This window comes from Scophthalmus maximus, chromosome 7 (assembly GCF_022379125.1).
Source record: "Scophthalmus maximus strain ysfricsl-2021 chromosome 7, ASM2237912v1, whole genome shotgun sequence".
NCBI classification, from domain to species: Eukaryota; Metazoa; Chordata; class Actinopteri; order Pleuronectiformes; family Scophthalmidae; genus Scophthalmus; species Scophthalmus maximus.
In genome coordinates, this window is record NC_061521.1 from 6,350,228 (window position 1) to 6,460,447 (window position 110,220).

The 110,220-nt window shown below is 42.3% G+C and overlaps 2 protein-coding genes across 5 annotated transcripts; both read left to right on the top strand.

Annotated features, from left to right (window-relative positions):
* Positions 1-732: 732 nt before the first annotated feature.
* On the top strand, positions 733-18,717 carry cfdp1 (craniofacial development protein 1). The gene is made up of 7 exons (XM_035642957.2): positions 733-1,034; positions 2,739-2,865; positions 3,916-4,144; positions 5,414-5,523; positions 10,404-10,535; positions 15,196-15,354; positions 17,385-18,717. The coding sequence occupies exons 1-7, from the start codon at positions 965-967 to the stop codon at positions 17,473-17,475; spliced, it is 918 nt and encodes a 305-aa protein (XP_035498850.2). The 5' UTR covers positions 733-964; the 3' UTR covers positions 17,476-18,717.
* Positions 18,718-22,418: 3,701 nt separating this feature from the next.
* bcar1 (BCAR1 scaffold protein, Cas family member) lies at positions 22,419-107,291 on the top strand. 4 transcript variants are annotated; one of them, XM_035641624.2, is made up of 8 exons: positions 22,419-22,873; positions 84,898-85,638; positions 98,041-98,190; positions 100,700-100,795; positions 101,881-102,282; positions 102,681-103,565; positions 104,012-104,101; positions 105,801-107,291. In XM_035641624.2, the coding sequence occupies exons 1-8, from the start codon at positions 22,862-22,864 to the stop codon at positions 106,350-106,352; spliced, it is 2,928 nt and encodes a 975-aa protein (XP_035497517.1). In that variant the 5' UTR covers positions 22,419-22,861; the 3' UTR covers positions 106,353-107,291. The 4 variants fall into 4 exon arrangements, with proteins under 4 accessions (XP_035497517.1, XP_035497516.1, XP_035497515.1 ...); XM_035641623.2 differs by lacking the exon at positions 22,419-22,873 and adding an exon at positions 68,827-69,156; XM_035641622.2 differs by lacking the exon at positions 22,419-22,873 and adding an exon at positions 69,391-69,529.
* The last annotated feature ends 2,929 nt before the right edge of the window (positions 107,292-110,220 follow it).

Genomic DNA, 110,220 nt, shown 5'->3' on the forward strand with positions numbered 1-110,220 from the left:
GTTATTAACGTTAACAAACTGAAATCTATCAGATAAGTAGGACTTAAACCATTCTAGTGCTGTTCCTTTAATCCCACTTTGTTCTAGTCTCTGTAACAGAATTTTGTGATCGATGGTATCAAATGCAGCACTAAGATCTAAAAGGACGAGAATAGAAATTAGAAGTAATGAAAGTAGCATAAGTCTGAATCCCACTGTTGCAGGGGAACCACCGTTAAATTACATCGCTGATCACCATCGCCATAAGGTAACATATTAACTATGCATAAGTAACTCATACAACCCCCACTTCAAAATCACTGAACTATCCCTTTAACTTGATTGTCTTTTCTTTAAGTCAAAACTTTGAATGGCTTGTATTTTGTTTAAAAAATGTATATGAAGTTCAACTGTACCACAAACCATTATTTAGAGTTATTTCTGTTTACTGCTGGGCTTACTTGTTCTGTTGTTTAATTAAAGGTGGAAAGCTATACCTTTTACATTGTGGTTCACATTTTATATGTTTACGTTGTACGTACAATTGTATTCATTTAAAAGCCTACACCTGTTGACTGAACGAGGCTGTCAGGTCAGACCTCACTGTTCAGGATGTTTGCTTTCCTGTAACTGAAGTAATATATACAGTCACTCTCACTCCAATCCGGTAGGTGGCGGTAGTACTTCTGCACAAAGAGTCGTTGTCGCCGCCGAAGAAGGGAAAGACCGCACAGCAGGGCATTTTTGATCCTTCGCGCTCGCCGTCGCCTCAGGAAGTGACGTTGTTTTCCTTGTGGGCTCCAGAAAAACTACAATATTCCTCGTTTCATACACTCCTCACTGAATTCATTTGTAAATATCGCAGAATTCAATAAGCAGCGTTTTGCTGGTGACGAGTCAGAGCGGCGCAGTGAAAGGTCGTGAAGAAGCCGGAAGGAAACACGCAGGTCGACTTCGTTGGCAGTGTGAAGCTTTCTCATCCACAATGAACAGCTACTCCGACTACGACTCTGATGGATACTCGTCTAATGAAGACGCAGACTACGTCCCGTCAGGTGAGGCGCTGCACGGGAACACTGACGCACAGCCGCATTGTGGAGCACACTCGACATGATGAAGATGCCACAGTGGAAACTGGGCATCGCCCAGGCTCGTCCTAACTTCAGTCGAGATGCTGCGTGCTGATGTGATCCACCAGCAACGTTTACTTGAACACGTTGTTTCTTCGTGTCCCTCTGCTCTGCTGGTGGACGTTATTACTTGGCATGACCGTTTTCAGACTAACGTGCACACTGTTTATTACTGGTTACTCCACTCCCCTCGCAGTCATGGTACACGTGATTTGCCATCAAATCCTGTAATTGGCCAGTATCATATTAGATGTAGTCACTGGAACATCATGTCCAAGGTTATACAGATTATGTTTCGAGCCCGACCAATATTATCCTATGAGCCTTTAAATGTGCATTTATGTATTCATTTTAGGGGAAAATAACAAGTTCTATTTATTTGTTTGTATTTGTAATTTGTATTTGTATTTTTTATGATAAAGTTTACGGTTGAATGGGAATATCAAGCCTCAATTACATTTCTTTGTCAAAAAGGTTTGATAAGGACAAATTAGAATAGTACATGCATACATACCGATGTATCGGTATTGGGAATCTTGTACTCCCTAATATCGATATCGGAATTGGGTCCGCAAAAATCCATATCGGTCGGGCTCTAGTTATGGAGACTCAGTGGCCATTTATGAGGTACACATGGAAACCCATTCCTAACACCGATGGGGGAAAAATAGAGAGTCTTTATTGTCATTGCACATGTACAACGAAATTGGATGCAGTCCTATCAGTGCAGTATCAGAAAAAAGTGCAAAACAGTTAATTACATATAAAAGAGCCGATGATACTTTGGAGATAATGACTCAATGTCAGTTGAAGCACATCTGTCTCACCAGATCATCGAATTTTCTACTTCAGAATTTTTTGATTTAACATTTGTTTGAATTGAATTGTTTCAATGTTCACAAAATTAATAATAATAATCACATATTTGGACTTTCCAGATCAATAACTAACAAATGAATCGTTGTTAAAACACAAGCGCAGCCTCCTCCCCATCAGAGTAAGGTACACAATGAGCTACAGCATTATTTTTCATCCAAACAAATAGTGATACTGCTATAATGGTAATTGAAATAGGTTCAAGAAGTTCCTTAATGGAAAAGAATGCAAAAATTGAAAAGTGTTCTGTACTAAAGAAACAAACTGCATCAGGATATCAGTACCATGAAATGTGCACTACATAATATGGTGGGTACACCAGAATGTGTACATGACATACTCAGCTCAACACGCTCCCAGAACTACAGATGATTGAGCGGCCAGTCACTGCCAACTACTTAAAATCTGTATGTGTGTAGTCACTGTAATATGCATACACACACACACACACACACACACACACACACACCACGGTGATTCTTCCATCCTAGGCTGTTGATCAAATGTGCTTTTCATGATGACAGAAAAAGGTCAAGTCCATAAGTCTGTTGTAACAAATTTACACCTGTGTTCCTGGTGCTGTCATTATAGTTGAAGGCATTATTGCAATAACTGTACATGAATTCAAACTTTTTGTGTGTACAACAAAAACTGCATAACATGAATCCACAAAATAATTTGTCATGATTTCAGACATCATGTCAGTCGCTGCATCTTCTGATTCACACTGCTCCCTCTTCTCTGTCTCCTCAGATGACAATCTCAGCGAGGATGACATTAATGAGTGTGAAAAGGAAGACCCTTTGCACAAGGACGACAATGTCCCACACCCTGATGATGGCAGCAGGACAAAGAGCAAGAAGAAGCTCATCAGTATGAGGTGAGCGCAATGGAACGAATCACGGTATGATGGTGTTTTCTCTGAGTGAGAGAAAGTAGCAAAGAGTGGATTTCCTACCTTCTCTTAACCTGTCAAGAGTTTTAACATCTCAGTGTGTCACTACACTGTAAGTTTTGTTTTCTGCCACAGTTGAAAGACTGAACACAGAATTATTACAGACTATTTTCTCAGCTTTGGAGTTGGAACATCTAGAACTCACAATGACTCCTAAGATATCTAATGTTGATATGTTAGATACTCTTTTGATATCAAATATGTATGCATAAATACGATCATGTTGGAGCTCTTGGAAGTTATGGGCGCAAAACTCCCTCCCAATTCCCAGTTTGCAGGCCAATGTTATGAGGCCCTGACATAGAACCATGAATCAGAAGCAGAATCAGCTCTGGTTTTATTTACTTTCTCTACATGTATTTTATTTTTCATCAATTCAATTCAATTCAATTCAATTTTATTTGTATAGCGCCATATCACAACATACATTGTCTCAAGGCACTTTACATAGTGAGGTCAATATTACAATATTACAGGGAAAACCCAACAAAGCCCACAATGAGCAAAGCACTTGGCGACGGTGGAGAGAGAAAACTCTTTTAACAGGAAGAAATCTCTGACAGAACCGGACTCAGTTGGGGGCGGTCATCTGTCTCGACCGGTTGGGGTGAGGAGAGAAATGGGGAAGAGAGGAGAGGTGGGCACAAAGAGGGTGGGAGGAGAGACAGTAGGAGAGGAGAGAGAGAGAGAGGACAGTTGTACAACCGCTGCTTTAGTCTCTACCAGACTGATACTTATAATTACCAAAAAAATAAATAATAATTATGTTGTTGTTATTATTAGTGATAATAATTATAATAATAATAATAATGACGGGTTTGGGTCCTGCAGCTCTGGGGTCAGAGATACACTAGGAGAGATAGAAAACACAAACATGGTTAGTGACATGTAATTTAAACATATCGGGGCAGAGAAATCTCTTTGTAAAAGGATGTGATGACATTGATTATGAACTGTATTCACTGGTGTCCACAGAAAGAGAAAGAAAGGAGTACTGAAATTAAAGCAGGAAGAGATGGATGGATGTGGAGCGGAAGAGACAGTGTTGCCACAGGAAGAAGTGGTAAAACCCACAGAGGTAAAGGAGGTGGATGACGAAAGACAGAAGAAAAAATCTGATGACCTTTGGGCAAGTTTCCTGTCTGACGTTGGCACCAGACCCAAAGAATCCACAGCTGCCCCACAGTCAAGTATCATACAGAAGGTAAAAAAACACCTGGTGAATGTTCTTAACCTAAATGTCAGGCTAAGATGGTGCATGTATTAAACACATAAACCCGTTAAGTCAAAAGTCAACACTGATGGCAAACTTGTGATTTATACGAAGACATTTAGAGAATAAAACCAGTGTTTCCCCTATATGCATTCAGCGGCGACGGTACGCCGCTACTGGATTTTGACAGCCGCTGCTAAATTATTAGAATTCCTTTTTTTTATGGGAGTTTGGGCTGCGTCTAATATAGGGGTGGGAACAGAACCCGGTATTAAACGGGCCACGGCGCTACATTATGAAAGACTGTAGTATCAATAATCTCTGACGATACCGTGCTGCTAATGGTATTGAAGAAATGAATACATTTGTCTATGATGAATTTTCGCTATTCCTAATCCTGAAGAGAGGTCTGTGTGCTGTGCAGGGGGTGTGGCCAGCTTTCACTGCGCCAACACACGGGAGCAATGAGAGAGACACTCACCTGCTCCGTGTGACAATGGCAAATTGAACCGGTGGAAAATCTGGTTGTACATAGCCAAAATCAATGGAGACAACGCACGTTGATACAAGTGTAACAAATGTTTTGCAATTTAGAGGTGGTAACACGAGTGATCTGTGGAAACATTTAGTGAAAGTGAAAGTACATCTAAGCCCGAAGCCCAAAGCCCCTTTACAGCTGCAGCTAGTGGGAGGATGACTGAGAAGAGGGTAAATGAGTGAAAGACCTACAACCTTTTACAACAGTAGAGTCCAAGGGCTTTAGGTTACAGTCTGTCTGTACATATTGAATTGTGTTACTTTTTTCTTCTGACAGGCTTTATTTTAGTCTCTTCACTCAACACACGTGCTTTATATTAGTTATTTGTTCAAAATGGTGCTGTTCATTGTTCAACAATGTCCTTAGTACAGTATGAGAAACAAAACAATGTCAATTCCATTCTATTCACATTTTGTAATAAAGAATTCTACTAAAAAGGAAACAAGAGCTGATTAACGTATCGAATCGATAAGCAGTATCGATAAGAGTTCCCGCTCACAATTCTTTTTTTGCCCCCACGCGTGTTTCACCTCCGCTGCTACAACTCCATCCTAGGGGGAAACACTGAAAACCCAAACATACATGTTTATGTTGTTGTTGGACCCAAATTCATCTGATGTCTGACTAAACCATCAGATGAGTAATCATCACACGGACAGTATTCTCTGTGTCAGTCAGGTTACCCTTCTCAGTTAGACTAACTCTGTAGGTTTTATCCTCAGGCTGACTCTTCAGCATCGAAGGCTGCTCCTTTGACGACAGAAACAAAAGCAGCAGAACCCGCTACAGTCACCATCACTAAAGTTTTTGACTTCGCTGGAGAAGAAGTTAGGTATGCCTCTGAATCATCCTCATATTCTATTACAGTTTGACTTCCTGTAAGCAGATTTTCTTTTTGACATCACAAACAAGAAAGGAAACATGTAAATAATTGAATTTGTTACAAATAAAAGCAGAGCTCTTAAGCTCACAGTTAGGTTGCAACTCGGAAAGACAGATTATCAATCAGATGTACTTACTTATACATTTCAAATAATAAAATGCTAAAAGAGATGAGGAAAGGACAAAGATGAAATAAAAATAGAAGAGGAGTGAGTAAAACCAGAGATAAAAAAGTAGGGTATTAAAGGGAAATCAATTACAAGAATGTTTGTTAGTAAATAAATGACCTGAACAAATGAATAAAATATAATATAATATTTAAAAAAATATCTGTAAAACAGTTTACAATAAGTGTTCATGCAGACATTCTGTTCACTTCATATTGTACATGAGAGCAGTGATGATCTTGCATGAATTGAGAAAACTTTTTTTCATTCACACACACACACACACACACACACACACACAGGATACACTTCCCCGGTTAACTCTTATGAGATTGTAAGTGTGGCTGTAAAACAGAGTTTTGAGAATAATCTGAAACTGATAATTGCCTCGAGCTGGCGAAGAAGATTCAAGGCTCAATTCAGAAATGGACAGATTTGTCAAGTGGTGTGGACTGACCCATCCTCTATTTTATAATTTGAGTACATCTTACAATATGGTATTGCAATGCATGAGTGCATACCCTGGCTGGGCTTTAATCAGGAAGTTGATAGTTGTAGGGCTTTTCCAACATGATGTCTTCCAGAAACTATAAAGGTGAGTCATTTAACCATGATACTTATGAATGATGCATATACATTTGTTATTCGGCCCAGAATCATTTGCTGGATATTTTAATCATGGTTGTCCAGAAATGTCATCTGTTTAACTTTAGTAAACTCGAGAGAATCGTGGTTATCTAGGACCGAATTCTTTAACAGCTGAGGATGAACACAGTTAAACTGTTTCTTCGGAGCATTTACAGCTCTGCTTGTCTTGCCTCTATTATCTTGTCCTGACCTTACCAGTGCCACCATCACATTACAACCTGCTTGAATACATTTTGGACAGAAACTTCATGCTCTAAAGAGGATGATTCATTTTCACTTTAAAGACCCAATTACCCCTCACATAGTACCGGCCTCAGGACAACTTCTTATAAACTCAGAGGCCTTAAAAACAGTAAAATTATTCTGTCACACATTTAATGAAATTTACATTAATGAAGACTGTAAAATACATTTCATGCAGCATGTTCGAACTTGTCAGTCAGACATGATCCTATGGGTCCTATGTTAAGTACTAATACTGTGCAACGACAAAGTGAATGATTCATGAGTACCTAAAAGGAGTTGGATAATTATAACAGTTCATGTAGGGGTGGGCGATCTGCCGATTTTTAATTTTTTTTTAATTAACTTGGCATATGATCTGCTATTCAGAGGAATCAAGGTTGTCGTGTTGTCGAGGAATCGCTATTCCCAATCCTGAGGAGCGATCTCTATGTGTATGTGTGTGTTTGTGTGTCTCAGAGCCTGCCCGCTGCACGGGGCGCGTCCAGCTCTCACTGCCCGACACAGAGACAGACCGGCTGCGGTGATGGTGCAGAAAGTGAAACAGTCGAAAGTCTGATTGTACAAAATCGATGGAGACAACGATGGGTGTCACAAGTGTAACAGATGTTTTGCAAGTAAAGGTGGTAACACGGGCAATCTGTGGAAACATTTAGTTAAAGTGAAAGTGAAAGTACACTCTACTTCTGCTGGTCCAAGTCAAAGACCTGATCTGTCATTTTTTTTAATACATTTTATTGTTATTTGTCTTTTTCTGACATAAGACACTTACGTGTTTTGTTTTTTGCTCAATTGTTTTTTTTGGATAACGTAGATCTGGGCTGTCCTCGCACTCTTCTAACTGTGGTCCTGTTCTCGATGGCTCGTTAGCCCAGGGGAAACGGGGCAGGAGTGACACCTCGCACTTCTTCCTCCCCATCTCTTCCTCGTTTTCCTACCGCTTATCGCCGAGCCCGGGTTGCTCATTTGCATAAAGTGTGTCAGTGGGGCAACGCCAGTTCACATGCCATGCGCAGTTAGTCAGACAAAATGCTTTAATAAAAACCAAAAAGTTGATGCAGAAAACAGGCAATTCAACAGTTAATGGACAGAGAAGTATTCTTTACATCTGTCTGTCCACACCAAAACATAGTTGCTCCTCGTAAACTATTTATCCATGATAATACATCATACATTGATTTGATTGCTACCTACTCTGTAAGTCAGCAATATTGGGGCAGGAGACCTCAGCGCCCCAGTGTCGCTGGCAGATTTATCTTATCACCTAGTGGTCAAAGATAGGAACTGCAATAAGTGCAGATAGAGGCTCATTTGGTCTGGAATGAGTCATGCCCTACTGCTCTACTCTGCAGCCCTGTACTGTTTTCAAAGCCCTATAGCGTGATAGAATGCTAGTTATGTGGAGCAAGTAATGTTGCCTCCTAAATGTTTACGTGAGTGGGCTTTATTTAGAAGCTAGATATGATTTCTGGATAAAAGTCATCTGTTTCATTATGCATGACTCTGTGTGCTCTGTAATTACAGCAGCAGAGGATTAGTACATGAATGACAGTTGAAGCCAATCTCTAGAGCCACAATAAATGCTACTGGCTCTAATGTGTGATGTCTGTACACAAATTTTTCTGTTCAGTGTTTAAGCCTCTGTGCTGGCAACAGCTGTCACTGAAGGCATTAGGTTTTCAGGTTGTCCGTCCATCCATACCACTCTTATTAATTGCAATATCTCTGCAATGCCTTGTAGGAAATTTCTTTCGATTTGCTATCGAACTGATATAGAATTTAGTGGTCAAAGGTGACTGTGACCTCACAACACAGGCTTTTGACCCTAAATCAAGAATCAATATGCTTATTACAACAAAAAACACTTAAAGCCTTAAATACCTTTAAAGTCTTCACCCCATATATCATGAGTCTGAACAGACATGGATGTGAACCGCAACTTGATGGTTTGCGGAGAAGTACCACAACGAGGCGGAAATTCTAGATGTCTTTCTCTTTCTTAGATGAGAGTTGCACTTACAAAATTCTATTCCCCATCATGTACGGAGCTGTGTGCTCTGTGTAATTATGGCTGCATATAGTTAGCATACATAACAGGGAAGGCCTTATGATGGATGCAAGTGGTTGTGGAGTCTGTGCATGTTCCCAGAGGATGCAGAGGATTTTCCATATTTAGTACTCCTTTATAACCCCACGGTGACATTGTGTGTGTGTGCGTGTGTGTGTGTGTGTGTGTGTGTGTGTGTTTGTGTTTGTGTTTGTGTGTGTGTGTGTGTGTGCGCGTGTGCATCCGGTAGATTAGATGTTTTGTTGTTAGATATCCGTTTTCCACCATGGTGTCTAGATAAAAAGCATGTAATTTTAGTGTATTTGTGCTTGTTAGAGAAATAGCACATAATCAACATTTGAATATGCAGGAGCTGAAATCTGCAGCTGGGTAGGCTGTTGTCAGGGTCAGACCGCACATGTAGCCAGCGCAAAATGAATGCGACGCAACAGATAAACATCGGCCCCTGCCATCTGTCAATGTTATCTGTTATTTGCATATAAGCTGATGGCAGTCCTCAGGGTGAAAATCGTCCGAAACCGATGTACGTCACATGAATCGGTGCAGTTTAACTGTGCTCGTTTTGGAACTAGTTGGACAAAAGTGTGTGTGTGTGTGTGTGTGTGTGTGTGTGTGTGTGTGTGTGTGTGTGTGTGTGTGTGTGTGTGTGTGTGTGTGTGTGTGTGTGTGTGTGTGTGTGTGTGTGTGTGTGTGTGTGTGTGTGTGTGTGTGTGTGACTGTGTGTGACCTGCGATACTGCTCCTTCACACACTGGGGTGAAGCAGCCGTTCACTGAAGGAGCTGCTCAGTGCAGTGACTGTGTCCTGTGCTCCAGCATACCACTCCATAGAAGATGGCTGAAATAATTACACAAAATGAATGAAAAACAAATAAGTAGAATTTATTTGCTCAACCAGCCTTCTAAAATAGAGGTACGGCTACTGACCTGTCGTGAAAACAATACAGAAGATGTAGCCACGGCCTACTTGACTTGACAGCACGAGTCAATGCAAAGATCAGAAGGGCATTGTAAACAGATCCAGAGATTCAAAGCACCAAAGTTATTCATTGTTTCCTGGCAAGTGGCAACCCACTGTGACGTAAGCCGTTGGTTTATGAGCTGCCGCTTTAAAGCCTTGAGTTTAGTGTTTTGGCAGGCGTAATCTCGTTTTTTTTAAGCCAGAAGTAACCATATTTGAAGGAGCGGCGGGTGGGCCTGACTGAGAGATCACTGCACATCCACCTACACCTGTGACCTGCACCCGTTGGATGGTAGTAGCTGTCAATAACATAGCTTCCACGCCCCAACCATGTTTTATCATCTATTTGACTCTAAATGAGACCATAATTTACGAAATGAACATCATACTGTATTGAATAGAACTTGAAACTAGAGATTGAGACCACAAACTCCTCAGGAAAATCAAGTGAGAAGAAGGGTCATATTCTCATAGACTTATGTAGAAACTGACTCTCTTTTGCAACCAGTGAAGTTGCCCTCTGCCGCTCATTCCAGAGAATACAGGTTTTAGGCACTTGTGCATTAGCTTCACAGACCCGGTGAAACTTCGATTTTTATATACAGTCTGCGTTTCTTGGTGAAAGGCTGGTATCACCATAGAGTAGCTGTTTCAAACTGCTCCACAGACCTACTGTAAACTGTCTAAGATCTAATCCATCTACAGTGTAACACCTTGTGTGTGTTTGTGTGTTTCCCTCTGTCAGGGTAAATAAAGAGGTATCAGCAGACTCAAAAGAGGCGAAGATTTATCTGAAGAGCCTTAACACCGAACAGGAGGAGGATGGAGAGGAAGAGAAGAGCTCATCACCCAGTCAACCAACTCTCCCTGGCACCAGGTACAAACTCAAACACACACACACACACACACACACACACACACACACTTACATACTCACCAGTGTTAATTCCGTTAACGAAAACTATGACGAAAAATGCTCGTCAACAACCTTGTTTCCATGAATAAGACAAGACATTGACGATCTAAAAATAGACCTTCGCTGATAGAAATTATGGCGAAATGTATGTTTTGTTTTTCCGTTGATGAGACGGGACAAAAATGTTTAGCGTTAAAATTATATTATTTTTCGCCGGCTTGCATCTAGTCCAGCAGTGTGAACACGTGGCTCTATGGCTGCTCCTGTGTGTGTGCGCTTTGCTCCATTAGCAGAGCAGCTCTCAGACTGTAGCCTCGCACCGCTCCGCTCACTTTGTACGTGCACACGCACGATTAACAAATTGTTTCGGTGAATCTCAACTCGTGCACAGAACCCTGAAACAGAGAATCAGTTGTTGTCACTGTTGTTGTGAACACACAGTTGTCGTGGTTTACTACGTCTTTACGTCTTTACTGCCGCTGCTCCACAGCGCTCATCAGCTGTTTATTCAAAGTGCATCATCCCTAAATGTTATGTGTGTACAGCACTGTGCTTGCTTGGTCCCTAAACGACACACATGATAAGTGTGAGACTGAGAATGAACGGTTCTCAAGATATGACTGACACACACACACACACACACACACAGACAGACAGATATCTTAACTTATTAGCAGGATTAGTAAGAAGATGTAAGTAGTAGTCAGTAGCCAGCAGTAAAGATATATAAAATATATATGAAATTTACCTTTGAAATTTTTTGAAGAGGAAGGCTCAGGTAATGAATCCAGATATTACAGAAGCAAAAGTATTCCGAAGTAAATGTTATTTTACACTTGAATCAACTTGTCACCTAGCTTTCAATTCCCAATACTTGCCTAATTTAATTTATTTAAAGGAGGGAAAACATATATACTAAAAGTGGACTAAAATGTAATGACTTTTCGTCTACTAAAACATTTTCAGTTGTTGTCGACTAAAACTATGAAGGATAAACATGACTAAAATGTAACTAAAACTAATAAGCATTTCCGTCTAAAGACTAAATCTAAAATAGCTGCCAAAATTAACACTTTGGCAGTATTAGTTAACCCTAACCCCCTAACCCACACTCATTAGCATAATGCATTCCTTAGTCCCTAACCATAATTCTAACCCTAGCTTTACGACCTTAACAACCCTTTGAAAGTGTCCAGCCAAAGTTTCCTTACTGTTTGTATGGGTCTATTTGTTGGCAGTTAACCGAGGAATTATTTGGGCTTGAGCTTCCATCCTGATCCATAATGACATTTCCCTTTATACGTACTTTTGCTTATGCTTTTTCCCTACCTCTTTAATTACCTGTAAATCTCTGTTGTTATGGAAAGAAATTATTTGGGATGTGGCCATCTTTCCTCCAAAACCCCAGACAGGAAACAGGAAATCATCTGCCAAGAGAGAGGAAGTACAGTGTCCACAAGCTATTTCCTATTTATCTCAGTCGAGTGTGTGTGTGTGTGTGTGTGTGTGTGTGTGTGTGTGTGTGTGTGTGTGTGTGTGTGTGTGTGTGTGTGTGTGTGTGTGTGTGCGCACATGTGTGCGAGCGTATTACAAGGTTAATGAGGGAGTGGTGCTGATGGCTCTGTCCTGTTGTGCAGGGTGTCCCTTCTTCACACACACACACACACACACACACACACACACACTGCAACAATGACACACAGTGGTGCGTTTGCTGCAGAATAGATGGGTCTGTTAGGGGTCTAACAGCAACTCTTGGTTCAGACTCTTCTTTTAAGATAATATTTAGCTTGTTGAACCTAATGAATGAACCTTTATACAACCCTGCTGCTCCTGACACAACAACCGTTTTAATCAAATCTTAGTGAGGGGATATCACAAATTGACGACGATGATGTTAGTTTTACTGAAACTCACTGTTAACTGTCTCTGGCATTACTGCCAGTTGTTCATGTTAATCGACATATATATGCCATATACAGATACGTAGAGAACAATCACAAACAGACAAACACAAGCAACTCATGCCAAGTTACATACAATTCTAATGTATGAATACATTAGTGGTATAGATAAATAGACTCAGCTTTGGCAGGAGTTGAAGCTCACACTTAGGTTATTGGTCTATTCCTGGACAGGAAGGAAGTAAGCACAATGACATGAGTTAGTGTGCACACACGCACACACAGCAGATGGTTTGATTCAGGACAGATTTAGAAGGAAATATGAAGAAAAGAGATGTTAAGTGATTACGTTTTTGTTAGATCCTTTGTATCTGACAGAATCACAGACATTTGCTTGATCATATCTGAATTGTCCTTCTTCCAAGCAGAATTTAAAGACTCTAAACAAGTTTGGAAAGTTAGGCCCCCGTTAAGTTTGAAATAAAATATATTTTTTGTCATTTTACACTTCATTTTACTTTAACAAGCAGTTTTATATCTAAATATTGTGTGAGACTAGTGTAATGCCTGGAGCAAATCATTGTGACCTAATCATAGTGATCTAATGACATAATCCATCCCCCGTTTTCCTACATGTGTCAGACCGTTTGAAAACAAGGGCCAAAACGAATGCTTATCTTTAATCAGTTTAGATGGTTGTAACTTTCTATTACTAATCTATAACCAGAGTGCAGGCTCGAGTGAGAGCATATAATCCTGCAGCTTGTCGACGTGCCATTAGAGAGTGAATTGGCTGCCATCATCTCCCAACCACTCAATGCAGCGCAACCAGTTTGTTATCATAAAATCCATCAGTATACAAAATCAGATAAGAATTTTGAATCAGTGTCTGCTTTAAATCTCTTTAGAGAAATGAGGAGTTTGACAATATGATAGCCGCACAGCGAGATCTCCTTGCTGAATCATGTTTTTAGTGGCATATGTGTTCAAGATGCGCAGCACTGCATAAACAACACAGTTGTGATCAAGTACAATGGGTAAAAATTTTACAATTATGGAAGCAACAGCGGCTAGATCTCTAATGTGACACGCTTCTGTACCAGGATGCCAGTCGTGTTGTCGTGGCACCCTTCTTTGTGCTCTGCAGGTGAAAGCTGATGATAGTTTTTAGACTGGCCCTGTCTAAAGCCCTGTCTAGGCCCGTTGCAGAGGAGGGCGGAGCCAGTAGTGTTGCAGCTCTTTAAACAGTCCTTAGAAGCTTAGTCCAGTGTCTCATTTTCTTTCTTTTTCGTCTTTCTGTTGGTGACCTCAGGAAAAAATTGGAGCTTAGCCAGAGAAGCTCTGTGACCATGCCCAGCCAGTTTCTGTAAAGGCTGCATGCCTCTTTCGAGGTTTGACGCCAGTAGGAGCTCACTTCTCAAACCCGAAAGGCCTGGCCAATGTTCCTGGACTTATCTGGCCCAGTCATTGTCTGCCTTGACTGTATGTCAAAACAAACTGCTGGCTATCTCTAAACAATGGGAAAATCAAGTCGACGACTGTGCAGTACAGGAATTATTAGCAAAATGTTTGTACTTTTCAAAAAGATTGAATGCTGTTATATAATGCCAAGAAAAAGCAACCTCACTCAAGACACCACAGGTTCTCATGTGGGTGAAATATTGACTGTATGCTGAATGGATGATCGCAAAGATGAAAGCCATGACTATGCCAGGCAACGTCCAGCAAAACAGTCATCAACAGATTGTAGTATGAACTGCTTGCACATTTCTGTCTTCAAGAATGGTTAAACAGAACCTCATTAACTCCGACAGTAATATCGGATGTTCTTAATAATGATCATTTGAAAGTCGAATGCTTATGTAACTGCTTATAATTTAGAATGTTCATCTAAATTTTTGCATTCCATGTCTCTACTAGTGACTGTGTGTGTGTGTGTGTGTGTGTGTGTGTGTGTGTCAGCCTCATATCTTGGTAATTCACAAGGTCGAAAGGCAGGCATCTGCGACTGCAAGTGTTTTGTTTTCGGGAGTTTAATAGATAGAGAAATGCAAAACTTCTTCTGTTGGTCATTTGAATTTACAACTTCATTTTCATCATTATTTTGTAAGGGTACTTTTTTTTCAATCCTTTTCAGGCTTAATAATAATATTGATTTTAAGAAAACTTATTTACTGTATCAACACTTTTCTTAATTAATTTACACCAAGTATTCACAAAAACTTAATACAATTTTAAAACAAAATACTAAACAAATAAGATGAAACAATATCAAAATGAGAGAAAAATCCTCCCAATAACAATCCATCCTCCACTCATGAGAGTCACACCAACAATACAGAACCTGCCCTCGACCATAACACTGACCTCAGACATTTGAAAGGAATATGTTGACAGTGACAGTATAGTGACAGCTGAGAAGCTTTGAAATGAACGCACACATTACATCATCTCTCTTTGAGCTGAACTTCACAGTCTACAGTGCTCAATGATAAAGTCCAAAAATCACACAAGTCTTACACAAAGTATAACTACATGTTTCTCGTCCCTGTTCACTCTAATGAATACTGAGAATGAGAGGACCAGACTGTGATTGAATAGAACAGACTCTGACCAAAAACATCCTTCTAAAGTTCGAGCCGTGTGTAGTGGAAACATTCTCCGATATGTTTCTGTAGTGAATCACCTCAACTATGTGACCCCTCTTGTGCTCGCAGTGCTAAACGGCCAGCAGGCGTGTCCAGCATCCTGAGTCGTTTTGGGGGAAAGAAACAGAAGATGAGCACGCTTGAGAAGTCAAAGATGGACTGGGATGCGTTTAAATCGGAGGAGGGAATTACAGAGGAGCTGGCCATCCACAACAGAGGCAAAGAAGGGTAAGAGCCTGGTGGCGTGAGTGTGATGGTGGTGATGACGGTGGTCAAAATATTTCACCAGTGTAGTTTTTCTCACTGAAACACAGTGGACTGGATTGTGTCCACATGAATATCTGACATGCACTGACAAGTTCTATTCTCAGATGTAATGTTCTGTAGAAGTTGTCCAGCTTATACAACAATAACAATAGATTTTCAACATTTGATACAATGCATTGTTGCATTTTATTATTTTGCTTTAAAGATCCAGATAACCAGCAGCTGTGAGTTTTTTTTTTTTTCATATTCCTTATTAATTTACTCAGTTTCCAATTCAACTGTCTCTGATAAGTTTGGTTTTAATTAGTTATTTCATGTTATTTGATGTCATTGAAGCTTGTAATAAGGTAATACTTACCACCGCTTCTCCTAAGAGCTGATTCTCAGAATTAGAAAACACAGATGGCACTTTATATCGTACAATTTTTTATTGTTTGTTATTCCGTTTCTGATGTTTTTCAGAAAATAAAACTAGAACATTTTTGTCATTGGTTGAATGATATTGATAATAATCTTTATTTGTATAGAACCTTTTATCGAAAAAATATAGCTCAAAACACTTAACAATAGAGAAATTACATACTCAGAGTTCTTCACATAAAATGATTACAGCAGTTAACTGCGGCTCCCTCTGAGCCTGAAAATGGGTCTCATGCAAGAACCATTCGTACAAACAGATTCTCCAGTAGTGTGTATCAGTGATTTAGGAGAACGTTTCTTTAAAGTACGAACTAAGTTTATGAGTGGTCCAGACCTGTCGTAGGAGTAACGTCAATTTGTCTGCTGTTAGTCAAACCAAGTTTGTCCACTTAAGGGTCTTTTTTTTTTCATTCATTTGAAGAAATTATGAATACATTTATTAAATAAAATGTATCTATAAATATATAAACATCACCTCATTATGTTGACATTATTCTGTTTAACTCTACAATTTGAATTAGAATATAATTCTACGTGTATTCATGCACCTGCTAAATGTTGTTGTGCAGCGGCCAGGGGAGCGCACATCGTCGGCAGCTTTGTGTGAGGTGTACACAGAGTTGCTCACTTGCCATGTCAGTTGTTGCCATGCAAAGCGACTTTCAGGTCATTTACCTCAAATTCACTCAAATCGGTTTGTGACATCTCTAGTCAACCTGCAGACGAGACAGGAGCATCTCAACAAGCTCCGTATGTGCACTGTGCTGTGGTAAAGCGCACAGTTGGTGTTGTGAAGACCAGGTGGCTGTCTCCTAACACAGCTGGTGATAAACTGCTCTACACGCCAGAGAAGGCAGGGCAAATCATTTTAACATGCTGCATATTGTATAATATTGCAATGAACGAAGGTGAACTGATTCAACACCAGCAGAACACATATCTGTGCAACATCGCCTGTTATGACACGTATTTCTTAATCCATATCAGTGACTAAGACTTCACCTTGACCTCCTTGCAGTCATCGATGGCCTCGCTGTGGCGAAACATATTTTTCTAATATATATATATAAATATATAAACCTTTTTCATATCGAACCATTTCATCTTTATTTCAGTAACAGAGTGACTCACAGGGCACACAGCATTAACTGCCCTGCTTTAGCTCATCATATAACTCCTGCTAAAATATAGACTTTCATTTCTGGATATCTGAAAGCAGAACTCCAATCTCTGATGTCGTAAAGTTCTTCTTTTTACTCTTCGATGCCAATTTTATGACTCTTCCCTGACACGGGGCAGGAAGCGAAGCCTTATGTGGTATTGTTGGGGTGTTACATCGAACAGATGTAAGAGAAATTTAGGGGAAGAATACCAGCATGTTCAGTGGACAAGTTAAATGGAATCAAAATAAGATGTGACATTGACAGTTATTTGGGGACAGCTTTAGAAAGGCTGTTTGTGCATGTGTGGACGTGCGTGTGTGTCTGCGTGCATGTGTGTGTGCCGGTGTGTCTGTATCTGTGATGATGTAAGTACCCTCTGATGTTCTCTTCCTGTGTCTGTGTGTTTAGGTTTGTGGAGCGGAAGAACTTCTTGGAGCGAGTGGACCACCGCCAGTTTGAGTTAGAAAAAGCAGTGCGACTGACCAACATGAAAAATTGACAGAGACTGACAACACGCACACACACACACACACACACACACACACACACATACACACACAGTGGAACAGATGTTTAGACTGCCTGTCTCTCTCTCTCTCTCTCTCTCTCTCTCTCTCTCTCTCTCTCTCGCTCTCTAATGACAGAGTTGATATTCCCTCAGTGAAGGGAGCTCAGACTGGTGCAGTGGCTTCCGTCTATTTCAGGGCAGGGATATTAATAGGCTGAGTTTGTGTAATAGTTGGGTGTTGAGTGTTCTGTCCTTCCATCGCTGTGAGAACCAATTAGAGTTTCAAACCTTCACACTGAGGGAATTTGTACACAGTGAAGTCATTCTTGCCTGTTCTTCTTCAGAGGGCTGATTCAGAACCAGGACTGGAATCATTTACAACTTATTTTTGTAATTTTGTCTATACCTTCTATTTGTAATTAGTCCAAGAAACACAAGCTCTCACACATTCTCAGGGGCAGACTTAACTGCTACTGATTACAACAATACGAGCCAATGCGAATAGGAATAAAGCAGAATGAATGTTTAATTGATAACTGGTTAAATTTCAGTACAGCTGTAGAGCGACACGCTGATTTTTTACCACTGGAAATGTTCCTTGGAAATGTGCCCATTTCCTCCGGGCATTAACACGTGACCTGTATGAGGACATAATGAAGACAAAGCTGTAAATGCAAAGGCATGTGATCAAATGTCTCCACCCAGATAGAAATGTTCCATCTATGTTCTTTCACACAGAAAACTTCACATTCCAGGTTATAATACATGGTTGTGTTAAAGCTTCTGCTTATACATAATTCAACTTTGTACTTGTCTTCTCTTTTAGTTTGGAATGTGGACAGTATAGAATCCTGTGGTGTTTGTTTAGCAAATGTCACTATGAAGAAGCCACTGTTATATTATGAACATTTTGTGGCACCACAGCAACACAAACCAGGGCTCTGTGATTCAATGTTTCTTACCAGTGCACCCTAGTACTCTAATCTAGTGTTATACCCATTCTTGGTAGTAATATTAAAAAAAGATATTCTTTGAAACATCACAGCACATCCTCAGGTCATGTTTTGTCCTGCTGATGAACAAACAGAGTATGAGTCGGCAGAAAATGTCTAATTCAGAGGCAGAGAGATGAGAGGGGTATTTGATCTCCTGCCATTTGACTGGCGTCTTAATTCAGTTCTCTGTTAATTCATGTAAATATTAAATATCCAATAAACACACTCTTTCTTTGTTTAGTGTCTCACTCTGTGGTTTTCCTTGCGGACAACTGAAAATAGAAATATTCAATTCAATTTAATACATTCTTTTAAAGTAAGTGGATCTACTGACAGGAGTTTTCAACAGCATCTCATGGTCTTTATCAGCAGTTTGAAGTTGGCTCAGTTGCTATGAAGACGGCTCTGTTTGCATCACATGAGCCGACTCCAATGTCACAAGAGATGCGGTCGAAAGTATCAGGAAAAAAAGCTAGTGGACCTGGAGTTAAGAGGATGACAGTCAAATGTGATTCTTTGTCAGATGAAATGGGCAGAAAGCGATTCTAACCCAGTACACGTTTTGTAAAAATCAGTGAAGATTTCCTCACCATCCGTTAGCTGTCGCTTTTGTGTGCGCTGGCGAGAGGTGCTGCAACTCTTCGCTTTTGGCCAAGTGGTCAGTGCTTTCGGAAACAATCTTTCTCCAGAATCGGCTTACTGCCCCTTTAATGAGGTCACATCTTTAATGTCCCTGTGAGCTTCTATTGAAAACCTTTCAATTCAGTAGACAATCATCTTCCATGCAATTTTAACATTTTGTTTAATCATTCTTGAGCCCTGCATTATTTACATCCATGTTCAGCAGCTAGCTGTAATTCATCTTTGAATTACAGGTACCAACTGTCTCTTGGTGGATTTGTGTGAAACCATCCAATAATCTCCAAGACAACATGTCTTGCATTGCCCACATGCTCAAAATGTGTATGTGCTTCCTCGTACAGTACGGGATACAAAAAAAACCCTGCTCCATAGTCCTACTAGTGGTCCAAAGCTTCACGGAATACCTTTGACTGGGTTGAGCTATTCACTAACAACACTTAAGAGGGGGTTTCCTTTAAAGGCCTGAGAACAACAGAGGTCTGTTGCTGTTAGAAGACAGTACTGTGCCTAAAAGCTGCAGCAATTGTTTTCCACACTCTGGGAGCGAGGGACTTCAATGGCATGGGTCTGATAGGAGATTGTGCTGACAGGGGTTCATACACAGGATATCATTGTTGGTGTCGCATCATCACTGGACACTTAAAAGTCCACTTCGATCACAATGTCTCAGCAGAGGCAGTTCAGTGTAATGATGGCTGCAGTATGTCAGAGATGGATCAGATTAAAATGAACTAAAAAGTTGTCGGACATGTGCGTCAACAAAATGATGTGTGCAGCCTCAGTCTCTCCTCCCTATTATTTACATGATAGCCAGAGGGCTGATCATTGTTACATGAAGCTGGCGCAGTATTTATTTATATTTATAAATAAATAATATTTATATTTGTACACCTGACACCTTAACCGTTTCTAATGGTCCAAATCTGTGTGTGCACACACTTATGCAAGTGCAGTTAAACTGGACCAAAGTCTCTTTAAGACTGCCAGTGATCAGGGATCCTTTTTACTCTGTAGACATTTAGAATATATACATTGCCTTAAAAATACATCTCATTATCTATGACATTATCTCATAGGCTTTGAAAAAGGAATACGGGGAAGTCTCAAGTCTCAACTCGCCAACCATCTACAGTGCAATGTCTCTTGTTAGAGTAAGAAATTGTGAATTCTGGGCAGAATCTGGAGCTTAGATGTAAAACCTAACTCAACACCCTACGTGATTAGACAGTTATAAGAATCATGACCTCCCGTCTCACATGTTGCCAGCCTTCAAATGTGTACAGCACACCCCGTATTATACTGGGTTAGTATTTCACATTTTCATTATTATTATTTTAGTCTTGATGTAAATGAGAGCACAGTGCCATCACAGGATCACTCGGGTTGTTTGCAAGTTATTGCTCTTTCCATTATTTCCATCTGTAATAATGACATCGTTATCATCAGGTTGAGATCAGGAAATGCTGGCATACAAACACTGATCTGCTTCATCAGATAAAAGACAAACGTTTGTGGGCATGCTGGAATAGAAAGAAGGAAAGAAATTATCTTTTGTATTATTATTAATAACATGTCATTGGATCTCTAAGTGTCAGTATTATTGTGGTCATAAGAATCAGTCTTACAGAGCTTAAAGCAAAGGTTATACAACTGTTCTCTCTCTCCTCTCACCGACCGGTCACAGCAGAATGTTTGCCCACAACTGAGCCTCGTTCTGAGATTTCTTCCTGTTAAAAGAAAGTTTTTTCTCCTCTATAGTAGCCAAGTGCTTCTCACTGTGTTATGATTGGAGATTTAAGTTGTTGGGGGGGGGGGGTAAGAGAAACTGTTGTGCTTTGACATTGGTAATAGTACCATTTGGCACCATTTGTCAGAGCAATATAGTTTAATATTCATATTAAAATATTCATACTAAATAATAACTTTAATATCAAAGTTAGTTCGGGGCACGACCCTTCAAGGGTTGGGAAAGGAAGTTGTGTCCATGGTGTGCAAACATAATGCAACGAATGCAAAGACGTAACGGCAGAGGGAAGAGATGAGACAGTTGGAATATCAACATTTCTCTCAGAGGTTTTATAGAATTTTGACGAAACTCAATACAACTAAAAGGGCATTATATGACCTTTCCATTCAACACCTGGATGTAGACCTACCTCCACCTTTTCAGAAGCCGCTGTGAATACCACAGTGTTCACGTGAAGAGTCCATTTGAACTCTTGTGGTGTTCATGACCTCTGACCTCAGAATTACGTGAACGCTCCAATTTTTCAAGTAGGGATTTGTTTGCTGACATTTTCCGAAACAGCAGAGGCTATGGAATTTCATCTTTCATTGGATGATAAATTCATATATTGTGATTTTTGTTGTGTAGAGTTCTTATAAAATGTCTAAAGATAATATTGATATGTCTCATATTTCCCCTCTATCATTATATCTTTGCATTTACTGCTTGACACTACCCAACTGCTAACTTGCTACACTGTGCCTTCTAGACACCAAGGGTAATGTTAGCATCCATAGGCCTGCAACACTGTTTCAATAAGAAGTATAAAGGATTTGCAGTGAACTGGGCTAACAAATGTAAGACATGTACGGAAGCACTGAACTGCTAGAGTGGAATTAAAAATATCTCTTGTTTCACGTTATAACGTGATAATGTTGTCGTTTGAAATAGATAATTTTCTCACTTTTTCTCTGAAAAAATAACGAGAAACACTTAAGACAGTTTTAATTCCACTGTGGCATCCAGTGCTTCCGAAAAGAAAATTTGATCTCCCGCCCAGTTTGCTCCAGAATAAAGTTGATATGTCCAGAATAAGCCAAATTTCAGGATTAAATCTGAATTTTAGAGAATATATCAAACCACAAGTGTAAGCCAATACAAAATGCCTTGTATAGATGAATTATGTGGAATCCATTTTTACAGCAAGGAAATTCTTTCTCGTTTAGCACATGAACACAGTCTAACTGGATCTGATGGACCAGAGGAGTTTGACTTATATTCAACATTTCAATTTTATTCCCGAAATGCAAAAAAAAAAAAAAAAAATCTTCTTCTGATTTAGTTCGACTTCAACAAAACTACATAAACGTATTCTCATCATTACGACATTTTTCTCGACATCGCCCATTCATTTTCGGAATGCAAAAGGAACCAAAAGCCAGATTTCTCACGTCTATGAATATTGTTCTGTATTTACAGACTTATATTTTTACGTGTATTTTTTTTTTACAGTACATCCTCGTAGTGAGTACGGCCCCTTTAAGCGCGGACTGGCTCGTTCTTGTGGAAGGGCGGCGGAGCAAGCGGTGGGAAGGGCGGCGCGCTCCTCCCGGTCGCGGAACGGGTACGGATCTGCCAACGTGCAGGGCTGGGAGTCATTTTTGATCTCTCGAGTCGTCGTTGCGCCGTTCACTCAGTTCGCTATTGAAGTGTTACCGATAAACGAGGTTTTGACCCTTGACAGCGGAGAGGACGGAGGACGGACAGTCGGGCACTGCCGCGGCCGCCGCCGCCGCGTTTCCCCGCAGACACATTCTCTGCCGCTCGCGCTCCACACCGCGTCCCACAGCTGCTGCAGGGCTGCTCCACCGTGCCATGGGAAGTCCGGGCGATGGAGGACTGACGCCGGAGGGGCCGTGAAGCGACGCGCGTTCCGTTTGGATAAAGGAGCAGCTGGTGAAGGAGGGCGCCGTGCGAGATAAGGCTGGCAGAGAGGAGTGACAGCGCCGGCAAAATGTCTGTCCCGGTAAGAACATGCCGCTCCAGGCTCCTCCTTGCCCGTGCTTAGCTATTTTTGTATTTTATTATATTTGCAGACATGTTTATATTTCCCCACGCTGGACCGAGTGACAGTTCGCGCGCTGCGCCCGGCACACACCCAGCTCTGCGCCACGCAGCGCTCCGTATGGGGGAACATGCCAAGTTTCAGATGCGCTCAGCGTGTGTCGACCACTTTCTGCAATGTGCGTCCTCCCGGGGGCCACTCGTGTTCCTCACGCATGAGTGGAATTTCCCGAAAGGACTCAAATGGCGAAGTGTGACAGCAGCCACTGTGCAGCTCCGCTCCTGGACACGGGAGCTCTCCCTCCTAGGCCACTGTGATGCCACGGCTATTCTCGGCAGGCCTGGCCTGTCAACAAATTCAGACAGCTGATGTGCGCGTGCGCGTGTCTCCGTGCTCGTGTGCGCGCGCGCGCCCGCGCGCCCTGGGGATTGATTCGTACCATCAGTCTGCTTGGCTGCTGCTGATGGAGATGGTCTTGATGGAGCTTGTTGCGTTGTTCTTTATCACATTCCTGAGGAGCTATTTCACAAACTCCGCCTGAAAGGTCCAATGGGTGTGTGTGTGTGTGTGTGTGTGTGTTCAGCTATATGCCACAAATGAAAAGGGGCTTACATCTTATTTCCAGTCCTTGTGATTAATAATGATAATAATAACGTATTTAATATCACCAGCATGTCTACTTTGTACCTGTCATGCGTTATGCACATGCACATGTATGCACCACAGATATTCCATTGTGATTTCGCAATCAATTCCCAAGAGTCGGCACATCTGCTTCTGCAGTTTTTTGTGCTGCAGGCCTTTAAAGCTTTAAAAAAAAAAAAATGCCGTCACTATAGGGTTGTATGATATGACATATGAACTCCTGACGAAGATGCAGATCACCCTACATCACATTTTAATACTGTATTTAGTTTATATAAAATAACCACACGGAAAAAGGCCTATTTCTATAGCTGCATTATATATGCTTGAAATACTTACTCTTATTATAAGATTATTCTTCTCCTTTTGTATTCCAACCACGGTAGGTCTTAGGAAAAGCCTCTTGCAACGCCTTAGCTCTCAACTCCTTTTGTGTTCTTCTCATCCCAACTAAGAGCTGCAACAGTTAATCGATTAATCGATTAGTAATCGACGACGAAATTAATCGCCAACTATTTTGATAATCGATGAATCAAGTAGTTTTTATAGAAATAAATGTAAAAATTCTCTGATTTCACCTTCTTAAATGTGAATATTTTCTGGTTTCTTTGCCCCTCTATGACAGTAACGTCAATATATTTGGTTTGTGGACAAACTAAACATCATTTTGACATTTTTGGAAACACAATTTGCATTTTTCACCATTTTATGACATTTTATGGAGCAAACAACTAATTGGTTAATCGAGAAAATAATCAACGGATTAAGCGTTAACGAAAATAATGGTAATCGGAATAGTTTTGATTGAACAAACTTGAACCTCTTAATTTCCTAATACAGATGAACTTACCAAAACATCAAACATTGTTAATGTACTAAATAGTAAGGATGGTAAGATTCACTGATCGGCATTGGTGGCATAAAAGTTCACGATGTAATTTACCTGATTAAAAAAATAAGAAAAGTGTTTGGCATGTAATTTATGTAATTAGAGGCCCTCTGCTTTCTGTAAAAATGTGACCAAAACGTTTATATATGGATTGATTCCTCATCTATCCTGTTTTTCTCAAGAGTGCTCTCTCGTCTCCACTGCTGCCAGTGGCCAATTCTCGTCAAGTCTCTCAGCCAAGTTATGTGCGAGGTAGAGGCACGTCCGTACTAGTCACAGATTAATCGCGTAGGAGATGCACACCCCCAGTACACATGCAATATGGTCACTAAGCATGAGCTCACATGAGTGGGGAAACCAATATTCATTTACAGTTAGTGTGTTAAGTGTTAATTTTTTACCACATTTCATTATTTTTTTTACGTCCAATTCAATTTGATTTGTATAGTGCCAAATCACTATACAAAGAGATTGCCAGCGGATTCTTCTTCAGTCAGCTTCATCCTCTCTGACAGACAGACAGACAGGCAGGCGGACAGCAGGCCGTACCACCTACTCAGCAGGGAGGACACAAGTACGACTCCACAGTACTTTGAAAGCACATTTGGTACCAAATGTTCCACTGGATCCGTCCCAAACTATTTTTGTAAAATCCCAGTGGAGAATTTCACATTTCAGAAAAACCTCAGTCAACCTGAGTTTAATTCATCCAATGAAAAACGCTTTATTTCACATGTGAAGTATGCTGATTGGCCTGGGAATTGACCAAACAATATTAAGCCCTACTCAGGATTTTTAGATCCTTACTATTCACTGATTGGTTCCTCTTCTGAGATACTGCACTTCTTGTTGGTTGGTCAGTGGTGGACAGTGGTCCACATTGAAATATCTTGACAACTCTTGGATTTATTGTTGTAAAATGTTTTACAGACATTCATGGTGCCCAGGGGATGAATCCTATTGATTTTGGTGATTTCTCTAGTGCCAGCAGCTGGTCAAGGTTATCACTTTCCCTCTGAGATATCTCCATATCTACAATATGGATGGGTGCCCTGATATTGGCGAGCGGAAGTCATGACATCACTTTGGATTTTCTGTCATTTGACCATTCATTTTGGTTTTACTCCGATCATAAATGTGATTATTTTAATGCATCCGAAATTAATACAAGTTATCGCCTGTCTTGTGTTGGCGGCTGTGGCTCAGGAGAAAAAGAGGTCATCCACAAACCAGAAGGCCGGTGGTTCGATCCCCGCTCTCCCAGTCAGCATGCCGAAGTGTCCTTTGTGTTAGACAGGACCGCCTGCTGATTTGTCCAGTCCACTTCCTGCCACCATCTTGTGCTTTTTGAGTCAGTCTGCGCAGTAGTGATCTTGGTGTGGAGCCACAGAATTGAGGTCCTCCTGATGTAGAGCTTCAACAGTTAATCGATTAATTTGATTAGTAATCGATTACTAAATTAATAGGCAACTATTTTGATAGTCGATTAATTGGTTCAAGTAGTTTTTATGAAAAAAAGAGTCAAAATTCTCTGATTTCAGCTTCTTAAATATGAATATTTTCTGGTTTCTTTGCTCCTCCATGACAGTAAACTAAATATATCTGTTGTGTTGACGAAACAAAACAACAACTTGGAGTTTGGGGAAACAAAATCGTAATTTTTCACCATTTTCTGACATTTTCTGGACCAAACAACTAATCGATAAATCGAGGAAATAATCAACAGATTAATCGATAATGAAAATAATCGTTAGTTGCAGCCCTACTCTCATGAACGTGCTCAACCAATTGTGAGTTCAGTCTCAGCTGTCAATCATGACATATGCCCCCTTTTTACAGCATAAAATAACTAAAACCAAACGTACCGGAAAACATATAACACATGGCCGTACACCAGTGTGATATGAAATACCTGAAATGATAGGAACCATCTTTCGATTGTCTATGGTCCAGACAATTTCATTTCTGAAAATACTGATAGTATGAGTCAATTTCTGTGTAAATATTGCACTTACAAAAAGGGAGGTGATAGTGTTGGTTCAGCAGTGTTGCCATGGTTACAGAGAAATTATACAGTGTTTACTAACCTGAGTGGTAGTGAGGTCACCACTGGTGTGTGTGTGTATATGTGTGTGTGCACACATGTGCTCTGTGTTTGCTGTATGAGGTGGAGGGGAAGTGCATTGTGCTGTCTATTTGCTCCAAATGTTCTCATGTACTGCTCAGTTATTATTGTCACTGCAGTATTAGCCAGTGACATCCTCGTTTCCACAGTGACTTTTCCCTTTCCCTGGTCAACACACACACACACACACACACACACACACACACACACACTACTAAGTTAGCAGCAGAGAGCAGGGATGGATCAGATATACAGTATATAGAATTTTTGAAGAGAGTAGCTCAGAGCGCAACATAAAGTGTTCGTTTATACTTGCACGCAGACGTGAATTCATGTGCTTGTACACAACTCACATTTAAGTTTGGAAAATTTTAACATCAATATTTCATATGAAATCATTATACTGTTGGTAACGTGCTGTCATGATCAAATGTTACTTAAAATAATGAAACCTTGAGACTGGTAAACCTGGCAGCACTGATGTTAACGGATGTTACAAAAAAGCAGCATTTGTCTCATTTGAGGAGCATCATCTATGGATCATCTATCATCCATAGTTAGCAATTAATTTTCTGTTGATCAATTGATCTTATTATTATGTATTATGTGTATCAACAGCTTGTTCAATAGAACTTTTGTCACAGGTGATATGGAGGGCTCCTTTCCAACTTTCATTGGTACTGCCCGGAAAAAAAGCTGTAAATTTTCAACGATTCATAATTCAGTAAGCTCAAACTAGTGGCGGTTTAATGTTTTTGGCGAACAAAATAATTGACGTTTGACGAGAGCCATGGGTCCAGAACGAGCAGCTGGCAGACTGTGAGGAAGTATTCACAGAATTTTACAAAAAGTGCATTATAGGAGTACAATCGCTTAACTTACTGTATGATAAAGGAAGCAGCGTTACGTTAGTGTGGGAACATTTGGATCACGTCACATGACACAATAAGCGAATTCTTTTTTTATTGATAGATTTTATTGCTTTCTGATAGGCTGTGGGGTTGGGGGGCACACAGGGAGGCAGAGGCTACCGATAGATTACATTTTTTGTATTCTGACATTGTTGCAGAGCTATTCAGTCGTCGAGCATGAATCAAAATGGTTTCACTTGCTCTAAAGTGCACTGTACAGAGGAAGAGAGAAGGAAACTATGAATATTACGTTGGGTCTCTATCTCTATCTATGATACTGTTAGAGCTAGGGCTGGGACGACTCGTCGACGTAGTCGACGTAATCGACTACATTAATTCCTCGACTCAAATAATTTGCGTCCATGAGTCGCCCCAAACAACTAGATTAACTCAGTTAATCCTCAGTGCGCTCCAGCCGCGTCGCGTCGCCAGGGCAGGAATCGGCCCACGTTCACAGGCGCATGGGGTCTGCGGCAATGTCGGCAACCCACCCGACCCGTCCTGAAGGAGTCTAACGCACGCGTGAGTCAGAGGGCTCGCTACTCGAAACCCCGTGGCGCAATGAAAACGAGTGCGTGCTCAGTGTGTGTGTGTGATCTCTAAAAATATGAAAATAAAATGTTGCTGTTCTTATATTCACGCATGCAAATATGATACGTAGATTTGTGCTACTGACCATAGGCAGAGTCCTGTTCGTGTGTGTATGTGTGTGTGTTGGTTATTTACATTGGTAAATGTGTGAGTACAGCATGCTGCTGTCCATACATACATTTGTCCTCATCTGAGAAAAACTGAGTCAGGCTTTTAAAAATTCAACCTCCATCTCACACACACACACACACACACACGCACATACACACACACAAAATTTCTCCCTGCTCTCCATGTTCTCTGGAGTTGCTAGGGGCAACATGAGGGTGTGCTGAGTGTGGCAGTAATGTATAGGGAGCCCGTGTGTGTGTTATAAGAAAAGGAAGAAATGAGTCCGAAAAATCTTGATGTTAGCATGAGTTATGGTTCTGGAGGCTGCAGTGAAATACTGAAATGACCTAGACCTATACCTAGACTGATGGCCTGAAAATATATAAGCAACATTGGGAATCATTTGATATATGAAATTATAGAGTGGACCCATCATATGAAAATGTCAGAAATTCTACTGATTTTATTTGGATTTTTTGTAGGGCTGCAAATAACAAGTATTTTTTAAATCGATTAATCTGTCGATTATTTTCTTGATTAATCGGTTAGTTGTTTGGGATATAAAATGTCATAAAATGGTGAAAAAGGTCGACTGGTTTCCCTCAACTCCAAGATGATGTTTTATTTTGTCCACACAATGAAGATATTCAGTTTAATTTCATAGAGAAGCAAAGAAACCAGAAAATATTCACTGCACTGGAGACACATTAATAACAGGTGTAAATGTATTTGGGTTAAAATCATATCTAGATACTCGGTGGATGTGGATATGAAATATATTTCAATGGCAGTTGTGAATTGATTTATGCATGAATAAACAATTGGCGTTCAAATTGGAATACAGCAGTTACACCCCCCAACACAGTGTTTTAATACGAAAACATTAAAAAATAAATATATATTTAAGGAAACAGCTGCACTGATTGTCTAATGCCATCTTCCGTTCCTGGCATTTGTGTTAAACAGAGGCAGAGTGTAAAAGCAGAGGGATAGGTAAAGACACACAGTGTTGCATCCGTGTAAACTGTGTGTCTGTTGAATCAGTGTAAGCTGCAGTGTGTGAGCTGACTGTAGCAGTTAGCTTGGCACGTCTCAGTGGTGGACTGCACAGCACAGCAGAGCACACGACACTGTCATTTGAGGATATTGATGTTGAGACTGATACATTTCTTACAATTTCCTCCTACCACTGGATGACAACACTCTCTATTCCTCATTCTCCCCTTCATATACTCCAGTAGACACATGGACCGCTGCTTTGCTTGTTGATATCCGCTGGTATATCTCTACATTATTGGCCCACTTCACCTTATGCAGACGTATGAGCATATGTGTCAGAAAAGAAGTGTGAGGTAATTTAGACAGTATCTCCGTGATGTAGTTTGTCCTCCAAAGAGCACTAGTAGATGTCCTACTAACAAAAATCTTGGGGACTATTGTTTAAGGAATTACTTTTAACTTGTCTTTGTCTATGTAAAATGAGAATTAACTGAAGAATATGGCCTCATGCAAGAATCTATCTAACACATTATTTTTTGGAAAGTTTTTTCATACGTGAGTTTGTATGAACATGGTACTTCTATCTCCAGAAAAGTGTGTAAATTACCTGCGTAAAAACATGATGACTACCACCTGGGAGTATTTGAGCGAACACGTAAAAGGATATAAAATTTGCAAAATGAACATCCCGATAATACAATATTTAAGGCTCCATTTCACTGTGTTCATTCATGGAAATGGCATCAAAGAATAAAATGAAGAATTTAACAAGTTTGGAGATTAAAGTACTGCTTTCAGAGATTGAGAAATGAAAGCCTACAATTGTTGGCAGTGTCAGCAGTGGAATTAAGGGACCTGCTCAAGCAGTGCTGTTATGAAACGAAATAAAAATATCTCCGTTGTAGATATTTATGAGACCTTTACATTACCAATATACCATGAACATAATGATTTGGCCAATACACCTGAGATTAATGGTATGACATAGACATTTACATTGACATCATAAACTGGCATAAGATAAAAATCTTGAATTAAATCAAGCTTTACCAAATTGCACACACTCGTAAATATCTGTGCCATAAATATACCCTAAATTTTTTAGATCAAGATCCATGCATGATTGAAATCAAAGAAAATGTTAAAAAAAAAAATACTAATCTTGTAATGTTAAAGAAAGTGATATAAATAATCCTGGATCTGCCCCTTTGTCTGCATCTGTGTCAAAATGTAATGGGTCCTCTCTCGCCCCATGTTCCATCCTTCTCCCAAGTTTTTTGAAAATCCTTTCTCTCGTTTTTTGCATTATCCTGCTGGAAAACAAACGGATATACAGAAAGTGTTGAAAACATAATGTCCTTGGCGGAGATAGTAACAGCAGTCTAATTGGACTCTCAGCATAGGTCTGAATCACTCGTATATATTTTGTACCTGAAAGAAACAAAATACTGAACGTGGGAAGTTCTCCGAGATCACTCGTACACACCTCTTGCTGGCTCTTGCATTAGACCCACTGTTATTGGATTAAATCTCAAATTTCATCAGATCTGTTCTTGAAAGTCCCCCACTCATTATGACCTGATTAGCTTTATAATAAAAGCCTTTTAACTCACAGTAGAAACCTTGTTTGTTCTGTATATAATAAAGTGTGCTTGTTGTGATATTGTGTCATTATCTTAGCCTCCATTAGCCACAGATGGTTTAGTATTGATTGGCCAATATACTGGTACAGAGCTTTATTGATTGATGGACATGTACGCGATATGTACAATCCAGGAACTAAATACGCTGAACCAAATTGAATTCTTCCTTCTCTGAAATCTACCAAGCTCATTGGGAGTATCTGTCTTCCATCAGTCTCCTTCTCTGTTACAAACTATATTTACAGATACTTTATGGGTGTATTGAGGAGGAAACATGTTGTGAAAATGTTGGCCTGTGTCAGTCATATAGTGAAGTAGCATTGATCAACATCACTGGCAAAACCCTGCTGGCAAATAATGGTCGTTTTGTGCAATTAGGTAGTTTTAGAATATTGAATGTTCCATTAAATGCAGCTTTAGTGTGTGTGTGTGTGTGCATGTGTGTGCGCGCACTAATTATTGAAAAGGTTCAATCAAATCATATTTTACACTACTCATTTCCTAAAGTAAGTACTGTATATCCATTTAAAGAAACAAGTTCATAATACTAATAATTTAAAGAGTTGTCAATGATTCCTTTTGTTAATGTAACATATTCATAAGGATTAGGGACGGCATGTTATCAAGCATCAATGCCAGTGAAACGCCATGATTCTCAATAATTATATATAAGCTGCTGCATACTGAGGGATCCTGTGAGAAATAATCCATACTTGGTTTCACATATAGCGTCATAATCTCATACATGGATTACTATACTCTTACATATATACTACTATACCCTCTTACATGCACAATCATTCTGTCTTTTATATATTATCATACTCATATACATACAGCAGCATTCTCTCTTTGCACAGAACTATAGCCTACATTATACACACATTAGAGGTTTATATGATAGTCTGTGTAACAGACAATAGTATTATATATATGCAAGTATGGTATTGAGCTTGCTTAATGAACCAAGTGGACTGACCTCAATATCAAAGGCCTTCGGTGGATGGGTATCAAAGTCTAGAAGGAAGTTAGTCAATGTGAATCTCTCCCTCATTGACGGATCATATGTGCCTGTACAGGCAAAACCGTGTCTTGCCTCCAGCTCGTCCATCTCGCCAATGCTCCAGAAAAATTGGAATTCATGCGACCTCGCGAAACGGCGCCAATTCGTACCCTGCGACATGGGAAGTCACGTCAATTTGACGTCAACGCCACCGCGTGGACGGACCGACGCGTCGAGGAATAAATCCATCAGAGACAGGGAGGGAGGGAGAGTGATCAGCAGTGTTGTGTTTCAGTTGCGCTCCTGTATACTTGTGACTCCTTGGCTGCACTCAAACAGGTGAGGAGATTAATGATCAGAATGCGCCGCGGTATCTGCTCCAAGGAAATAAGAATCAAGCTGAGTTGCTGCTTTATGTTTTGGTTGCAGCACGGAGACGGTGGTTAACTCCGAAAATTAGCGACAGTTTCACCCTGGAGTTCAAGGCAGCACTCTGGCACACAAGTATGGAGAGAAATTTCAAAAACATCACAAATGTGTATCACATTATTGGCAAGTGAAAAATAAGCGTACAATGATTTATGCGTAGCTTTGAGTAGTCACAAATATTTATTCACAGATTGTTAAATGCATGTGCAAGGAAAGCCTGATAAGCACAGATCAGATTACACATTGGTGAATAAATTATATTTGATCAATTCAAATCAAAAAGCTGGTGGCATGTCATGTTTACAAAGACTGCAAATATTGACTTATTCAAAGAAACGTAATGTTGCATCACAAAATACCATGATTGATTGGGAGTTTAAAAAGAAAAGAGCTGTTTTTAACAGATGTTCAGAGTATGATTGTGCATGTAAGAGGGTATAGTACTATACTCTCACATGTATATTCTTATTTGAAAGAGTATATATGTGTATGTATGAGATTATGATGTGTGAGATTATGTTATGTGTTAAAGCAAGTATGAAATCAATGTGTGTGTGAGAGTGTAAGATTGTGCATGTAAGATGGTGATTAGCATATGTGTAAGAGTATACTAATCCATGTATGAGAGTATGATGTTGAATAAAAGAAAGGATTACATACATACAGTGAACACACACACACACACACACACACACACACACACACACACAACATTACATTGGCCGCCAGCTAATGTGAGCTCCCAGCTGAGGTTATGAGCTGTTTTCAGGATATGAACAATTTACTATCATCATCATCATCTGAAAGTCACTCAGAGTTCTGTGCACAAATCTGTCCTTGAGCGGCTTACTGTAGATAAGTTTGAGATATTTCTTCTAATCATTTCAAGTACTCTGTTACTCTACTTATGTGTACAACTTGTCCCTAATTCGTCAAATGCAGAATATCTAGCTATAGAGCAGCTAATTGGATCTCAGAATTCAAAGACGATTGAAGTCAATTACACCAGATAAATACCGATGTTGCTTAAATGTCTCCTACACTCAGCAACTAAGCAGCAATGATTTTCCCTCAAATATAGGGAGGTCACAGTATAAATGATTGTTATAAAACTCTTAAGCTATGATTCTTTGAATGCCTAAGAAGAAAATCAAAAAAATGACTTAACCCTATTTTCGTGCCCACACTAATTATCCTTGAGCATGGGAATTATTGAAAAAGAAAAAAATTTGAAGTATAATTTTCCAGATGACATCTTCGGATTACTTGTGTGTATAAATGATCCAAAACACAAAGTTATTCAGTTTACAATGACACCAAAGTGCGAGAAGTAGAAACACAAAATAACTATAGCCATTGAATTAAAATCTTCTTAACCATAACCAAAGTGTTTGCGTTGCCTAAACCGCAGATGGGACTCAGGGTATAAACCCAAGTCTCTGGAACTTGTAAGCTCACCATCCACCCTGAACCTATCCATGTGGATCTGGTGCTTCATTCACTCAGAGAAACAATGTCTGTTAATATCACACAGCCAGCAATTTGTGTGCTGAGGTTTTGGAAAAACATTGTATCAACATATAAATTAAATTTCTAGGTGACATTGCGCTGTTTTTTTGACAAATTTGAAGGAAAATTGAGAGCTCCTGTGGTGACGTTCATCATCAGACAGTCAGAAAAATCCCCCTTGAAAAAGCCATGTTCTAATCTCTTCTACTGGAAACCTGTCTCCTTGAATCACCCAATACCTCCAATACCAGCCATTTTCCCTCCCCTAATCCATCCTCCCAGTCGGACACACCTCATCCCAGCTTGTCCACGCTTGGCCTCTGGCCTCAGTCATGATGGGGTCTACATCAGGCCTGATTGGATGATTTACACACTGTGGAGAAGCAGCAGTGGAAGGAGAGAAGGGAGGGGGAGTGGAAATATGTGAAAGAAGGGAATGAGAGGGGGATAATGAAATGGTAAATGGATGAAGAAGAAAGGCAAAGACTGAAAGAGATTAATGATGTGAAGAGGTAGCTGTTACTGTGCCCAGACTGAAAAATGATGAAGGGCTTGATGTAATTTCCTCTGCAGACACTTTTTCACTCACCTTTCACGACTTGCCTTTTACCTCACTCTCTTGTATTTCCATCTTTTTTTTCAGTCACTTTATGTCTCCTCTCATCCGTCATCATAACTCACATCTCAGTACCGATCATATGTAAAAATCAATTGATGCTTGAGCACTACTGAGGTGTGATTTGTAAAAATGGCATTAACATTATTGTCCACCAAAATTGCATCATCCAGGCAGGCCCAGATTAACATCCTAGGGTGCCCCAGCGAAGTAGACTTTATACTTAAAAAAAGGGAAATTGACTATTGCATGAACACTATAGATTTACAAAAACATATAGCTTAAGTACAGGCTTACCGCACATACTACAGAAAAGATTACGACCCAACTAAAAAAAAGAATTGCAATTCTTTTTATACTTGTTTGGATCTCTTCCACTAGAGAATAGAAAATATGACAAGCAAAACCTACCTCACTCATGAGCCTCACAGTTACACCTGACACCCCAGTGCTCCCACTACAATCCCCCTTCTTTTAAAACTGTTTGCTCCACCTGTCAGTCTAAGAACGAATAGCTCCATACAGAACAGACTGAGGTGTAAACAAACAATATTCATTGACGATCCAGCATCTCCTCACAAATGTAAGCATAGAAACTGTTAATTCGAGATGATATTTATTAATTATAAATTATCAGCTCCATCAGGCCCATTCCCCCAGATTTCCCTAAAAATACATTTCAAATCTAAAATACTATTTATACTATGGCTTGGCTGAATACTTCATGGTTATTATTTACAGAGATGTGCTACCATGTTGCCCTGCAGTATGCCCTACTAATCAACATTTTTAATTTGAATTCAATGTTTGAATGAGAGGCAAGGCAAGTTTATTTGCATATCACATTTCAACAACAAGCAACTTAGTTTGAAGCCAGAAGGCTGAGTCCAGAAGCCCTGCCTGTCTATACAGGGAAAGGTGAGGCAGATGTTCCCTCCACATACTCTAAGGAGTAGCTGAACTGAACTGTTTTGCAGCAGGAGGTGAACACCATCACTGATGTTGCATCGGGGGAGTCTGCTGTTTCAGGGTCGGACACAGACGTGCTTGTAAACAGCCAGCAAATGTGGTGGGTGATGGAGAGGCCTTAACCAACCCTGCAGCTTTTACTTCTTCTCCACTACCTCCTCTGAACCCAAGCACTGAACCTCCTGCTGACATTTACCTGATGTAACCACTCACCGTAGAAGCAGCCCCTACTGTGGTGTCATTACTCCATGACGGTCAGCCAGGCTATAGCCTGTGCCAGGACCAGATACTGCTGTGATTTCTCGTCCACCCACTCCTGTCAGTGACGTGTCCAGCTAACTGAAGATGCTACTATGGGACTTAATGGAGCTGAGACCTTTGTTCCACAGCTTTGAGCTCCCAGCCAACATGTTAGAGTGTGTGAATGTGCTGGAGGGGAAGACATTGGACTCTCAAGTCCCTGCAGACAGAGGAACATATCACCGGGTTTGCACTTTACTGCAGACACACAGGCATTCAGCCAGCTATCCTACTACTTTCAGGATTTTCCCTTACGGAGCACTCGCATGGAGGCTTCAACAGAAATGCTGCTCATTCACTTTGGATGTGGTGATGTCATGTATTGTCGAACTGCATTCTGGTTCCGTTGCTTCACTTTTGCTTGCGCTGAATGCGGTAGAAGTTGAGAAGAGCTCAAATTTTCAAGTGGGAGTGCAGGCACCCGCCAATCACATCACGTTTATACCAACACAGGTCCTGACTGACATCAAACGTCAAAATGGGCCTGGAGAGAAGAAGCAGTGAGTTGGTGAACCCAGTGTGTGTTCATCAGGTTCTGAATTTTTACGATGTACTTCTCTTTAGCTGTGCATGGACAGCTAGAATGGCATGTTAGTATGAAACAAATGTCTTTGTCTCTTGTAACAAAAAAAAAAAATGTAATGTCTCTGGAATCTCGGTTGGACAAAACATATTTGCTCCTGTCCATTGGGACTGTGCAATTGTGCTGAGCTGAGCTGAGCTGGTGTGTGACATATTCCAAACCAAAGTGAGAAAAAGTACTGCAAGGAAATATTGGTTGCTCTCAACCCTGGGTTTGTGAGATACAATTCAAATCAATTCAATTAAATTTTATTTGTATAGCGCCATATCACAACATACATTGTCTCAAGGCACTTTACATAGTGAGGTCAGTATTACAATATTACTAGATACAGGCTAGAATGAAGAGGGATGGGCCTCGTAAGAAGCGTTCATATGAACAGATTTGTTCTTAAATTGTTTTTTCATCACTTTGAAGCAATTATAAGTATATAAATTAAATAAAATTTAAATGAAAATGAATAAATTTCACCTCATTTTGTTCACATTATTCTGTTTAATATGCAATTAAAATTATACTGTAATATAATTCTACATGTATTCATGTACCTGTTAAAATGCTGTTGCGCTATGGCCAAGGGAGCACACATCTTTGGCAGTTGGAAGGAGTGTTGCGCACGGAGTCGCTGGCTCTTTGTCAGTTGTTGATTGTCGCCATGCAGGCAATTTTCAGATCATTTACCTAAAATTCCCTAAAATTAGCTCATGACATCTCTAGTCAACCCACAGATGAGAGCGTTATATGTGCACAGTTGGTGTTGTGAGTGAAACAGCTGGTGGTAAACTGTTCCATACGCCAGAGAAGGCACGCCAAATAATTTTAGCATGCCCCATATTGTATAATATTGCAATGAACAAAGGTGTACTGATCCAGCACCACTCCTGCTGACTAAAATGCTAAAATATAAACTGCAGGAAAACTTCAATTTCCGTACTCGTAAAAGTATTCTTTTTACTCTTTAATGCCATTTTCATGAATGAACACTTCCTGACATGGGGCAGGAAGCAAAACCTTACATGCTGTTTTTTGATTGTTGATTATGCAAAGTTTTGCTAATAAACAGGTGTCATTCATCATGTTTACGAGTGTTATTTACACACTTTTCTGAAGATTCTGAAAATAGCTTATCTGCCTTCAGTAAGATAAGTAAAGTCTGTCTTCTCCTTAAAAAGTCTGCCACATTATGGGATGTTGTTTGGTATTATTTTGTTTGATACTACAATCACAAAGCACACAAATTTAGGTTTGACTATGAGGGTTTGTAAGCAGCGGTCATGAGGAGTCAGTCACAGAGCCCGGTTTTCCGCCTGCCGGCAAATCCAGGAGTTGCAGCAGGTCGAAGGAAAATCAGCGGGAAATCTGGACTTGCAAATGGGCATTTGGTCGCTATGTGTGAACTACCAACAACGCGATCAAAGTGACTCGCCGAGCCCATCTTCTGTAGTGTGAGCTGTGAAGTGCATTGACCGCAAGACCCGGCCTATGGAGTTATTTTACTATCTTTATTCAAGAGCGTGGTCTTTCTGTTTGTGCGCATTACTTAGTGATTTCACGTTCAGATTTGTCATTCTTTCCTTCAAAATCTGCCCTCACACACAAATAGCTCCTCCTTGTGCTCATATTGTTTCTTCCTGCATTCACATTTATTCTACTTTTGCTCAAACTGTACGCTTGTGTGCAAATATATTGTTGCTCGCACAGATTTCCTGCTCGCAGCTTCAACTCTTCTCCTCGCACTTCTTCTGTGCTCCCGACTTGTCTGCTTACGGATTTCTGCTGTGCGCTTGGATTTTTTGTGTGATCCTATCAAAAATCCTCAACCAGTAGGATTCCAGGTGAAGTGTTGACCAATGAAAAGATCCCTGTCAATTTGCGGGTGCGTTCGCTTACTTCTTAGAGCGTCCTGTACAGGTGGTTACTCTGTAACCCGGTTCAGCCACTCCGCCCCCCCGGTTAAGAAAGTGACATCGCCTTCTTGACTTTTACGGGAGTCTGTGAGCGGATGGCCGGTGTTATGGCCCCACTGGTTTTTGATTTAACTGGTTCCCATACCTATCTGCTGCAGATGTTATCCGCCTCAGTCAGCAGATTAGTCACTCATTCACAAACATATTAGTGGCAATTTGCATGTCGCATCGGGTAGACGCAGTAGATATGAGATGTGGGGAACAGTTTGTTCCCCAGAGGATCTTCACCCATGTTCTCTGCCTTTGCCAGGTTTCTGAACAAAAATCACTGCGCAAATTATTCGCCAGGCTTGTTATTTTCGCGTTGTGCTTTTTCACAGCAACAGGTGATGAGCGTAACCTCAAGCTATTTGCCGAACCACATATTTACACGTCAAGTTATTTCTCCCTGTCCACACAACACGCAGAGAGCGTCCGCTCAAACTACTTCCTGTTTCGGACCTTTCTGTGTTCTGCAATATATTGAATACGGTTTCTTTTTGACGTCATGTAGTGTGTGACCCCCCACGTCGCTGATGAGTCACGTAGTGTGAACAGCACAACGACTGAAAGCCTCGTGATTACAAGACAGCACGTCGTTTAGCATGAACGGCACAGAGATCGGACGACTTTGAAAATAGCGTTGTGTGCCTTAAGGGCATAAGGTCTCAACACCTCCCCATCCCCTCTCTGACAAAAGCTTTTTCCATCATTCCTCACCTCCCTGTAAGGGGTGCCTTCACTTGCTTCCTCTTATTTCCCCTGCCTCAATGCCCGGCGTCTCTATCTCATTTGCTCTCATCCCTCCAGTCCTCTGTCCCTCCTTATCCCCATCATCTACCCTGCCCTCACATCTTTCTACCACCGCATTCTTTATCCCACACATACTGTATTCCATCTATTCCTTGCCTCCGACTCTGTCTCAGTTTAATCATAAGTGCGCACACACACACACACACACACACACACACACACACACACACACACACACACACACACACACACACACACACACACACACACACACACACACACACACACACACACACACACACACACACACACACACACACACACACACACACTGCTCAGTGGTGTGGAATGGCCTTTGTGAGGAGTAAATTGCTTGGCCCCTTGGTTCACAACCAATTCATGGGATGGCAGCTGGGCAGATTAAACTCTCCCACAGTGTGTTTGTGTGTGTGTACACAGTTGTTTCAACCCAGAAGATGCTTGCATTAACAGAAAGTGAGTAGCAACATTAAAAAAAATTGAAAATGGCTGTCTCTCCAAGTCATTATAAACAATGCACTGCAGAAAATGGTTTTCACCCAAATTCTTCCATTATTGATTTTCTTCCCCCATTCAGTCTGTCCGTGATTTCTATCATTAATAGTACTCACATGGAGCTGGTCTTTACGGTGGCCCTGAAGTGCAAATTACAATGCCGAAAGAGAAAACACAACGGCGGAAGACAAAAAACAACGCCGAAAGAGAAAACACAACGCCGAAATAAAAAAACAACGCCGAAAGAGTGTATTTCAATAGGCGTTGATTCAACTTTTCAATTCAATTCAATTCAAGAACACAAACACATCTCTATGTATGCTAAGGTTCGTATATAAGGTTCATCAGGACCACAAACACACCCTCCAAATGAACCGTTGATCGCTTTATATTTAAAATGTATATTTGCCAGTATTTTACTAAATATGTGTGATGATGAAATGTTGGTTTTCTGAACATACGTCTGACGCTGGACTATTGGGTCCGCTCTGGGGCTCTCTGAAAGTAACTATAAATTATATGGTTGATACCCCTGAGGAACCGTAAAACCACATTTGTGTTGCTCTGAGAAGTTAGGACTGATTCCCCACACTGGTCAAACTACCCCTGCTGTAGATGTGAGAGGGGACACTGGCTTCTCAATTATTTTCTGCACAAATAGAACTCATCTGTTCGGCTCACATTGGCAATCCTTAGATGAACCTTTGGCAAACACGTCCATGTGCTCAATTAATTCATGCCATCTGCATGTTTCGGAGGTACAACACATCCATGGCTTTGAAAGGCATGGAAGATGTTTCTCTTTTTTTTGAATTCCAGGTTTGGATACAAATGCAACGCTAGCTTTACATTCATAACATTTAGTTGTTCTTCCAAAGCTGCTGTGAGCAGTCCCACAGTAGAGACAACGTCAGTAGAGTTTCTGCTGAGTGAAGCTTTTAACACAGACATTTTCTGCTGACTGCTCCAGGAGGAGCACCACACATAAGCTTCAGTTGGTATATTCATTAGGACGTGTGTGTGTGTGTCTTTGCTGATAGAATGTTGACTTAGAGAAAATACAGCATCAGCATGTGTACATGCACACACAGACAGACACACACACACACACAGCATCATCCCCTATATTTTTGATGATACATTTATAGTTTATTTTTCTTCTATGATGCTGTTGAGATGTTTCCGGACATTTCCAAATCTATTGGATTAATCAACATTCTGCTGCCACTGTTCCTGACCATTTTTGAGCCAAATGATGCAACATCTAGTAAAATAAAAACTGTACAGGTATTTCTAGGAGAAACACTACGTTGAAAATTAAAACATATTTTAATTCAGTATCGTGAAAATGGTTTTAAACCTGTTGTCAATAAAATGTAAAGTGCCAGCCTGGTATTAACCTTAAAGTGTGTATATTTTCAGTTGTTGATAATCTCAGAACTGAACTGACAAGTTGAAAGGTTGTGTTTATTAATCCCAAAGTGGGGAATTCTGTTTTTAAAGCAGCAGGTATACACAGCACACCTCACGATATATAAAATATATATAAAAAAAATAAATGTAAAAATATATGATGTAAAAATTATAAAGAATAAGAATGGCCGTGGGACGAGATGTGTTGTGAAGGTGAGGGGGGCAGGGTGTGAGGTAGACAAGATGGCCGACGGAGAGGGCTTTGAGCTTTACCTGTTAAAGAAACACTTCAGCTTGTTTGCTCTCTGATATCTGTCCCGTCTCTCACCTCACACCGGGTGATCACCTTCATCCCGTTTAAACGGCTGCTGTTCTGCTGGAGTTTGTTCTCCATCTTCCTCCTGTAGGCATCTTTAAGATAGATCTATGCTTCCCGCATTGGTCCGTCCGCACGGCGGCCCTGACGTCACATTGATTCCACTTCCTTCTTCGTCTGGAGCCGTTTTGCGAGGTCGTGCACCTCATTTTTTGTAACCTGTCGCTCGCGTCGCATCTGGCGAATTGGCCATATGGACAAGCTGGATGCAAAACTCGGCCAGCTCCGCCTGTACAGACACACATGATCCGTCAATGAGGCACATAATCACAAATGGTAAAAACTGAATAATTCATGGCCCTGTTGAGATCTCTCCTTCAACACTGTGAAGTTGAAAAGTGAAGCAGGAGATAATAGGCCCACAGCTGCAATTTCATCAGCTTCCACAGAAGTTGCGTTCATGACTTTAAATGGCATATTTACATCGATGTCTATTGCCCTATTTTTTAGCCTAACGGATGCTATTGAATAGTTAATGACTGCTAATGTCACCTGTTCTGGGTGGTACCAGGTTCTGGTTGTTGCATTGTCCAGGGACAGGTGATAATGTTCTGGAATGAGTGCCGAGGAGAGATGCGTGTTTTCCTTTTAATATGATGAGTAGAAAGCTAGAGCCAGACAGTGTTTTTCAGGGAGAATGAGGAGAGGGTTTCAGGACGCTGAATCCGGCGATGGGTCTGTTATCGTTCAGATTCGCTCATAGAATTTGACGTGTTTTGTGATGCAGTCAGTCATGTTGTTAATGTAATGTAAGCGTAAGTGAAGGTAAGTAGTAGTAGTTTATCATTTCACTGTGTGAACGGCCAACTTCTACGTTCTGAATCTGTGCGATCACGAAGGTCTGTGTGAACTGCAGCACATTCAGTCATGAGAGTCACGTGCAGCCCACAGCTGAGGACTGCACAGACTGTAGGTCCCAAAGTAGTGTGATCAGAAATTTGTGTGTAACTTTCTGGACTATATCTGGTGTTTACTTCTTGCCAGCGAAGTACGGAGCAGTGTCGCATTCAATCTGATGAAAGTCAAGTCCTCAGTGACATTTGATATATTCGCAGATATTTCGCACTGTCTGTTTTATGTCATTCAGAGAACGATGGTAGCATACGTTTGTTGTTTTTAATTTTGGAAAAGGGTGAGAGGAAACATTTAAACAATAGTAGCTGTGCCGGCTTTCAGTACGACTGAAAGCCTGCGATCTCAAGACAGCACGTCAGTAGTATTAAAGGTACAGCGATCATACGACTTTGAAAAGTGTGACTGTGTCACAGTCTGCTCACCTCCATACTGGCTCCAGTAAATTTCCACTCAGCCCACCTCTGCTCCTATCTGCCAGCCAGCCACACCCACCTCATTAGTTCATTCCCCTCACCTGGTCTCTCAGCTGCATCTCATCCACAATCAAACCCAGTATATAAGCCTCTCCAGTTCACAGACTCAGTGCCAGATTGTTCTTTGCATCGATTACAGACTTTCCAGGGTTTGGAGGGATTTCCCGGCTTCGACCCTGCTTCGACCCTGCTTCACCCCTGCTTCACCCCTGCTTCACCCCTGCTTCACCCCTGCTTCGTCTATGCCACGGTAAACACCTCTGCCTTCGGCCCCCGACTACGAGCTTTGTCAGTGTTTCACGAGCACTGTCTGCCTGTCTCCTCTGCGCCCTGGATTCTCCCTGTACCTACTCTTCGTCGTGAGTTTCCAGCCATCAATGCTGTGGGTTGCCTCATCTTACAGACTCTAAGCTGTCGTCTGGAATGCTCTTGGGTGCCTGCTCTTCCGCCTAGTATACGCTACAAGCTGCGTTTAGTCTGTTTTCTCTGCCAACCTGCTGGTCTGCTGCAATAAAGGACATTGCCAACTCTCCCCGTGGTGTACTGCTCTTGGGTTCAATCCCCCCCCCCCCCCATTACAGCCTGAGGAATAACAGAGGTCCAGTCCTGCCCCACTTCTCAGCTGTCTTCTGCTGTGAATATTTGTTTTGTCTACTATATTTACTGATAAAATCTTACCCCTTTCTATTTTAAGGACACAACACACCATTACATATATATATATATATATATATATATATATATATATATATATTTTTTTACCACAACTGCAGCTCTCATTAGACATATTTTAGTTGCTGGTTATGTGAAAGAGCTTTTTGTTGGTACTGGAATAAAGGCAGTCTGTACTGTACTGTAATGTCTGAATGACTTCCTTACTCCAATCTGAAGCTTCATCAATATCAATTTCACTCCGGTGTTCTTCAAATAATCTGATAGAGTAACACATGATGAGGCCTGTGTATTATCCACTTTAATTTAGCTGCGTGTCATCCAAGCTTTTTCATCTCGTTGACTGGATTTCTTGTTAGCATGGCTTAAACCTGGAATGCAGATTTGAATGGAAAGTGGGTTCAGTAGCTGTTTTATCAGACTATTTACTTATCAAGCTGCTTGCATCTGTTGGGAAGCAGTCAATGTGCACTGATCACAACACAGGAAATGGAGCATTCCTTTGGCCAGACAGAGGGGGAGAGCGACTCAAACCCGACTGCTGTGTGTGTACATGATCCAGCTATTACTCATGTTGTGGGTACCTAAACATGTTTTCATGGGGATGAAAAGGGCAATTACGTAAATTTTATTTCAAGTTGTAGGCATGTTAAGTAAAGGTAATGTTAGTGGTTTTGTAAGGTTGGGGTTAGGGTTAAGTTATAGTTGGGTAAGCTGGAGGTTAGGCAAATACTAGTTGTGGTTAAACTTGGGGGAAGTCTCCAGGAAATGACAGGCCAAACTATTCACTGTTTCTGCAGTTTGTGTGTGCGTGCGTGCGAGTATGTGTTTAGTTATGTGTACTTGTACTTTCTCAAACAGTACAGTGAAATTAGGTCAGGATTATTCCAGCTCACACTACAGTTGTCTCCCACCAGCTTTTTTTTACTCTGACTGCTGAAACTTCAAAATAGGTCCTTTGCCCCATTTATACTGTTGCTCTAGATCAGAGGTGCCCAAATTATTTCATACGAAGGGCCAAAAATTCTTCTGGATGAAAGGCCTCGGGCCAAAAATAAATGTTGATTTTATGTGAAATTACATTACATTTAAATGTATTACATTTTTTTGAAAATTAACACTCTTAGTCAAAAATTAAATTTCAAAGTAATAAAAACACTACTCTTTATTTTGCCTTACAGTAACTTCATTAATTTGTAGAGATGAACCATAATATTCTTTTTGGGAACATAAACATATTTTAAAGGAAAGGCAAAGACTACCTTTGTAATCAAGAGTGGAAATTTGACTTTCACTCTAGGACTTTCTTTCAGCAGCGGGGGCAGTATACCTCTCCTCGAAGGCGTGTCGTCAACAGCATTCCATTGTTGTTTCTTGTCGTGTCAAAATAAAAGCCCTTGCAGAGTCGTGTAATTGCGACGTCATGACATTTCATAAAATTCTGAAGCAGTGGCTTGCTCTAGATTATGCTTGCTCACAGGCAGTGGTGGAGGGCTAAAGCAAAGTTCTGCTCCAGCCTGTGTCTCTCCAAATTCTGGCCAGATGTCATGACATTTAGTACAGATATTCATGATCCCCAGAGGATAAATCCTAATGATTTTCTCAAGCCTGACCTTTCTCAGGGCACAATGTCAACTTGGCACAAAGACAGGAATGCCATTAAAAATGCAGTGGGTGTTCATGGTCCCCAGGAGATGAAGACTAATTATTTTCATGTTTAAAAATAATTAATAAAAGCTGTTTTTGCTTATAAAAAGTTTATGTACTCTCTTGATTCTTGTACTTTTGGGTAATATCTTCATGGTTGAATGCACTTGTTGTAAAGCACTTTGGACAAAAGTGTCTGCTAAATGAATGTAATGTAAAAAAAACCAACTTTTTTTAAATTAAAAAGAAAATATTGATCAGTGCAGCTTGCAAAAAAGTATTAGATGCTAAATAGATCAGAATCTGTTAAAATAGTGAGACCCTCCTTTTCTCATAGACTTCTACATTGGCTTCATTTCACGGACCGGGTGACTACGTACATTTTCATATACAGTAAATGGACCCTGCTGATTCTAAAATGTTATAAAAGGAAAAAAATAATAATTTCATCTCTCCTGCAGTCCACTGGCACTGGCATGAGAGGACACAAACCTGCCACAACCGCCTATTGTCAACTGCACTTATATCATACTAGTTTTGGGAAAATATAATTGAGCAGAAACAAATAAGTGCCAAATGTCATCAGAAGAAGCTGTGCAGATGAGTATTTAGCTACTAGCTAGATTACAATGTTCAATGAATCCAAATGGCTGCTTGTTTATTGCGTGGATGAATGAGTAAGTGGATACATGTATATATGTACTATAAGATGATAAAGCATCACGGCTCTTTATTCGCTCCTCTCTCACTGGTCCATTGAAATAATGTAGGTCAGTCATGTTACTGTGTTACTCATTCAGACTGATGTGCAATTTACTCCTCTGTTAACCCTTCCCTCACAAAATTTTAGATTTTTGCTGTTTATTTCGGTTAACCTTTGAGTGAAATAATTTTACACACTGCCATTGTACCAAACAACATTTCGCTTTGAGGGTGGTTTAGAAGTGCCTGTTGGACCTGCGTACAGTTGTTCATAAAATAGAAAATTGTCATAAAGTGGTGGTTGTTTGTTTCCATGGTTTAAGTGTGAAATAGGAGGTGATAGCAGATAATACTGGATCAGTTATCTCTCATCTCTCATCTCATCTTCAACCGCTTATCCGTGGTCGGGTCGCGGGGTCAGCAGCTTCAGTAGGGGGCCCCAAACTTCCCTTTCCCGGGCCACATTAACCAGGTCTGACTGGGGGATCCCGAGGCGTTCCCAGGCCAGTGTGGAGATATAATCTCTCCACCTAGTCCTGGGTCTACCCCGAGGTCTCTTCCCAGCTGGACGTGCCTGGAACACCTCCCAGGGGAGGCGCCCAGGGGGCATCCTTACCAGATGCCCGAACCACCTTAACTGGCTCCTTTCTACGCAAAGGAGCAGCGGCTCTACTCCGAGCTCCTCACGGATGACTGAGCTTCTCACCCTATCTCTAAGGGAGACCCCAGCCACCTTTCTAAGGAAACCCATTTCGGCCGCTTGTACTCGCGATCTCGTTTTTTCGGTCACGACCCATCCTTCATGACCATAGGTGAGGGTAGGAACAAAGATTGACCGGTAGATCGAGAGCTTTGCCTTCCGGCTCAGCTCCCTTTTTGTCACAACGGTGCGGCAAAGCGAGTGCAATACCGCCCCCGCTGCTCCAATTCTACGGCCAATCTCACGCTCCATTGTCCCCTCACTCGCAAACAAGACCCCGAGGTACTTAAACTCCTTTACTTGAGGTAAGGGCTCATTCCCTACCCAGAGTAGACAATCCACCGGTTTCCTGCTGAGAACCATGGCCTCAGATTTTGAGGTGCTGATTCTCATCCCAACCGCTCCACACTCGGCTGCGAACTGATCCAGTGAGTGCTGAAGATCACAGACCGATGGTGCCATCAGGACCACATCATCTGCAAAAAGCAGTGATGAGATCCCCAGGCCACCGAGCTGCAACCCCACCCCACCACGACTACGCCTCGATATCCTGTCCATGAATATCACAAACAGGATTGGTGACAAAGCGCACCCCTGGCGGAGACCAACCCCCACCGGGAACGAATCCGACTTACTGCCGAGAACCCGGACACAGCTATTGCTTTGAGTATACAGGGATTGGATGGCCCCAAGAAGTGACCCCCTCACCCCATACTCCCTCAGCACCTCCCACAGTATCTCCCGGGCGACCCGGTCATACGCCTTCTCCAAATCCACAAAGCACATGTAGACTGGATGGGCATACTCCCAGGCCCCCTCCAGGATCCTTGCAAGGGTAAAGAGCTGGTCCGTTGTTCCACGTCCAGGACGGAATCCACATTGTTCCTCTTCAATCTGAGGTTCGACTATTGGCCGAACCCTCCTTTCCAGCACCTTGGAGTAGACTTTACCCGGGAGGCTGAGAAGTGTGATACCCCTGTAATTGGCACACTCTCTCTGGTCCCCCTTTTTGAACAGGGGAACCACCACCCCGGTCTGCCACTCGTTTGGCACTGTACCCGACGTCCACGCAATGTTGCAGAGACGTGTCAACCAAGACAGCCCCTCCACACCCAAAGCTTTCAACATTTCTGGGCGGATCTCATCAACCCCTGGGGCTTTGCCACTGTGAAGTTGTTTGACTACCACAGTGACCTCCGCCAGGGAAATTGACGATGATCCTCCATCAGCCTCCAGCTCTGCCTCTACCATAGAGGGCGTGTTAGTCGGATTCAGGAGTTCCTCAAAATGCTCCTTCCACCGCCCGATTACCTCCTCAGTTGAGGTCAACAGTGACCCATCCTTACTGTACACAGCTTGGATGGTTCCCCGTTTCCCCCTCCTGAGATGTCGAATGGTTTTCCAGAAGCATCTTGGTGCCGACCTAAAGTCCTTCTCCATGACTTCTCCGAACTTCTCCCACATCCGCTGTTTTGCCTCTGACACGGCAGAGGCTGCAGCCCTTCGGGCCCGTCGGTACCTTGCAACTGCTTCCGGAGTCCTCTGGGATAACATATCCCTAAAGGACTCCTTCTTCAGTTGGACAGCTTCCCTGACCACCGGTGTCCACCACGGAGTTCGAGGGTTACCGCCCCTTGAGGCACCTAAGACCTTGAGACCACAGCTCACCGCCGCAGCTTCAGCAATAGAAGCTTTGAACATTTCCCACTCGGGTTCAGTGCCCCCAACCTCCACAGGAATGCCAGAAAAGCTCCGCCGGAGGTGTGAGTTGAAAATCTCCTGGATGGGGGCCTCCTCCAGACGTTCCCAGTTCACCCGCACTACACGTTTGGGCTTACCAGGTCTATCCAGAGTCTTCCCCCACCCCCGGATCCAACTCACCACCAGATGATGATCAGTTGACAGCTCCGCCCCTCTCTTCACCCGAGTGTCCAAAACATGCGGCCTCAGATCAGATCAAACGATCACAAAATCGATCATCGACCTTTGGCCTAGGGTGCTCTGGTACCATGTACACTTATGAGCATCCTTATGTTCGAACATGGTGTTCATTATAGACAAGCCATGGCTAGCACAGAAGTCTAATAACAAACAACCACTTGGGTTCCGATCAGGGAGGCCGTTCTTCCCAATCACGCCTCTCCAGGTGTCTCCATCATTGCCCACGTGGGCGTTGAAGTCTCCCAGCAGAACAACGGAGTCCCCTACTGGGGTCCTTTGCAGGACTCCATTCAGGGTCTCCAAAAAGGCCGAATACTCTGAACTCCTGTTTGGTGCATATGCACAAACAACAGTCAGAGTTTTCCCCCCTACCACCCGAAGGCGTAGGGAGGCGACCCTTTTGTCCACTGGGGTAAACTCCAACACAGCGGCGCTCAGCCGGGGGTTTGTGAGTATCCCCACACCCGCCCGTCGCCTCTCCCCCTGGGCAACTCCAGAGAAAAAAAGAGTCCAACCCCTATCCAGGAGTACAGTTCCAGAACCGAAACTGTGCGTAGAGGTAAGCCCCACGAGATCCAACTGGTAGCGCTCCACCTCCCGCACAAGCTCCGGCTCCTTCCCCCACAGAGATGTGACGTTCCACGTCCCCAGAGCCAGCTTCTGCAGCCCAGGTCCGGTTCGTCGAGGTCCCCGACCTCCACTGCCACCTGTGTGGCAGCGGTTCTTCCTATGAGTGGTGGGCCCACAGGATGGAGAGGAGGTAGGTGCCACGTAGCTTTTTCGGGCTGTGCCCGGCCGGGCTCCGTGGCAAACCCGGCCACTAGGCGCTCGCCGACGAGCCCGCTGCCTGGGCCTAGCTCCAGACGGGGGCCCCGGGCTTCCTCCGGGCTGGGTCCCTTTTCCTCTTCCTCTGCTGTCCATGGTGTCTTTGTTGAACCATACTTAGTCTGGCCCCTCGCCTGAGACCACTCTGCCATGGGAAACCCTACCAGGAGCACTAGGCTCCAGACAACACAGCCCTCAGGTTCATAGGGACACACAAACCCCTCCACCACGGTAAGGTGATGGTTCCCGGAGAGGATCAGTTATCAGAATGCATAATTACCTCAATATAAAGAAATATGGATTGGAAATATCAGGGCTAAGATAACTGTGCTTACTCAATTGCAACATTCCTCTCTACATCATCCAAAGCGTGATGGATCCTCTTGTGAAAAGTCTCTAAATGTAGCCATTCCATTAGAAAATGAAAACCCTTTGGAGTGACTAAATACATGTTAATGATCTGTTCAGATGAACATTTTGCCTTTTGTTGATAATAATTGTCATTCTTCCTCTGCCTTTGAAATGAAAGTGCTACATGATTGTATGGAGCCAAGTTACATTTTTACTTATGCTTTGCAACTAACCTTACAAATATCGGTGTTTTGTTTAGTAGCAGTGTTTCCTCTCTGACAGCCAAGACGTGTCAAAGCGGTGTGTTAACGAAAGAAAACAAAAATACATAAGAGCTTGTGGGAGACTACTGTAATGTGATGCGAATTAATCCTGACCTCATTTCACTGTTACTCTCCTCCAGCAAGGTCAAGATGTTAAGAGTTGTAGTGTCCATCGATGGTTTTGGAGGAAGTGATAAGACCTGTTGGAACGGTTTTGTTGAATTTGACAAGGGTCAGTGTACAGACTGTACATGTGTGTAAAATGAATCAGGGGATGTGGCCTGGTACAATTCTAAATCTAACCCTACCCCAAATCCTAACCAGATAACACCTCCTAAACAGCTTTTGAAATTGATGTTCATACTGACCGATGGTTTGTACATTAGTAGGCATTACTTGTAGCAAGTGTGTATTGTCGTCTTGTAGGTTGCAGTTGGCTATGATTGGCCCCTGCTCGGCTCTCTGTATGTGTGAGGGACTGAGACACACAAAGCAGAGGAGAGAAGCATATGCATTTATGACACACTGAGCTGAAATGAAATGAGTGCATGAGCGGGCCACACTCCCAAGGTAATGGTAAGGGGAGACACTGGTTCTTATCATTAAGCTGTATCCCACTGGGAGCTCGAATTCACTCATGAGAATTTCATGCCTTCTTTTTGGCGCTGCACCTTTGACCTGATGTTGGCTCTAAAGAAGGGCTCAGGCTGTTACTGTTATCATTAGAAATGAGTGTGGGAATATCCTAATCAAATCACAACCACTCCTTAACCACCTTTAAAAGAGATCCCTGTGAACCATCAAAAGATTAATATGAGTAGTAGTATGTAACAGCCTAAACATCTCAGCCAGGGTGTGTGGGAGCTCTGACGGCAAAAAACCCCTCTGTAATCCATGTAAATCTGGTCTAATCTATATATTTTGAGGATTAAAGCAGCCCGTAAGAGCTACAGATCAGACTCGTGTAGGGGCAAAAGGTCACTGATGCAGCTCGATGCTGTAAAATCATCAGCTCTGAAGAACAGACCCTGAACCGAGGCGGAGCTGATCTTTCTATTGTGCTGTCTGAAACTCCCGGTATTCCAGCAACATGCAGAACATGGCTGAGTGTTGTGCTGATCTATATCGAGGCTGAATGCTCATTAGCCTACTCCACTTCGGCCTATAAAAAGACAGCACATCCTCTGGAGAACTTTGAGGGACTGATCTGTCCTCATGCTTTTGCTCTGCAATATGATGAGGGATCTGTGTATTTACTAGGGGTGGGAGAAATAATAGATTCTTAGATGCATCGCGATTCTCATTTGAACGATTATGTCTCGATGCAGAAAAAAATAATACTCATAATTTTACAATTTAATTTTCAACAATTTTCTGCAACGCCCCATGGCTGAACGTCACGGACGTAGAGACCGTGCGCATCGCTTTTACGTTGTAAGCTTCATGTAAGCATGGCTAAACAAGAGGAACCGATCGAAATGATTCGACCGGCACCCGCTGCATGAAAAGCTTGCGTATGGAAGCATTTTTCTTGTTTCCTCTGGTTTTCAAGTTGGCCAAGAGATTTGCGAGCGTTCCAGGCAGCAGTGTCTTTGCAGAAAGAGTCTTTATTTATTTGTGGATAAGAGCAGCTTTGAATGTTTTCAAGTCAAGAACACGTTGTTGCTACAAGGATGCTACGACAGGCACAATTTTGTTTTGTTTTTTTTGCTGGCAAATATATTGGCAAATACAACCTTCCAGTGGACATATATCTTCCATTGATTCTAATTAATAAAATATAATGGAAAGAAATGTATCTGTTTAATTCATTACTGTTCAAAACTAAATGCAAAATGAAACAAATCATGTAGAGAATTTTTAGATATTGATAAGCGTATCGAAATCGAATCATGAGGTGCCTAAAGATTCCCACCCTGACTATTTACTGGCGTTAGACTTCCTGTGCAGTACTGTATACATGCTTTATGGAATGGCCTGGAAATGGGGTGAGCTGTCAGACAGACTGTGACATTTAAAACCATGATTGATTAGCATTAATGGACCAAAGTGTGTCAAGAAAAACATTCCCCGCACCATCAAACCACCACGCGCAGCCTGGATTCATGCTGTTTACTCCAGATTCGGAGTGGACCATCTGCATGCAGCCTCAGCAGAAATCCAGATTCATCAGAGCAGGCTACATTTTTCAGTCTTCAACTGTCCAGTGTTGGTGAGTCCGTGTCCACTGCAGCGTCAGATTTCTGTTCTTGGCCGACAGGAGGGGAACCTGGAACACCATGTCAAAGTCAGTGACATGACGATTTTCATCGTTCTGATGTTTGATGTGAACGTTAACAGAGGCTGACCTGTATCTGCAGGATTCCACATGATTAGCTGATTGGGTCATTGCATACAAAAGCAGGTGTACATGTGTTCCAAATAAAGTACTTTGTGGGTGTATCTATCCTTCAGTACATTAGACTGTTTTCATGTGTGTATATCGTCATTTCTACTGAGCCTGCACCCTTGTCAGCGTAGAGGCTGCTGAAAAGATACATTTTTGTTATTAAACCTTGTTACGTATTCTTGAGATGAATGTTATTAACGCTATTGCGGGTCATAGTGTCAACATACAGCTAGTGTGTTAATGAATTCAGTGAATATGTCACAGTAAATCTGTGTCTTCTCCTTCGTGTCAGGGGAATGTATTGTAGCTAAACTATGTGTGTTTCAGTGGCGCGTGTGTTGCATATACTGTACCATCTGTTTGTGTGTCTGGACCTGCAGGTGCTGCAGGGTCTCTCAACCTGTGTGTTCTGTGAAAACGTGTGCTGTGAAACTGGAGGTGTGCGTGTGCATGCATTTGTCCTTAATATGTGTTATCAGCAAATCTAGATCAGTCCAGACTGATTTAGAGGCCCTTCAGGCTTAGTTACCATTGTAACCCTGTGTGTGTGTGTGTGTGTGTGTGTGTGTGTGTGTGTGTGTGTGTGTGTGTGTGTGTGTGTGTGTGTGTGTGTGTGTGTGTGTGTGTGTGTGTGTGTGTGTGTGTGTGTGTGTGTGTGTGTGTGTGTGTGTGTGTGTGTGTGTGTGAATAGATTTCAGATGATATATGATTTTAAAATGAGATTCACTGAAACTCACCATGAAAGAAAATTCTGTAGAATGTAACACTGACATGGAGAAAAAGAGAAAAGACTTTTTGCCACACATTGCTTCCCTTGTGTGTTTCCTCTGCTCATGTTTGTTCTTGTGGTCCCTCCCTGTCCTCCAGGTGTTCTGTAGAATTTTTGACTGCCTGCAGGGGGCGCCGCAGGTAGAGGTAGGTCTCACAGCATGGAGTGGAGTAGACACGCCTGAGTTCAGTGACTAACAGGATTTTTTTTTTTTACATTGTGTCATGTTGTTCAGCACTGTGGTGTTGTGCACCACATTTAACTACATTTGATATTGATAAAATCGGTCGTTCTTTTGCCTTAAAACATAAGGAACTTATGGTGCGTTCACACCAGATGCAAAAATGCCTTTTGGCACTGCAATAATACACCTATTATACCTTTTATTTCCCATATACATTAGTCATTTCTTAACACATTATGTAAATGACTAAACAGGAAAAAGGTGCTTTTTCATGAGGATGATTTGGGACCTTCATTTTGTAAATGATAGCTCTTCTTTGGCGATGTGAAATTTTGTGACATTTTATTATCATTTCTGACTCGAAGCAGTGAGGAGTAGAATGGACAAATGTTTTGTTTCTTGTATTGTACTCAGTACATTGTTGAACACTGAAAAGCGATATTTTGAACAAACAACTAATAAAAACTACATGATGTTTTGTGTTGAGTGATGGGACTTACATAAAGCATGTCAAAAGGAAAAAAGTAACAAAACTTAATGTCTACAGACAGACTGTTGGACTCTACTGTTGTAAAGGGTTGTAGGTCTTTCACTATGAACCAGATAACAGCGAAGTGGAACCGGCTGTTGCCGGTGCAGCTACGCTCCGACAGCACCAATAAAGTTGGAGTTTAGCGATACTATGGTCTTTCATAATTCACCCCCTAACTATCATAGCATGATTTCTTTTTCCCACCAAAATACCAGGGTCAGAGCCAATCAGAGACAAATGCCCCCCTTCTCTGCCTCTGATTGGCTTAGACCGTGGTATTCTTCTTCACTGAATCCTGGTGGATCAAAAAACATAACACTACACGCAGGCATATGCGACCAAAATGGTGGCACTCTGGAGCCCTGGCACTTCACTCTTTTAGTCAGAGCCAGATGATAGATGTAAGTTTCATGTGTCTGTCCTGCATGTGTGAAGCATGGTGTGCAAAAAGTCTGCCGCTAACACATTCAGTATCTGCTATGTTATTTGGAATGTGTATGAGGCCCATGCTTCAGATGAATTAGTTATTTTACTGTAGGAGATCCCAGGTCAGATGAACTTACTTCCTGGGGAAGCTGAGACCCTTCAACGTGTGCAGCAGGATGTTGGAAATGTTCTAGCAGTCTGTTGTGGCCAGTGTACTGTTCTTCACTGTGGTCTGCTGGGGGAGCAGCATCGGAGCCAGCGACACCAACAGATTTAATATACTGATTAAGAAAGCCGGTTCCATAATAGGCTGCGAGCTGGAGACATTTGAATCCATAGTGGATAGGAGTGACTGGTACTTCCTGCTGTAACACTGGAATTTCACAGTTCGGGATCAATTAAGTCTGTCTGTCTGTCAAATGAACACCAGTTAATATAAATAAACCTGGTTAAAAATACTCACAGTGGCCATACAGCCTTTGTGATATAACAAACAGTCACTGATGAAGCAATTCAACCATACATTCAATTTACTCCATATACTTCCTCAACAGCGGAAAAAACACTGAGAAACTGAAAAGATAGACAGACTGAAACCTGCTCCGCAAATGACCTGCTGCTCATGTTTCTCACATTAAAATTGTCTTGTTTTAGGCTGCCAGAGTTGTGCAGTAACTATTTTCTTTTCCATTTTGCTATTCTTTAATGCGATAACTCTTTTAATTTTAGCCATCAGTAGGAAAGAACACCATATTGAGCTCAGAAACATCGAGGGCTTAGTATAAAACCAGGTTTAGGCTAATTTTAAATTTAACAAAACATGTTTTTCAAGTGAAATCTTCGGCCTATTTGTGGCACTGGGGGAAGGTCAGGAGGTTAAAAAAAATGAGTATGACTCAGCTTCTGGGAATGATGAATAAATCCTGGCAAACATGTTCAGTCGGAGTAAGCATTGTTCTGCACTAAACCGAGGTGGGTTCAAAACAAAACACTGGACACAGTAAAAAAAAAAAAGAAGGAATAAAGGAAACCAACACAAGAATGTCTCTGAACCAGTCCCAGGCCCATTCACTTACAACATGCTCCAGCCATTGAAAGCAGATGGTGCTAGCAGAAATTGGGCAGCGAGTAGTGGAAGTATTTGAAGTAGTACACATTCAATATTTTTTCCAATAATAGCAGTGCTTTTTTTTAAGTGTATCCCTGCTGATTCAAATGCATTGGCTGGAGGAGAGACAGCTCACAACCAAGGGGCCAACTCTGAGGCTGACAAATGAAGCCTATGCGGAAGTGCTATAAACTGCAGTTCACTAAATGCCCGCTTGAGGCTGGCTGCAGTTAGGAGCAAATCCCCATAGAGCCCCATGTCAAAATGCCCAACTTTACAGCAGAATTAAATATGTTTACAGCCTGGTACAAAAACGGTTTTGGTCCCAATGGCTAATCCCCACCTTTGTGAAAACTGTGGGGGGGTGGATTTTTTTATAACTCGCCCATTTATATTATATTAACGTTTGAAATTCTGCATAATTGGGGGCGTGGATACTTGAGTGACAGGTGACGCCGCTGGCAGCGCTAGCTGTCACGAGCTAATCCCCAGTCAGTGAACGGGACTTCTCAACCGCGGTGTCGGAGCCTTGCGGGGAACATTCCCAGCTCCTACTGGATGAATAACCCGCCTGCTCTGTCGTCCCAACAGAGGAGTCCAGGAAGCTTGCGCTCCTGTTGTTTCGGTAAGTGAAATGATGGTGTTGTTCTGTGTTTGCAGTAATTAGCGGGTGTCGGTGTCTGCGCTCGGTACCTGGCTTGTTAGCTTAGCTCGCTAAAGCGCTTATCAGCCAGCTAGCCTGGGGTTAGCCTCGAGCGAGACTCCGGCTCTGCTGACGAGGAAAATATGGTCCACCACGTTAAATGTGCCATACGAGCAATGCAATGTTAACGTAACATGAATGCTCACTGTCAAGGTGCATTAAGGTGTTTGTAACTCAAGTGTTGATGTAACATATCAGCATTGTTTCAGAAGATACCGTTAACGTAGAGGATGCGCTGTGTTCTGGGTTGTGATGGATTTTTTTTTATTGCGCCTGCATGGTAACTTAAAATGAAACAGAAGAACACAAGAAGTTTGATTCATATTTTTTTACTAAAACCGGCACGATAGATAATTAGGATGCAGAAACAGACATGTTGTGATCGCATGTGACGATGGTTTGTCTGTGTAGTTTTCCTCCAGATGATCCAGACAGACTGGACCAGTGGAAGCTCAACATGAGGCAGAACTGAAATGGGCTCATCACTTCAGCACTGACCCCAGGTCCACATATGGTTTGTGAATAACTTAATGGTCATATTTTTCCGAAGTGAAACATGAGAACAAAGGTGCCCGTAAGCACTCAGGCACACAAACCTCTTTATTTACAAACTTGTCTTACTATTTTTTTTATTTGTGTCTATGTTATTAGGGAATGACCTGCCTGAAGGACTCCACTGTGCTGACCATGTTCTGTCGCAGAAAGAAAAATGAATCACTCAGTTTTTATCATTACATGTACTGTTACACAGCTTTTAAAATATATTTAAATCACACAAACCTGTTATTGCTTAAGGATTTATCTGTAGTGTATGAGTTATTTGTCAATTAATAGTCAGATTTGAATGTGAAATCTCACATTCAGTCAGTTTTAAAGACAAAAATAGTTAGCTAGAACCAGAAGTTATAGATTAACTCTCAGATTTATTTTTAGTGAAGGTACAAAACACAAAAAGGAGGACAAGATTAAAATTATAGAACACATTTAATATACAGACTGGGCCTGTGCAAGCAGTAACAGCTGAGCTCAAAATGAGCCCAGAGGTGCAGAGTCCATGTGTTGGGAGGAGAAGGGGATACAGTGTGGGACTGTAGGGGAGGGGAAGAGCAGAGGTAAGTGTTGTAGCTATAATGGGAATTTTTATCAACATTGATGAACATAAAATAAACTCAACATTATCCATGATAGTCAGAGACATATTTAGACTTAACAAAGTGTGACCTGAAGGCCAAAGTCAATAGCAGTGACACTGCCAACTGTAGCAGTTACAGGTCCCCTTCACAAGGTGCTGGAGGTGAGTCTGCTGCAGGTCGTCTTCATGTTGACCAGCCTGATGCTACTGAACTCCCTCAGGTTGTCGTCACCACAGTGGATGATGAGGACGTCAGGTGCTGCTCTTCCTCACAGGGAGTGGAAACAGAGTGGAAGAAGACTTTTCCACCCCAGTCCACCAGCCAAACACAGCACGCCAAGGTCTGCAGCTCTCTGGACACCTCGACGGACAAACTTATCACCACGTCCACATTGTGACTGTAGGATTAAAATTAATAAGTGAGTGATAAATGCTTCAGATAATGAAAAATGTGAAGTCCACTAAAGAGTGTAGCTCACATTTTTATGTTGACCACACTGTTATGTCACAATTGTAGGATAAAATGGAACTAAAGAGCTACATCTCAGAATATAGATGACAGTCTCTAATACTTTATATTTATACAGACTATATAACTGTAAAGTCAAGCAGCCACGAGTGGTACTGGTTTGTTTTGTGCAGCTAGTAGAAGCATCACAGGTGAACTGAACAACAACCAATGTGCTGGAAGTAATAAACATCTTGTAACAAATATAAAAGTGCCTTTCTTACAGTCATATTCAAAGAGATAATCTGGTACAGTAATGTCTATAGCAGTACAGGTAAGGTAGACTACCACGGACTAATGTCAGTGTGAAAACTTGATCTGTGCACTGTTTATGACAGTGGAGTGGGGGATTCTAGTTTTTCTGTTTTCATGTTTGGTGTATGTTTATGTCCCTTAAGGCCAAAATAAATAAATAAAAGACAATAATAACTAACACTACAAGCCAGTGTCAATAAAACATTTACTCTATGCCAAGAACACTAACCATAACATTTTAACTTCTGTTTAGTTAACGTTTATTTGATTGAATTTATTAGAATCAAAATATAGTGGTGCAAACTACCACTAATACAAATCAAAAAAACATCATTTTTAAGACTTATAATTTCAGTAACAAATATTTATTTCAAGCGTTGATCAAGTGTTTCTTACCACATGTAAAGTTGGCGAGACGACTGGTACCGGAACTCACGTTACCGCAGTCAGTACCGACCCGGTGCAGCCTCGGGGCCGCGGCGCTAGCCGGCTTACACTTAGCCTAGCTTATTAGCTTATTAGCCTGAGCTAACTGGGAAGCTTGGACGTAGGTGTGCGTGTTTCAGCGACCGGTCTGCATTCGGCCCACCTCTATGTCCATATGTGGATTAGCCGGGCAAAGGGGGAGTCAGGCCCTGCCAAGATGGCGACGGCTGGGCCGCTGCGGAACCGCCCACTTTGGGCTTCAAAACCGGCCTGCAGAAACCAATGGGTGACGTCACGGACGCTACGTCCATGTTTATATACAGTCTATGCTCACAACACACAGAGAGAGAATGATGATAGTGTGTGAGACAGGAAGGTGAATAGGTCTTTGCTTGACACATCCCATGGGCTGTGTGTGTGTGTGTGTGTGTGTGTGTGTGTGTGTGTGATATTCCCTACAGTGGCTGTCATTTTACCACACTGTCAAAGAGCTGATTGTCTGACACAGTAGAGACAAGCGTTGCCTCTGGCGTGACTGAATCTCCACTGTGTCATTCTGTGAGAATGCGGACTTTCCTTTTTGAAGCTTTCAGTAGGATAACTACTAGGGCTGGCTGTGGTTTAAAACATGTCATTAAAATTTGATTAGAAATACTGTTTTGGTCACTTTTTGGTGCTTGATAGTATAAATACAAAATGTATTCCCACTTCTTATCACTACCTTTAAATTTTCAGCTTCAGCCAAACTACATCCCTTCAGAGTCATACTAATAACTGTTCAGACTTCGACGCTCCTCTACAGGAGGTGTCCAGTGTGTTATGTCCTGTTTGTTGCACTGACAGGATGGCATTCATGCCTCAGTTTTATGATAATGGCCAAGATGGCTCTGAAAGGCTGCGGCTGTGCAGTGAATAGGATGCATTGACACTGTGTGGTCCAATATTGCAGCTGCAGATTACAGCTGATGAAAAAGACAGACATGATGTGTACAAAAAGCTTCCTTTATAATTTCACTTGCATATTTCATTTGACTTTTTATTGTGTGATATTGTGTAACTGGAAGTTCTGCTGTAGGCCTTTTTATTTGTGTGTGCGGGTGTGTGTTTGTGTGTGTGTGAGAGAGAGAGAGAGAGAGAGAGAGAGGAAGATAATTAAGCTGTGACATCATGTATTGCACTCAAAGCCACTTTCCATCCAAATCCCCCTTGTGTGTGTGTTTGAGTCTCTAAACACATTTTCACACCTGTACTATTGTATTCTTTAGTTCCCACAATGCTGTTGGGCTGCTGGCCTTATAGAAAGAAGCAGTCTGTGGACCTATCGTTTTCTTTGTACTTTCTACCAGTGTTATCTGGAAGTTCAGGCCAATGTTCATTGGTTGCCCAGCTTGGTTTATTTGCTTATGTAGTTAGTAACGAACATACATACACGTCATATTCAAATGTTCCCAGAACTAAGGTTTTTTTTGAGAATCAGTTAATTCATGAGACATAAGAAGCACAACTTCTATGTGAATCAGTTTTTCCTCAACCCTTCGAAAAAAGTTGGGTTGTGGCTAAGACTAGAAAAGCACTATATAAATACAGTCCATTTACCATATATGTATGTGTCTATATATATATATATTTATAAACGAGTACCCTTTCTGAGGAAAGCAACAGTGTGTCTTCAGGCCTTGATATATGCTCATTATATCACAGTTAAGGGCGTCCTTAACTGTGATATAATGAGTGTACACCACTGCCTGTCGTGATTTATTGCTTAAATATATATATATCTCTGTGTTTTCTCCTCTGGTGTTACTTCAAATTACTTTCTGGTCCCCACTTGAGCACTTGCCTCCTAAGCCGCTTTGATGCCGGACAGGAGCTTCCACGTTGTGGAGAGGCATGTTATTGGCCCATAGTTGGATGGAATGGCTCCCTCCTTCATGATCAGGACTGTTAATTCTCGGTGGGTCCATTTGCAGCTGGTTCATTTGTGCATGCCAGACGTGGAGTGCAGTTAGTTTCTTTAGACAGTAGGTGTGGATCATGTCAGGGCCTCTTGCTGTCCAGCTCTTCATACTTGACACTCTGTCTTGGATGTGTGCCATTGTGATGGTCACTTGGTCTTGTTTTGGGAGATTGCTGTGATCTACTGTCAGATCCACTAGCCACTGAGCATTGGTGTTATGTGACTCATCCATCTCCTTTATGTTTTTATGTCTTGGAGAGTCTTTTCTCGTCTTATTACCCTGCCACTGAAAGTACACTTTGGATGGTTCAGAGGAGAGCATTTTTAATATTATCATTAAATCTCCTGGCTTCTACTTCTCTATTGTACCTCATCAGACAAGTAGTCAGAGCTGTGAGTCTTAGCTGCTAGTTGTTATTACACTTGTGTAATCACTGAGAATAATTGTAAATTAATTAATAAATGATATATCGATCCAGGAATTAGTGTGGCGATTAAAACATTTCTTGATCACAACAGTAATTACTTTCATTGATACTTGTTTTTTAGAAGGGTCTAATTATCTGTGTTTAATAAAAGCAGACCACTGCACAGCAATCGAGATCTTCGCTGTCTGTCCAGTCTCCTGAGTGCATTAGCTGGATTCCAAAACCGGACCCAACAATACAATCTCAGTATTAAAAATCACCGACTGGACACACAATCACAGGAAATGGATTTCATATCTGGAGACATACCAATCCTATTATGCGTGTGTGTCTGCGTTTGCGCGTGTGTGCGTGTGCGCATGTGTGCATGCTTGTGGGTGTTGTGCCATTTTTCATCATATAATGATGCTTTTGTTCCATCACTACCGCTTGTGGCAAATGAAAAATCCCTGCCATGATGTGTGGCCTAATGTATTGGCACAAAATGTCAGAGTCATTAGAGTTTGTGGGAAACGAGAGCCCAGCTCTGCCTGAGTGACTGGAATGAGAAGCACTTCTGAGATTTCAGGTGAAAACATTGTATATCCAAAATGTCATCTTTACTTTCCTTTGGTTGCAACTGCATTTTAAGTCAAAGGATTGCACTGTCTAAGTTTTGGAAATGGTCATCATTCTTATCTGAAAGCATGAACATGACAAAAATTGGACGGACAAGGATTTCACCCAGGTACAGCCATTTATATTTTGTGCTCAGGGCTGAGAGAGATCACTTGCCGTTATAATAAGCAGCCCCAAATGACGAGAACACGATTCCATGCACACACAATCTCCAAGCTCATCAATTAGTGTGTGTCAGGCACTGGACCAGAGCATGGAGCTGACAGGGGTTAATGAAGTTATTAACCATGTGTATGGAGAGAGAATGGGGGACGAGTGAAGTGACTGAAGATGGAAGAGCAGAGGAGCTGAGATGCAGAAGAAGAGGAGGGATTAATTTACTGTGGTCAGACAAGTGACGTACAGCCACTTATGTGTAAGGTCTGATCTCCAGTCTCTTTGACAAGAAAGACACACAACACGGCCTTTTTTTAGCAACAACTCAACCTTAGGCAAAAAAGTAAAAAGGTGAATGTTGGAAATAATTGTGATTTCATATGCATGATAAATAAAAATGATAATGCAACATGGTAGAAATACAACTTTCTAAGTCATTTTTGAGATTCATCATTCAATGCAGTGTATTATAACTATGAAGTTACTAGGGCTGAATGATTTGGGGAAAATATCGAATCGCGATTTTTTTTAACAGATATTGCGATTGGATTTGCGATTATAATGAGCGTGCGCGTGCGCACACACACACTGACAGAGAGCGAGATGTGTTGAAGAGGAGAAGGGGAGGGAGCTCTCTCTCTGTTAGCAGTCTGTCTCTTTAACGAGAGAACCGTTTGTGGTGTTCGTCACCTCACAGTGCCACGTGAGACATTTACGTCGGTAACAGTCTCAAACAACTCTTGTGTGGTTCTGTGTTCGTCACTTCTTTCACTGACAGTTGGCCGTACACTCGTCATGTAGCTGCTGTGGCGCTGTGTCAGGCGCTGATACAGGTTGGTGGTGAAGTCATGCCCCGTGAAGTCATGTTCTGCGCAACACCTGACGCTGTGCGCCATCCTCCTTTGTAAAACCAAAGAACTTCCAAACAACCGACGTGCTGCTCCTCTTCGACACTAAAGTCTCCGCTGTATCATTTTACTACTGTTCTGTCGAGCATGAGGCCATTGTGCAGCAGGTTAGAGTGCAGCGTGACTGCTGTTTTTTCTTTGCACCGAGCGCTCCACTCGCTCGCGTATCACGTGACCCGTGTAATCGTGCCCCTTGCGATTAGAAAATTGCTTTTTATCATATCGCGATATTATCGCAAATGCGATTAATCGTTCAGCCCTAGAAGTTACTAAATCTAGTCACTCTTTGCAACATTTTTGGCCAACAAGAAATCTGTTCCTTTTTATACCCGTTCAGATATTGATGTATGGCAGTTTAATTTAATTTATCCAAAGCATAATTATTCAAAATTATGATACAACATTTTAGAAATACAATTTTGAAGTCATTATTGAAATATATAGTTTGCTACAGTTCAGTATAACTATGTTTGGGTATTCTTGATTGGCCAGTGCATTGTGAGATGATATCTTACTGCAGCAAGAGCTGAGTCAGCTTTAACATTTTAGAAATCTTTGCTCGGTCATTCGTGTGTTCAACTGCTGGTTGAGAGGAACAATGTACATAAAGTGGTTAACAAGAAAGGTTCCGTGATTTCGCCAATTGTGCATTTGTGTTGTGCTTTCATTTTATGGTTCACTGAGGCATTACACTGTAGAAATTTAATTATAAATGGAGACTGAAATAATTGACTGGTTGTATACATACAGTAAGTAATGCCACACCCACAGTCACATGTAAAAGACAGTATGCCTGACCAAGAAATTGTCTTTCTCCAGGAGAAAAAACAAAACCAGAGTTCTCATTTACACGAAGACTTAAGAGAGCAGACTAATGCAGCATACCAACAGTACAGTACACTGGCTATTTCAGTGCGTGACAACATATTGTGTAACTAACAGAGTCAAAGCAACTTCAAAACTGTGCTAATCTATGGGAAGGCCAAGCTCAAAACAACAGCATCCTATTATAGTCTTTGCTATACCTAAACATTTGCATCGATTATGACACTGGTCCATAATCATTACTGATGCTCCTGAAACGAGACTCACAACAAACAAATCGTGATATTGAATTGCAATATTTCAAAATAGCAATACATATTTAATCACTACCCAAGTATTGCAATAGTATTGAATCAGGAGACAAGTGTATTGTCCCAGCCTCTATTCCACGAGGTTCTCCTTCATTGCTTGACCCGAACAAAGATGGCAGCTAGAAGTTCTAACTCATTGACTGTCTATTTTCCAGCAGTGGACTGCAGGGGGAGCACAAGAGTTGCTGAGTATCACGGACATTTCTTTAAAACATGAGTGGTTTATGAGATGAGTGGCAGCATTGAGGCACACAGAATGGACATCCTTAACCTGAACAGAGAGTGAAGACAGCGAGACACACTGTTCTTGAATCCACTGAGACCATTACCATATTCAGATCCACATTGACCTACATCTCCTAATCCTCAATGACTGCTTTCTGCTCTAGCTATTTGTAGGTCATGGCGACAGAGGCTGTTGTTGAGTGCCGCGGTCAGAGAGGACAATGCTCAGGTCACGGAGGCTGAAGAGTGTGTGTAGGTGTGTGGAATGCTCTGTCGGATAGTTGGCACAACTGCTGCTATCAGACACAATTTGAGGACTGTTCTTCAGGCATTAGAAGAGAGACTGGATCACCAGATTTGGCCATATTTGGACATTCAACATTTGATGCAGGCAGAACTTGTCCTAGTTCACATTTCAAACAGTTTTTTTTTTACAAATTCATTTCAAATTGTGAATAATAGTTGTTTGATGGAAGTGAATTAAAACTCGGAAGAAATGCAGTAAATAAAGAAGTTTCAGTGAGTTGACGTGTCCGTCGGTAGCCCGATAAAGAAAACCAAACTTCCTCCACAGGCATAGAGAATTTGGCAGGAGATACTGCATACATGCTTTGTATATATTGCATACGTGTTCTGGGACTAAAGGTTCCAGTTTCTTATGGTGGAAATGCAGCTTTTTTGTGGAGAGAAATTAGTCTCAAAATGGTCACAAATGTGTATCACATGATCTACAAGCGAAAGATAAGAGTTACAAATGCATACAATGATTTGTGCGTAACTTTGGGTACTCACAGAAGCGTGTTCAAATCCTCACACAAATAAGAAGAAATTTGTGCACACGTAGAACAGTTTTATAAACGCACACAACACAAAGTGAAATATATGAATATTTTGTATGTACAGATTTTTTACTTCAACTACACAGATGTTATAATGTTCGCTTTCATATAGATCCTGTGTGTACAAACATCTTAAAATATTTGTGACATTCTTTGTATTAATTTACAGATTGTTAAATGCGTGTGCACGTTTTACCGGATACGCACAGATCAGCCTAAAAAGACAGAATAGTTCATCCCCTCATGATGTAAATATAGATATTTTATATTGGTGACCTGTTCATATCAGGCGATCCTTGAACTAGGCTGTGCCATATCATAAGGTCCACGATAATACCGGTAAACATTTTTACATGATGAAAAAATGTGATATCGTCACACAAGTGACATACGACGCATTTACGTTCCCTAGCGCTCTCTACAACGACACGAGCCCAAAGGGCTCTGAGAGCGTGAGCAGTATGTCAGCCAGGCGGTGACAGCAAATAAAGCCACATCTCTGCAAGGAAGTGACTACTCTCCAGGCCCAGGAGGTTTTCATTCATCTGCCAGGGCCCGTCTGTCTACGACACGCATCAACGTAACGCCGCCTGTGTTTTGATAGCCCTTAGCATGCATGCTAATGTCAGAGCCACAGAGTGAAACATGGACTGCGATGAACAGTGAAAGGCCTTGGATGTTTTCGAGCTGGGATGCAAACCATCTTGCTGTGAGGCGACAGCGCTAACCATTACACCACCGTGCAGCCCTGCGTTGTACCCAAAAGAATACATTTTAAAGAGAACATTATTACATCTATGTATGTAAAATATTAATATATATTTTTTTTTTTGATGTGTGCATTTATAAAACTTTAACATGCACAATTTGCTTTGTATTTGTGTGTGGATTTGAACATGTATATGAGTACCCAAAGTTAGGCACAAATCATTGTAGGCATTTGTAACCCTTATCTTTCGCTTGTAGATAAAGCGATACACATTTGTGAACATTTTGAGACAAATTTCTCTCCATAATTCTCTCCATAACAGACGGATTGTGACTCACACAATCCGTCCTAAAACTAAATATCTATCCTTCCTCAGTAGGAACCATTGGGCTGGGACCTGAGACACAGACAGAGCAGAGAAGACTAAAAGTTTTAAGAGACGTACCAACAAAATAGAAAATGATACCAAACTTATCCTTAAGGAATTTAATCATTGCCTTTTCACAGCTGAAATCAGGACAGGTTTCAGTGAGGGTGTGAAAATCCATTTCACCCAGGTTTTACTACAGAGCCCGTTGAAGTGCTTCTCACTTAATGCCAGGTCTCCCTGCAGAATGTAGCCTGCTTTTGCCTAATATTTCTGTTCAAATATTAATGAAAAAACGGACTAATTGGTTACTGTTGGCTCATTGTGCTCTAATGGGGTTTGGTTGTTGCCTAGTGACGTAGCCTAATCATCATCTACCAGTGTATTATTCTGTGCATTTAGCCAATCATTCAGACTATATGGTGCTGGTCATCAGTCTTAAGGTGCTGTTTATCTTCCAGTTTTCCAGTCTGTTCTCAGATTGTCTGTGCACCATTCATTCGGAAACACCACAGTCACAGAAGATAGAGCACATCTTTTCTCCTTTCCCTGCTTCGGTGGCACTGGAAAAAACAGCAAGAACCACCAGGGCCTTTCTGTGTGGAGTTTGCATGTTCTCCCTGTGTATGAGTGGGTTCTCTCCTTGTTCTCCGGCTTCCTCAGACTGTCCAAACAGATGCAGAGTGAGGTTAGGTCAACTGGAGACTCTAAATTGACCGTAGGTGTGGATGTGAGAGTGAATGGTCGTTTGTCTCTGTATGTTGGGTGTGATGCGTTGGTGACCTGTCCAGGATGTACTCTGCCTCTCGCCCAATGACAGCTGGGATTGGCTCCAACCCCTCCACGACCCTTAAAAAAAGCAGTATATATAATGGAAGGGTGGATAGTGCGGCTTCAGAGGCTCCAGAGGCTTGCTGCAAAACTCTTCCACTGCCCTGTGGATGACCCCTCAAAAAGTGAGCTTATGACCTAGTGTGTGTGTGTGTATGTCAGTGAGTGAAAGAGGGGGTTGGAAGATAAGTGCTGAAACTGACACTTGTTATTTGTTCAGTGTTTCTTCATGGCTATGATGAAGTCATGAACTACTACAGCAGCCCAACAATCACACATGAAATTAGCACATTTTGCATGCCTGTATGACCTCCCGACAACGTCTGGGCTCCTGATGAGTCGGCAGATAGTGTCCTGGGGGATCTCCTCTCAGACCTGGGTCAGGGCATCAGTGAGATCCTGGACAGTCTGTGGCGGTACCTGGCTGCGTTGTATGTACTGATACATATCGTCCCATTCTGGAGATGCTTTATTGCATCAATGCCCTTCGTCACCAGCGCAAGGTCTGACAGTCGCTGTGAGGATTTCATCCTAACCGCAGTCAGGGTACAATTGATTCTTACATGGAAGTCTGTGCCACCCTCATTGACAAACAGCCAAACCGGTCATACTTGATGTCACAGGCAGCATAAGGTTCACCACAGCGTCTCCAGGCTCTTTCACGCCTGTCACCTGTGCTCCGTGAAGAGAACGGGGCGCCAATGGCAGACCTTCCAATTCTGATATTCTCTTGCGAATGCCCATCGAGCTGCACGGCGCTGGGCTGTGAGCACAGGTCCCACTGGAGGATGTTGGGCCGTCATGGAGTCTGTTTCTGAGAGTTTGGTCAGAAACAGACTCTGGCAGTGCTCGTCCAGTTCCTCTGCGCACAAGGAGCAGATATTGATCCTGCTGCTGGGTTGATGCCCTTCTACAGCCCTGTCCAGCTCCCCTGGTGTAACGGCTTGTCTCCTGGTATCTCCTCCATGCTCTTGAGACTGTGCTGGGAGACAGGGCTGCAGATAGAACCTCGTGCTACCAGTAGTGACAAGGACACTAGCAGACACAAAACTGGAGAAGCATCAGGAAGGAGAAGGAGAGAGCAGCTGTCTGTGGCTACCACATGTAAAACCATTCCATTTTTGTGGGTTGTCTTGCTTTTGCTTCTCAATAGCACCTTTCATTAGCACCAAAGCAAGTGAAAATCAGTGTGTGTTTGCTCAACCGTGGTATGGTTTTACCCCGGTTGAGCGAATAACCAAGTCATGCCAGTTCTCCCCGTATACATCAGCAGGGAAGAATGACGGGAGTAACTCTACCTCCAGTACAGTAGGAGGCTCTCTGCCAACGTACAAGTGGTTGGAATAAGGCTTTTTCTTCAGGTTGACCTTTGTCAAAATCAACTTGGAAAGCGGGGAAAACATGGATGATTTTTCAGTGCTGTACATTTTCGTACATTCTCTATTCCTTAGTAACGTTACTAGCAATGGCGAAGTCCTCAGGTTTAAAGGTAAAACTTGTGTTGTTGCCGTTGTTTTTGGCGCCGTTGCTTCCTGATCTATTCTATTTCCGGGTCCGAAACCACTGCCAGGAAGTAATAACCCACGGAGCATGCGCAGACGCGTTAAGGTACCCCGGTTACTAAAGGAGGTATCTAGGTCTGTCAACCGGGGCAGGAGAACTCCGATTTTACCCGGGGTGAGGTGCTTGCATGGTGTTTGAAAAACTGGGGTATTGCCTTGACCCGAATATAAAGGGGTTTTTAAACTGCATGTAAGCGCACTAATGAAAAATCACTTGTGCTTCATAAATGGACAGATTAATATCCCATTGGTTTTTCTAACATGGGTCCATGTCCATAAAAATTGTACAGCTTATCATATCAGGAAACCATAAGGACAGCAGCGAGAGAGACCAACAGCTTCACAATGCCTTCACTTATGACAAAGTGGAAGCAAAAGCAAGATAAGAAAAAAAATTGCAGTTAATTAGTAACATATTAGAGGCCAGCCAACTCTTTATGATAAAAAAAGTCACAAAGGCTATACAATTCATAGTACAATGGTACTGAGACACTGTACCTCTTAGACATTCCTCAATTATAAGCATGCAGGAAAAAGAGAAAATGGGTTTAAATAGTGTAAAAACTAATAAGTGTAATAGATTTCAGTGTAAAATTCAGAAAGTGCTAATGTGCTTTAAACACAAAACCAAGCCAAACAAAACCATGACTGTTGTCTACATAGCTTCAAGATGAGTAACCACATATTTAAGGAAGTGTCGCAAAGGAACACCAATTTGAGCGTAAAGACAATGAGATGAGGCCATGATTCATGCTCATTTGCAGTAGACGGTATATGAGAATGTCCCGGCCGCATTCCAACGCACTGACGGCCTCTCACAGCCAGGGGGACACAGAGAGATCGCATGAGAAGAGCTCCCAGGGGTCATTGGCCAGGCTGGATGGAGGGACTGTCAGGATCCAACAGGAAGTGACGTGTCAGCTTACACACTCCTCCCTCCTTTCCTCAGGCAGAGAGAGAGAGAGAGAGGGAGGGAGGGAGAGGAAGACCAAGTGAGAGAGAAGGGGCGAGCGGGGCAGAGGTAAATGGGCCAAGCAGCAGTCTCATTCTTGCTCTGTGAGATCACGGAGCGGCAGAATGTGTCGGGATTCGCTTGACTACTGAGAACAAGATTGAACAGGACAGAAGGAGCGACACTGAGGAAAAAGGAGGGAGGATAAGGGAACTTTAAGGAGTTTTGGGATCTTTTGGGATCTACTCTGGTTCAGGATCTAGTTGTCTAACAGGGGCTTAGCTGCAGCCCTGCCCTGGAGTTACCACAGCCGCCCCTCTGCAGCCAGCAAGGACACAATGAACTATCTGGTGAGTGTGTGTGTGTGTGTGTGTGTGTGTGTGTGTGTGTGTGTGTGTGTGTGTGTGTGTGTGTGTGTGTGTGTGTGTGTGTGTGTGTGTGTGTGTTGTGTGTGTTGTGTGCTTTAGCAGGACCTGCTATACCCCAGCTGAGTAGGGAGGGGGAAGAGTGAGTGAGGGAGAGATGAAGAAAAGGAAAATGTGAAGGGGAGGGGGGGAGCAAGTTAACATTTTCTCAGTGGATTCCTGCCTTTTGTTGGATCTCAGCAGGGTGTGTGTGTGTGTGTGTGTGTGTGTGTGTGTGTGTGTGTGTGTGTTGGGTTTAAAGTCAGTTCACACCGGCTGAGGAGACTCCCCTGTAATGGAATGTGCAGCGACAAAGAGGGTAAAGTTGCTTAAATTCCTCCAGCTCTTTTTAGAGTCTTTTTAAAAATTCTACTGTTAAGTTTCATCAAGACAGCGTTTTAAAGACACTGAAAGACTTTCAGGCCATTTTATATCACCAACATGTAAGAAATGGGTAAAAACAACCAAAATAACTTGAAAAAGAGAAAAAGAGCAAAGTAAAGCAGAAATGTGACGTTGCTCTTTCAGGAAAAGTTTGTCCCTCGATGCCTGTAATCCTCTTGAGAGCTTACGTTACTGAATCCTGAGCATGTTTCCTGTTCAACTTTCTTCCCTGAATGCATTGCTGCAGTGCAGAATGAGAATGAACAGTAGGCTGCCGTCGTTCGCACCACAATCTAGCTGCTCTCCGATTGTTGCTCTCCAGCATACAAACACAAGCCTCCGTGTATGGCGGAGGGAGAATTAGAAAAGGTTTATGGCTATGGGAGGAGGAAGGGAAGAAAAAAAGAATCAAATGGAGAGAGAGAGAGAGAGAGAGAGGGAGAGAGAGAAGGAGGCAGTGCCATGGTCTGCCTTTGTGCTGACTCAGAGGAAAGTACAGCGAAATGAAGGTTTTATGGCCAGAGGACAGAGGGAGGTGATCGGTCGGCTGAAAGAGAAAAAGGCTACAGTAGAACACGAGCAGCGAAAGCAGGGCAGAGAGAGAGGGGCAGGATGAATATGACAGTGATTTAGTGAGACAGGGAAAGACGCGGGGGACTGGTTGACTTGGGGAAGAGGACAAATGGTTTGTTAGGACGGGGAGGAGAAAGAGGATGGAAGCTAGAAAGACAAAGAAACTGGCAGTAACAGTCCTTCCCTGCTTTTGTTTGAAAGGTTTATCTGCGTCAGCGTTGGCCCACTGCTCATGTCATACCGGTGTGTGTGTGTGTGCGCGCGTGTGTGTGTGTGTGTGTGTGACAAGTAATTACACGCCAGTAATTAGTGTGTAATTAATATAAAATAACATTCCACTGTTGTGGAACTCAGAGACGGCCTTGTCAGAGTTTCACGCTGGCTGAATAACACCAGCATGTTGCGTCGGCCTCCTCTTGTGTTCATTCAGATGTAATATCATTTTCTCCACTTCTAGTGGATAATGTGGCGTATATTTGGAACCGAGTGCGGGCTGGTAGTTCTATTTGATGGCATCGAAAGCTCTGCATACAACATGGACACTGTGTCAGAATCATATCGGCTAATATTACTGGCAAAGAAGCAAATAAATCAACAAGAGAAAAGCTGTACACTTAGTTACTGAAAAGGCAAAAATGTGATGAGTGATGCCTGGTGAGCGAGTGTACTTTAATAAAAAGTGTTTTTACAGTTTGATGAAAAAAGGCTCAGTGATATCCTAAAACATTCTGCCACCGTGGTGTTAAACAAACAGGAGGGAACAGTGCATTTGTTGGGGACTACTTTAAGTGGCGGATTAATCCACATTTGTTGCTTATCTAGTGAGTATGTGGGCAGCAAGACAGTAGGATGTGTCTTACCGATGTGTGACACGTATCACCCCATCTACCCAGCTGTGTTGCCTACCCTGGATGTTTTATATTTAGATTTTATTCGCATTCCGGTCCTTGTTGTGCTCTGCAGGAAATAAAAATGCAAAGACGTGAATGTGTCGGCGTACAAATTCTCAGTCGTCCTCGCATTTGTTTTGGCCATTTACTTCTCCTGACTCACTTAATGACTCATGGAGCCCTAAGTCACGGCAGGAATTTCCCTCAGTCTCCTGCGACACACACACACACACACACACGCGCGCGCGCATACCCCCCCGGGTGTTCCGGCTCTGGAGATAGCTGTCTACCCCCATCTACCAAACTCCACACACTGTGTGAGTTGAAGCACACACAGGAGTGGAGCAGTGAATCAGCCAATCAGAGCCCAGAGTCAGTTCTGCACCATATACTTTCATTTAGACCAGAATACTAAATTAGGATACTTATTCCTATACTGGAAACTAGAACCTCGCCTTTACCTGACAGATTGACGGCAGCACCAATCACATTCAGTGCTACGTGACTCATTCACGCCAGCAAATGTGACTCAGCAGAAAAGGTGACCTTTGACCCAGATGCCACGTGGTTCTGGGACACTGCACTGAGCACCTGAAATGGCTTCAGAGAGGCCGCACACAGTTTCTGGTGTGGCTGTTCACACTGGTCATCTGTAAACTACCTGGGCCTGATTAGATTAGATTAGATGAACACCAGTGTCCAGAAGCAGGACAAGATACATGGTCACTATCCATCTTTCCCTTTGTTAGACAGTGACAGGTAGACAAAGGTGAATAAGGGATGTTCTTTTCAATTACTCGTAATGTCGTTTTAAATTGAAATGGGCCAGATACGTTACCGCAGTCACCTGGGACACAGGCTGTGCAATGTCAAGGAGACAGATTGAGGGCTGGCCCTCTGCTGAAGGACGAGGCCCGGTCTCACCACACTGGTCATGAACTGCACATTAGAGAGAACGTTCCCATGCAAATTGACATTCTTCCGTTTTCGTCCTCCTAGAGCATGAATGAACTGGATCAAATGTCTTTTTTGGGGGGTGAAATTCATAGTTTTCCAGCTAAAGATTGATCTCAAGATTAAGTAGTAAGCAGGGTTGGGTCACAAGAAAGCTCACTGGCCTGGAAGCGTTCCCCTTCATTGTCCATGTGTGTATCTACGATCTACAGACACGATAGGAGTCTGCATCAAACAATCTGCGTCTCAGCCACTTCTCCTGACCAGTTTAAAGCTCAAACAAAATTCTACAACTGATTAATTAACACATTCAGTCGCCACAGATCAAGAGAGAATAGCAGGTATTTGACTGTAAAGTCTACAGCTTTTGAAGAAACTATTTTATTTGCATCTCTAAATCTATGCAGGCATGTCTTATATATACGGTATACAACCTATAAAAGTAAGTTTCAGTCTGACTCTCTCCCCACATGTTCACTTGCCGTCTGTCCCAGGCTCTCCTTCCCTCCTGCTTCCGGCCTGATTAAACCTTAAAAAAAATATAATATTACATATTTGGTTTGTGTCTTACTTGTGCTCCTGCCTTTTTGTACATAATATATATTTTTGTCCTGGGATTCACAGAACAGTAGAGTACAGCTAGTCGACCGGCAACAAGCTATGAATCATCTGGATGTATTTTGCCCCGCAATCAAAGAGTCGACACTGCAGTTTCAGCTGCAGCTTTCTCAACAGATTTATGCGAGCGCCACCGGTGGAGAGGTTTATGCCCCCTGTGGTTCTGAAACCGTTCCGAAGCAGACGCCTTTAGTTTGTTGGGGGTTTTTCTGTGGAGATGGCGCGTCACTAAATATTGATCAACGCTTCTCGCGCGGCTTCGTGCCACAGAGGTTTTGAGCTTGTGTGTTTTTGGAACAGTGTAGAGGGGACGGCTCTCAGAGAAATAAAGATGGTGCTCTCGGTCACACACACACACACACACACACACACACACACACACACACACACACACACACACACGCACACGGTGATCAGAGGGTGTGCCAGCAGGTGTAAGTGCAGCTCAGTAAAACCCTTAAACACAGGTCTGTGGACAAACAACCACTTCTTCTGTTGTGTAGCGGACATGATCCTTTTTTGAAGAAGTTGGTTTTTCTAAAACCTTCACTTTGTGAAATAAAAACTGATCAAATTAACAGTGCCACCTTTTTCTTTATGACAGATTGAATTAAAATGATTTTTGTTGAAAGCTGCTGGTGTTGTGCCCAATGACTGCTATTTCAGCCAATCAACCATCACCTTTCTTTACATTCTTGTAAAAAATGTAGTCTTATATGAGAAGGCTGTAGATGTGCAGCATGTTTTTAATTGACTTATAGAGTGAAAAGTTTTTAGGTAGCACATATTAGATGAATTACCATGGACATGTATTTGACGCAAATCTCAGCATTGACAGAAAGGCCAGAGGCGTAGTGCGGTTTGTTCAACTATTCAAAGTTAGACTGACTTCATGAACTATTACGCAGCAGTCACACAAACATGTGGCTCAGTAGTATTGGACCACGGATGCAGCAGGTTGTAGTTAGTGTGAATATTAAGCAACATAAGTCGTTTGTGTTTTGACTGATTGCATTCATCCGTTGTGAGGAGAAGCTGCAGGTCAAGCACATCTCAGAGGCTATTTTCCCAGCAGGCATTTGTGATGCAGCACCAGCTGTCCGGGTTCAATAGATATTTCTCTATAAATGGATAAAGGATATTTTTCTATCTTTTCATATTTACTAGATAATGTAAAACAAAAAATTCACTCCACTGTGACACTGAATACGACGAAAATTTCTACTGGATTATATGAAGTGCAAATGTTCCACACGAGCCAGCTACCAGGGGTGCCTGTCAACAGGTTAAGCAACTCTCAGGCCACGCCCGCGCGAGTCTACCCTGCGCTCCGGGCTACACAATCCCTGCTGTTGTTCCCGCTGTTAGTCACGGCCTGAGGGCAGGAATTCCTCAGCCGGGATCATCACTTGCTAAAGCAGCAGCCTTAACCTGCATTTAGCGGGCCACGCAAAGCTGCTGTCCGTAAACCCATATATATATATACCTTATTTTTTTCCGGCACCAAAGGGTGAGAGGAACTATTGGGAAAGGGTCACCTCCAAGGAATTCTATATCTATTAACTATTCTAACTGTATATTCTATAGTGTTCAGTGGACGCCCTTCAGGGGTTCATGGAAGCCTCAGTATTACAAGGAACATGTTGTTGTGTTGCTTAGCAATAATGAGTATATATATCATACTATTGGACTATATATATACTAGGACTGCATGGTACGTCAACTTCTGAAGGTATATACAAAATATTTTCAAACGAGCTAAAAATGAGACAGTACCATTGCTTCCAATTTAGTTCGAAGTGGCATTACGAAAACCTGTTTTTTGCGAGTCCCCTCGTTCATACTGTTCATGCAACCCCACCCCCATTCTGCCTGTACGTCTGCGTGCAAACATGGAGGGAGATCCTGCTGAAGAAGACCCGCTCTGTGAAACAAAACGCCTCGGTTGTTTGGAACGGTTCTGCTTTACGTGATTGGTTTGTGCACAGATACATGCTTTGCAAAATCAGGAGGGGGAAAAAACTTAAGTATTTAATATCATTTTCCATGTGCACTCTCTGCAGCTGCATGTTTTCTCGAACAGGAGAGTGCGCTGGCGGCTGCATTCCTCGGCATCCGTAGACAGTGGGATGTCAACATGTTACAGACCACATGCCCCGCGTTCAAAATGTGCTGTCTCCCAGATGAAGCTGAAATTACATGGGCAGGTTTAACGTCTGAGACGTGACAGAGTTCCCCCAGAGATACAGACATTATACAGCTGTCTCCGTATGCTCAGTGTCAGTGCACTGATCTTCATGGGGGAAAAAAAGAGTGCTGTGCCCCTTTAAAGCTCGTGCCATATCCTCACTTGTAGTGTTCTCTTTACTCTCAAGGTCTGATTAGAATGGGTCTTTAAAGCGTGTCCAAAATGAAGAATTCGCAGCTCAGGACTGTATCTTTGTGAAGTATACAGATCTCGTACATCTCTTTATTAAAATAAAATGTACACAATACTGCTCCCACAGAACATCGCGAGAGTAATACTAGCTTGAAGACGGGCCTGTAAACATGTTGTTAAATGTCAGTGTCCTGTAGAGCTTCCTGTGGGTGGAGGATAACCTCTGCTGTCGTGCACTCACAACTATTTCTCAAGAACAGTCTGACATGCCAAGACAGGAAAAGAGGGCGGGGGAAGGGAATGAGAAGAGCGCTAGGGAAGAAGTAAAGGAATGGAGACGGAGAGCGGGAACAAGGACGATTGGAGGGACAAAGCAAAAGAACCAAAGGAAGGAAGGAAAAAGAGGATCGCTCGGCCTCGTGCGTTGGTTGGTCATCGTTATGATGAAATACAAGAGTGTGTATCCGTGTGTGTGTGTGTGTGTGTGTGTGTGTGTGTGTGTGTGTGTGTGTGTGTGTGTAGTGTGAGGTAATTGGAGAGTTTGTATGTGGAGGCTGAGGAATGCTGAAGTAAGTTGGACTGCAGGCCCGGGCTTGCTGCAGTAATAGCAACACAAACAACTGGGTTATACGCCGAAACACACATTTGTTCACAACATAGAAGTTCCTGCAGCCCCTGGACTGATATACAACCGTTATAAGAAAATACACATCTTTATATTTAACTATTACTCAACCAGCACAAAACCTTAAAATGTCCCCCCATTTCACTGAGCACTGATATTCTGTAGTAATAATAATAATAATAATAAAATAGGAATTCAACTGACAAATTTAGACAACTTATATTGAGGGAGAATATCTGTTATAATGTCAGATTTCCGGGGTCAAAATTGAAAAATATTGACACCATTAAAATGATGATTCACGCATGATTCACGATCAATGAACAGAAAAGTAACCCATTTTAACCAACTGAAGGTACAGTGATTACAAAGGCACACTGTGTAGCCAATCATTCTTCAATAAACACAAAACTTTATTTTATTCATTTCAAATTGAAAAAAAAAAAACACAGGGTCCAAAGATACAAAAAATGTCTGAATTTTGTGTAAATATATGTCCAGAAAAATGCAAGAAACTATTTATGGAGTTAATTAATGGATATTGTAGGGTGATGATTTTAAGTAGAGCCTGACCGATATGGTTACACATGCACACAGACACACACATTTGTCCAAGTGGGCTGCCGAGGGATCTCCTGCACACTTCTGTCTCCTCTGTCTCCTTGCATTACGTTTCAACAGAATACCAGACGATAGATTTTTTGCTACAAGTTGTTTGTGATTGATGTTTATCACATAGAGCAAGTCAGGAATCATTCTGGTGAAGCTTTTGTGGGCAAACAGGTCAGTGACAGGATTTCACTGACCTTGACGTGAGTGTGATTCCTCTCGGCAGATCAATACAAACCTGGTTTGGGCTTTGCTTGGACTCTAAACGTGGCATTTTTTCCGGCTGCAATTTCGCCTTGCTTGCCTTGTTGGTCAGCCATTCTGTTTCTGAAATGAAACAAACTCAAAAGCAGTAATCAGTCTCTTCTGTGATTTATGAAGCTGATCGACTTTGTCGATGTGTATGCTGGGTCTGAACTTCTCTCTCCAGCCAAACAAGCTCACAAAAAAATGTGTTGCAGTTGTCATTTTCAAAGAACATCCTAGTGAAACACTGATTGTCGCCCAGTAGGGTGTGTGGTGTTGATATCCCTCATAAAGTCTCACATTTTTCGACAGTTGTCAAGTCACCTGTCACCTGACTACATGTCCATGATGATGCTGAAAAATAAGAGTGTGCAGATCAAAAAACACGATGAAGAAAAAGAGGCCGCTCCTTCCGAGTAAGGCGCAGCGTAAACCAACACAGTCATGTGACACAGTGGCCATCTTGAAAAACATTTGGCTTGAAGTCTCTTTATTAGGCTACATCCGTGCTACTGCCCGTTTGTTTTCAAACCGAAACAAAAAGTGTCAATTGCCGGTAGTCGAGTCGTGGCTGATAACAACCAATCGGGACGCGGCGTGCGGGTGACTGCAGAACTGTCTCCAAACGTCTCCCTTTTCGCCTGTCTATGCTACAACACCCCACCGGAGTTTTCAATCCAGAACAGGTCGAGTGGCGTTTGAAGTGCTCACAAAATCCAGAGTGGTGTGCCCGGGGTGTTAGTGTGAGTCCCTGGGGGATGACACAGCCATCACATTTGTTTGTGTGTTTTTTAAGTGTATGTTGAAGTTCTTATAGAGCCAGTATTGGCCTGTTAAATTTCATAAACCACACGAATAAACCAAACCTATGGTACAAATACTGACCCCCACTTTCTCCCCAGTTAGACCTGATTTCAGTGATTTTTTTACTGAGTACTCGGGAGTGCCCATCACAGCTCTTCCTGACTCCCACTTCTTCACCTCAGGTAGTCCCACCCCAGATAGCCCAGGCTCACCCTGCCGAAAGCTGACTCAGTCAGATTCACCTCAGGCTGCGATGAAAACCGAGAGTCTGAAAGTGCGGTTTGGCTTTTCTGCAGGGCATCTCAGGGATGGACCGCAGGAGAGAATAGAGACGAGGAGCAGGGATGAATTGTGACTGCTGCTGAAATGGCAGAGTGGATATGGAAAAAGAAGGAGAAAGAGTCACGGGGAGTGCCATTAGGTGCCTTTTTCTGTTTTACTTCCTGCAGTGTGGTGTACACACACACACACACACACACACACACACACACACACGGACACACACACACACACACACATACACACACACACAACCTCTTATGGCAGACTTGCCTATTTGTCCCCAGGGGTCAAATAGGAGGCAAGAGACAAAGAACATTAAACCACCCACACACACACACACACACACACAGATGAGCAACCTGTCTGAAGTGAGCTCGCTCTACCAGCTGTTCACATTACTTTCTCCTGAATGGACATCTCTCTGTTTCTCCTCCTCTCGCTTTCGTTCTTTTCCCCTGAGGATGAAAGAGAAGAAAATAAATGATGGAAAACTAGTTCATGTCATTCTTGATAATTAAAAGCAGCATCCAGTTGACTGTAGTCATTACATTGTAAAAGCTAAAAACTCTTTATCAGCAGTGCAGTTGGGGTTTTCACAAACATGGACCAGATCAGTGTTTTGCATGATATTCAGTTTACAGTGATATAATGTAATGTAATGACACTGATCTTTTCGAGGCAGCAAGTGGGTTCTGTTTTAAGGTTTTCAAGTGAGGTATTCGATCATGGTTAACATCAATGTTTGCTGTAAATGTCAAAGTTATGCTATTGTTCTATAACGTAATAAATGGAGATCACCAAAGTGAACAATAGTAATTGAGGTCAGTATGGCCTGAGCTAACAGTAACCTAAGTTTCTGCTGTAGAAAACTAGAATTGGCTATGTTTTTACAATTTCTAACAAAAAGGTTTGATTTTCATACTTTTTTCCAGACCGTACGGTGAATGACCAGAATCACAAATGTTCTGGATGATTGGTCGATAAGGTGTAGATCTGCAACTCACGATTTATTACGTCGTCAATTAATCTGTTGATTATTTTCTCAATTAATCGATTAGTTGTTTGGTCTGTAAAATGGTGAAAAGTGTTGATCGTGTTTCCCCAAACTACAAGAAGTTGTTTTGTTTTGTCCACACACCAAAGATATTTAGTTTACTGTCATAGAGGAGCAAAGAAACCAGGAAATATTCACATTTGAGAATCTGTAAGGAGAGAATTTTGACTTATTTTTTTAATAAAAACTACTTGAACCGATTAATCGATTATCAAAATAGTTTGCGATTAATTTAGTAGTCAATTAAGTGTTGCAGCCCCAATTACGTGTTTTCATTCTGGATTCAGTTCAGTTCTGGATAATATTACAGGGTTGGACAAACTCTACATAGTTTACATTAAGTATTAAAATGTTTGTCCCATGAAACTCCAATGACTAACCAGTATGCATCCGTTTTATTAGAACATGCTGCTTCTCCATTCAAAATCAGAAGCTCCGTGCTCCACTTGACCTTTAAACTCCGCTGGTCGCCTATACCCTCTGTTTTGTCAACTGGTTGACCTGGCAACAGTTGCCTTGGTACTATCACATTGTTGAGGCTTGTTGGTGCTGGGATTTATCCTGAGAGGTCTGTGTAATGTATTTAGCTCCTACTGTGCTCTAAATCCTCCTCTCCCAGGCTGCCTCTGTAGAGTAGATGTGCAATTGTCTACTATCATTTTCTCACGCTGATTAACAGACAAGGATGCTTGAGGGCTCCCAGCCAAGTGCGCACATAGCTGACTGTGAGTTTTAAAGTCTGAATTGGTGGTTTTACCCTCAGAATACTGTAGCTTTAAATCTGACAAAGTGCATGCCAAAATGTTAAGTTGTATGTTTTGATGAGGGGCCCTTTTTTTTAATCAACTGAAAAAGAATCCCATTCTCTAAATCATATCCTGGATCGAGTCACATGTCACCATGACATGACCAAGAAACTGCATCGGAAACTTTTATTTAGGCTGAAAACCAGTAAGTCAATCCAGAGTAGAGAAGAACTGAGCAAGAGCAAATGGAGATGTCACATCTTTACATCTCTCTCTCTCTCTGTCTCGCTGGTTGTTGCCACAATATACTCAGACCCAACGCACAGCGGGGTTAATGTTGGTTCACGCTGCTGTAGAGATATAATTGCTTTGCTCTCTATCATTTAGAAATTTTAGTATTAGTGCCAATATGGTACCTTAGTTTCTGTATCCAGATCAAAATGATATTTTCCAAATATAAGCCTGTTTTTCTCTCCTTTACTGGTCATTCAAGAAAAGAAGGCTAAATCCAGTTGTACAATATACAACACAGTCCGACACAGGAAAAATGATGCTATAGCATCTGATAACAGAATAGGTGAGGAAGATTTAGTGGCAATGTTTTGTGATGCAACGAAATGTAATTTCATAAAGATATCAGTTATCATGTATGATGTTACTTACCCATACAGGCCTGGAGTTTAATTTCACTATTACTATTACAGTTATCACAGTTTGATTTGTAGTAGTCACAGCTTTGGTAGCAATTTGGTATTTTCCTTAAATTGTTCTGCCCTGTTCAATACCAGCATGAGATATTGCCATAAAATGAGTTAGAAAAAAAAAAGATTATAAGCATAAAACTTTATTTTAACTAGAATGGTACTTAGTAGAGATCATACCTCTGATTTCACACACTCATAGATATCAGTTCCCTAAATAATATTTTTTTCCATCGAGATCTATTCTATTCCCTGGTAAATCTCAGAAAATGTCCAAAAACACCCAATATCTCGCAATGTTAAAGAAATTGATAAAAATTCTGGGATCCTCAACCTATGGCTGTAACCGTGCCAACATTTAATGGGTTCTGTCTTGACCCATGTCCCATCCTTCTACCAAGTTCCGTGAACGTTTGTTCAGTAATTTTTGCATTATTCTGCTGACAAACAAACACAAACCAACAAATAGACAGGTGTGAAAGCATAACCTACTTGGCGGAGTTAACAAATGACTCATTGTTAAACCAAACCGTTTCATGGGAGAGAACATGGGAACCTTAGTCAGGCTGATCCGAGAGGTGAAGGTCAAGTCACTGACTCATCAGCCAATCAGGTGGGTGTGTGAATCATCCGCAATGCACTTCCTGTTGCTCTGGACACTGGAATGGACTAAAGAGTGACCCCAGAGAAAGACGAGACAGAGAGGTGCATTCATCATCCACTCGGCAGTCACACGAGGAGTAGAGCTGGTGGGCAGCAGCTCTGGAGTGTGTGCACATACGCACTCACTATAGTCGGGTTTCCATCGATTCCTTGTGTGTCACAAATTTTCAGAAAATGTGTATTCATGCACCATTTTTTTCTCTCTTCTGGGGCAGAAGCGTGTAAGGCATGTACATTGTCATTTATTCACTGATACATTTTCCACTGCCCTTAGTCAGTTCAGTTTCAGTTTAAACTACAAACACAAAGGAAATATATTGGAGAAGTTTGAAATAGGACACCCTGATAAGCTCTCTAGTGCTTGAGAACAGTTATAATAATATTGTAATTTCAAATGTATTGCAGGATAGAGTAATCAGTTTGAGATATTCAAGCTTTCAAGCTTTGCCATATCTCAGAAGTAACTGCTTAGCTCTTTTTGAAAACACACACAGACAACGGCATTTTAGGTAATAATAATTATAATAATAATAATAATAATACATTTCATTTATAGCACTTTTCATCGCTAAAAGCTATCTCAAAGTTACACAAACCACACTCAGGCTCGTATATTTAAGTTTACGTTTTTTGCCCTTTATAACACGCTTTTTCCTACTCTTATATGTATGCAAGGGAGAGTAGATTGGTCACATAGTCTGTCATTTAGTTTATAAACCACATTATACTTATACAAGCATTGTGGTAGATATTACATTCAGTGAGTGTCAAAAGACTGTAGCTTAAGAGATGCAGTATATCAACTTATCCACCTCTACCAACTGTAAAGACATGTTTGCATGTTTTTTTAGAATGTTCATGATTTCCACAATTTGGTGTAATTTTTGGAGTGAAAAACACCAAAAACCACTCTGGTGTTTTACTGTATGTACAGATCTGGGGCCTGTACTACACAGTGAATTAAACATACCCAGGGTACGTTTTCCTTATCTGGCTTAACTAAACCAAACATCATCCGTCCTGATAAGTTGTACTACGAAGCTGGTTATCAACCGTCTCAGTTATACATGGTTTTTCATATCCAGCTAAGAGTGCATTCATGTGGAAGAGGCCGAGTCAACTACAGTTCGTCAGAATCAGAGCTGCAGTGATATAGTGAGAGCATGTAATGCTCTCTTCTCTTTATTATTTGTCACTTTACTTTAAACTCAGGGGAAGGATGACTCTGGTTTTCCAGTGGATATGAATGGTCGGTAGTTGGGGCTGTTGACAATCACAAACTGGAGCAGGTTGATGGTGATTTACCCCAGTAAGAAGTGAAGCAGGTTTGTAGGTCTGAAAATCCCAGAGTTAAACCTCGATAACCGTAAATCCTGCCTCACAGCACAGGCCCCCGGTCCATGTCGTGTATCTGAATGAGTGGAGGAGTGAGGGTTTGTCAATGACATCCATGTCAGAGTAACCCAGCTGCTGTGGTTGTTATGCGATAAGAGAAACTTACAGTTATCTTGTCATTTAGTATATCTGTCCTGACACTTGCCCAATAATTGACAACCCTGGCTTTTAATCGTGAATCAGGAGTGATACAGAGCGGTAGAAAAAAGATAAGAGGCGGAGCTTCAGCCTTTTGAATCTAGCTGCACCGACTGATAACGCGGCGATTTGCGTCACTCGGATGAAAAAAAAAGGTTCTGTAAACAACCAGATGAGACAAAGAGACAAACTGGGGAAAGATGGGGATGAATATCATGGAGAAATATTCATGCTTTAAACATGGGAAAACATTGTGAATAGCAAAGGAAAAATGTAATTGTCAAGATGAATGTATCTTGAAGTATATAAAACATTTTAAATGCTTTAAATGCTTTTTCAGAAGACACTTGCATTCATGAATAGGTCATAGACAGCGTTTTAAAGGGACATTAAATAATTTATCTTTGCAAGAAAAAAAACCTATGACAGAGAAAGTTTTGTACAAGAAAGACAATACCATGGTTTTCCTTTCTTTTGCAAATTTTTTCCAAATCACGGTTGAATCATTTAAAGATTAATGTTCACTTACATCAAAGTACATCAACTTAACAGCAGCCAGAAAAGCAGTGTTTCACTGACCTCTTTGGTCAAACATCCCATGTCATACAATATATATGAATATCATGATGTATGTGTACATATGAATATGTGTGCATATAACCACACCCAACAGTGATTTCCTGACACACTCGAATACACTACATACCCTGCAGGTCAGCCCCTGTTAAAATGATTTGGTTTGAACAATAAACTCTGTTATTTTACACAGAAAAAGTTCAATCACCTTGTGAAAAGTTCCTGCAAATTATATAAGCTCCTCCCTCACTGAAAAAGTATGACTCATTTCAGAACTTAAGCTGCTGGACAAGTATCCCGCAAATGTCCACATCACACTGTCGGTTACGTACTGGACAATGACCGGCTCCACACTAGTGGAAATGTCACAAAGTCCTGCTGATGCCCACAATACAGCAGAGATTCAAAGTGAACTCGGAGAAACTTTTCATGCTTCCACAGATGAATGTGAAAACCACCTTCTAGTGTCACACATTTCTCCGAAGCTCAGACATCAGCGATGGGGCAGAAAGGCAAAAGAGGGTGACTTCAAAGCAACACTACGAAACTCAGTTGAAAATTCTTGATATGAAGTTTTCTCGCTGAATATTGGAGATGAAAGTATTGTTAACTGATGTACCGTTGGGCATTACTCTGGTCTGATTCCAGCAGTTTAAGCCTCTGACTATCGCTCAGTTGGGCTCCTCTTGTCGGAGATTATACCCATTAGCCAAAGTTTGAGAGGAGTGGGAGGGAAAGAGTCCAGTTGGTGTACCATCAAAATGTTTTTGATGGTGTTACTAAGCTGTTGTTTTTATATTAATGTTATTATGACTGTACAACGTTGCTTTAAGTTAAGTATAAGACGACAAGTCAGGCTGAGGAAAAGTAAAGAAATCCAACCTGTGGAGGTGTCTGGGATGTATTTTTTTCCTGTGAGAGGTAATTCTCTGGACACAGCAAGTGAATTGATTAAAGGAAGTAATTATATGAGGGTTGAGTGTCAGTCACTGTCTGGTTCCTGACCAACTCTGAGCCACAGAAAGGAAAGTCCAACTGTAATTCTGGAAGCCAATTACGTGGCCTCATTTGGATGGGCTTTGTGCTTAGGTCACCAGTGTGTGTGTGTGTGTGTGTGTGTGTGTGCGTGTGTGAGAGAGAAGCTGCCATGGGGCCAGTACAGGCTGTACCAGTCTGTGATAGCTGGGGTGGAACTCAGACACAGAGGGAGGAGAGCAGGCTGAGGTCAGACATGGACGGCAAATATTGGTTCAGTTTCAAAGAGTTTCCAGAGAGACCGAGGGGAGGTGTTTCTGTTTGCATGCTGGGTTTCCATACAGAGGACGTGTGTGTGTGTGTGTGTGTGTGTGTGTGTGTGTGTGTGTGTGTGTGTTCCTGCATGCGTGTGTGTGTGTCAGGATGAACGACTAGTGTATTTCCTGTTAGAAATGATGTCACAGTTGTGCAGTCTTGAGAACTACTTACCCCAAAACAGCCAGCATTGAAATTGCCTGGGTCCTCGGTGATACACCAATCAAATCTGAATTTGAGTCGAAGAGTGGCGGTCGAGCAACTTGATTGGTCGAGAATTAAGAGACAGACAGACAATTTGAGTTTGAAACTGGCCAAATAACTATATTTTTATGACTTTAATCATAAAATCTTCATTTACCATATGACACTTATTGACCTCACTATGTGTGCACTGCTGCTGTGTGTATTGTGTGTGTGTGTGTTTGTGTGTGTGTGTGTGTGTGTGTGTGTGTGTGTGTGTGTTTCCTGCTGGTTTGTGGGCAATGAATGTTCATAATACAAGTATATGCGAAACCTTGAATGTAAAAGGGAAGGAAGGCTACAATGAAGTAGGAGTGGAATTATATTGGATCGATAGATGTTCTTAGTTTATGAAAAAAAAAAATATATATATATATGAAGACAGAAAGCTGGAGAGGATGAAAGCAAGCATGCATGTTTTCCTATTGCCTGTGTTGTTAACTGAAGATGGTAACATAAAATATCCCATAAATATGTATGTACAGTATATTAATATTTCCCTCTTTTCTCCTACAGAACGTGTTGGCCAAGGCGTTGTACGACAATGTGGCTGAGTCTCCGGATGAGCTGTCCTTCCGCAAGGGTGACATCATGACTGTGTTGGAGCGTGACACACAGGGACTGGACGGCTGGTGGCTCTGCTCCCTCCACGGTCGCCAGGGCATTGTCCCCGGCAACCGTCTCAAGATCCTGGTCGGGATGTACGACAGCAAGCAGCAGCAACTGGCCGCAACTTCCACGCCAGATCCAGCAACTCCCTTTTCTGCCTCCCACGTGCAGCGACCCCTCCCCCCTCTGAGCGCTTACGCCAAACCAAGTCCTGCGCCGTCATCTGCTGCCACCGCTACGTCCTCCTCTGGCTTTGCCAACAAACCTCTCCCCACAGCCCAGTACACGTCCAAGCATTCAGCCTACTCCACCCCTAGCCCTGCACAGCCAAATCCTGATTCTGTCTACATGATGCCCCCCTCCCACAGCCCGAAACCAAGTCCTCAAAGCTTGTACCAGATTCCCTCTGGCCCGGGTGGATCCACTCCTCAGGCCCAGCCAGGACCCCCCAACAAGGCACCAGCTTTAGCCTTGCGACAGTACCAGCTGCCTGGAAGGGACATCTACCAGGTGCCCCCTTCTTTAGGCCCAGGGGCAGGACAGGGAGCAGCCCTGAGCGGCGGTACAGGAGCTGGGCAGGATGTGTACCAGGTGCCCCCCTCCCTGGAAAAGAGGAACTGGGAGATCAGCAACAAGCCACTGGGGAAGGTAAGGCAGAGTTAGAGAATAGGAAGGGAGGAACTACAATTAAATAGGGGTGGAAGGAGGGACTGATTCTGTGGAGAAATTATATTGGATGGATGTATGCTCTTAATTTATGAAAAATTAAGACAGAATGCAGGAGAATTCAAAGCAAGCGTCACACACACACACACACACACACACACACACACTGGTTCATGTGTGTGAAAAAGTCAAGGCTGGTCTTTGTGCTGTGTGATAAGGTTTGCAGATATCAGTCATTGTGGATGTGGTCAGTGGTCCTCAAGGTGCAGCCGATACTACGTTGACTTTTTATTCTGTAGAGTTCCCAGTAAGTTTTCACACTTTGATGGGACAGTTTCCGAGTGTTCAGGGTTAGGGTTAGGGTACATATTGTCCCCACCGGGGATAAAAAATAATTCAACAGAGGTGGGGATATGTAGACCAGAAGGGAGGAAATCCCACGCATCCCCCCCGGCAAATGGCCCCCTGTTCACTGTGATGAATGACATGTGGAGCTACACTAGTGTAAGGCTGTTAAAATAATGGCTCCTTATCAATCCGACACTTGTCCCTGCCCGGCCTCTTCTACATATTCTCATCATCAGATTCATCGGGCGGATATTTCCTCTGCTGTTGACCAATTTGCTGCATATTCCGCTGCGTGAATGAAACTTGAAATTGTGCGATATGTAAATTCATGCCGCTGAACTTGCACATGTCATTTCAAATTCTCTCTCTTTCCCCTCTCTTTCTCTTTTTGGGTACGACACCCACCAGCCAATCACAAATGCGTTGTATCCGTCATGGTGAGAAAGATAAAGAAAACCTGAATTCAAAGGTAATTCCTAACGCACCAAACTCAGAATTGGAATGTCGGAGCAGCTTTTAATATGTTAATGAGTTTAAGTCTCCACACTGCATATGACAACATGTGCTGAACAGTTCGTTCCAGGAGAAAGAAAAGGCAGAGGACTAGTGAGATAAGGAAAAGACACAGGCACTGACAGAATAAGTAGCTGGGTGCGTGCGTGCTTGCGTGCGTGCGTGTGTCTTTGCAGAGTTAGACCAGTGAAATAATACAATTGTTAATAATTCAGTTCTCATCTTGTGGTTGGGTGAGTAAGCACTTTACTTTGCCAGCAGGTGACAGGTTGTGTGTGTGTGTGTGTGTGTGTGTGTGTGTGTGTGTGTGTGTACTCTGGGGAAGCCCCCTAAGGCCTGCTGTGGTGCAGTGAGGCATACTGTATGTATAAGCGCTGTGATGTCGGGTTCAGCTGCTCCCCTGCATCTTAACACAAACTCATCCGTGGTCCTCTGTCTGCCTCTAACTGCTTCATGATAAATTGATATGCAGAATCTGAAATGCAACAACTAGAGACGCTTTATGATGAATTCAGTAGTGATGTTGTGTTGTGTCCTCGCCGTCCTATCTTCAGTTAGAACTAACATTTTGCAAGTTTTCTCCAAACTATTTTTTACTGAGTCCATCAGTATCATTGGACACTAAAGTAAAAAATATTGGATTTTTCAGAACAGAAAATACAAAATAAAAAACGTAATTTCAATTAATTCTAAATGTATTTATTAATCTTTAAAAGAAAAGATTTTTAAGATCTGCATTGACAGTGGTGATTTTTTTGGTCCATAGAAGATATTCCATGATGTAACGTCATGACATCGCTTGAGGTCATTCATTCTCCTCGGTGGAAAAACCCCTCCGAGTTTGGATTTTCATTACAATCCTGACATACTAATAGCAACCATCTTAGCCACCAATTTCTCAGGATAGGGTTGTCCACTAACGAGAAGGTTCGATACCCTGCTCCTCTCAGCGTCCCGCCGGGTCCTTCGCCAAGAAACGTAATCCTAAATTGCCCCTGACTGCTGTGTATGAATTATGTGTGATGGATAAAGTTCCGTATATAGGAATGCTATATGAACGTGGGTGCGTGTAAATGGGTGAAAGCAACTTGTTTGTCTTTGGTGCCACAGCAGCGGATCACTAATAAAAAGAAGCCAGTGCGAGCGGCGACGTGTTGCTGCGGCTGTCAACTGTCAGCGGGACAGAGCGGACAGTGGGGGAAATTAGAAAAAGTGGTCCGATCTGAAGGTTCACTACATCTTGTACTCCTTCACCAACATGTATTTAATTTGTGTTAGTTGAGTTTTATTTTAAATGTGCGACATAAAGAATCTCATTCATTCAAGGTGGAGGCAAAGAGGCACGTGTCCGCAGCAAAGTTCAAAGTTTGCTTACGGTGCGCTCATTCTCCCGTCGAGTTAGTTTTTTATAGATCACAATCTTTGCGTGGGAAGTGGCGTACGCACGTTTCCACCCCTGTTTTGTGCGTACGCCACGTTTATAAATGAAAGCCCAGAAGAGTTATAAATCATTGTCATTATTGTTTTTTGTCGGTGAGTGCATTTTAGGCCTGCATCACACACCACAGGACAAGAACATATGAATAATTCACAAACCAAAATTTAAATATTTCCTTGACTTTTGTTCCATCAAGGTCAAGGACAAATGATCAGGAACCACAAAGGTTTTACTCGCAGCTATGTGAAGCACTGGGCCAACAGTCAAGTGTGTGAGTGCGTCACATGTAGGCACGGGCCGGTTTACGGTTTCAAGGTATATCACGGTTGGTCAACTTTGAATGAGTTAAATATAGTTCCATGAGATTGACCCGACCTCCGTGTGAGTCCCCATGTTTGCTACATCGTGTTGAATTCGGTTGCACAAAAACGGTCCCGAATACGACGCGTTCGCGTAGAATTTTCAGACGCTGCCGGAAATGCAGCTGGGAAATGTAATCAGCGGTGCGCCACCATAAAGTGTCCCCTGTCGGTCTCTCGGTTGGTTGCGGTTTGCAACTTTACCACCAGTTGCCGCCAGAAGAGAAAAAAAATTACACACTGGGGCCATAACATACTTTTACTAATGTTCCAAATGTTCTATATGTTATTTAAAAATAAAATACATTTTTGGTCAATCGCAAAAAAGAGAGATTTTACAGTAGGACATTTTAGAGGTGCGCGATACCGTCAAACCGCGGAACCGCTGTATTTTTGCCCAAGGTCATCATACCGTCAAAATCTCATACCGGTCCATGCCTAGTCACATGCACTATGTATTTAACTTGCCTTCATTGTGATGAGCTCACTTACCTACCCTGCCTCCCCCTCTATACAGACAAAACTAAGCGCACACACACACACACACACACACACACACACACACACACACACACACACACTTAATTCTTGCCAGTTACGCATTAGGAGATAAGGCATTCCTGCTAGGAGAAATAACCTCTCTCTCGCCCTCTCTCTCTCTCTCTCTCTCTCTCTCTCTCTCTCTCTCTCTCTCTCACCAGAATGAATGAGTAGTAATTGAAGAGTGATGAAAACTGAAGTGTTTGTTTGAGAGTAAGATGAAGGAAGTGCGCGGAGAGGCAGGGGGAGCTACAGCTGCACGCTCTCAGCTGCTGGGGGAAGGCTCCAGCTTGGCTCTGCACACCCTGTTAAGACTGTTCTGACACGCGGCGGCACACAGCGCAGTTTGTCTCTCCAGACTTCCCTGTAAACATCAGACACACATGACTGTCCACGCCCTCCACAGAGCAGCAGAGGTGGTAACAGGGATTACGTGAGGGGAGTTCCAATCGAATTCCTTGACTGGGCCAACAACACACACCAACAGGTGACTGATCTCCCCTGAGCCCAGCAAGTGTCAGCGAGGGAATCTGTTTTTAATTCTTGTGCAGCTAAGCAGTCGAGCATTTATGTGCATGAATTAACAGAACATTCTTTGACACATTTTGGACATGGCCACGGTTGAATCTTGACCTCAGTATTTTTATGAAATATAATGTATATCTCAACTCAAAGGCCACTTACCATTATTGAAATTGAAATGAGATCCGATCTGAAATTCTCAAGGTACTCATCAAAATAGTAACAGTGCTCAGAAATTGGGGAACATGCCTGGTTCTGTTAAAAGACAGTCTCTTATATGGAGACCACCTACATGTTTCTCCAGCCGTCCAATGAGTCAATGATGAAGGACAGAAATGACCCTTAGGATCAGAGGTCAGATCGTTTTTGCCAAGATATTGTGTCAAGATTTTTACATTGGCTCATTGTCAAAGATACAACTAGTGATGGGTGAGGTGTCATGGTTGAGCCAAGTAACCTTCTCCAACCCAGCAGGTCATAGGTCATATCAGTACAACACAGGTCAAATGGCTGTGTGTGTGTGTGTGTGTGTGTGTGTGTGTGTGTGTGTGTGTATGTGTGTGTTCGTGTGCGTATTAGGAAGTCTAGAAGTAATGCCAGCTGACACAGCTGTCATCAAAGGCACTGGAGTGTTGGGAGGAGTGTATCAGCAGCCACGTGCCACAGCGTCTCCCAGATCTTAACAGTCACACACACAGGAACAGCTGAGGGCGATCTGTGTCTTTGTGTGTGTGTGTGTGTGTGTGTGTGTGTGTGTGCGCACGCCCTGTGGGGTCCATTTGATTACCTGCCAGGCTTAGTCTCTGCTCTCTGGCAGCATGTAAAGTAGAGCTGCGACAGTTAATCGATTAGTAATCCACTGCTAAATTAATTTCCAACTGTTTTGATAATCGATTAATCGGTTCAAGTAGTTTTTATGGGGGGAAAGTCAAAATTATCTGATTTCAGCTTCTTAAACGGGAATATCTTCTGGATACTTTTTCCCCCCTACATTTGTCACTGTTTTATGACATTTCATGGACCAAGCAACTCATCAATAAATCGAGAAAATGCTCAACAGATTAATTGATTGTGAAAATGATCGCTAGCTGCAGCCCTGGTGTAAAGAATGAAGATGAGTGTGTGTACGTGTCATGAAACTGTGTTTGTATGAACTTAAATGTCCGGGACATGTTGGTGAACAGTTTTTCGTGTTTTGGTTTGAACTGCCCGTGTGTTGGGCGACACTCTGTGTCACGTGGAGAAATGAACTGGAGACTACAGGAGTCATGGCAACTGCCTGGCACTCTCCTACATGATCTTTTCCATTTTAAAACACATCACATTTGCTATATTTACATTTGGCGTCCAAACTACTCTGGATTTTTCATAGCACTTAAAAAAAACTTTTGGAAGCAATGACGTAAGACACCTATATTCACCTGACTGGTTGATGTCAGCCACGACTCGAGTACCAGCGGTGCGTGCAACGCGTTGCTCACACATAAACAGAGGACTGATTTAGAAATAATAGTTTGGTCTCGTGTCTTTACGTGCTGGTTCTATGGTCGACCAGACTGTGACTCCTTATGATTCAACTAGATAACTGTGAATATCTGACACCAGGGCTACAGCCATGCAGCAGTGCGTTTTAGTTTTAAAAAAGGCATCTCTGTTTCTACGTTCACACCTGCCGTTCACATTACTGCAGAGTTTTTCTGGCACCTGAAACTGAGAGGTTTGAAACACTGCTGGTCCTGGATTGGTCTGAAAACTCTGGGTTTGCGATGTTTGGAAACGATAATGCACTTATCACTTGTCACTGTGAATTACAGTTCCACCTTATCATCAGTCTCCTACTCTTTGTTGTTCCTCTTACTTTTAGTATTTTCTGTAACTAAGCAAACAACTGCAGAATTGATAATCTTGACAATGTCCCTTTAGTGGGGGGGCCTGCCTTCATTAATGATGGATGTTTAGTGTTGTATTGCACCACCATGCCATTCAAACAGCACTGAGAATGCAGTCTGGGGCATGAAGTCTGCTCATTCTCTTCCCACTACGGCCGTGGTTCAGAAAGGAGGGAGGGTCATCAACTGACCAGAGGGTCGACGGGTTGACCCTTGGCTCCTCCAGTCCACGTGCCGACGTGTCCTTGGGCAAGACACTTAACCCTGAATTGCCCCTGACTGCTGTGCTGGCAGTGTGTGAATGATGTGTGATAGACAAATCGCCCCAATATGTGTCGTATTTTAAGTTCATCATACTTAATGCTGAATAGTTAAACTTTGTTTTACATCCCCATGATCTTACAGGCCCGAGGTAAATCAGTCCATCTGGACTCTGCCAGGATTGCCAGACAGTCAGTCTGAGTATTTACACATTGACAGAGCACACACACACACACACACACACACACACACACACACCAGTCATGCCATGTGGTGTTGGAATCCAGGTCGGTAGGGGGAAGAGTGTGTTGGTGCTCTCATGGAGACATACCCCCCCCCCTTCACTAATCTGTTAAGACCACAGCAATGCCTGTGTGTGTGTGTGTGTGTCTGTGTGTGTGTGTGTGTGTGTGTGTGTGTGTGTGTGTGTGTGTGTGTGTGTGTGTGTGTGTGTGTGTGTTTGTGATGATGTATGATTTCATACAAATAATCAGGATCATAGTCGTGTCCCACTGTGGACTGGGAGTTCTGTGTGGATTAAAACAGGGAGAAAACAGGGTTCAGGTGGAGGCAGAAATCTCCCAGTGTCTCAGGAGATTTTGTCAAATAAAATATACCTGTTGTGTAGGGATGTCCCGATCCAGGTCATCTAATCTCCACAGCACCACAGCTGCAGCGGTCTGCAGCCAGACCCGCTTGCAGCTGACGTGAAACAAAGGATCGGGCCGAGTGTCCTGCTCCGTGAAGCGGATCCCGATTGGTCAAATGCCTTGCCTTGATTCCCCGATAGCGATTGTTGAGATCGGATCGGGACATCCCTAATATTGTCTATGACTAGATGCCACAAGAGGAAAGATAGCACGTGTTTATTATTTCTAAACCCAACGCTAACATTCCATGTGCTCTATTGTATGTGTCAGTTTTGGTTTGTGGTAAACCAAAAGACTGTGTAGATGGACGATGTGTTCCCGTTTCCTTCCGTTGTACAAAAATGAAGCTAAAATATCCTGGATACTGATTCTACCATCTTACACCTTTGACATCATTTGGAGCCAGAGTCTGCAGGAGGGATCGTGGTGTCCAGGTCCCGACTATACACTCGCTCGGCAAATCGTTAGTCAGTAGCAGCTGTCAATCATGACGTTTCACCAGGTTTTTATAGCATCAAATAACTAATTAAAAACCAAACATCATAACATAAATCAGTGTGATTAGACCAACCTAAAATGACAGGAACCAGCTTTGAAAACAAAATTATTTTAAAATGTTTTGTTTGGTCCACATATCAGGAGGCAGAGTTTATGACTTATAGTGAAGCCAGCCACCAGGGGGTGATCAAGAGGATTTAGCTTCACTTCATCTTCATGTACAGCCTATGGGTAAAGCAGTGTAACACTGTCGTGCTCTTAGTAGAAAAGATTAGAGATGACTACCTGTCTTACAACGCAGCCATGCTGCCAGTCTAGTTTTATCTCTCCTCAGCTGTCACTATTCTATCACCTCATTGTTATACTTTGTTGGCTGCAGGTCAGCTGTTGCTGACATTTCTACGACGACGTCGTAGATTTCTGATTTGCCAGTTTTGTACGGCATTTTCTGGCATATTCTCACATTTTTAGCCGCCGTCTTCAAGCGCTTGACTTTATTTGTACGGCACATTTCAACAACAAGGAAATTCAACGTGCTTTACATGAAACATTAAAAGCATTGGGAAGAATCGCAATCATTAAAAAGAGAAAATAAAAACATGTGAAATTAGAATAAGGTGATAAAAGTTATAGTGCAGAACAAGGAATGTATAGATAGTTTATTTACTGAAAGGCAGTGGCAAAAACACAAAAGTCTTGATTTCAAAGAACTGAGAGTTGCAGCAGACCGGCAGTTTTCTGTGAGTTTATTCCAGATCTGTGAAGCATAGACACTGAGCGCCGCCTCTCCACGTCTAGTTCTGACTCTGGGGACCTGTCCCAGTCGATTATCATGGCAGTGGTCAAAGTTCTGAAGCCTCAGGGCATTCGGGTCAGCTCTAAATCAAGAAATCTGATAAGAATAATTACAATTCAGTTTGGTGCATTGTAGAGTAAATATGTGAATATAACCACTTCCTATGTGTACAAATTGTGACACAATTGGACGTATGCACAGGGCTCGACAGTGCAACGGTTTTAACTGGCATATGCGACTAAAAGTATGTGTGTAAAATGGATTTAGGAGGACTATCCTGTTACAGAATACAGCCCAGGCAGCGATGTGCTTGTAACTTGTTTCTTGTTACTGTACTTCAGTGTTTGTACGTGTGTGTGTGTGTGTGTGTGTGTGTGTGTGTGTGTGTGTGTGTGTGTGTGTGTGTGTGTGTGTGTGTGTGTGTGTGTGTGTGTGTGTGTGTGTGTGTGTGTGTGTGTGCGTCCCTCAGACTTTGGGTGGATCACGATTTATGGGATCAACATTGAGATACGTTGTCATTGTTCATCAAGCCTTGACGTAAACAGTATGTTCCGCTGCACATGCTGTAAATATGTGTGCATACGGGCAATATGTGTAAGTACAGATATATAACCATGCATGTATTTAGTAATGGTGTGTTATTCCCACCAAGTACTTTATTCTTTATTCCTCCTATTTACAGTAATTCAAGAAAAATGTTGGTCTCTATTTCAAACAGTTAACTCAAAATCATTCCAGTACGTCTTCACCGTCAGTACAAAGAACTCAGTAAGACAAGACAACAGCACAATGTTTACCAGACACTCTCAAGTGCATCAGTAGCACAGCATCCTATCTGCACAGTTTGGCTGTTTACACACAGGATGTAATGAGCCAACTGTTGAGGCCGCAGAGGTCTCCGTCCGGCTCGCTGCCCTCTGGATCTCTCTTCTGATCGGCCCTGTCCGCCAGTTCAGACAAACCACCCTACCCTCCTCCTGTAATTAGGCCTCCCTCTATTTTTAAACCCTTTTCCCTTTGAACGGCACATCTGCGCTCTCGAGATTTATGTTTCTCTTCATTGGTTTCTCTGCTGCAGCTGCATGCACAGCGAGTGTATTTTGGGGTTTGCGCGGCCGCGGTGGTCATTTTGATGCTCAAAGACCAGGGTTCATTCATGTTTACCACCAGATACTACAGATTGAGGTTCTTTTTGTTTCTAGACCAATACCCATGCCCTGGTTTCTCGGTATCTGTCCTTCTGTCATCGGCATGAAGAGAAAGAGAAAGAAAGGGAAAGGGTGGAGGGTGCTATTGGGAAGGAGCAAAGTTTATCTGATGAGCAATGACTTCCACTTGATGCGCATTTTTCCATGCAGAGGAATTCTCCTTCAATGACTCCCCCATGAGCAAAATGTGTGTGAAGGCATTTTATTGTCGGTAGGTCCGAGTAGCTGCAGCTTTTACGAGGCCACTGATTCATTCTGAGGACGCAACACACACACAGTGTTCGACGGTAGATATGTAGGTCAGTAAATGTGACAGTATACAGCTGTCTGTGAGGCCATGAGCTCTGTGAGGAAACATGCGAAACCAGGCGGGGGAGAGGTTATTAAGCTGCTTGCGTGTTAATGTTGACAAGGGATCGACAGCCGAGAGCAGCAGAGTCTCCTGAAATGACTCAAACCTAACTGACATAAGACACCAAAAATAGAAGAATGGTGTAATGTATCCGTACAGGTAACAGGACTCAACTGACACATTGTTGAAGTGAGTTAGTTCACCTCATATACGACAAAGTAGAGCTTTGGCTTGGGAATACTCACAAATACCGTTGCAACATTCCTCCGGCTCCAAATCTCTCTGACGTGCTGTACCTCAGCACGCAGTACAAATGTCGTCGATGCTGTCTGATTCAGTGGTCGCACAAGTGGCAACAGTATATGATTACATGCATTACGCCGCTGCTTCAGAATTTCATGACATGTCGCGAAGGCGCAATAGAGCGCAGCAGCGACCGCCCACCTTTTGAGCGCCAACCCGACGCACGCGTTCTGAGGTCAATGGAACGCAGCATCACCAGCCGACATTAGGTTCGCGGGTGTAGTAAGCTGTTTCCATGGTAACAGCCATCTCCACCAAGCAGAGACGTCGATGTTACACTTTAGGATTGTGGGTATTGTAGTAATTCTCAATTATTGTAGTGGGTTGTGGCGGCCTGCCCCCGCTGCTGAAAAAAAATCCTAGAGGAGGAAACACTGCTGTTGTAGAGTGGGAGGTTCACAGCTGGGGCTGTTAACATGTTGGTCCCTACAGTTTGAAAGTCAAAGGAGCTCTGCTACTGGACACACACACACACACACACACACACACACACACACACAGACACACAGACACACAGACACACACTTAGTAAGATGTCCCTCTGGTGATGATCACTGATCCATAACGCTGATCTCCTAAAGGGAGTAGAAGGCTCAGCAGGCTATTACAATTACTAGGCCACACACATAGAAACACACACACACACACACAGATCCACTTAGCATTAGTGTGTAAGTGTGTCTATTCTCCAGGGTGCACAAACTATCACACAGACAAGTGATCAATACCATAAGTCATCAATCAGACACAAGGCTGGGGGGATGGTGTGTGTGTGTGTGTGTGTGTGTGTGTGTGGTTCTGCGGGGCCCATCTGGTGCATCAATACTGTTGAAAGCTTTCTGACAGTGAGGAAGGGGGTGTTTACATTAGTGTGTGTGTGTGTGTGTGTGTGTGTGTGTGTGTGTGTGTGTGTGTGTGTGTGTGTGTGTCTGTGTGTGTGTGCGTGCGTGCGTGTGCGCGCGTGCGTGTGTGTCACATACTGAGAATCATAGAGAAACCATGTAGAAAACCATAAAAATGTCAAATTCCCTGCTTTTATGGAATTTGTTCTTATTACAATTTGTGGTGAAATGATTCATCTTGAAGCCACAATCGTATTTTATTTCTTTAATTTCTATCCCACTACAAAAAATAGAAGCCATTGGACGTGTTATGAGATGGAAGAGTTGAGTGAGCAGCAGAAACAGATTAGTTCAGACAGGTTGTCAGATGGATGGTTTTATCATCCGTCTCTGTCCCACACACAGTGAACCTCTGACAGCCGCCTGCGAGCTGAGCAAATATTATCAGACTGGAGATGTGAGCGTGTGATTAAACAAAGATTTGACTCGCAAATGCAGACAGACTGATCTGTGATGTTTGGTCTGATACTGATGGTGATGATTTGGAATTAAACATTTAAATAGCATATCTGCAAATACACAATATGATGTGAAGAAGAAGAGGAGATTATAAAATACAGTAATTATTCTATTCAGTTTTATCACACATTCACATGAGTCAGATGAGAAGTGTACCTAAATGATAGTGTACAACCTCTATTATTATCACTTCAATCTGGAGCAATAAGACCACTCGCGGTCAAAATTTATATTACAATGCAATTAACACCGTTCTGCCGTTGTCATGACAACACTGAACATTATGAGATAAAAAATATATATTTTAGGGCTGTTGTACCAGTTTGGGCTGTTTTTGTTTGATTTATTTTTTATTATTATTGTGAAGGCTTTTCTTTTTTTGGGGGGTCACTTTTTGACTTTGGCTTTATCGTAGAGCCGTGTGCAGCTCTCTTTGCCCCGCTGCTTCATGCTCACTCTCTCTCTCTCAAACACACTGACTAGTCTTTCACAGTCAGACTGACCATCGGTCTGTCCATGTGTCATTGAGTTATTTTCGTACACACAGACACAAACACAATCAGGGGATGTGAACCATTCCCTGCTCCCGACCATACTGACACACAAATGAATTAGTTGTATTTGAGGTTTGTGTATTTTCAATTTTTCGATGGCAGTAACCGCAGTGGCACTCAACGGCTTTACCAACTTGTACAGTCAGGAAAAATTCAATACCCAAGGCCGAACTAAAACTAAACTAAACTGTTTGTGTTTTCCTTTGACTGAGACAAGACTAACATTTTGTGGCAGTCAGAGGGAATGCAGGGAGAAGGGAGAATGATGGGAGGATACTAAGAGATCCAGTTACCACGGCTTCTTTTGTTGTGTATGTGTTGTGTACCACAAGTGTTGTGGTTTCCCAGGCTGGCTGGTTGACTCTACAGTCCAGCCGTATAATACAGAGTTTAAACAGGCACACAATGGGCCCGCCTGGTTCCCACGACGACTATGACAGGACTTCTGCTGTGTTTTTATTGCCCCTGTGTGTGTCTGTGTTTTCATGACACTGGGCGACCTTTAGTCTCTGCTCATCCACACTCATTCAGACATGAGGGATTATTCATATTCACAGGAGAAGGCACTATATGGAAAAAGAAAGAGTTAATATGTGGACATGATTGTCAAAGATCTCTTGTTATGTTGATATCCGTCATCTTTTCCTGATTACATGACATTATTATTGTTGAATTATTGTTCGTTATTTTCCATGACTAACTCAAAAAATCCTCAATTAAATCGCAACATTAAATCCAGTTGTTTTATCCCGTGATATGGGGTGTTAATCTTGACTGTGTTTCTGTCTCCAGGTGGTGGTCCCCACTCGGGTCGGACAGGTGTATGTGTACGACACAGTGAAGTCAGACCAGGATGAGTATGACGTCCCGCCTAGACACCAGCCTCCGACCCAGCAGGACATTTATGATGTTCCGCCCACCCGCCAGCAGTACAACACACAGGTCAGACTGGTTTGTGTGTGCGTGTGCGTGTGTGCGTGCGTGCGTTCCACTGTCTGTCTCTAACCGCTTCATGATGAATTGATATGCAGAATCTGAAATGTAACAACTACAGATGCTTTATGATAAATTCAGTAGTGATGTTGAATTGTGTCCTCGGTGTCCTAGCTTACTAGAGGAGTTCACAGTTTCGCATTTTTCGCATTTTTCTCTTAATTTTTAGAATATGTAAGAGAACGATATTCATGATCCATTGCGTTTGTGTTGATTTTCTTATGGCTTCATGCCCAAGACTAACTGGGGGTAGTGGGGATCAAACCGCACTCACATTCAAAAAAGGGTGCAGCAGGAGGAAAGGACGAAAAGAAGTATGAAGAAGAAGGCGATGACAATGAATGATAAGAGAAATGAAGGATGGGTTGATGAGGAAGAGCAGGATGAAGATGCGAAGCTGTAAAAACAGATGTAGCCGCTGGGCTTCTTTTGAAGCTGGCAATCCGAGCGGTGAAGAATGAATGCACACCAACACGAGGCACTCCGTCAGGATGTCTGCTCTGTGAGAGATGGCTCACGAGAAAATGTTTCTGACCATAACAATTATTCACACGCACAGTAACGCCGAGCCATTTCAGAAACACAGTGCATCACACTTGGTGTGATAGCAGACGTCAGATTTTTTTTTTTTTCACCTGAACATCAGCGCTGTCTGGGCTGTGGAACAGGAAAAACCTTTATCCCGCTGCCTTTACCCTAATCCGGCCGAAATGGTCAAATGATTATGTGTAACAGAGCTGATGCTGTCCAGAAGGCTCAAAAGAGTAGAGGCTGTTCCGTTTCTGTTTCCTGCGTCTCTGCATCTTTTCTTTCTTTCTCTTCTGATCTCTTCTTTTGCTCCCGTTCTTTGCTGCTGCTCAGCTTAGCAGAACTACACTGGAATGGTAAAGGTTCTTCTAAAGGTTACGCTGCGTTCACACTGAATGCTGAGCTAATTCCTGTTGTGAGTAAACACAACCCAAGGGTTTCCACCCGTTCTCTGTCGGATGCGGATTTCAGTGACGTCGGGAGGATCTCAACACTCATTGGCCTTCATGACATCGTGTCACACAAATAATTTGCTCTAGTTCAAATCTATTCTCAACCCGTCGTGCTGTCACCTGTCGGTTTGTGAGCTTCCATTTTAAAGCCTTGAGTTGTGGGCGGGTCTGATTGAAGAGTTCATTCACCGCGCGCCCACCTTCACCTGCAACCACCCGCCGATTGGATGGACCACACGTCTGTCATGGAAAAATTGATGAAGTTGACGCTGAATCAGGAAAACAGAGATCTTGGATGTCTTAAGCAGAATTATATTTATTCAGAGTCGGTGCCTTAATTTGAATCCCAAAAACCTCCCCCTCCCGGTCACACTGATGTATTCATCACACTCAGAATCACATGTCGTCATCTCACAGACACAGTGGCTGTCTCCATAGAAACCCTCTGTCTCTGTCTGAGTGTAATCTAGGACACAGGGCAACCTGACCTTGCAGCTAGACTAAACATTCTAACAGGCAGGACAGAACATTCCCTAACACTGTCAATCACGCTGTATCCACGCTCCAATGTATACTGTGCTTTATCGTCCATTTTTATTATAAATGAAACCATAACAACAACAAAAAACATCATACTGTATTGAAGACATGAAATCAGCAATTGGAGCCATAAACCCTCAGGAAAATGTTTAATGACATTATGAAGCAAATGAGATGTAGGGTCATTTTCTCATAGACTTCAGTAGTAACTGTCTTTTTTGCAACCAGTGAGTCGCCCTCTGCTGGTGATTCCAGAAAATACAGGCTTCAGGCACTTCCACCATGTCCATTTTTATATACAGTCTATGGTTCAAATAATTCCGCGTCTCTGCGTTATTTCACATCGTTTCATTCACGCAATTCGCAGCGCTCACGTCTTTGCATTGACCTTGTGTGTGATCTCATCGCACAGTTAGACTCCACCTTCCCTAGCAATGTCTTTGTCCTCACCGTCAGCTTTTTCAACTGCTTAAGACCCACTATCCAGACATGATTGTGTACTGTTGACTAAAAAAATGCACGAGCCAGAGGAAATTATGAGAGCAGATTTACAACTGTGTTCAATGTCTTTTTTTGTTCCTTCTACAGTAGATTTCTTATTGATAAGCACTCAGTCTGTATAGAGAATATAGCGTAGAGAGACCCCAGGAGTTCAAAAATCATCCCCACATCTGGCACCGACAGCTACACTGAGCCGTTTATCTCTCCCACCTTGCCACGTTACATACGCCGCATTGTGATGCTGAACAGTTACCGCAGGATTTATTGAGTAGCTGGATGTTGCCTTCACAGGCAGGTGTATCTCATAACAACCACTGACTGGATATGAGTAGGCCGTATTCTCTCTCATATATCATGTCTCTGCACTGTTAGGTTTGTGTGTGTGTGTGTGTGTGTGTGTGCGTGTGTGTGACAAACAGTCTTTTCCTTTGTGTTAGGTGTATGACACTCCTCCCATGGTGGTGAAGGGGCCCACCGGTGATCAAGATATATATGACACTCCACCGAGTACAGAGAAGAACACACAGCAGACGGTAAGGTTTTGCATTTGGAAGTTGTTTATTATATTTGTGTCACTGATATGCTACTGTCTTACTGATAATCTTGTCACAGTACCTTGTGTTTAAGTTGGGAACTTCACACTGTCATGTTGAAAATGCGATTTCAATCAGCGGTGCACACTTCATTTTGTGTCATGAAGATGAAGAAAGAATATATTAAAAAAATATTAATATGAGATAATAACTTAAATATCAAAGTTGCCTCTCGGCACCACCATTCAAAGGAAGGGAAATGATAGCCAATTCACTGACTCAGTCTCATTTTCAATAGACTTACTATCAAGTTGGAATTCTGACTAAAAATGTAATTCATAATTACAATCAAAATCACCATATTGGTAGTTAGCGGAGGTTCAAAGGAGTGTGTGTGCATGTGTGTGTGTGTGTGTGTGTGTGTGTATTTTGTTTATTTTTCTATTTTTGTTACCTTAGTTATTAAATACGCCTTCTACCCTTATCTTCATTTGGGTCCTGCTCCTTCAAACCCGTGACACGTAGACCTAACTGTACTATTTAACTATTATGAAAAATATACTTTATTGTTTTAAACTAATGTAAAATATCAGAAAAAAATGAATTTACTATAATTCCGCTGCTCTGGTACATATCAAATACAATAATTAAGTGCACCTACAGCTGCTGGGCTGGCTATATTTATTGTGTTTATTAGTGCTTAGACCAAACTATACTATTTATATATTATAAAAAATATACTTTATTGATTTAAATGAATATCACCCAATGTAAAATATCACAAAGAAGCATTGTACCACAATGGCCCCCCATGATGGCGCCACTGACGTTGACTCAAATCAATGCAATAAACTGACAATGTTAAACATTCCTATGTTTAGCCCTTTGCGCTATGCTATGCTAAACTCAGATTACATCACCGATCGAAAAAAGAAGGTTTGCTGTTTGTTACTCAGTGTTACTCTACAAGGCACAGAGTAACACTGCGCTGTAAAGGAATCCATTGTTCAGTACAAACTCAACTCAACAACAAACATCAAACACTTTATGTAATGCAGAATATTCATCTCCCACGATTTCCGTAGATCTATGACTTCCCCCCGTCTGTCAGTAAAGATGTCACTGATGCTCAGCCAATCAGAGAGGAGACCTACGATGTGCCTCCACACTTTGCCAAACTCAAGCCCCAGCTTCCTTCCAAGGCCCCTACTGGCCCGTTCCTGCACAACAACCTGAACGACGACGACAATGAGCCACCCATTCCAGAGGACGTGTACGATGTCCCGCCCCCCATCCTGACTGACAAGCATTATCACAGAGACAGGAGCGGGGTCAGCCAGGCCCCACAGGATATCTACGACATCCCGGCCAGCCTGCGGAGCGGAGGTCACCTCACCCAGGATGTCTACGACTTCCCCCGTGAGCGAGAGGAGAGAGGAGGAGAGAGGGGCGATAACGTCTACGATGTCCCACCGCAGGTAGGAGAGGTAAAGGGGCAGTCCCACATTGTGGGAGAGATGTTTATTTTCCTTTAAACCTCAAAGACTAAGGTGTGAAGATCCATAGAAGTTTCATCTGTGTGCCCCGGTCTAGAGAGGGGTCTGTTTTTAGTGTCGTTTTTTTACATTTACGATGTCATGTCAGTGTTGTCTGTTGTAGTACACCACTTTCCCATTATGCTCCCTTAGCTTAATGCAGCTACAGTATACTTGTCTTCTATTTGTTGATAACATTTTCTTATCATTTTTCTTCATGTTTTGTCTTCATATTTTACATCCTGTGGTACATTGATGAAATAGACACTGCTGGCTTAGCTCAAAGACAGGAAATGAGGGGAAACTCCTCGCTAAACGTCTGTGCTTCCTGTCTGATATGTGTTGCCCAGGTTGTGCGCGATGCCCAGTCCACCAGTGAGGAGCTGGCCATGTCCTTCAAGCGGCTGTCTGCCTCGAGCACAGGAAGCACGCGGAGCAACCACTCTGCTTCATCCTTAGACATGGTCCCTGTCCGTGACACCTCTTCTTCTTCCGCACTTCCCATTCCTGGCTGCGTTACCGGGAAGCCCCTGATCTTGGACCTGGAGCAGGCGATGGAACGTCTGTCTCGCCTCCAGCAAGCCGTCGAGTCCAGTGTTTCCCTCATGATGTCGTTCATCACGGGGAACTGGAGAAGCCTTGCTCACCTGGAAGGGAACCTCCCAGCCATTCATCAGGCTGCAGACCGGGTGCGCGCCAATGTCCGAGACTTCCTAGAATTTGCCCGGGGGGCTGTGGCAAACGCTGCCCAGGCCACCGACCGCTCTCTGCAGACTAAACTGGGCCGTCAGGTGGGGAAGATGGAGGAGGTCTTCCAGAGTTTGGTTCGACACAGTCAGAGCTTAGACGCCATTTCCTGGTCACACACGGCGCTCACAGCACCACCACCAGGAGGGGATGACTTAGATCGGCTAATCATGACGGCACGAGGCATCCCTGACGACGCCAAGCAGCTCGCCTCCTTTCTCCACGGCAACGCCTCACTTCTCTTCAAACGGACCAACCGGCAGCAGCAGCAGCAGCTGCCACTTCCTCCGATCCCAGGGGAGATCAGCGGTCACACAACTGGATCGGGAAGTGGGACCTATCAGGGAGGGGAGAGGGTGCATATTCAGTCACGGCCCCTCCCCTCTCCGCCAAAGTTCAGCGGTGCAGAGGAAGGGGAAGGTGTGGACAGGCCCTACGAGACCACAGAGGAAGGCTGGATGGAGGATTACGACTATGTACATCTACAGGTACACTCACACACACACACACACACACAATCATTAGGAAATTTCAGTGGCTGACACGTGGACTAGTAAATATTCCAACAGGAAACTGTCTCACACAATGCTGCACATCTGACTCTATCAGATAGATCTGAGTATAACAACGTCTGTATAACATGAGAACACGTGGAGACCCACCTTATGCTTTGCTGAAAGGGGCTGGCTATATTGGTTTGCAATTTGGCACTTGACTTTGATTTAGTTGTGGTCACACCCTAGTCAAACAATAACTCAAGACAATTTAGCCTAATTCCCACCGATGAGATATGAGTCTTTTGTTGTTTCTTTTTTTATTGTCATGTCTACTCTTAAGCATTCAAACGCCTTAGTAACAGAGGCTATTGCGTGTTTGAAATGAACCTTGTGTGTGTGTGTACAAGTGGTGTAACTGCTGTGTGTCTGTGTGTTAGGGGAAGGAGGAGTTTGAGAAGAACCAAAAACAACTGCTCGAAAAAGGCAACATCATCCGACACAACAAGACACAACTGGAACAACAACAGGTACCTGTGTGTGTGTGTGAGTGAATCAGTGTTGGCCACTAGAGGGCAGGCAAGTCCACAACAACATGTCAAACAGAATTGTGTTGAACTCAACTTATAAAGTGGTTATGAGGCCAAAGCTATGGCAGGTAGGGAGGAAGCAGACGGTGGATGTGAGGCCCTTTGTCATATGTGTCTAGTGTGCATATGAACAATAATAGCAGTCTATGAGAATGAGAGAATAAGAGTCAGATTCAGAATCCTTCACTGTTTATACATGTTATTATGTTGCAGCCTTTACGCTGAAATAAAGAAAAAGATTCCCAATCAATCTATACTCAGTATGCCAAAACAGAATTTTTAAATTTTTTGTTAATCTATTTAAAATAAAAAAAAAACTGAAAAATAGTATTCAGGCACAGCTATCATACTTAGTATTTGAAATGTAATTGACTTTGTCATCTTTGAGATTTTCCACACCTCTTCTGGTGTGCACCTGAAAAGGTGGTGAATTCACACACTGATTAGATATAATGTGAAACGACACACACGAGTACAGTAGGGGCTCACAGCTGACAGAGCAAACACCAGGGTTGATCGTATGGACGCCGGGGGGAAGGTAAAAAAATGCTGCTCTAGAGGTTCATAAGAGCCACAGCGGCCTTGAATAGAAGAAGTATGGAACAAACAGGACTCTTCCTAGAGCAGGCTGCCAAACTGAGCAATCAGGGGAGAAGGGCTTTGTTCACAGACGTGACAAAAAACCTGATGGTCACTCTGGTTGAGCTTCAGAGTTCCTGCGTGGAGATGGGAGAAACGTCCAGAAAGACAACCATCAATGTAACACTCCATCAATCCGGTGGCCAGAATAAAAGTACCTCCTCAGTGAGAGGCCCAAGAAAACATCTAAAGGACTCTGAGACTGTAAGAAACAAGATTCTCTGTTTGGCCTCAGTTCTGAATGGACTGAGGTATGGAGAGATCATTAAGGACATTGACAACCTGGTCCAGAGAGATCAGGACCTAATTTTGTCAGCAGTCATGATTATGTTATGTTCTTGACTGACACAATCAGTGTTTGAGTCTAAAAATGTGACGGGGACTGAAGACTTCCTGAATGCAAATGTAAATATAGGCGTAAGTATAGAAATGTGATGCCAATTGCTGTGTTATGAATTCACTAGGCCTTCTTTCAATTACACTCAGTTTGAGCTGATATGTTTCCTGCTGTCATACGTAGTGATACATTACTGCAAAAGAACACTTTCTTGCATCTCTAGGGGGGAATGATCACAGTACAGCATCACCTGTTCAGAAAAATAGATATTTATTGTACTCATATAAAATATAATAAAGTGACTTTTTATCCTGAGCACTGTCCTCTCAGAAGGTCAGGGCCCCCTGTACTATATAATAATAATAATAATAATAATAATAATAATAATAATAATAATAATAATAATAATAATAATTATAACTTCATTTTATATAGCACCTTTCAAGGGACCCCAAGGACGTTTTACATTTCACACAAACACATAGAATATGAGCTATAGAAATAAAATTTGATTGATGATTTAATTGATGTTTTCATCTGAACAACTATCTGATCTGGCTGGATGAGTCTTTACACAGAGCTCAAATGTGCGTCAGAGTGAAAGTTTAATTTGTGACCTACACAAAAACCTGTATCAACTGTCTCCTCCTCCTCTCCCTCCAGATTAAGCAGTTTGAGCGGCTAGAGCAGGAAGTCAGTAGGCCAATCAACAACGACATGACGGGCTGGGTCCCGTCCGCCCACCACCCTCACGGCAACCAGCTGGCCCAGAATGGCTCTGGAGGCCCCTCCTCCTCATCCTCCAAGCTCTGCCACGGCGACCGGCAGCTCCTCCTCTTCTACCAGGAGCAGTGTGAGCAGAACATCACCACGGTGACCAATGCCATTGACGCCTTCTTCACCGCTGTCAACTCCAACCAGCCGCCAAAGATTTTCGTGGCACACAGCAAGTTTGTCATCCTCAGCGCACATAAGCTGGTGTTCATCGGCGACACGCTGTCACGCCAAGCCAAGTCTCCCGAGGTGCGAGCACTGGTGGCCCAGAGCAGCAACAGCCTCTGCGAAAAACTCAAAGACATCGTGATCAGTACGAAGACGGCGGCACTTCAATATCCTTCCCCCGGAGCAGCCAGAGACATGACTGAGAGGGTGAGGGAGCTCGCAGGGTATACGCAGCAGTTCAGGGTGGTGCTGGGACAGCTGCTGGGGATCTAAGAGTTGAGGGGGTAATAGAAAAAAGGAACAATGACACTGAGATGTCCCAGGAACAGGGGGGGCTTTCCATTCCTTATGCTTCTGACATGTAGCATTGTAAAGCCTGACATCCTGTCTGGGACCGGGACTCTGACCTCACATACGCCCTCCGCTCCCTCCCCTACCTCACCTTCCACTGGGACCATTCCTCTCTTATCCCTCCTTCCATGGCGCGGTTTTTATTCTAGACAGACTAAAAGGAACATTTTATCATCAGTGGGCTGGGCCAATGGTTGTAAAATAATCATTGTAAATATTTAAGTTACCTATTTAGTCAGAGAACCAGAGCGGTAAAAAACTAAATGATTTCCAGTATATAAATATAAATATATGGCTCTTTTTTTTGAAGAAAATATGAAAACATAAGTGTAGTTTTTAGGCAATATCAATAATAATAATAATTATTATTATTATTATTGCTATACCATATGATTGTGGCTCTGATTCTTGATCCTTGTATCATTATTGTTATGGATGTGTAAATTCCAGATGCTATGTATGACTGTTGTAGTACGTCTATGCTCTTCCATCCCTGAAAAAGGCACACACTTTCCAAGAAAACACTGGAGACACACACCCATCTTAAAACTTCACCTAATGACAAACTGAAAGCTCTACATGTTGCCATGTTGCCTCTGTGTTTTGAGCAGTATGTATCAACCGGGTGTCCACGTTGATTTCAACCCACCAGTGCAGACAAAACTGCTGCCAAAAGATGTCAAAAATAACTGTCCAGTTCCAAAACTGCAGTTATCATGGACGATATCAGTGCCATCTTAACTGCTTTTTTGGGAAATCTATATGTTGGTTGTTTCCTAAGAGGCATATATTAGATAAAAGGAGTGTAAAAGGTTAAAGACAAAAAATGAAATTAAACATGCTTTTTCTTCTTTTCTCTGACACCGATTATTTTTGATGTGGATTCAGTCTGAGATGAAACAAATGAAATGTTTGGTCATCTGCAGTGGCAGTTTTACATAAAAAATGGACGTAAACTGGTAGATCCGAACAAGATGACGGGAGAACATCGGCTTGGGTTTGGGTTTCATCTTTGGTTGTAACATTCAAGAAATACAAGCAGACGATCAGACGGGTTTTACACAAACCAACTGGTCAGTGGGTTATTTTATTTGGAAGGCAAAATGTACAATAAAATGAACTGTCAAACTGCACATTTAAATCCATTACAGTTTCAAGGGCTATAGTTTTTGCTACCAAACATGGTAATATTTATGAAGTGTGTGTGTGTGTGTGTGTGTGTGTGTGTTGTGATTTTTTTAATAATAATAATAATAATAAATTGCATTTATAGAGCACAAGGATGAGGCTAAAAGCAATCTCAAAGTGCTACAGAGTAGAAACAAGATAAATCTAGATTTTTGAGGTAGGGAGGGGCATTGCCATGGATGCACTGATGGGTGAGGAGGGAGACTTTGTAATCAAATTATGGGGGTTGCACGTATGGCGCTTTCATGTTTGGGGTCAGGGGCTGACAGGTTTTGGATCCCCTGGTAAAAGAAAATGCACATGTAAATATGACACATGCTTGACTTTGTCTCACAGATAGAGGTAGTACTGTATCATAGCAATTCTTACCTCATGTGCGTGTGATGACTACTTCACCGACCTGCTGCGGCTCACAGGCATGTGCGATTCCACACCGTGTCTAGATAGAAGATCATTTACGAATGGGACATTGCTCGTGTTCCAGCAGCAAAGTAGTAAATAAGTAAACAAATGTAATCTATGAACATATAACAGTACTAACAATGTACAATGTAAACGGATTATAGTGTGAACAGGTTTGCGCATACAATATATTGAGGTTTCACATAGAGAAAATGAGTATTGCACAGTTACATGAAGTTAAACCTGAGTGAGTATAGTGCAGCCCCACAATTTGGTGCATGTGGTGTACAGGACGTAGTGCACGTACACAGTCTCACAGCAGCAAGAAGGAACAACTTGCGATACCTCTCCTTTAGAATCAGTCTGTGACTGAAGGGGGCTCCATCAGCAATGATTCTCCTCTCTCCTACCAGACCCACTGAGCCGAGGGTGTATCCCAAGACCGAGTTGGCCTCTCAAATCAGTTTGTCCTCCAGTCTCCTGTCACCGCCCTAGCAGACCACTCCAGAGAAGATGGCTGATCCCACCAGTCACAAAGGTTCTTCAGGAGCCACCTTTGCAATGAAAAGGTCTCTGTGTCTGTGTCCATGTTATCGACACGGAAAACAACTGCCCTTCAGCTAATGTGTTATTGACTTTGACATGATATAATTATATCCTAGCCAGGATTTAGAGTACATCATTACACAAAAACAGCCCTGTTAAAAATGACCAATGACCTTCTCATGGCCTCAGGCAACTGACCTGTTTTGAATAATGGCCCTGGCTGATCTTAGTGCTGCATTTGACACCATTGAATACAAGATTCCTTTACAGAGACTGGGACATTAAATGAACAGCACTAGGCTGGTTTAAGTCAAACTTATCAGATAGATTCCAGTTTGTTCATGTAACAATGCCTCTTCCAGGTCATGGGACCAATATGTTTTTATTTGCTTTGTTAAGGCAATATTATCAGAAAACGCCAAATAAGTTTCCATTATTATGCAGATGACACCCAGCTTTATTTATCTGTGCAGTATTTAAATAGTCTTTTTATGTATTTATGTCATGCTTATTATTATTCAGTACATATATTGCTATATTATTGTTATTATTACCGAGACCTGAGTACTGTAATTCGTTCTTTCATGTTCCATGAGCAAAGGACCATCATTTTGATATATCCCATTCATGAAATGGATGGTTGCAACAAAAGTATTTTACAAAAGAAACACAGCAAAAAGTAACAATCTTTGTCTTTAGAAATGTGTTCTGGTAGGCCTTGTTGATGAAGGGAAAAAAAGTCATTGTAGCCCAAACCTCTAAAAATGAATGGACCTTTGTTACACATTTTGCTAGATTGTGTATTTAGTTTATTGCTAAATGTTTCCAACGTACAAAAGTCTGAGGAATTTCTTAAATTTTTTTAAATTTCAAAGTTAAATCCATAGATCTGGTGAACTTGACAGCAATTTAAGATGCTATATGCAGGACTTCATGCTCTTGTAAATAATTGTGTGCTGTAGCCTTACAACCTATATATGTGTTGAATGGACACTGACCTCGCCCACATACAACTACAAAAAAGGTGGAAAATTAGCTTCTTTTGAAAGTGTCATTCTTTGCATAAAAACAATAACAGCACAGAACAATTAACTAAAATTAACAATTAATTAAAATCAACATCAATATTGAACTTCATACCTGCATTCCTACCTTCATTTTGAGGTTAAAGTAACAATTAGTATACGACTATGATCAGATTATTTCCTGAGGATATTGCAATATATCTGGTGATTTTTCCTCATATTTTTAAAGACCATAATTCTTTCTGTATAGGGATTTGCATTTCATTTCCGCTATCATATGATTTGTGTTCTTCAAAGAAATTAAGTACATTTTCAGACACACATATAATTATGTATAAGGGCAGCAGAGAGGCCTCTGTCCACTGCCGGAAGACATCTTCTTACTAATCCTGCTAATAATTCAAGAAATCAGTCTGGAGAACTATTCATCTGATGGTTATGAACTGAACTTTGATGAAACCGGAACAGCTGATTGTTCAGCAGTGCGGCGTCAGTCACCGCAGCTCAACTACTGCAGGTCAGTTTTTGCCGTTTCAAAAACAAAACTGAAACCAGGGACACGCGGGACAAACCTCCATGTTGAACTTGAACTTGAGATAAAACTAAGCAGGTTTGTCTTAAAGGCCTGG

Excerpts from the sequence above, each read along its gene's own strand:
- cfdp1 (XM_035642957.2), top strand. The coding sequence starts at position 965 with ATGAACAGCTACTCCGACTACGACTCTGATGGATACTCGTCTAATGAA. Across the intron at positions 4,145-5,413 it reads AGTCAAGTATCATACAGAAG|GCTGACTCTTCAGCATCGAA; the intron begins GTAAAAAAACAC and ends TTTTATCCTCAG. Across the intron at positions 10,536-15,195 it reads CCAACTCTCCCTGGCACCAG|TGCTAAACGGCCAGCAGGCG; the intron begins GTACAAACTCAA and ends TTGTGCTCGCAG.
- bcar1 (XM_035641622.2), top strand. The coding sequence starts at position 69,506 with ATGGAATGTGCAGCGACAAAGAGG. Across the intron at positions 69,530-84,897 it reads AATGTGCAGCGACAAAGAGG|AACGTGTTGGCCAAGGCGTT; the intron begins GTAAAGTTGCTT and ends TTTCTCCTACAG. Across the intron at positions 85,639-98,040 it reads GCAACAAGCCACTGGGGAAG|GTGGTGGTCCCCACTCGGGT; the intron begins GTAAGGCAGAGT and ends TTCTGTCTCCAG.